The 144179-nt window shown below is 41.7% G+C and overlaps 3 protein-coding genes and 1 long non-coding RNA gene across 8 annotated transcripts in view; 2 read left to right on the forward strand and 2 right to left on the reverse strand.

The window, feature by feature from the left end:
- LOC119023114 overlaps positions 1–1289 on the forward strand; it is a 3006-nt gene extending 1717 nt beyond the window's left edge. The window contains exon 2 of the long non-coding RNA XR_005076164.1: positions 1–1289. This exon is cut by the window's left edge and continues 82 nt beyond it. This is a non-coding gene — a long non-coding RNA (uncharacterized LOC119023114).
- Positions 1290–9525: 8236 nt separating this feature from the next.
- Positions 9526–30509, forward strand: LOC119022737 (carbohydrate sulfotransferase 11-like). 2 transcript variants are annotated; one of them, XM_037103961.1, is made up of 5 exons: positions 9526–9814; positions 9933–10130; positions 24056–24132; positions 25164–25328; positions 26219–30509. In XM_037103961.1, the coding sequence occupies exons 2-5, from the start codon at positions 10037–10039 to the stop codon at positions 26900–26902; spliced, it is 1020 nt and encodes a 339-aa protein (XP_036959856.1). In that variant the 5' UTR covers positions 9526–9814; positions 9933–10036; the 3' UTR covers positions 26903–30509. The 2 variants fall into 2 exon arrangements, with proteins under 2 accessions (XP_036959856.1, XP_036959857.1); XM_037103962.1 differs by having other exon boundaries at positions 9526–10130; positions 25167–25328.
- A 2335-nt stretch (positions 30510–32844) lies between these two features.
- LOC119022736 (solute carrier family 41 member 1-like) lies at positions 32845–64896 on the reverse strand. Of its 3 annotated transcripts, none has more exons than XM_037103959.1 (11): positions 64701–64896; positions 62064–62419; positions 52521–52628; positions 51259–51330; positions 50424–50568; positions 48403–48549; positions 46001–46145; positions 45829–45908; positions 41175–41309; positions 40325–40473; positions 32845–38290 (listed from the first exon to the last, which is right to left on the reverse strand). In XM_037103959.1, exons 2-11 carry the CDS (start codon positions 62373–62375, stop codon positions 38117–38119), a joined length of 1467 nt encoding a protein of 488 aa, XP_036959854.1. In that variant the 5' UTR covers positions 62376–62419; positions 64701–64896; the 3' UTR covers positions 32845–38116. The 3 variants fall into 3 exon arrangements, with proteins under 3 accessions (XP_036959854.1, XP_036959855.1, XP_036959852.1); XM_037103960.1 differs by lacking the exon at positions 64701–64896 and adding an exon at positions 64262–64433; XM_037103957.1 differs by lacking the exon at positions 64701–64896 and adding an exon at positions 63460–63636.
- Positions 64897–132339: 67443 nt separating this feature from the next.
- On the reverse strand, positions 132340–143089 carry klf15 (Kruppel-like factor 15). Of its 2 annotated transcripts, XM_037105541.1 has the most exons (3): positions 142867–143089; positions 139517–141109; positions 132391–132559 (listed from the first exon to the last, which is right to left on the reverse strand). In XM_037105541.1, exons 2-3 carry the CDS (start codon positions 141001–141003, stop codon positions 132391–132393), a joined length of 1656 nt encoding a protein of 551 aa, XP_036961436.1. In that variant the 5' UTR covers positions 141004–141109; positions 142867–143089. The 2 variants fall into 2 exon arrangements, with proteins under 2 accessions (XP_036961437.1, XP_036961436.1); XM_037105542.1 differs by lacking the exon at positions 142867–143089 and having other exon boundaries at positions 132340–132559; positions 139517–141003.
- Between the last annotated feature and the right edge of the window lie 1090 nt (positions 143090–144179).

Raw genomic sequence — 144179 nt, forward strand, 5'->3', positions numbered from 1 at the left:
TTTCGGCAGGACGAAGAAGAGATCTGGTGGCCCAGGATGAGTGTGGAAGAGAACACAGCTGACAAGATCTTGATTAACTTCATCCATTTACTGTTGGGGAATATTCATCTTTCATCACTGTTGACTTTGTAATGCCAGATTCATTCCAGACCCGCTGTTGGCCAGACCACAAGAGGTGTTGCCATTAAATGTCAGCACTGCATTCCTAAGCCAAGTCACACAAGTCAGTCTACCAGGACACATCAGTCTCCTGGTAGAAAACGGTGACCTTAAATACCAGCTCCTACCACTTGCAGGTTGTGGTAAACCTAATCACCTTAACAGATGCTGAGAAGGGTTCAAATATACACCCACATTAGTATCAAATACAGCCTCTGAGGTACATAAGATACAGCACCTGCAGTGGACTATTCAGCACCTTAGAATTTATGTTCAAGACCAATATTCAAACCACTTTCAAGAGGCAGTGTGCCAGTTTTCTAACCGAAGGACTATATGCTCAATGTTAGATATGTATACAGATGCAGACGGAGTCCACTGTCGATGTTCTACATGTTCATTTTGACCATATTTGTGCATTTTTTCTGAAAGTTTAAGGATGCAGATGAAACTGAGCAGTCCCACTGGAGTCGTGAAGGGCAGTATAGCAAATAATCCATGCAAGATAACTACAGGACATGACAAAATAAGTTAGTTTGTTGTGTTTACTGGCCTTGTGGACCACTTCATCTACAACTCTGCCTATGCTTTAGTCTCTTTCTTCATAGCAACATTATTACATCCTCCTTCACTGTCATCATGTTGTCTGATGTTGGTCGTGGTGCTGTCTGAAACTCTTGGAAATACATGCAGGAAATACATCCAGTATCTGACTGTCATATCGGGAGATAGAGGGGATGCTGGTGAAGTTACAGAGAAAGCTGCCAAGCCAGTGACCACTGTTCAAGACTGGGGCTCAACCTTTGTAAGCATGACACAGGATATTTTTAAGGAATGCCTCAGGACAATTCCTAGCCGTGTTTGTATCAACCACAACAGGTATTTTGTACCAAACACATGATGTTTTCTTAACCTGAACCAAGCAGTTTTTATGTTGAAACCTAACCAGAGCATAAGCACAGGTCATAAAATAAAACTGAAAGGTTTCAACATATCGATGGTGTGCAGAAACACAAATTACCTACATTTTTTCTGGTGACTGGGTCACATATACAGTATCCTTAGACGGCTCACACCATCACTAATGTCAAAGGCATGGTGAGCATTTGGATAATTAAACTTTAACTGTCTTTAACCTGTCCTTTCCCCATTATTTCCATTATTTGACTGCAGTGCAGTTAATAAGTGAAGTCAGTGGGGGGATAATTGCTTCACTTTAGAGGCATGTGGCCTAGCGCTGTGTGGGTTACACAATTAGCACACCTCTCTAACCACACACCAAATATCCACATCAAATTGTCAACCTTTAATCTGGTTGACGTCTTCTCTGGATGGGCCCCTTGCCTGCATTACAGACAGGATGGACCTACTGAACTCATTTCCTCACATCAAAAACTGTCTGTGAAACTCAACACTGGCTTATTATACCTGCTGGTGCTACTGCATGCTGAGCACTGCTTTCACTGCGCTGGACTTCAGCTGACTGAACAGGGAAGAAAGCTGAACCGTACTGACTTTGAAAAACAGATTCTCCTATTATAAAAAATATTTAAAACAATAACACATGTGCAATACTGCTTGTCCCTACCCTATATGTGTACCCTAGACCTTGAAAAAACAATATGAGCAAATTCTGCATTAAAACATCTGAACACATTAAGACCTTGCTCTGTATTTTTTTGAGTTGTGCCATTACATTATCACAAATGTGTCTAATATTAACAATGTTCAAACCCAGAGAAAGCCACAAGTTTACGCAAGGTAATGGTGCATTCCAATAGGTTGCCATCGCTACTTCTGGGATTGGGAAGTCAGTGAACAAGACTGAAATTAAGGTAAAATTAAGGTGAATAAAACTTTAAAACATTACCTCATTCCACCATGCACACACACTGCTCATGCAGGTAGCGTGTTCAGTTGCCACAGTACGTACACGCCTGAAAACCTCCAGGTTCAGTTTCATAGTTTGTCTTGATAGAGAGCCCCCTGGTGGCAAAAGTTACATATAGTGCACTGAAACCACTCCAATCCTACCCGTTATAATAGTCTCACTGCTCTTATCAGCTCCATGTCCAGGCAACCTGGTTCATTATGATCAGAAATTATATTGTATTTTATTCCATCCAAGAGGAAAGCCTGGTAATTTAAGATAAAAGGAAACAAGTGGAAATTTTGAATAACAAAATCTAATATCCCATGCAGGCCTGATTTGTTCCCTTCTCCAAATGGGTCTAATAAACTTTCTTTTGTCAGTTTGCACATTTAATAAGGGACATTTGCCTCCAGAACATTCGCACATACCCTTACACATGTTAGCAATAAAGATGCAGTCTATACAGAATACACTATACCATGCACATTCCTGTCCGCAACAAATCATCCGTACATGCATGTTCACCTGTCCTGTAATTCAAGTCTTGATGGGAGTCGACGTTTGTCCTGAATCTGCAGCTGCCACAAATGGTCACCAAATGGTCTGTGGACCATGAAAATGAAAAATAAAAAAACAATTATAAAAAGAACAACAACAAAATAAACACACATGGCAGCACAGATCTGGACGCAGCTGAACACTTGAGCTGTGCCACGTGAGAGACGGCATTTTCCACCGTCATTAGCTGAACACTGGATGATGTCATGGTTTTATGGAGGGATGGTGTTGCACCTCTCCAACTGAGTTTCAGACACATATTGAAGGTGTTCTGGCATCCCTCGACAGTACAACACCCCATAAAGACATGTAATGCTGGTTGTATTTTTGTAGCTTGTGTTTTGGCATAAACACACAGGTTTATGAAGACAAAGTCCCTCAGCATTCTTAGACGCTTCATTTCTTCTGCTGCAGCGTTTAACATGAACCATTGCAACCATAACAGCTAGAAGGAAATGAGTGTGAACCCCGACCCCCCCCCCCCCCCAAACACACACACACACACACACACACACACACACACACATGCGCAGTGATTCATGCTTTCCATGGTGCAAGTAAGGGTTCAATAAAAGTGCTTTAACAGTCCAATAATCTCCTATAGGGTGACTAAACAGCCTCATCAGACGGAACAGAGAAGGGGGAAGGAGATCAAATGTCGCAACAGTGTGAGCTGGAGCAGCAGCAAAGGGTTGGCAAATGACTGTTAGGGGTCAAACGGTATCAAGTTTCCACACAGGGTTGCACATTGAAATTTAAATTGCAGCCTTTCCATGGCATAGAAAGAATACATTAGATAATTAGAATGCACAAATTGAAATGAAACAAAATAAAGTATACAGTGACATGTACACTTACATATTATACATGTATACTCAAGAAAAGATTTGCCTAAATCAATGACTTCAAGTATTTAAATTCACATGTAAATTTTCCATCAACATAAGGGATCACATCTACTGCAATTTTTTGTAATATCTATATCAATATAATGAGTCAGTGTTTACAAATTGAATAAGTAGTTAGTGATTCATTACTTGATTTCTTAGAAGAGAAGTTCCCCTTAACTTATATTAACTGATGTCTTTACTATTTTGTTTTGAACAAAGTTTAATGACGGAGTGTGACTCAGAAAACAAGGACTGATGCTGCATCTGCGTCATTTACAATACATTTCTAGCTACTGCAGCTATTGAAACCTGTGCACAGTGCGTAGGTGGAGCATTGTCTCAAGTGTATATGGCCTGATGGGGCCCGTATCACTGGCATCCTCATTTTCAGGTGAAGATGGTGGAGAAAAATCCTCCACCTCTTTACTTAAATTAGAGTGACTGCTTTCATCATCTATGCTAATATCTGTGTTATTGATGACAATCCAGTTGCCATGGTAAAGAATGTCCTACAACTCTTAGTGACACCGCTTTGTGGGCGAGAACGTTGACTTTTTAGACAGGAAGAAAAACTGACGGAAGGTGCCCTTTAAGATTGTTTTTTGTGTGAAACACTCTCGAGGAAAGTCCTTAGAGACTGAAACGTCAGGGCAATTAATAAATTATGACGCTGAGGAAGAGCTGTGTGGGGGATCTTCTCTTTTCAAGAGTGAAGTGACACTTTCCAACGCACCTGCATTTGAGTCAGTCGAATGTGTGAATACCCCGTTTCAGCTGTGAGATTAGCACGTCGGTAAAAGGCAAAAAGACAGATGAACAGGAATGAATGAATTGGTTATTAGACAAAAGAAAAGCAGCAGAACCATGTCGTCAAGCTGAATAGTGACTTTTCCCGCGGCTGCCCTGTGGACACACAACAGCAAGTGGATCTGACGGGACCGGATCACCGTTTATCACATCCGCTCAATGCTGTTTGCCTTCTCACAACACTAGTACGAGTAGGGAACTGTGTGTATTACAGGTAAAGGACTAGCTGAAAGCACTAGTGTCTCCCCTCAGGTCAGGAAACGGTAAAGATATAACTGAGACTGATGCTCTACCACAATGCAATCTCATGTCTGGATCAAGCTGGAAAAACAGGAGAGTCAACTGTCCACCAAAAAGTAGTGTCATATTCTCTGTAACCACCATGCTGTAGCCAATGAAGGACACAGATCCAAATATGACGATTTAAAGCTGTATAAAGTATTGACATCCTGTATACTGACATATTTTTAGTTTTTGGTTCGGTTCGAAACCTTATTAGACTCATCTCGACAAACGAGACTGGAAGAGAACAACATACATGACATGATGTTCAACGAGAGCTCAGGTTGGCTGTGAGCCAAGGTCATCATGCTCATATGTACAGCACATGTAACATGTTTACACATTACACCGAACTTTTGGTCTCATTGATGTTGCCAAGATTAGTGGGTCACATGCATTTAAAAGGAACATGCTTATTACACAGAGAACGCTACAAGTACAAGCTAGGTTGTTCATGACATGAGGTTTTTGTGGGCATTTTTTCTTGTTCTCACTTCGGGTCAAAGGGTCGGCGGGGGCTGTCTGAGGGAGGGCCATTTTTAGTTATCACCAGTGTTAAAGTACCCAAAAGTCCTACTCGGGTAAAAGTAAAAAAAAAACCTTTATTTTACATTTCTTTAAAGTGAAAGTCATACATCTGAATTGCACTTAAGTAAAAGGCTTGAATAAGTTACATTAAAGGCATACTATTTACTTTTAAAATTTAAAGGTATATTGTGGTTTGACCAATTGGCAGCCTGGCCATATCAAGCATTATTGTGGGAATCAGTGGGGTTCTTTGTTGTTGTTTTTTTAATCGGATTGCCGATTAAATGAACATACTTAATTCACTTCTTACCCCTAAATTCCTCTAGATCTGTCTAGATCTGTGTTCGGTCCATCTCCGACAAACCTACAAAATGTCCTCATGTCCTTTGTCACCAATGTGACAGAGTGCAATTTATTTGGCCTGGCTGTCTGTCTGATATTACACAGTTGGTGTATTACAGGCTGGCCTTACTGGCTTGTGATTAAATCTTTTCCAAGACTTAAAAACTGACTCAAGGTCATGTCCAGGGAAATGTCTCTCAGTGTTGTGCAGCATGTTTTAGGGCCCTATTATTGTCTTGCAGTTTTACAGGGGATGTCTCCACACTGAGGCCAGTCCTCCCAGCCCATCCCTGCACCGCAAACAGAAAACCATATGGGATCAAAGGACGGTAATGAAGCTAACCGCTAACTGCAGGTCTTACAGCACATGTTAGAAGGAAAACTGCAAACGTTTACTTCCCTGAAGTTCCATCAGTCACAAATTAAATACATTTTAAGACTGTGATGCCTTCCAGCTTGGATTCATTTACCTACAATCAGTGCCCCTGAATGACAAAATCACTAGCTACAGCAACACTTTGATTTTTATATTTGTAAATGGTGATTATGGTGATTTTGACCTTTCTTCCCTGCTTGTTGATCGGTTGTGTGTGCTCGAAATTGTTGTATGGTTTAGATCGGGATTTGTTAGTTGGGAGCTATTACAGTAGTTAGTCAGGGCGGAATATTCATTTTCATTACAAATCCCACAGGGACAGGATTAGAGAAATTAGGAGAAAAGAATGGGCTTTCTGTTAAACAATCCCCCGAAAAGAACGTATATTTATCACATCAACACTGCCTTTATTGGACACCCATTATTGTTCCATATACAGTATGTTCTCCAGCATTTATGTTTTGTGGGTTGCTACATTCAAATTAATACGCTGCAGTAGAGCTACAGATTATAGGCACCTTCTTGGAAACTAGTGGTACAGTATACAGCAGTGGTTCCCGATGCTTTCCTAACTTGCCTTCCTTTAGAAACCAAATCTAAATCTGGCTAACCTGAATCTTGATAGTCTGCCAGATTCAGAGCACTCTTTGGTCTTAAGCATTCCCAAAATGATTCACACTGCAGATCTTCTTCACAGCCGTCTTATCTGAGCTGGAGAAGCATCAGTGATAGGTGAAGGGATGGGGTACTGTTTGCACATCCAAACGATTTCTTCTCTGTTTTATCTCATCTGGTCAAACTGTGCTTGAACTGAAACATAAAAAATGGTGAGTTGTAGTTTTATAGAGGCAAGCTTGCTCCTCACCCCTGCTTCCAGTTTATATGCTAAACCAAGCGACACTAATCAACTCCTGGTTCTAGCTCCATAAAGTCACACAAAAGTATTGATTTTTTTTTTTTTAACTTAGTGAGAAGCAAATGTGCAAATTAAGCAGAATATCCTACTATTCCTTTAATATCTAACCCCTGTGATACCTTGGACAGATTATGGGTGCAATTTCGGGCACAATCTGTCCTTCAGAGGAGCTTTTTGAGAGAAAAGTTGATTTTTGAGTCCCGAAAACGAGCAGCTGAGCCTGCAACTGATCTGATCCTGTCACTGTGAGGGAAACGAGCATGTTTGGTGATTTGGTCATAGTGAACTCTCAAACTAGGAAGTACTACTCAATATTTATTTAATATTAGGTGTCACAAATGATATTTGTGCAATCCATAAAAGTGTAGCACTTTCTTATGGCAGTTATTCAGTTTGCAAATGACATCTTTATCCAACTAAAGTCTAGTGAGTGGGACTGCACAGTCAGAGCTCCGGTCAATTGAACAAATCGTAAAAATGAACTGATTCTAGTGAGACATTGCACTAAAAAGAACTGCTTTGTACATCGCTCACCTCCGTGAGCTGTGAGGAACTAGATCAAGACACAGTGGGTGGTCAGTAAACCGTGTGCTGGTGAGAGTTGTGTGGTAAAAGCTAACATTGGCGCGCGCAACCACATAATTTGCAGAGCCGTCCTCCCTCATTCTCAAGTCTGAGATCCCTGTTAAGTGTTTCCAAGAATCCCAGGAGGGCCGTGCTTGTTGTAGGTGTAGTGATGGGCATGTGGGTAATTACAGCATTCTTTGATATGGCAGCATGGATGGTTAGGTGGCTTATATGCTGACCTGGTATTTCCTCGGTGGCACAGATCTCCGCATAGTCTTTAGAGGATCACTTCTGCCTCAGGAGAATGTAGTTTGAAGGAAAATCAAGCGCTGACATTACAGTACTAGTGCACCGTCATGGCCTTGCTTGTATGCATTGGCACTTCATTTCTACAGGGACTACATTTTTATTATCTTTAGAAATTCCCCATTTCCACAATCAACATTTAAACCTGTGTGCAAGTGAGCAATCTACTCAAACAATATAATTAGCTTTGATTAACAATTAATCAGTTTGCTGTTGATATGATCGTAGACTGCATTTAAAACACGTGCAAAGAAAGTGTACCACTAGAAAATGCATACCTTCCTGACGTGTATGCGTGCAGTTCTCAGAGTTACTGTATATTCATCATGTTTCATGTAAAGCACTCTGTTTGAAATGTGCTATACAGTCAGTGAGACCGACTGACATGATGTAATGCTGCGGGCCTGGGGGGACTATCTGGAGAGCACAGAGTTGATCTTTGCAGATATGCAACCAGCACAATCTCCAATGTCCTACTCTCTGAGAGAGTTTAATCAACATAATGTAGTCTTTGAGGACATGGTTGTGTTTTCAGTCGTTCTCTAGCTATTTCTCTTCACTCTCTGTTGGCTGTGTGTTACAGTTTGTCAAAACTTTCTGCTCCGGTGATGACGTGACTCGAAGCGCTGCTCGAATTCAGTGCTGCATTAACTTCTAAGGAATGTGCTCTAGTTCAGAGAGGGATTTTGATTCAAGGGGGAGGAGAGGTGCAACGTATAGAACGCATCTGATGTCTAGAAAGTCAAGCACAGTGGAATTTGAACATGTCCAGCTGGTGAAGAGAAGACTTGCTCACATTCAGATAATAATGTCTATAAACTCCAAAAGTTGAACAGTTGTAAACGAGCTGTTATTTTACAGGATACAAAGCATTATTGGAATTGGAAAATTGAAATGGATGGGTTGTATGATGGAGAGTAGCCTAGGCATATCTCAGTGCACCATGGTAAACAACGAAAAAAAGTAAAGGATCAGCCATGCAGCCATTAACTTTCCAACATGACACAACATGGGCACACTGCATTTCCCTGCAGCTTGTACCTTCAATCAACGAGCTCAAATGGGACTTTGAAGAAATAAAACTAGATATCAGTGTTCCACTGCATGTTTTCATTCTCACTTTTTATTGTTATTTTTTTTACTATTGTTAATTATCATGCGTGGTCTGTCCTCTTCCAGGTCAGCCCAGCAGAGTGGAGGTCATGTGAGCCTGGCACCCCTTCGCGAATGCCTCGGCCTGCTCAGTCATGCTGGGTCCACACTCTTCACATAAATTTGATATAATTTCCTTGTATCATATATTCTGTCAGTGATCTATTGTGAACTGTGAGTTTGATGTTCTGTTCTGTAAATGCAACATCTACTGCATGTCTGTCTGTCCTGGGAAAGGGGTTCCTCCATTGTGTCTCATTCTCCTCATTGTTTTTTTTTTTTTGTTTTGTTTTGTTTTTTTTGGCCCTGCTAAAATCTGCTTGTATTAATTATTATATGATAATTATTATATTGTATTTATTTTATGAAACGTCTCACATACAGCGTCATTTAACAGTCAGTTGTCGCATGAAACCGCACATGCTGCAACTCAAGTGTCGGAATCCCTGGGAGCGACTTTAATGGAACCTTAAAATCCGAGCCCGAACTTCACAAGTCGATAGACATGTGGCTCAATGGGAATACACCACGCGCGTTATATTTTTGATTCGATCGGCTACATGTTGACTTTATTCATTTATTCATTTTACCAAAAAGTGATGACACACCTCGCATGTACTACACGCTCTCTTCATAATGGACAATTGAGCTTAGATCACGTTAAAAACCCGATGTTCTGAGTGGAGAGGCAAAATTTCCGGCGCTACGTGAAGGCAGCACGGGACGCTGTGAATAGGGGAGAGGGCGCGATAGAGGGGTGGGCGTGACGTCATGGCATGGTGCCCCGTCCATGTTTGGCGGAGAAGAAGAAGACGAAGGAGAAGAAGAAGAAGTTTGTGTTGCTTCGAGCAACTCCAGACACGATTAGTTTGAGTCACAACTCAAGTCTAGGAGGAGAGAGACAGTTTATTCATAACTTTTCTTTTTGCTTTAGGGCTTATCACATCAACGAAACGTTATTTGACGCAGAATTTAAAGTCACATTGCTTAATTTGTCATTAAATTTAAGTTAACGTAATCTAAATAACCGGCGTAGACCAGAGCGGGCGGTTCTGAATGTATGTCCCACTCACGTTGAAATCACCGGCTTGTTGCTCTGTCGTTCAGCAGCCCAGCTAACGTTATTCCTGGGTGGGCTGTGGGCTTTTATTTCATTTTTCTCTATTTTTGTTTAAGTTCTTGGCAATTAATGAATAGGCTCCTAATTCTCCGTTTCGCATGAACCGCGTCGAGGCAGCGACGAGGGGTCGGGGGCTCCGCCAAAAGAGCCGGGCTTCAGGATGAGGATGCCCAGAGGAGGACGCCTGTTTCTGGCGACGTGCCTCGGCTCGCTCTTCGTTCTCGTGCTGTACTTCCAGAGCATCACCAAGCCAGGTAAGACCCCATTCATGCTATGTGACACAAAGAAGTACAATAACCGTACTGTAATGTTATTTCATTTATTGTTATGTATTTGCCTTACACTTAACAGTGAAGGGGAGCATAAGGAAAGTAAAACTATAACGTTTATGATAAACGCAATGTCCGCACTTAGCAAGAAGACATTCACGCTCCAACGTGTTGTTTGGTGTTGTGTTTAATAGACAATTAATGTAAGGGGGAGGAGAGGCAGTTGTTACGCGTCTATACATACAGTGTAGAAGTAATAGCGGATAATGGAGTGTGGTGTTGCATGCCTTTCTAACGCAGCACTCATCCGTTAAACAGCGATGTGTGGTTTTTAGCCAGAGTCGTTTATCCTAAAGACAGTTTTTGAATCCAGAAACACTGGCACACCTGTGTGTTAATGTGCGTATGTGAAACAAAGGGCATGTGCTGAGAGACAGGACGAGGTGCGACTGAAGTGAAGTATGAATAAGCTGCCTGTGAACTCTGTAATGTTTTGAAACCCCCCCCCCACAGACCCCCTGCATTCCTGGGCTTTAGCCTCCTCTCCTCCTCTTACCTCTCCTCTTCCTTTGTTGCCTGGACATTGCAAGACAGATCTGCCCCCAGGGGAGTGCAGACTCCCAGGGAGAGGAGTCAGAGCTCAGTCAGGGAGAGGGGGGAAAAAAATGGTTTAGATGATTGATTTGATGTACATGCCGAAGCAAAATGGCACATGGGCAGAGCAGAGGCTCTGGAGGAGCATTTGATGAAAAAAAGATGTGTTTTCCATGTTGATGGTAAAGAACGGAGGAAGAGGTACAGAGAGGAGTGCCCTGGGTTTTGTGATCAACAGGAGCTGGATCAATATATGAGGGCTTTTGATGAAATGGAAAATGAGGGTGGTGAACTCTGCACACGTCAAGGCGCATACAGAGCGTCTGCACTTATACGTTCTCATAGTATATAAAAAGATGATTGATACAGTAAAACATTAAAAAGCATCGTTACACCCTTAACCTCTCCTGAATTGTCTGCAGCGCACGTCCGTGATGGAACAGTTCAAAACCTCTGCTATAAATCAACTTTTATAGACCGCCGCACATTGAATATGTGCGTAACTGTCAGTGGCAGACACACAAACCACATGTAGCCAAACCTACTTGCAGCACACTTCACCACTCCCACTGACCCCTCCTCTACCAGCTAGGTGTATGTACACTTACTGTCTGTCCTGTTTAAACTTGTCTGCTTTTACAGCCCCACCAGTAGACATGCAGACCACATGAAGAGCATGTTGGAGTCACATTAGAGATTCATAGTTCACGCGATGTCAATGAAGCACAGGGTGTCATTAATTACTGCATATCTAGTCAGAGACATTATGAAAAGCAACACCAAATGTGTTGTTTAGTTATCTCCTGGTCGTTTTCATTCCTTGTCATTTCTCTTTATTAAAGGAGAAGTAATACAGAGTTTTTTCTTATCTTTTTGAGAGAAATGCATTGAGAGTGCTGAGTGCTTAAGTAAAAAAAAAATGCGATTTGACAAGGAAAACATCCATAGGGATTTAAATTATAACCAAGATGGAACACAAAGATGAAGAGTGAAGACTGTGTTTATTTTGGAACAACATGCAACAAAAAAACCCTGAAAACTCTGTTGCAAATTGTGCATTTTTTTTTCAGAAATCAAACAAAATGGCTCAGAGCCTGATGGAAAAATTGAAGAAAGAAAGGAAAAGAGCTTTTCACTTGAGTGGTGCAGAATCCCAAATCCCCAAAATAAGTAGCACACATCCGGCTCCCTCATATCAAAACCAGTGGCCTTTTGAGGTCTGTAATAAGGTATATTGAAAGGAAAAATGCAATAATTTCTATTCCAGTTTGTACGTTACATACATTGATTACACATTAACAATCAAATATGTTAATATGTTAACAATCACTAATATGGGGAGGTCAGCATGAAGGTATTGAAAATAAAATTGGTTGTGCGTCATTCAAACAATACTTTATAGATGGCCCCTGAGTGAAACCCCTGTGATAAAGAGCAAGGGCTCAGAGGCAAGCTAACTGCCATCTTACCTCCAACACTGGGTGAAACTGAGATGCCACTGAATCTGGAATGAATAGTTTGCCAAGTATTTGGACTCAAAATGTAGGCTGATGTTATTGAGGTCTGATAGCTGAAAGCTGCTGTTAGCCTTTTAGATAACTTCCTGTCTGTTTTGCAGGTAGCATCCCCTCCCCCCTCTCTACGTCACCGCTCTTGCACAACTTGCTTCTTTTTTAGAGGCAACTCTCTTTGCCTCTCTTTTTTCTTAAAGCTTTTTCCATCACTTGGCCTGTTTGGTAGCGTGTGTCCTCACCTTGAGCGCCTGAATTGGTAGTTTTCCCTGTTCTGCCATTGCTGGTGTAGGTACCAGAGCAGGCGGATCCTGCTCTCTGTGTTTGCCCCAAGCTGACACGACCGCCTCTTTGATTACATTGATGAAATTATGCCACACATTATGAATGTGTCATTAATTGGCAGCTGTTTTGAAAAAAATCAGACATTTTTCAAGCAAAAATATTGTAGTACTGATGGTAATGAGCTTAACCCTGTGGTTGCCATTATATTACTGTGGTACTGCCCTAACTGTCCCAGTTTTATGGCTTATATTTTACACACTCTTACTTGTGAATCCTTTATGAATGTATGAATTATGTTTACAAGTTTTTGTACCATGTTTTGCCCACTATATCACTATATCTGCCTCTTCTCTGTTCCCTCATTCCTCTTGCCTATCCCAATCTGTTTGTCATCTTTTCATTGCTTTTATGAAACCATCATTGCGCACTAAGCTATGTCAAGCTCCCCCTCCCAGAAGGAGGATACTCTTTGCTATTGTTGCAAAGACAGATGAATGCTACAAAAACTATATAGTATGAAGAATGTCTGGTACTTATACAGTAAGTTGAACAAGGCATACTAGATGTCATTTTAAAATACCCTCATGTTTCCAGTCCACTTGTCTTACAGAACCACATCTCCCAATTAAGCCTGCTGTTGAATACCGGACAGGAAGCACAGTGCATATTATTGTTGTGCTTCCATTGTCTGCCTTCCTGCGCCAACACCCTGGGTTTGGCACTCAGAAAAGAAATATGAGTGCTCTCCAATGTACTATTATAAACTCATTACTTAAGTCACACTAGATTTGTTGTTCTATTCACTGTTAATTTATTTTAGTTTTACAGATATTTCACTGTCTTTCCATTTTACTTGCAGGTCCTTTGCAGGCAGCATAATTTAAATTTAATTTGGCTGTGAGATACAGCACTCTCAAGTTTTGTTTAAAGGTTCTCTTTGGTTTTCAAGACATGACACATGTATGACTAATAATAGGTTGTAGCACAACATTTTGGCTGACAGCAAATGTAATTCCTCTTTCAAAAACTACTTCCTCTAATAGGCCTCAACACTTACATTTAAAAGTGCTTGCCAGGTTGGCAGTAATGCAGCAGCTTTTGGTTGAACTGCAAATATGGTTGCCAGTTTTAGTCACCTTACATTTTAAGTAACTAACAACAGGTATGTTTGTAGGTTGTCTCGTCCCTTCTGTCTGTAGCATGTACTGCCATGAAATGGTGGACTTGATATGTAATTTATCTGTACTCTCTATTTATATATTATTTATTCATGTATGTTGATGAAAAATTGACAGATCATTTGTGTCTCCAGGTTCCGCTGTGTCTTGAAACTACCTAAAAAATTGCAACAACAGCAGCCATACTGGATTGTCGAGCTGAAAGGAAAATAAATCTGCAACTACAGTATTTTCATAAATGATTAGTCGTTTAAGTCACTTTTTAGACAAAGTTGCTGAAGATTTACAGGTTCTGAGTTCTCAAATGTGATGAATGAATGAATGAATGATTTAGGACTGTTAATACAAAATTAAACATTAAGATGTTACCCTGGACTTGTTTGAGGCCAATGTTTCCAAGTCCAAACCAGTGTTTCTTCTTTAATCCTGTCACTGAAAGCCCCCTGCCCTACATGTTTTAGTTGTTTCCCTGCTCGCCATGAAGCTCTGCTGAAGCCTGATAACAATTCGTTCATTTGAATCATGTGTGTTGGAGCAGGGAAACATCTTAAACATGCAGGAAGGGAATCCCCCAGGAACAGGACTGAAAAACTCTGGTCTAACAATTAAATTAAAGTAAGCAAAAAATAATTGATGAAGTAAATAACCAGTAGTTATTGCCCTGAGGTGCAAGAAGAGAATTGCTTAATGTTAGTTTTATAGAATTTGGGTTGTATTTTTGCCAGTAAAGGATTGGTCAGCATGTCAGCAGGATTTGCCTATGTATGCATTCAAAGTCATGATTGTGGATCATTTCTTTGCTTTGTGCTGACCTAGTTATAGCTAATTGGCAAGAGGAAATCAACCCTGTAATCACAACCCTCAAATCAAGTCTGGGCACAGAAATATTGGGTTTTGAGAGCTTATAAATTGGAAAAGTGATTCGTTTGATTTACCCTTTTCCCTTCAGCTTTTCCAAGTTTTTTTCTTTCTTTATCAATGATAAAATTAAAATGTGGTGCATTTCCATCAGCAGCACTTCCATTGGTACTTAATTGTTTGATTTTCCCAAGCCAGTGTGAAAACATTTTTAACAAACTGAGGAAATTTCCCTGACATGTGCTATTTCCAGTCCAGTCAGCAAGTCTTATTAGATGCATCATAATTTGACCAAAAATAAGGATGAACACCAAGTTTTCCTCCCTCTCAGACTCTCTTTTATGTGGTGACATTGACTCAGCACTACTGTGCTACAGTGGCATTGTGTGTGTGGTTTTGAGTGTATCTGTCATGCCAAGTATACTGGCTCAGTGTTGAGGGACAGTGCACTGTGTGTGCACTTGACATAAAAGGGAGTGAACTTGTCAGCATTCACAGAATAAGTGAGATCCACATTTGTGCATTTGACAAGTCGTCAGCGTGGCTGTTTGACACAGGAAGCCTTTTCTATCAACACCCAAAGCACCAAAACCAGACTTAAAGTGGAGTTACAGGTATTTTTAAACCTGGGCCCTGTATTTACATGTTTTGGTGTGTAAATGATTCATACCAACAAAAACCTTTGGAATCGTTTGAGTAGTTAGACTCAGTGGCTGCCGTGGCACGGGTGCAATGAGTGCAACGTAACCCTTAGGGGCAACTCTGACCAACAAATTAAAAATACTTGTTTTTCCCTCTGACAGTCTGAGATTATTATTCTTAGTGTCTGACAACATTATACAATGACAGCAATTCACGCTCAAAGAGAAGTCTCGCTCCAAAACCTTATGAGATGTGAGTTGTTGCAGGAAATACGACAGTGGAAATGTGAGTCAGGCTTAGAGAAAGGAGTTTGGAGTTTACCAAGAGGAACTGACAGCAAGAATTCAAGTCGTGGCTGAATATTAAACTGATCTTGACAATCTACATGACAATTGTAACAACTCACCTTGAGAGATTTCAGAGCGACTCATCTCCTTGAATCGTATACGTCCAGTCTTTTTATTTAACAAAAAGGTCTATCTACAAAGGAATGTTTCCATAATTCTGTCAGACACTTAAGAACACTTAACAACCTCAGCCTGTCAGTGGTAAAAACAAGAACCTTTGGTCAACGTAACTTTGACGGTCGGTTTTGCCTCAAAGGTTTACATTGCAGCCATTGCAGCTGTGCAGTGGCGAAGCGATGTGCTGGATTGATTCAAACACATTTGGTTAAGTATAAATCATTTGTACACCAACATATGTAAATATAGAGCTCATCGATTTTAAGAACTACAACATGCCATTATTTAATCAACCATAACATTAAACATATAGTTAGGTGGCTTAAATTAGGTGGCTGTGATATCACATGGCAACCAACTGAGCTGACATATGTTGTCCTTGAGCAGACCCAGAACTTGTATCTCTGGTCTGCTGCTGTTATTTCTGAGCCATGAACATATTCTGCGCTGATGGTGCTGTTTGCTCTACATTCACCCTCTCAAACTTTTCCACTCCATTTGCTAGGCAAATGTACACGGCTTCACATACTGGCGGGTGGGAATACCCTTCTCTCTGTTTCCCAGCTATGGGGAACAATAGCAAACTGTCCGATCGAGCTGAGCCCCACGGGCACCTGAATGGCATATTTTAAAGCAGAGGTTCCTCCTTAAACCCTGCAGCTGTACTGTCAAAACTGTTGTCACTATACTGAACACATCTGAGCTGGATTTGAAAAACAAACCCCTCCAGATAGGTGACAGGTTTTTGAAGCTCGCCACTCAAGTTCACAAAGCAGAATTCACTCGGCTCTCTGTCAGTGATGGATTCCACCTCACAACTGTAAACAGACAACATCAAGGCCTGCTCTGATGTGCCTTGCCCACACACAGAGTCAGCGCACAATTCACATTGTCATTTTTATACCTAATCCTACTGTACACGCACACACTGTAACACACACTGTAATCTTTGTCAGGGAACACGCATTTACTCACAGACACACTGTTCGTCCACATACACACCCATCCATATTCATACCATGCGATCCTGTAATTCAACCAAAGGCCGGCTGCGAAACAAACCAAGGATCTTATAATACCTGTGGGGTCCCCCACAAAGCTGACTGCACTTGAGAGAGTGCTCTGCACCTCATGCTACTGCCACTGGTCATTTATTCTGCCTCACTCTATGAAGTATATCAAAAGTCTATTTGTTAATATCACTAACATGCTTTATCTTGTAAATTGTTAGGCCCCCTGGCTTCTGAATGAAGAATAACATTAAGTACTGATTTAAAAAGATGAAGAACTAAGGGTTAAAGGAGATTGTTATGCAAAGAGGGTTAGGGTTAGGGTTAGGGTTAGAGCTGGAGGCCGGTGTCTGACGTAGTTGAAGATGTTGCTGTGGTTTCAGTGCTTCATGATCATGGTTGGACTGTGCCTCTGAGCTGACTTGTTCTATTGTAAAACAGTAGCGTTTTTTGTTCACGTTTACTGTTGCATACTACAAGGACCACATTTTAGAGTGCGAGTGCTCACACTCTTACCAGAAGTTAGACTCATTCCCTCTAAGAGAAACTAACTAACAGTACTATGCTGTCATCAATAGACACACCACATGTACTGTAGATATTTAAATGCTGACAGATATGTTGAAGGATAATGAAGGATTTTAAATTTTGACCATTACTGACCAAAGACAAACATTTTTGCCCAGGGGAACATGCCGCCAGGCCCACTAGTGCAAATTTAGAATTTGTTTATTTAAATTGATTTCCTGTTTGCAGCTCTTAAAGCAGCAGAATGTATCCTCTTGAAGAAAGATAGTTGATTGTTAATTGAGACTCATCCCCAGATTATCAAGTACAGATGCTTTGGGTTGTCATCCAACCTGAGCTGCCAACCCAAACTGTCACTATTTGATGATCTGGGGATGAGACTCAACAATCAACTACCTTTCTGCAAGAAGTTACATTTTGTTGCTTCTTTCATATGGAACTGTCTGCTGCAAATCCACTTGTCCATCAAGGACACATCAAGGTGAACTTGAACATGTAACTGTTGCAGTGCTTGTGCAAAAGGGGTTGTCCAAAAGGAGCTGATTTGTTGGTTTGTATTGTTGGTGATATAAATTAAACTAACCATTTAAAATCTGGGTGTTTACTTGGGGTCTTTTTGAGCCCGACCACAACAACCAATGAGAGAGAGGCATCCCGAAAGCAGCTGATGGTGCTGCCGAGCAAGCAATTAACATTGTAGCCCTTGAGGCTAGCTTAACTTAAAATCTCAAATCCAGTTTTCATTGTGTTGACCACATCTACCCACTCATCCAGACTTGTCTGACCTTCTGTCCTTTTTTTCACTACAAAGCTTTACTACACCAAGTTGTTGCACCACACTTATCTCCATTCAGTTTATCTTCCCCCGTGAGATCACATGAGAGGGGAAATATGTGAGCCTAGCCGTCTTTTTGTAGAACCATGAAGCTAGAGGGCTCAAGCCACCTCCCTGCTGAAAACACAGAGTGGCATTCAGGGCTGCACCAAATGATGATTTTTTTTTTTATTGATTAAACTACACACAGATGGATGAAATAATTTGTATGTGATAGCAGGACTTTCCCTGAACCGGAGAATCAGAAAGAATTTACTGATTGTAACAACACTCACAGACTGTAACAATAGTCTGCAATGTTAGTTTGAGCCATTTCATTTGTCAAACATAGCTACTAGAGTAAAGACCAAATGTAAAACAGCCAAATAACAATGTGCGATGATATGTGGTGTAATGTTATGTCTAGTGGTAGCAGTGATGCAGGAGGAACAAACATTTAACATTAGAAAATCAATTACTACCAACAGCAACACATTCCTCAAGTTTATATCCTTAATACATTTTACGTTTGGGTGGGAGCAGAAAGTAAACAGGACTTGCGGTGCTTTTTTTGCTCCAGCTACCGTCCTAAGAAATTGCGCTTGGATCCTTCTGCTTGAAGTGCTCAAGCATGGCTGTAGTACTGCTGTGATAAGACATTTCTAACTTGCAGAGCTTTCAGAGCACCATGTTGTTAAGATGCACGTTATGTAAATTGACGTTTACGTAATTGATTATATTTATGCGTTGCACCAGTCCCGACGGTGTTCACTGTTTATTCAAAATGTATTAATATTGAATATGTTACATTGCATCCTTTTTGGTGCTTCGCTATCTTTGGTCTTCAGCAACATACCTGCTAAGTGTGAGGTAGAGGAGATAAACCGCTCTCAAAATATGCAAATAACAGACAGACAGACAGACAGATTCCTTGCTTTATAGATAGATAAAGTGATATTGGATGATAAATAAAAGTATACAGCTCTCAGTAGTACAAGTACAGGGGTTGCTTTATCCCCTACCCCGCTACTCTCACTCTGGCCCTAACATGCACACTGTAATTACACAGTGCTGAATGATAACCCAAACTTGTTAGGGCCTCACTAATTGAGGGGAGCCTCTCTGCCCTCATGTCTAATATGAGTGAACTCATAGTCCATCAAACTTTAGTCTTTTGCTCAAACTGCTCAAGGGGGTCAAACTGAAAGCAAACATTTTTTTCAAGGTGCAACTTTCTGAAGTGAAAAATACACCGGTGATGTAGTAATTTAATTACATCTGTTACAGGATTGTTTCTGTAGAATTTCTGATTTGAAAGTATTGTGCAAGTGAGCATATGGACTTCCTGCTGCACTACAAAGGACAAAAGTGATCGTAAAGTCACCTCAGCTTGTTGGGCTAATTACCACCATCTGCAGCTCATAGCATGTGGATGGTGTGACACCTTTGAGTCAAGCTATGCTCAGACCAAACACAGAGCGTCTGGCAGCCTGTTCTCCTGACTGCCCCAATGTATACTCCTGCCTCCAGCTGTTCTCATCTGTGCTGTCCTGTTTTCTCTTTCAGTCACTTTCAGACTTTTATGTACCTTGATCAAATTACATTGTGGGTTTCCTTTCAGCCAATGGAAACTTCTGGTACGTGACCCTCATAAAGAAAGGCCTTTATATCAAGAGCAGTTAAGTGTAACTTTAACTCTTTAGGTAAACATTTACATTATTGATGCCACAGAATCCTTTCTACCATTTATCAAGATCACAGAGAGGAAGAGATTTTTCAAAAAAGGGAAGCTCATTTACCAGCATAGGAGGGAAGAGATTTTGTATTAACTTAAACAATCATTAAATTAAAAAAAAAAAAACTTTAATAAATCAGGCCCACACACACTGTGAAAGCATCTTAGTATACATTTTACATACTTTATCACTAACTTCCTGTCAACTGCTTGGTCATAGGGTAGTGCTCTATGTTTATAATGATTCAGACCAGTTTACAGACTAAATGGAACCTTGTTTGCTGGGAAATATAACATCAGCAAAGCTTCACACGCCTGACAAACCAGACAGAACCAGGTTCAACATGTGCCTGTTTGTGTGTAATAAGCGTCTTCTGCTGTTCTTCAACTGCCTGTATTGTGTCACTTCCTGGATCTGAGAGGAAGTGGTGGTTTTCTGGTGCATGTGATACAACACAGAAAAGATGCGGTTTATGATGATAAGAGTGGAGTAGACTCTGACGTTACTTTTCCAGTTAACAGAGAAAACATTGACCCTGTGGGTGCAGGTAGAAGCTTAGTTGCAGTTTAAAGGGTTAGAAAAGCCCTGAGTTTAACATTTTGAATCCTCTAGGTTGGGTTGCAGTGCCGGTATACACAGATAGCTTTATATATAGATTATTAAAGGTCTAGAGAAATGACCAATACTTTAGACTTTAGCTGGATGTAATTGTACAGTTTATTGAGTTGCAGATGTAGACAATCAGTCAATCAATCAATCCATCTCTAAAGCGATGTTTCTGAAAAATTGTCTGCATACCCATAACAGACTGATGCTGCAATGGCAGCCACCATTTGGAACGTTACATGACTTCCCTTTTCTTTAGAAAAGACACAGATTGGGTATCAGTTTGGTCATGGGATTAAATGCCTTTTTGAAATGCACTGGTTAAACCGAGGCATCCCTGGGGGAATTTGAAGGCTAATAAAATGCACATTTCATCACCTGATTTTTCCAGTTCTGTTCTGTTCCAGTTCTAGAGCACAAGGATGTATAAATGAGGTAAATCAAGTAGCAATGGTTGCAGTCTCCAATACTTTAAGCTATTGAACTTGTTGTTAAAGTACAGTAATGTGAAATTAGTTGTTATTTTTTGGTTTCACCATGCAGGAAGCAGATAATCATTGGTTATTGGTATCAGCTGAAAAAACACATACTGTGCATTGTTAATTCCATCAATTTTCCCTTTTTAAACAGAAAATTCAACTTTGCACCATCTGAATTCAAGTTTCACTCATAACTTACACTCACATAATTGCCATGGTAACTTACTTTAAAACACTTTATTCAAACTTAATATAAACAAAATAAAGAAGCCAAAATATAGTCTCAACCACCTCACCACAATCACCTCTGATTTGGTCAAAATATATCCTCCACGCACACTGTAAGATTTGGAAATATTCCAGATCTACACACTGTTTCTGCCTGCTGCTTACTCTCTCGCCCCTCTACCGTCTTCTTGTCCCTGGATTCATAGTCCTGAACCATGTAAATCACCTCCATGCGTGACCCCTGTCTTTAACCTGGCAGATGCCGGTTTTGATGGCTGACTTCTTCAGTAATCAGACGCTGCGGTCCAGGCAGAGTCCAGTCAACTCCAGTAGTAAGGTCAATAGCTGCACTAGGCTTTTTAGCTAGAACAGTAGTTCAAGAACAAAATGGCATTAATGGCATTTCGCAGTGAGTTTGAGAACTGCAACCAATGAATACTCCTCGTCTCAGCCTTCACTACCAAGCATGTAGAAGAAGCTCTGGAGGCTGCTAAAAAAAATGTAAAAAATTGCAAAGGGCCCTCTCCAGAGCCAGTGTTTGGTGTGTCTGTTCAGGGCAACTGTAGAAACATGGCAGACTCCATGGAGGAGCACCCACTCCCTCTGTAGATATAAAAGCTCATTCCAAGTAAAAGCACACATAGTGAATCTTAGTTACGGGTGTTTTATTAACCAAAGAAAAGATAATTTTGAATATTATTACCACACAGTCTTTTCTGAGCGCAAATTAATTATATTATTAAATTATTTTCAGGTCGTAGGACTCAAAACAGGACTGCTACCTTCGTTTTTTCCATCCACAGATTACTTCTGTATTTGACATCTACTTTCCTCTTTACTGTCTCAGCCTCAATATATCAGAATGGATGAAATTCTTACGCATTTCCTCTCCATCATGAAGTGTTTAAAGATGTTTATACAAAACAGATAATAAACCATTAATAAGTAGGGCCTCCACAAGTGTCTTTTGACCTACTTTCTAGCTTCCTGAGTTTGCAGAGGGCTTAGCTGCTTAAAATGTGAGCTGCAGTGCTGTTGACAGAGGGCTTAGGCACCTCATACATTATATTCAGCTTTACCTGGAAGAATGTCTGATGTGTGTGCATGATGAGCTTTTTAAGTTTTTTTTCAACCTCTGGGATGCAGTTTGCTGTTTTGTGGTCTCTTTAAACCATTCTGTCTCCTTTCTCTTCAGCATGTCATCCTAACAGGAATGCACAGTAACTACGATTCTCCGGAGTGCTGCGCAAAACACTTTTATTCATATATGTATCACCTACATTAAAATTGCATATAAAGTTAGATGTAATGCATGTTTGTCTTGTATCCGCACATGGCCTGAGATGTGACTTGTATCAATCTAGTAAAGCTTTCAACATGGTCCAGCAAGATTTAGATGCCTATCTCTGTGATCAGATGATGTGGCAGATTCAGCCAGAGGAAGTCGAGGATTTTGATGGTTCATGTGGGCTGAGGCAGAGGGGAGGGACAAGCAGAGGCTGCATCACGCAGTCTCAATATTACTTCCTCTTATATTACATATTTTTCTATATCTGCTTAGTCACCAGTACTGTAATTGTTCTCTTTTATGTTTTCTGATTCCTCAACATGGCAGGAAGCAGTTATGATTTAGAGCTTGATTTGATCTCATGAGCTTGTGATTAGCTGTTGTTTATGTGTTTTTTATGAAATTCGACTCTTGAGCTGACAGAGAGGTTTATTAAACTTGGTTGCCATTTCAGAACAGTTTTGTACTAAAAGTTGCTTAATGTGAACTTGGCAAAACGAAAAGGAACATACTCTTTGTCCTCCTGGATTCCATACAGAGTATAACCCCCATCTTCTTTTTTTTTTTTATTGCCAAGTGATATACTTTCCATATGTATCTGGAATTTTCTTGTCATACCAAAGGCCCTCTCTCAAGCTGATTCCCCCATGCTAATTTACATGAAGTACCCCCCCCCCCCTCCTCTTTCCACCTCCATCACATTCAACTAGTCTGCAAGATGTAAAGCAAACCTAGGCATTGTTTAGCCACATGTGCAAAAAAAAAGAACACTTTAGTTGCTCAGTTCCATTAGCTGCATACTCAAACACTGACTGCCATCAGGCTGGGGTGGAAGCTGGACAGGAGGGGGATGGGAGTGGGGCATTGAAGGGGAAGACAGATGTGTTTATAAAGACTGCAGGAGGGAGGAGAGACGATAACAAGGTCTCCATCCAGATACTTTCCTCAAACCTGCAGAGCTGTCAGCAGGTTCATCATTACCGGTTATGCAGCCCAGTATTGGTGTAACCCACTAACTAATCAGAGTTGCGTTCATCCTGGATTGATGTTATCATGTTAGGAAATTGGAACTGGGAGGTCTCCAAATCTAATCTGTTTTGCCATCCAGTTAATTTGCTGTGTATGAATAACAAACCTTGTTGCACCTAGAGCAACAAGAGACTACGAGAGGAGTGGCATAACTTATATAAGAGTTACAGAAAGAGTTTGGAAGAACACACTGTTCCCATGGAATCTATAAGTGAAAGCAGGGAGGATTTCAACACGTCATGACAAAGGCAGACGCAGAGGGGGCTGGAAAGTTGGCTCTGGCTGACCTTCCTCTTAATGCTGTATGGATATCCCTGTAAGGCAGTGTCAACCTCAGTGCAAATCACAACACATTATAAAGAGGTATTTCTGGTTTGAGAACCTAAATTTGTGACCTGCAGGGATAGGCTGCTGAAAAAAATAGATGTCATGTAGACAATAGTGACAGCATCAGCAAAGCACCCGCAGTGAACATCCATCACATGTGCTCTTATGTTGACATAACACATGTAACATGAAATGAGTTATAGATTTGCAGATGTGTTATCCATTTGACAGTTTTCCTGTGGAAAAGTAAGAAATGCATTGGAACAATGAAAAATCAAGAAAATCAGAACTCCTCTATCAAATTGTGTTTTGATGAGATTTTTCTAATTCTAGAAGCTGGTTTGAAGACGGACAGTACACCAGGGAAAAGCAGGAGAAGTCCACTGCAGACTCTCTACAATGGAGACCAGGTGAGGACATAAACACACACATATAAAACATATTTGGCAGATTGTGCCAACTTAATAATGATTGACTTGATCCTGACATCTACATTGTATAGGGATGAGTGAGAACAAGTTTCCGGTGTAGGTAATCATAGAGTAATCAGTACTACTGGTTAAGGAAAATCCTGACTGGGTAGCTGAATATAAGTCGTGTTGAAACTTGTTCTGTAAATGCTTCTCTGACTGAATTGAGCATCATGCTTTCAATGAGTCGACATGATTCTGAGGCTGTACAGTAGAAGTGTTCTGATGCATAGGAAACGTTCAGCAATAGCAATTCTGATCAATATTTATAAAGGATGTCACGGTTCTCCAAATTTGATTACATTTTCAGCACCAAAGGGTATGCTATTGTTAAACTTTTATGCCCTGACGAGTTTATTTCCATTTTTCATGAAGTGCACATGAACGCACCATGACTGGCCTGTCAGAAGGCTTGTTTTTGAACGATTTTCGAAATTGTGGCACCCATGATATAACAAATGACAATGCGTGTGAAAGTGGTGGCTCGTTGCAATGAGCTTACAGAGAATTATCATCTGAATCTGTTTCAGAATGTTGTTTAGCTTTCTGGCTGCAGATTTCCTGTTCTGGTTTACATTTTGGCTGCAATTGGCGGCTGTTCAACATTCACGTGTTCTCGACACCGAATGGCGAACAGACACAGCTAGAAAGTAGGTGGTGAACATAGTGACGCATTTAGAGAGACGGATAATTCCCTCAAGACTCAAAAACAGAACCAAAAGACAAAGCTTCAAATAAATTATGATGAGTAAAAAAAAAGAGAAATCAACTTGTCTTTAACTAATAAAACTAAATCTTGTGATAATCAAACGTGGTCGCTTGTATAATAACACTATTTACAGGAATTGCTCTGAACACACAGCTAGTCTCTAACAGTTTTTCTAAAGGCTTTTCTCTTTCTGCCTCTTCTCTTCCTCATCCGGGCCGTCCGTCACTGGCTCCCTGCAACGTCCTGATCACATCTCTACAAGCAGCTGGAGCTGTCGGCAGCTCAGAGGTCCCTCCAAGGCCGCAGGGAGCTGTTGGAGCAGACGTGTCTGAGCCACATGAGGAAGCGGCAGGTGCTTTCGCCGGAGGATCTCAAACATCTCATTGTGGATGATAAACACAGCCTTATTTACTGCTATGTGCCCAAGGTTGGTTACCATGAGATTAAGTAGAGTGGTTGAAATTGCAGACCGGAGGTTTTCAAACTGTGAGGTGCGCCTCCCCAGAGGAAGAGTAGAGAGGGGGGGCATGGAGGGAAAGACAGAAGAAGCTGATGTGGATCAAAAACTGTCTTTCCAAATTCAGATTATTCTGTGTGAATAAGCTATTTCTTGTGACCTGTAACCAATCAGATAGTGTTTTGATCGGGACGTTAAGTGTGACCAGAGTCAGTGTGGACAACAGACAGAGAAAAGTTCAAAAAGTGTTGCGTTTCTAAATGAATTTATTTATTTTATTGATTGATGCACATATTTTTAGGCACTTGCCTGAGAATCATCATGTTTTTAAGGTTCTTGTCAGTATTAAAGTAATCTGGTGGTTGTTGTCTGCACATCCATGGATACATCACAAACAGGAACTGCTGATAACTAATTTGGCATACCTTTAATGGGGCCAACTTGCCAAAATGCAAACAAATACAGTATCCAAAAAAAGAAATGAGGCTCAAGTTGTAGCCCATAGCACCAACTCACTGAATCCATGGCAACACTGCAGTTCCTGCTGACAAGGAGGTGGGTGGGGGTGATCATCACTGTTGTCTTGGGGTGCCCACAGAATTTGAAAACCCCTGTTCCAGACTACAAAATAATAGATAATATTATTAATATTTTGCATTCAAATAATAACAAGACAGGATAAGTACAATACACCATGAAAACAATCTAGTAATTTCAATACATTTGATAAAAGCAAACAGACAAACACAAAAAAAAATAAAAAATGATTTGCTGCAAGTAGTTATCTCATTAATAGTATTTATAGTTTAGATTGAACACTGTGCGAAGGTAAAGATCTTCCTCTCTGTCATCACTTTCAGGTGGCCTGCACCAACTGGAAGCGCGTCCTCATGGTCTTAACCAGTGACGGCCGCTACAGCGATCCCCTCGCCATCCCTGCAAACGAGGCCCACGTGGCAGGTAACCTCCACACACTGAACGAGTTCTCAGTCCCTGAGATCAACCATCGCCTCCGCAGCTACCTCAAGTTCATCTTCGTGCGGGAGCCCTTCGAGCGCCTAGTGTCCGCCTACCGGAACAAGTTCACCCGCAGCTACAACACGGCTTTCCACAAACGCTACGGAACCAAGATCATCCGCCGGCACCGGGCCAACCCGGAGGCCGAAGCGCTGGAGAAAGGGAATGACGTTTCTTTCCCTGAGTTCGTCCAGTACCTCGTGGACCCGCGGACCCAACGGGAGGAGCCTCTGAATGAGCACTGGGAGCGGGTGCACTCCCTCTGCCACCCTTGCCTCATCCACTATGATGTAGTGGGGAAGTACGAGACTCTGGAGCCAGACGCTCAGGCTGTGCTCAGGTTGGCTGGAGTGGAGAGAACGCTTCAGTTTCCAACATCTGGTAAGAGCACCAGGACTGATGGCAACATGGCAGCACGCTACTTTAAGCACATCAGTCCTTTCTACCAGAAGAAACTGTTCAACCTGTATCGAATGGACTTCCTGCTCTTCAACTACTCCACACCCGAGTACCTCACGACTCGATGAGGGGGGAGAACAGAGGACAGACATCAGCACCCTTGATGGATGATGCTTTTCTTTCACATTCCCTTCAGACTTTTTGTTAGTGATGGATCATTTAGCACTTTGCGGTTGCCATGGACTCTTGTATAACTATCATCCCTGTTGTGAGTGGTCCATCACAAACGCTGACCCCCCCCCCAAAAGAAAAAAAAACTTGATTTTCTGGTTTCAGTGAGTGGAACTTTGAAAATGGAAACACATTTCTTCTGAAAGAAGTCTGTACTGAAATCCAAGCATATGTCATATCTGTCAGTTTGCGTTCCAGTGTGAAAACGCCAAACTGTTTTGAGGCCTAGCAGAACAGTGCAGATGCAGGTTGCTTAAAACTGCAGGTGATACATGAGCTGTCTTTACTCACAGGTCCTTCCTTTCAGGGCTTGTTAGAATTCAGTTATTTATTTTTTTATTCACCTGAATACCATTTCTCATCTACAAACAGCTTTGTCAAAGTTTGCTAATCATTCTTTCAGTTTCATTGTCTGTCACATGTGGTTGTTAAGTCAATGTGATAAGCGTTATCAGCAACCCTGAGGTGCCCACTACAGTGAAGGTTCTATCATGGCTTGTTTTTGTTTTTTGTTTTTGTTTTTTTGCTTTTTTGAGAACTAATGAGCCATAAATGGAAGTCAGAGCTCGGGGGAGCAGGTTCTCCTCTTGAACAGGCATACAGGTGAATGTGCTGACTGTGAAACTGAACACAGCAGATTTAATCAAAGCACCTACAGCACAATAATAACTGGATGGCGTGTATTTATGTATGTCAGTGGATTAAGTATTTATTGTCGTGGAAACGTTAGAGGCAGCGAGGCTTTGGGCTCATGATTTTGTGAAAATGAGATTCATTTGAAAGAGGGGAGGGGTTATGTCTTTTATTTGTGTTTGCATGGAAAGTTACTTGCTGTCTTGGCTTTTGCACATGAACCCATGCCAAATATGAAATCTTCTGGACTGTTCAGATATCATGATATCCCTGTTCCCTGGGCCTGTCTTGTCTAATTCATCACAGCACTCCCCGACACTATCTTAAATGTATATCTGAGAGTAATTCCCAGGGAAACTCGCAGTCCCCGCTTACTTCCAGTAAAAGCTTGTTGCCACCCCTCCTCTATCACCGTCTGTATTTAGCTCCGGGCAGGTAGGCTGAACAAACAACCACATAGCTGTGGTCAGGACCGGGTCCAGCCCTGCACTGCCCCTCGTCAGAGCTCTCCTTGTTAGGGTGAATGCAGGCGGCCGAGGGGTCAATCCACCTACTGTCATCTCCACTGCAGGGCCTTGTTCAGCAAACACGACAGAAATTATGGTAAATAATACGGAGGTTAATGTAGGAAAAAGTTTATTAATGGCCTGTACTGTGAAAATACCTGGTTTAGTAAAAGTTTTAAATGCACGTTTTGAAGGGAATTCCATCGTTTCCGCACATCAAAGTCTGCTTACAGGTGCTGGGAGCTCAGCACATTTCCTCAAGTGGTGTCACTTGAGTCGGCATCTGTTGGGACAGAAGACTACAAGTTTGAAAATTAAGTGACCTTACCAAGCCCGGGGTCTTAAAAACGGATTTTTCTGGTTCAAATCGATCTTCATCTGAATGATCGGATAAATATTTATGCATGTCAGAGATCGATAATTGCTGTGTTTCCTGTGGATTTGTGTGTTACAGGGTCCAAGATAGACCCTTGAAAAGTCCCACATGCAGGAAATGTGGGCCGATGTTTTTATATTCAACCAAAATAATCACGTCATAAAGAACTATGCTGAGAGTCATTGCAGCATTTTTGATATTGACTCCAGGTGCATTCAGGTGTACTTTGTCAACTCAGAACTCTTTGTTTGATTGGTCACAAAGGTTATTTAAAGCAGGAAAGTTTTAAATGTTTTTCCTTTGTTGAAATTCTTAATACTCAATAATCTGTCAAGACTTACCCATAATGTCTCCAGACACAAGTGTTAAACCACAGTCCCACAGAACCATTTGAATTCTTAACATAAAAATTAATACTTTTGATAATGCATCATGGCCAGATGGTTACTTCATGTATTGAAGGAAAAAGGATGCCTGGATTCAAAATGATTTTTTTTTTTTTAATTGTCCATCACAGTCAACCCAAATATGTAAAGAGCGAAATGCTAAATCAGTGGTGTTCTCTTTTAGGCCCATTCGTGCTTGAAAGTAGCTTGTAAAATCATACAAAATCCTTAAAATTTCACTTGAAACAGTCAAATCTGCCGGTGCATTGGTGACACAGTATCTTACCAGTAACCACGGTAAACTGTGCTGCCTTGCTTCATTTAGTTTAGGGATGTTGTTAAGGGAAAAAGAACAATAAGAAATACATGTAAAGAAAACTCTGTACTGTAGCTTTTCGTCGACTTAAAAACATCGACGCTTAATGTTTCCATCTTCACTAATTCCTAAAAATGTCTCAGGAGGTTTAATGAAAAATTCAGTCGATTAGCAGTAATCAAGTAAAACAGTCAAATCACTTTTTCATTCCAACGACTGTCTTCTCAAAGTCCCGTCCCATCCTCTGGACCTTTCTTATAAGGGCACCAGTCCAGCCTGGATGAATTGGAGACATTGCATGCTGGGATTCATCTGGACCTGACATAGCTAGTTATCCCTGAGAACACAAAAATAACCTTCTAATAACAAAAAAAGTCATCATTTCCGCGAAAAAGTCGTGTGCCAGAGTCAGGATATTAGTTCCAGTTTTGCTCCGAAGGCTTGCACAGTTGTTTCGGTGCATGTCCAGACAAGCTGGCATGGAACGAGCGGTAATTTCATCTCGCCTCCTCCAGATTTCTTTTATAAAATGTTTCATCTTGCTGAAGAATACGGTCAGACAGGCCCAGTCAGGCCCCCGTCTGGAAACATTGCATTTGTACGCCTGTAGTCATGCTTTGAAAAAGTGCAATATCTGTGTGAGTATCTGTAATGTGTTAAAAGCTGTATCTTTATAAGTGATTTCCTCTTTTATTCAAGCCTTCAATCTGCGCCACCGCGCCTCTGCCACATTTTATTTTTCCGTTCGGCCGTGATTGTAGCCGTGGATTACAGGGTTTTTCAGTCTAATGCTCCCCTGTGTGGCAGTGTGTCATTTAAGCCATAATTGTCGAGAAGATGCGACTTGCCAAAAAAACTCCAATCACACCCTTTGTGGGTTTTTTTTTTATTTTTTATTTTTTTATCATCCTACTGGCAAGGCGACACGCTTGCACAAAATGTATGTTTTTATCTTTTAATTTTATTTTTTTTCTTCTTCTGGAAAATACACAATAACACATAGCTTGTTCTTTTCAAAGGGATACAACACGCGGACGCTGCTGTGTATGGACACAGCTAGTCACATCTCCAGACAGTTTTTCTTGTTCGGAAATGTTCCTTTAGTCTGACCTGTGAAATAGCGAACAGAGAGCACAATCTGAGGGAATCTGTCATGCACCAGTTTACTCGTGCCATAAAACTGTGAATGTGATGATTTGTAAGTGAAGTGCACTTGCTGATGTGATGATTGACTGGCTGGTTACCCTGAAGCTCCAACAAATACAATCCCTGAACAGCACCGCTGACTGTGTGTGTGTGTGTGTGTGTGTGTGTAGTGTTTTTTTTTTTTTTTTGTTTCTCATCGCAGACTCAGGGATATTCTCCCAAAGGCGGTTTTTTGCCCTGTGATGGTGCGGGAAGCTGTCCTCGGTCAGACTTGACAAAGGTGAACTTGTTCCAGTCCTCAGAGCACTGCTGATGGGTGGCTGTGGTGCAGGATACACGAGGAAGCCCTGGGAGAAAAATAGTCTTCGCCAAGTTTTGTTGCATGCAGCTGCAATACATCGAGAAATTATTTAAAGATACATTTAAAAAAAAAAACATTTTTCATTTTAAAAAAGGTGCAATATGTGTAAGGGGCCACATATTGAATTCATACTCCACCAACTACAGTTAACAGCAGTAACATGGGTGATACGATGCCCTCAGTTTTTTCGATTAGTTATTTAGCTCAACTGCAGTGCAGCTACTCAAGGAAGTGTCTGCTCAGAGGCTTTGGATTGCTGGGCGGCAAACTTGTTCAGGTGCAGGGGGACCACAGAATTCTATGGCATGAAGTCAACGCGGTGAATTCTTCACCTTTACATTCTGTTTCTGCACATTTCGATGTTTTAAATGATAATTGTTATGTATTGCGCCTTTAAAGCTACTACAATGGAATCCATGGTGACCTGAAATGGTGATGGTGGAATAAAGTACAATACACTTTGGTTTTGTGCTGCACAACCAGACTAACGTTACAAGCAGGGTAACACTTTTGAATAACCAACATAGAAGAACCAGCCAACAACAATAAGTTACAATTATTTCACTGTTAAAAGAATGAAGCATCGTTCATGTTATTGTAAAGTTGCAGCTGCTTTTCCTCTGTGAGGCCCGTCCATTCCTCCTCAGCACTTCACCATAAAAACTAGTTTTAATTTCAACCAATATAAATAAGACTCCTGGCCCGTTGACGGGGTTAAAAATCACTATATTCAGTATATGGAAATGCCATAGATTAAAGTTCTCCGTCGCTACGACAGATCTCCGTAATTCAAACTTCACAGAGGCGACTTATGAGATCGATGTAGAGGAGAACGCTGATTTTTATTGACAGATTGTCACACTCTACAGCCAATGGTATCGTTAACAGCGTGTGCGTGCCTGGCCAATGACAGTGTAGTGACCCACACAGGGCGGGATCTAAACACGGACGAGCGGCGCTAAAGTTTAGCTTCTTAGCTAGCAAGGACTCGTCGCGCTGCTACGTTATCAGTTTAAGCAGTATTGCGCAAGCGCCTCGGTCCTGACCGCATCACTGTCGTACTCAAATGACGTTAAAGCACACCCTCTCGGGTAATATTGCGACAATACAACTAATACCAACAAAAATAAAATGTATAATCGAAACATATCCATGTTGATGGACAATTTGCTCTGAAATGTTAAAGATTTTAGCGAGTGTGCGTCGCGTTTCCATGGAAACACATGGGGTTTGACTAATAACTGAAACGAAATCAGTCACGTCAGTAGACTCATATGTGTAATGGAACGTAGTTTACCACTGCAGCAAATAATCCAACCCTTAGTAACGACCTAGCAAGAGAAAAGATTTTCTAGACCCAGATGAGTGACATCTGAGTTGCTTGGTCGGAACTACTTGTATACAAATACAAACTTTATACGTTTTTGAGTTTAGTCAACACGTGAGAACTCGTCTGAGTCTCCTGTTGTGTGCTACATGTGTGAAATAACAACTATAGTCTGGACTGCAGTGTATCTGTGTAAACGGCTTCATTCAGCGTCTCTCCCGCCCCTCTGACACCATGAGTTACCATGGTTACAGGAACGCACTGAAGCTTTACGATGATGATCAATAAGAAGTTTTTGGTTAGTTTGACTGCACAAAATCAAGAATGTAGCCTGACTGTAGCTCAAAGCTGAAAACTTGTATTATAACATATAGAACAAATGTAAATCCTCAGAGCTTCTTTGATTATTAACAGTATGTCAGGTGATAACTCGCCATCAGACTGGCAAGGCAGCAAAAATGCTGTTTGTATGATGTATTTTTCAGTTAAACAATAAGAGGCTCACTTTAAACAATATTACTAATAACAATAGTAATTAATGATAATGATGATGAGAAGAAGAGGAAGTCGAAAAATAGTGTACTGAAAAGTTCTGTAGATGGTTGATTCTTTGAAAGAGTAAAACTTGAGAGAAGCTTGGCAAAAAAAACAAACAAAAAAAAGAGGTACAGTTTGATTTCATAGATTGAAAATTGCACTGAAAAAACATTTTAAGTGTCAAATATTTAAACCTGGTGTCTGCATTAGAGAACATGGTGTGGGGTGAGGCTGTAAATCTTTTTTTTTTCTTTTTTGAGTGCGTGTCAAGTAACATGCCCTGTTTCATAAATTACAAATTGGGAATATGACTTGGCTACAGCTTGAAAAAACATTTCAGTCAAAAGATTTATTTATTTTTTTGCTTTAATCCATGAAATCCCCAATCTTCTCACCGCTGACCTTGTTTGCTTCTGTAGGTCATGGAGAGTCATCAGTATTAAATTTAGATGGTTTCACAACACAAGTCCATTTTTAAACTTTTATGATTATTATTTATTATTATATACAGATTTTCCAGAAATGTGTCTGAGATTGATGCTAACTGTGTTAACCTGGCTGGCGTCATCACTGATGCCCACTGAAGACACTGAAGAACGTTCTGGGCTGGTTTACCAAAGCGACACGGGTTTCATAACACTGTTGATTTTATTAAAATATAACTGTTCGTAGCCACAAAAGTACATCAACACTCGCCGGACATTTGTCACATTTTTTTATGATTCCACGGTTCATCTTTGTGCACACGTTAAGATGTAACACAGTGTAGGTGTGGGAGCTCGGGTGACAGTGAACACAGCAAGATTAGAAAACAAAGGCTCTTTTTTTTTTTTTTTTTTTTTAAAGCCTCCACAGTCTTAATGTGGCAGTGTGGACACTGAAGGACTGGACAGAGTTTTGTCTACAGAGAGCAAAAGAGACAGGACCGCTGCAACATTCAAATGAAGCTGTTTTTCTGACACCGATGCGGTCGATGAGGAGGAGGAGGTGTTAGATAAGACACAGCTGACATTAACTTTGTTTTCAAGGCAACTGTAGACTACTGCTGAAACTAAAGTGCAAGTTAACAAATTTGTCCGTCAAACTCTTTTACATACTAGATAGGGCTGGATGATACATGAGTATTTTTTTGAGGGAGTAGCTCAACATTTTGGGATACATGCTAATTCAGAGTTAGCCGAGTAGAACGACACCACTCGTGTGTGTGTGAGATCAATATGAAGCTACAGCCAGGAGGCATTTAGCAGAGCTTTTCATAAGCCTGGCTAGCATTGAAAAAGTTTAAAAAATCTGCCTGCCAGCTGAATTCGACTGATTATATTGTTACATCTTGTCTGTTTAAACACACAGATGTGTTTTTTTATGGGGTGCTGTGTGCCGGAACTAATAGGCTGATAGAACACCAGATTAAACTCCTTGTAAAAACCACAATTTCTTGTTTTTACTCTCATTTTCTGTGTGACGCATTGTCTCGAGGCAGAAGTTTTATCTCAAAACGTCGATGGGATTTTGAACGAGGTTTTTTCTTACTTCTGGAACAAGAAGCTCTGGTTTCATTCAGACTTTTTATCAATCTTCTTGTTTAAGTTTTGGCGATAAAGTGAGCATACATAACTCCCAAAACATTGAACTGTTCCTCTACATAACTGTATCATGACTGACTGACATTAACTGTAGTCATAATCAAAATTTATAATAAAATATCCGACTTCGATAAATGTAAAGTGTGGCTATAGAAACCAAAGACATCCAAGGACCAAAAAAAACCCAAAAACAATAAAGACAACAGCTTTTTTTAAATAAGGTTAGTATTACATTCATTGTTATCTATGTAAATGTGACATTTTATTATGATAACGACTTTATGATATATTCTCCAGCCCTACTGTATAAGACACATGGATGTGCTGGTACAACACAACCTTAGCTGTGGTCTAATTGTCACAGTTATCACAGTTAACACACAGATCTCGTACAGTCAGCTCGACTGAAATAAACTGTGGTTCAGATATTGAGATATCGAGATTTCAATGTCCCTCTAGTGCAGAAAGTACCGTGTTACAGTGTCACAATAAAAGCTCTCAGAGAAACACTTTCAGCACTGAAATACATCACGTTAAAAAAAAAAAAAAGGATTACTGACAAGACAGGCTCTTTTTTAGAAATGTCTCAGATTTCAGTGTTCATGAGGTTTATCTCAAAAAATAGGTTTTTACTAGTAACAGCACAAAGCAAAAATGATCCATGTGACTTCATGAGCGCACTGACACACATTTTCCACAATTATTTTCAGGAATAATGTAAATCTTTGAGATGAAGCCTGTGTACACATAATCAAATGAGAAGGACAGAAAGAGCCAGTGTGCTTTACACTGTAAACTCTGTATCCTGAACACTGTGTGACTAAATGCAGTATTTTGTGTTTTCATTTTTAAAGGTGCAATATATTTTAGTTGGAAACATTCAAAAATTAACACTAGTGTGAAGTAATAACAGTTTTGAGGTGACGGCATCTATGTATTGTGTTGTGTTGAAGAGATATCTACTGAAGTTAGCATGCTAACCAGCTAGCCCCAGCCGAGACCGATCCAAAGCTCCTGTGCTAGTGGTATTAGCACAAATGCTCTAAGCTTTCAGCCTGGATTTCTAGCTGCACAGCTAACTGAACTAAATATCTAACGGTAGCTACAATCAACAGCAGTTAGCTGTTGCTCATCTTATACTCTTTTTTTGCGAATGAATTCGACAGGACTTCAATTCTTAATTATTGCACCCGTAAACTAAAACAATAACTGGAACATGAAGATGCTTAAATATGACTTGCAGTCGGACAAAATGTAATGAACATTTTAAACATGGTGCAACGCAATCAGTTGAAAAGTGTGAGTAAGCATGAATTTTCCTGGGGTGGTGTAAAACTGATGTGCCGGCACTGCGACGTCAGATGAAAATGCTGATGAGCGAGAACTCCAACTGCATCTCAAGACAAGAAAGATTTAAAGGTGAGTTCTGAATTCATTCAGAGGCTGAACTGAACAACAACAGTCCATCTGTTAAATTTGTGCAAATGACAGAAGCTGAAAATTTGCTTCACTTTCTGACTGAATGACCCCTCAAGATTAATATGCACATGTACATGCATTCACTGCTGTAATGATGAGGTTTTATGGTTCTGACAAAAAACAGTAAGGCTTCGTGAACCCTCCATTAAAGGGACTATTAGTATCAAGTAGTGAGGGAATACCCAAGATCCTCTGCAGCTACACAGTCAATGTAAACACATAAACCTGGGCTGACGGACGAGTCTTCTGCATCAGTTCACTGCTGTTTTTTGTGTTTTTTTCTCTCCATACAGTGGCAGCACAAATCCACAATGAAAAATCTTATTGAGCTTGCTATACAAATAGTGAGAGGTGTGGACACATTGGATGTGCTTCACAGTGCTTTAGAACAAAACCGTTTAGTGTTTGGGCCATTGAGCAATTTTTAGCAAAGTGTAGAATCTTACCATGTGCAACAAAAAGCAATACATCATCTGCATATTATTCATTCTGGAGTTTTTGTGATGGATCATGGCGATTTTAGTTAGAGTTGCCTGTTTGTTTGGTAACTTGCTGTGATATTTCTTGTCCGCAGAGGAAGGAGTGTGGAGATGAAACAAATCTGCATAAAGATCTGGTAAAACAGCGGTCTAAGATTGGCTTAGTTTCATAGTAGTGGGTAAATAACCCAATACTTGCACAATGATATGAATGGCCAGCATCAAAGGATCCTCTCATATTACTCTCAGAGAGAAAACAAATATTTTTCAAAATGTTCTAGCTGTCAGGACACATTTGTGTATGTCAGAAGGTGCCATGACAATATGGATCCTGGATACAAACATGGTTTATATCAGTCTAGAACTTGCTGATGGATGCCCTCCCTCCTACAGCTTAACAGTCTTGGTGGTCAGTTCTCTTTGTTTATTCACCTCATTTCACTAAAACATTTGTTGGAGGTGTAATTTTTAAAATATGGCCAGAATTTGCAGGTAGTTCCAGGGCCATCACCAGAGTAACCAGCAGCTGCTGCTTTCTGTTAGCTGTCCGTTAGCTAATTAACTTGGGTGGCTTTGGAGCCAATGGCCCTCAAGTTTTTGTAGACTGCCAGCTTAACTGGTTTTGGCAGCCTGATGTGAGAGTGAACACAGCTGGACACCAAATTGGGACTTGACTCTTCAAGAGGTACCTTCAAGACCTTCAAGAGAGTGGGGTCAGTTTTGAAGACGGGATACTGTATGGAGGTGATTTACAAGGTCTCTGAAATTTTCTTTACATTTCATGAGTTTATCTGTTAATTAATTGTGCTAAAAGCTGTCATAAATCGGCCAGCTGAAACCAGGGTAACTATCGGACTCAATTTGTTGCTGGTTCAAAGTGCTATTATTAGAGAGGATCGCTTGGGCTAGCTGGTTAGCATGCCAACTTCAGTAGAAATCTTTGCAATACAGTACATATATGTTTTAGACATACAGTAAACTTGACGGTTTCTTTGTTTGATACGTTGCTTTGTTTTTTGACTGTTTTAAACTACACTTCTGGCCATATCTTACAAATTGCTCCTTTAATAGTGCTCCAAATCTTTCAATACATTGTCTTCTTCCTAATCGTGCTGTTTCCACTGTGCAGCCATTTGGCCCTTAGCACAAAGATACACATTGCATAATTCTGTCTGTTTGCCTCATTACAGTACCTCATCAATTGATTAATCCTATTAGTTAGCAGCAAATGTAAGAAAAGAAAAAAAAGAAAGTACATGAAGTCCATCACATGGATAATAATGTAGATTGGACTTTTTTTTCATGTGATGATGAAACATTCCCCTGTGTGTTACAGATATGTAACCCTGATTTCTCATTAAAAGTAAACCTGTACAATTCATTAAAAATAAGTCACAATGATTCCGAACTCATATCTTCGACATATGTATCAATGAAAATTCCAGTTAAATTCCAGGCATAATACAGTCCATCCACATGGACTGCTTTAAGTCTGTTTGTTCTGTCCACAAGTTCAAACAAAATGTCCACCACTGCTCAGTCTGCTATGATGCTAAGTTGCTACATATTCCTCTGATGAAGCTAAAGAGATGATCTGAGAGACGAGGTGCGCACTGAGCCACCTAACTCACATTAAGGAAAACTAACAGACGGACAGATAAAGAGGAATGATAACAAAATAAAGTTCAATATGGTGTATTTAAGGACAGAGAACCTAAACTCTGAATACTTGAAAACCTTTTGTGGTAAAACAAAAATATTAGATTGGCTGTTTTAAAGAAGCAAACCCTTCACCCAGATGGATGGGTGTAGATGGGTGGGTGTTACCAGTGCTGTTTCTCCATCGTCGGTGTGAACTGGTGCAGTGATAACCATCAGAAAATGCTTTAATGTCCGTTCAAAAGCATCTCTTTGCAAATGTAACAAAATTGGGAGCAACAAGACAGTGGCTGGCTAAGAGTTCAGCGGCAGAGGGCTTAAGTTCAGAGACCCAGGCTCTGAACCAGTGAGACACAGCGAAAGCAGAGGGCCAGAAACCCGGTGCCCAGCAGGTCCCCCAGGGCCGTCAAGTAGGGGATGGAGAAGTTGTCCGGGTCCAGACTCCGTCTCCACATCACGCGGATGATGAGGTCGGCAACATAAAGGAGGATGGTCACCTAGAGGGAGAAATAAAACCGAGCTGAAAAAGGGTTGAGCATGATGAAACATCACAAACAAAGCTATGTATTTAAACATTTTTATCAGAATATTCATAATAATCACTCAAAATCAACAGGGGGTCACAAACAGCTTATTGTTTCCAGCAGTGTCTCTCTTGCTTTCTGATTGACTCTTTACTTTCCTGCCGTTTACCACCATACCCAAAGTTCTGTTTACAACCACTAAAAGCAATCGAAACATCAATCGATCAGCTCCATTCAGTTTCAGTACAGGACAGTGGCGCACCTACATACACACCTCGAGATGATCCATTAAACCACATGCCAGCATAGCTCATGTGACGTGAATATATCACACATTTCAGGAGCACCCAAGGGACCTCTTTTTTTTCTCTTTCTTTGTCTAATATCATTTTAAAAATACATCCAAAATAGTCAAACACATGATTTGAGAATAGTTTCAATAGCAAGGCAGGGTCTGTCAAATCAATCCCTGTCATACAGTGTTTTTTAATGATACATTTTATCAATTAGAGTGGCTGCTTTCAGTCATTTAAAAATGACGCAGTAATGTCACTGTAACAAATACTGTGGCACATTTAAGCAGCAAAACTGTAAGCTGTAGTTATAAAACTTGACAGGACAGTGGACACTCTCCAGAGGAAACAGAATTAAACTTTTACTAAAGCCTCTGAAATAAAATATTTTCAGACAGCTCTGATGGAGCGCCAGATTTACCAAGAGGCTTGGACTGTGTTTGACTTTTTGGGTGTGTAGAAGAACATTAATTAACACTGGATCCCTGGATCATTGACAAGTTAGGCACAGGGGACGCACTAATCGTTTCTGCTACTGGAGGACCGCTGCAGGTAATATAATGAATACTTTCCTCATTAAAAAGGTATTATTCCAAGCACTGTCATCCTATCAGTGTTACTTTCAATGAACAGGCTACCTGATCTGCGGATTATCCTGTGGATTTAATTGCAATCAACACAACATTATGAATAATTGACTAAAGAGCTACATTTTGGAAAGGCTTAACCTTCTTAAGCCTACATTACCCATTTTAAGCAATGGATTCAAAACACATGACTAGAGTCGTGATTCCCTAATAGTTAAGAATAACCAGTTTAGATAGACCTTTTAAAGTAATAGAGGAAAGGTTGAAATGTACAGTGTCAGTCACTCCAAACAATATCATCATCAGCTTGACCAATCAGTGTGAACGTTGAAAACATTTCAGTTCTATGACAAAGTGTTGCAATAATATCTTCTTCTGTATTACCAATAATTTAACCACCATTCAGAGGAACATATTTACACTGCAGTTCCAGTCTGATAGGGCTGTGGGGTACATCAAACACAAAAGGTAGATGACCTCTGGACCAGTGCATCTCCACTGCTCATAATGGACATGTATAAGCGTGTTTCTCTCTGCAAACGCTTCGTGTTTTGCCCGTTTTCCGCTGCCAGGCAAAGTGACCTCAATCACAGCTTTCCATGAATCCCCCAAGCTGTGAAATCATTCGAGGTCTAAGTCAGCTTTTCTGGACTCGGGTAGATAAATAATTCTGAGATTTATTTAAACCTCCAAGATATTTAAGACACTGGCAGATGGTTGTTGACTTTGTACCAAAGGACACGTGTTGTTTTGTAGTACTAACATCACTGTCAAAACATAATGAGTCGCAGGTTTTTACAAACAGGGAACAGCTGAGAGGACATCACGGCGAGGAGGTCAGACAGGTGACTGTGGCAGGAGTGCGGTGTACTTTTGGTTCTGTACTGGAACAAAACTTTCATCTCACTGAGCTGCTGAAACACCAACACCTGGCATAGGTCCTTTCACAGTTAGGTAACAGGTGGCAGCAGCCATTTTCATCAGAATGTACAAAGTCTTTGATGACTGGTTTGTATCAGAGTGAAACTGAAACTGCAGGGCCTTCTGAGGTCAATCAATATTAACTACAGAAATATAACACTGATTTATTTTCTTCTTATATGTTTGTATGGAATTGTATCAGTTACCTGTAACAGAGCAGCACACAGGTAGCAGACGCTGAAGGCTACAGAGATGGGCGCCTCGTCTCCCTGCAGCAGAGAGATGGCGTAGAGGAAGACCAGGTGTCCGGGGACAACCAGCATCAGAAGCACCCGTGCTGATTTGGAATTCACCCCTGGGAAACACAGAGAGGAGAACATTCCGTTTTCAGACCTATTTGAATAAAAAAAAAAGGATTATAATAACAAGAGCCAGTCCAGCTACGATTAAACAAAATCCTCAAGGATTTTCTACTCTACTAAAGTTCTCTTTAGCTATCAAAAATAATATCCACTACTCTCTGACTATTCTCTTTTACTATTTCCAAGGGATGACTAAAAATGTTGTATTCTGGCTACTTTGGGGCAGCAGGAAAAGCTCAAATGTGCTCTTTAGAAGCAAAATGCCCCATTAAGTCAGTTAAGTTCACCAGCTAGTCATTAACTTTGACTTCTGCTTGGGCAGATACTGTACAGTGGTTTGTCAAGCTTCTTAACTACTAACTGCTGCTTGCTGTGGATGAAAATGACCCAGACGAGAGCGGTGAGAGGGAAACAAAACAGTACATTTGCGGGCGGTGAGCTCTAAACAATGAGCGGACCTCCACCAGGCACAAAACGGAAAAGGAAGGCTGACTGGCGAGCCGCTGTCCATTTCCACTTTAAAATGAAAATATTGATTAGTCCTGCTGCAAAGGTACCCTGTTCTTGGAGTTTGTGATAGATTTCACATTTCTACAGTCTCTCGTATTGTAAGTCAACCCGTGTTAGTGCTTTAGGTATACACAGGTTTTATGTATACAGATACAGAGGTTTGCATTCAGCATGGCAGTGTTACCTTCAGAGAAGAAGGTGACGCAGGGATTGGGCCAATGCTGCCTCATCTTGTACGGCAGCACTCCTGGGATGGTCCAGAAGTGTAGGTAGGTCGAGATCCTACTGGCCTGGATGGCCACCAAGTTGCCACCAACACCTAAACAGGGGAAGCACACAGACAGACTGAGTGGGTCAGTGAAAGCATCTTATTTCAAACAAGTTTTCTGACAGACCAGATATTGTTTTCTATATTAATTAATTCAAAAAGCTTAATTATTATAGATATAATCAACGGAAACAGAACGTTCAGTCCTGCAACAGCTTTAGAATCAGTCTTTGCTGCATCTCTTCATCATCGCATGCTCACGGATGAAGCCAAGCAATGACACAAGTTTGGCTCAGCTATGATCCAGCAGGGGTTTACAGAGAGCACAGTCCATCTTAATAAGCCACAGAGGCCAAAGCTCAGCTAAAACCCAGCCGGTGGAGTCACAGCATTAGACTAAATCAAAGAGATGAACACAGACTCCACCCGATATCTCTCATACACGAGAGCAGCAACACGTGCGTATGGAAAGAAGATCATCCGCATGCAGCTGCACAGTTCCGACAGTGAAATACGACTCTGGTTATGCAAAAACCATTATGCGACTTTTGGGGAAATTCAGATAGATAACTTGTTTCTGACTGACTATGTGTCAAGATGTCAGATCTGTTTGATGGGTCATCTTCGGGTTTTTAACCAGGTCCCACATGTGTCGTGATTCAAAGCAACAAAAAAGGCTGAGATATAAGATACGATTTATCCTCTCATTCTGGCCTGAGCTGAGCCTTTTTTCATTCACTTCTTCAAAGCTGTGTCTCTGCCCAATGCAAAACAACAACCAGATCTCACCGGCCTTCAAATTACATTATCATTTTGCTGTTGACGAAAGTATCTGTGCCTAATTCAGTTACATCAAACACCTTTCCAAGTATTCACCCCAGAAATCGACACAGATGTTCTTTTGTGAGATGGAAAAGGCTTGAAGGAACGTTTAGTAAAACATAATACTGGTTTATGCAAGCTGGTGGAGGAAAAATGGGAAATTCAAACCAGATTGGCGAATTTACTACTTAACTGAGAGTGGTGCAAGGAGAGGGAGAGAGAGGCAGATTGTGAAACAGTGGGAAGATGGGCAGAGAAAATGAGAAACAGTGACACTGAGAGTCGATGGTTATTAAAGAGCCTGTCAGCTGTGCCAGGACACTGGGTGTGCACCATTAGTGGTTTATATCGAGTTTTCTCCTTTACTGCATGCGCCACTTCACAGCCAAACCACTTATTCTGAAGGCTGCTTCTTTTTTTGCCTCCACTTCTCCATGTCTCTGTTCATTTTTCATCATTCTTGAACAGCATTAAGTGGAAATCTGTTTTATATGTGCTTTAAGTACCTACAAACTTTCAGTTTCATTGTCCGATTTCTGCAGTTGAAGACTTTCTAATGGAGAAAAGACCTGCTGGCAAATCAGGGGGTTTAGTAATGAAGGGTACAGATTTTAGTAATTTTTGAACCAATGGGTCATTCATTTTAGACAGAGATGTACAAAAGCTGACTTCTTGTTTCCAACTGACAAACAGCAGCAGCTGTTACCTAGCAAATCAAGAGTCAAGCAGACACCAAGAACTCTATAGAGGGGATCTTAGATATGCAGTTGATGGCTTTAAGCATGAAAAAATGCTAAAAAGATGCTAATGCTAAATGTCCAATCCCAGCAGTCTGTTCATCCTGCTGCCATCTGGCAAATGATACAGACGTATCCACTGCCATACCACTAGCACACTTACTACAGAGCAGCTTCATTCTATATGCTGTGAGAATCCTCAACTCATCCTCAACTCACTTCACCAAAAAAAGCATTTATTGTATAGCCTTTAGGGACGAAGACTTATGATGATGGAAATATAAAATCAGGTTTGTATTTCATTCTACCATAACCCATTAGGTTGCTTAGCTTATAGACCATAACAAATAAGTTGGACATGCTTTTCGTTTGTTTTACTTTCACATTGCAAGATGAAAGGAATTAACATGAGGGCTATCCAATGTGTCCTGTGAACGCAACACTAGTTCAAATAATGAGAATAATAAAGAGCAGTCCAGGGTTGTTAAGGTTTGCCTAAATCAGGGGTGTCAAACTGATCCAGTAAAGGGCCATGTGGCTGCAGGTTTTCATTCCAACCAAGCAAGAACACACCTGATTTGGATCAGCCAACCAAGCAAGAACACACCTGATTTGGATCAGGTGTGTTCTTGCTTGGTTGGAATGAAAACCTGCAGCCACATGGCCCTTTACTGGATCAGTTTGACACCCCTGGCCTAAATGTTGATGCTACACAGTGAATGTGCAGTACCTATACCAAATAGAGCACGAGTGACAGGATGAAATGCTTATAGTTTGGGTTACTACTGTATGTGGTGAGCTAGTTAGCCGGACATGCTGACTTTTGCAGCCAAGTATAAGTTGTTTAGCAAATGGACAATGTGAAGCACACACAACTCTGTTTTTGTGGTATGTAGTTCGCTTGTTACCATATGCTCTGCCACCAGATGCATATGTTTAATTTGCCCCTACACTAGAATAGAATGGAAGTGAAAATGAGACGAAACTTTTGCAAAAGTTGGTTTCATGTATGTGTGACCGTAACCATAAAATGATCAGCCGAAATGCTCCTTTAAGTCAGTTGAGTTCACAATCTAGTCATTAACTTACTGCTTGGGCATGTAGTGCTCAGTGGTTTGTCAACCTTATTATTGGCAGAAAGTGACCCAGATGAGAGCGATGAGAGGGAAATAAAACAGTACATTTGTGGGCAGTAAACTCAAAACAATGAGCTGAAAGATGCTAATTAGCTCCACAGTGCTACTGTTGATTTCATGTATGTGTCACGTACCCTTTAACTGGTATAAACTGGCTCTGTTGATCAGCTGTAAAAAGGATATATGCATGCACTGGTAATGCAACATACATCATACATTTTGGAAAAACTGCACAATTGCTTTGAGCTTCTGTTGAGATGGCAAAAAATGGAACTTGAGGGTGATTCATCAAACCACTCTGATGCTCCTCATGGTGGCCTTGGTGCATCTGAAATAACCAGTCCTCCTAAAAATGTTCCAGTGGTTTTAAGGCTTCATTTACCAGACATCTGGGCAGCTCTAGATGTTTTAGCCCATTAACTCCAAGTCATGTATACTTTCAAGTTAGAGCCAAACATTTCACACAAGTATCACATATGATTTAAGACTGGTTTCCTTCCTTGCAGAATTACATTGGTTTCATTTCAAATCAAATATCGTACCATAATAGGTTTTCTTTTTAGAAATGACTGAAAGCAAATTTCAAAATGTATGTTATTTAGGAAAAGGATTTCTTAAAGCTACTTATGTTTGACCACATTTCTCTTCTGGTGTGCAATTAGAAATGTTTCTTAAAACAACATTGATGTACAACATGACTGAGGCACACTCCATGGCTTCGGAGTCACTTGCTATGAAGGACATCTTTTAAATATATTTTTGGCCTTTATTTTGACAGCACAGCTGAAGTTAGACAGGAACTGGGATGGGAGAGAGGGGGGATGATGTGTAGCAAAGGGCTACAGGGCGGACTTGAGCCCAGGGCTACTGCGGCAAGGACACAGCCTCTCTACATGGATCGCACGCTCTACCAACTGAGCAAACTTGGATGCCCCGGGACAGACATTTTCATACAGAGGAAATACAGATGAACAAATCTACATTAGCAATTAGTTACACTGTTGTTCTATTCCCTGGTTACACTGCTCTTAGCAGCAGCCTGAGCTTTTTTTTTAACCCACTGGACAGCTGTTAAAGAGGCAGACAGGAAATTACACTGCTTTTAAAAAGCAATGCTTTACAGTTTTCCAACATCACATGTCGGGCATCTTTAAACTCACCTGCGTTTTCAAAATTCTCACTCCATATAACTTCACAACCACACAATATAACTTGTGAGCAGGGAAAAGAGTTGAAGGTAAAAAAAAATGAAAACGATCGGCTGCCAGTGGCTTGGCCGGGAAGGAAGGCAATAAATCAAAAAAGTCATTTGATGAAGTGGAGCTGTGTTGTTGGGGATTAGTGATGCAGTCGACACCAAATCTCAGTGAAATCTGAGGGAGAAGCATTACTATTCTGTTGTGAGTGTTGGACTGCGCTGTCAAGTCAGTGTTTAGTATGCTGCTCAGACTCACACAGGAAGCAAACAAAGAGCACAACCTGCACCTCCAAACAATTTCTGAGGCAGGAACAGGTTAGAGTATAAAACCAAGTATATCTGGCTGAGATTACTGTCAACACATCAACTGACCATCAGGTGATCCATTCAGGAATAATTTATATTTTGTTTACTTAGACTTCAGATTTTTTCCCCCTACATGAGTCCTTCCTGCTGCTTCCATCAAATCAGTGATATGTGTTTGTTTGGATTCACCTGTGCTCTGCTGAGTCATCAGCATTCTGCTTGGAGTCATACAGGCAGCACACTCATAGAAGAATATGTACCATACAACACTACTGCAAAGACATCTGAGCAATAATGGTTTGAACGATGTATTTCCGAACTCTGGACAACATCATGTAACAAAACTCAAAAATTCGAATTAATTAGCTTACCGTTAATGACGGGCGTAAAGACAGCCATGCCCTCAAAGTTGGGATCAGACACTGTCCTGTCCAGTATAAGGCCTCCAAAACTGGAAATTACAAACACAGAGGGATTCAGAACCGCATGCTAATTATTGATGAATGATTCATTATGATTATTAAAAGGTGTTTAAGTTCATACCTGCTAATAGACATGGCTACAATAACAGGCTGCCACCCTGAGCGGAGAACTTCCCTGATCTGTGGGCTCTGTCGGGCCACCATCACCCACACTGGGATCAGAGCCAGGAAGACCAGACACACCAGGGGGGACAGGTACCATATATCTGTGGGGAAGGATCAGGCATGAGTATATTGTGTACAATTATTATACTGTGTACTACTTATTATGATGGTCACCAACTAATGTATATAAATGAAAATCAGCAATATATTCAGAGTAGCTAATAATCACTGTCACTAGCCGTTTTTATACTGGGCAGCAAGCCACCAATTTGGCCGTCTTTTCTGCAGCTTGGTCCCAGTTTTAGACAGAAGGCGGCAAATTTGAGGTCTGGTTTTGGCCGGCAATTTGCCACCACGGAGGGTACACATATTTTCTGCCAATGTCCCGGCCACTGCGTGAGATGGGTGGAGGTGTCGATGACCTGCGCTGTTGTGCGACCCACAGCTGGGGAGTTTTAAAACCAGGAAACAGCTGATCACAGCAGTCAGTCCATCACTTTATCTGCGGACATCAAGATGAGCAACTGGACAGCCGCTGAGATCTGGGAGATGCTAGCGTCTCCTCGGTCTCTGTAGCTGTCTTCGTTGTCCGCTTGTTGTTGTAGCGGCAAGCTACGAATGGTCACTACTTTCAAATTAAAAGCCCCCCGCTAAGAAGCGAGTTCTAAACTCCAATGGAGTGCAATGTAGAGCTCTTATTTTGAAGACAAATTCTTTGTCACTGTTCACTGCCCAACTTTGTGCTTCATGCACGTCACATGTTTACACCTACCCCAGTGGCGGCTTTTGGAAAAAGAGGAATATTACGCCTCCATTTTAGAAAGACGTACCTTGGAGCAAATGTGCTGCCTTTTCAATCTAAAAAGGGCTAGTGTCAGTATTTGATATTTAACCACGCAATCATGTACAAGAGTTGACGCCACCGTTGCCAAGTCCATTTATTATACAGTAATCGACTTAAGGCATTGTTTTTTCTGTAAAGTTGTTGCCATGGACTGTGTTATTTTGGGACTTGTTTGTCAAATATAGTTGCCATGTCTCCTGTACCTCCTAAATAGTTTGTCCTGGTGCAGGATCCTTCTACAGATCCATTTCCTCTGCCCATCTTCTTCCCTCAGGCACAAAACGCAGGATGGGGGACATTTCAAATCTAGCACGATAGCTTCTTAGCTAGCAATGCTGGTGACGAGTGGGTGAAAGATGTGAAAATAAATAAACCAGAGCTCGAGAGAGGGAGCGTACTGAAGGGCTGGATTCGACCTCAACTGGAGGATGATTCACAGGATCTCTGCAGATGTAAGTTAGATGTAAAGTATGTGCGCATATCTCCTTCAACATGCTAGTTTACATGGGTGGTGCAGTGCCTGATCTAGTTAGTGTAACTATATTACTGAAATTCAACAAATATTGGGTTATATTACTTTGTTACTGTTGAAAGTAATGTACTACTGTTACCTCCACCACTGTTCACTCATATTACCTAATGGTCAGTCATTATATGCAACTTCTTTTGTTTCTTTTTCATGCATTAATTTATTCATTCCTCATTTTTCGTCAGTCAGTTGGTTTTGTTCAAGTTCCTTGGAGTTAAGGAGAAAAAAATGTAAAATTACGAGGTCCATTATTTTTATGAATGCTTTCTTATGAAACTCAGCCACTGAGTGACATCACTGGAGGAATTTATTAGGGTGCATGCAGCTTCCTCTGGAGCCACAAAGGATTTATACTGCCTTTTTTCACATATGCAGTAACACACCCCAATAGCTGTAAACACACTTCATTGTGTGGAATTAACCTTCACTAAATCAAGTTAAAAAAAATTGTGATTAACTTTAAGTAAAAGTAAAGCTTTAACCCACACTCCACTACAAAATGCAGATGAAAGATAAACAAGTATAAATGCACCCACTCACACATGTGGGAACACAAACACTTAAAATTGAGCCAAGACGCTCACACACATTTACACACACTGGGCCTAGAACAGATGAGGGGTGGGCCACTAGCATTAAATAGCTTGAGAAATGTAAACAGAGATATAGTAAAAAAGCACACACACAAGCACATTACAGTGCTGTACATCAGTGCCTGCACGCGCCATGGGAAAATAAACATGACTTCTGCTGCCATCTTGTGTTCATGACGAACTAAAAAAGGACTTTATGTAATGGTCAAAATGTTCCTTATCATCTGACGGATTCTCCTGAATACAAAACAAAGACATTCAGAGTTTCCTCTGATTGGGATAAAATGTATAAATCCACATGTGAGCTGCTGTCATACTTAGTAGGTGTTTAAATCTGCCAGGAGTGACTGATTTCCTCCATGACTCCACCTTCACTCTTACTGTTTCCTCACCTATATGTTCATAGAGAGTGCTGCTGACCCCAGCCAGCAGGGACAGGGTGATCAAGTCACCCAGACTGGCAGCGATGGGGGTGGCCACGTTGTCAGGGTTGATCCCCACCTTCCTGGAGCCGATGATCACTCCGATCATCACCAGGCCTGCGGGAGAATCAGAAACGGGGGAGGAATGAGTTAATCTGAAAGGACAGAGACGGGAAATAGGATGGTGGAGGAAAATCTATCACTGGACATGATGAGTGAGAAGGGAAAATGTTTACAGAAAGGAATAATTCATTGTGTTCTAGGAGAGAGGTTTCATCAGGGTTACAAGACGACATAATGCAGACAAAGCTGAACGTGTTGGATTTTCTATGTCGGTAAAGACAATTTTCAGAACATCAACCAGCCTGACAGAGTGACAACATGCTGGAAAAGAGAAAATAAATTCTCAAAAACAAGCTGCAGCTAAAGCTGAACAAAATTTATAAAGTAATATTCAAAATGGCAGTAGGGAGGAGGAAAACTGGAAAGATGTTACTCCCCGCTGAGACATGACTCAAGACATTAGCAGAAAAACAGAACCAGGGGCGATTGAGTTGTCTCACTCATAATGCCTGTAGAACATTTATGATGCGGATAAATTATGGATTGTGCAGTTGTTACATGAAGGGAAAGGGTGATATGGGGATAGGTGCACCTGCTACCGCGTAAAAACCTGCTCAGTGCATCTGATTGATGGTGTCTGGTTTAACACCCAGTTATAAAAATATATAACACAAGGTTATGTATCTTTTACTTTCTACTGAAGGATTAGTGCAATGAGAAGATCAATATCATCTTCGGGTCTGTCCATTAAATAAGAAGCTGGACAGTTTGCTTAGTTTGGCAGAAAGATAGCATAGAAAAACTAGTTTGGCTCTGTCAAAAGGTTATTTAGCAAACATTTAAACACAATTAAAGCTAATTATTCCTCAAGTTTATCAGATTGTTGCAAGAGGTTGCTGTTTCCATCTTTCCATGCATGCTTCATATTAAACCGACAGATATGGAAGTGGTATCCATCTTTTTTTTTTTATCTTATTCTGCAATAATTTGATCAAGAGTAAAATGAAAAGTATTCCTTGAATCCATTCAAAGAAAGTTCAATGAATTGGATCATCTACAAAACACAAAGTAAAGAGATAAACATTGAGCAATAAACATGGCAGCTCTGAGAGAAGTTAGAGATCTCTTGTATGTCTTTGAATTTACATATAAAGCAGCTCAATAACCATTATATCTCACTTTAAATGTCAAATTTTTAGAGAAATTTCATTTTTGAGTCTAATTCCCTGCTTGTCAAAAACTGACACTTTGTGATTGCTGGTCAGGTCGGACACCATCCTAAAGCTTCAATATCTGACAAGTTGGGATTCAGACTCAAAAATCTACTTTCTTACAAATAGGACCTTTACAGGAGAAAAAAAGCTTTGTATGGAAATGGTGTCTTGCTATCTGAGCACCCTGCCAGTTTGTTTGGCAACAGTTTCTTACTAAATGATTGTGCTAGACTGCTGCCCCTGGATTCTGGCTGACTGGATTATCCCTGCATCTTTATTGCATTTACACAGCGATTTTACGCATATTTCACAGTGTAGGTCCTAATAAATCAAGAGTGTAATGTCAGATGACATTAATGCTCTGCTTTGATTAGAATTACCAACAGTTACCAAGAGCTGACAGCACTATTTGACAATGTAGTAAAGTTTATTTTCAGTCGCATTACTAATGATAGTCTTCAGTAATGAACATGTGAATTGTTGAGATATTCTAATTGATTTTCTGCGTCATGTGTCACGTAATTTGAGACCGGCTTTTGTTTTGTGTGCAATGTGAGATTTTGATGCCAAATTTAGCACGTTATCATCTGTGATCAGAGTTTTCAAACTGAAAGGTTTCGAGCCAGAATACAATGAGAAAACACTGTAATGACTGTTCAGTTTTATTCAACTCTTACTTCAAAACAATGGAAGCTTCCAGTGGTAACCACTTACCTAAGGACAGAGCGGCTACAAAGGCAGTGGTGATGCTGCTGGCACAGAGAACAGCCGCCTGGTCCAGTTCAATCCCCCCTCTAGAAATTGCTCCTAAACACACAGCGGCCACTGCTGCCAGGAAGCCCACCACAGTCGCCTGAACCTGCAGAAAATTAAGGGCCACTATATTAACAGTGCACACAAGTGGAACGATGCATGTGACAAACAGTATATTGACATTAAGTTAGAGCTGTAGCTGTAACTAATGATTATCTTAATTATTGATTAACCTGATGATTAAAGTCTCAGTGAAACAGCTAATCTAAAATATATCAGAACCCAACAGCCCAAACCCCAAAGATGTTAAGACAAAACAAAGAAAATCAGTAGGTTTGGCAGTTGTTGCTTTGAAATTAATGAAATTGTTAAACTGGTACTGATGTGTGCAATATGTTTCAAATGTTGCATTGGTTATGAAATTTGTATTAATTGAAAATTATTTTCAGTAAGCTATAACATTATTGCACTGCCCTGACAAATTAAGTTCCATCCCTCGGTTTTTTTGGAAAATCACACCACAAAGTAAAAAGCATGCCACCTTTTACTGTAATTAGCCTATTGCCAATTAGCACTGGGGATCCATGATTGACATTTTTTAGCTCAATGACGATAAAAACTGACACCATAGCTGAGCAACTATGTATGACACCTGTAACACTAATTACAAAATACATGAGACCATAGGACACAAGAAAATATCTAAACAAAATATTCTAATGTGTATTTTCTTCTTCTTGCCTACAAATGACCACAGCAAGCTATGTGAGTATTTAGTATACAGTAAGTATGTTACCTGTATAAGTGCCAGATTGCTGCAAACCATAGTCCATTGTTTGTCGGGATCATCCATTTGGCCCGTGTTGGCCTGAAAACATGGAGATATGAATCACTTAATTTACTCGGGATGAGGGCAAAAAGGCAATCTCAATCTCAAAGTTAGAAAGGTTTGACGCAATTAAAGCAACATTAATTTGGAAGCTGTTATTCTAATGTATTCTATCTTAAAAAAAACAGCTTCAAAATCACAATCACAATCAAAATCAAAATTACAATTACAATTACAATTACAAGTGTTACGATTAAATGCTGATGTGGAATTTTAAATAAACTCAATGAACAAAAGACAAGGTTTCAGGTTTCAGGCTTGGGTGACACTTTGCCCACAAATTATAGCGTGAATTGTTTGTACATACTGGCATCTTACTGATTATACTGGTAAAAGGGAACAAGAGCAGGAAATAATGCAGTAACATACTGGCATTTAAGAGGCACCTAGAAAGAAATTTTACTCTGAGTACTTTTTTAATGACCCAGCACACATTAAATAATCAAGGGATAGTGCGAGTGGACTTATCGGTAGGTTCTTTTCAGTTTTAACTGTCTAATGGACTTTACATTAGACCTCAAAACATCATTACTGTTCCTAAGTATTTTACTGGTTTCAAAACATACACACTTTAACAATTTTATAGCTGTATCTAAGTGATACTTGCTTCTGAGCATAATGTTTTGTTCCAAGGCACTATATGAGTATTACAATAACTGACCTGCCCCATTAGCCCCATTACACCTATTTTTTTTCCTGTAGGCAATACCTACAGTGTAATAGATGTCGTATTCCCTACACCAAGTTTGCTGGGTAAAGACGCTCAGTGAGCATATTCTTAAAAATCCAACATGCACACAAAAAATAACAGTAATATGTGGGCCTCAATCAAAAGTGTCCGAACATTGTTTGACTGCGTGTGCTTCTTTCACTGCTGGACTCGACAGTAGTTATTTCAGCGTGTCTCCAGATAGCAGCAGTGAAATTAAAATTTGATTAGAATGTGAGGAAGTATCTAAATAATTTAATATGTTGCATTATGCCCAATATAATTCCAAGATACATCGATTAGTTTTTATCGTGTGTGACAAATTGTATGTATGGTGGTACAACAATGTATTCCTAAATAATAACAAACGCAGAGTTTACTTGAAGAAAGCTGTCAAGTCTTTAAAAGAATGAGACACTGCATGAAGACCTACAAATATTTAACACCAAGCCCTTCTTACAGCAGTGGAGAGACGGGCGGCCAGTGTCATCTCCAGGTTTCCTTTGAGTCCGACCAGTGCAGGCACCAGGATGAACACCTCTGTTATCACCTTGAACACCTCCCAGTGCTGGAACACACACATTGGAAAATAATTATTTCATAAACAGTTGCAAAGCAATGTACAAAAACACTCTACATATTTAAGTTCAATATATTACAATAGATCTCTCATCTTAATACAGACATATTTCTAGTATTTAAAAAAACCCTATCAGTATTATCTCCACCACCACAGAAGAACCTGCTGAACCTAGCGCCTCAGTGACGCAGTTAAATAAGCACATCACATATTCTCGACTAACCCAGTAGCCTACTTTTCCTGTTTTCACATCTCTGAGCATCCTCTGACACCATGCCATACCACGCAGGTTCAGTGGGTTTAGACATACAGTTCACAGAGTCTGCCTCATATTTTCTGACTACAACAAGAGTTGGCAGGACCAAGACGGTTTAGATCTTTAAATAGATTCACATATAAAAGAACGCACGCAGCTGCCAAGAGCCGAGTGATTCTGAGCAGGGGGAAGGCAGGGAGGGAATTGAAGATGAGAGGAGGGACTGACAGGCTGGGAATGGAGGAAGGAAGAAGGGGAAAAGTGTCAGATAAGAAGTTTTGATATGAAAACATTTCATGTCGCGGAAGCACAAATGTCGTCAGTGATTCAGTTAAATCGGTGAGATGAAATAATGCTGGTGGAGCAGTGACAGAAATTGACCATATATATAGTTCAGCCATCGAGCCTGAGCACATCCGAAGCTCATATAGTGTTTTTGTTTATCCAACAAAGTTATCTTTGCATGAACTTGACAATATTGATTTCTGCAGAAAGGACAGCTTCCTTTAGAGAAAGGGCATATATATCTCTTTGCTAGCCTGTCCAGCTGAGATTTATGAATGTTCAATCAGAAATTAGGTGACAACGTTTTGATATCCAAAGGCAAAAATAAAAAGTGAAAAGTGTTGCCAACGTATTTAAATATAACAAAGAGATATGACATCCAGTTAATTGTTATGCTGTGGAGCATTTTGTCAAAACTGACAGTCAGCCAATGTTATACAGCATAACAAGCAATCTGGAGCGATTTTATGGTGGTTTTATTCTGATACGATATCAAACAGGATGTTACTCAATCACAGAAACCATGAAACCTTTGTGCTCTCTGGTACACTTTGTCGTAAAATCCTAAGGTATTTGGGATATATGACATATGCTTATTTTATCCGGGGACTTCCTCCCACAGTGCCAAGACATGCAGGTTAGGGTAATTGGTCACTCTAATGGCTGGTGAATGGCTGCTCGTTTATACACACTGCTCTCTGGTTCTGGACTGGCAAGTCTAGCTGAATGCTGTCAGCTTGGGAGGCTATCTTGGGACATGGCCCACTTGCTGTAATACTGCTGCTGCTGCTGCTGCTGTGGCTTCAGTGTGATGGGCTAAAAGCCAAGAGACCTAAACAATGTGCTACTCAAGATCTCTCAGGAGAATAATATTTTTGCTTTTATTGTCAATATAACTATGGGTATATATACTTATGCGCAATAGAGACATCATTAGCTAAATGATCAGCTATAGTTTAGGCTAACATTATGTAAGAAACATTGGAAATATTGCATATAATGCAGACAGTTTTCTTTGATTCTTGTTCTCTGTTATGCAGAATGTTTTTCTTTTCTTCTCTGTAATGCCAGGATATCAATGTTTCTTTTACCCCCCCCCCCCCCCCCCCGTGGCCTCCTTTCTTTCATCCTTCAACCACTTATTAAATTAAGCGTTTGCTTTTATCCCAAAGCTCTCCTCTCCCTCCCACATCTAAATCTGCTTTGAAAAGCTCAGAAAGGTGGATGTTGCACAAGGCTCCTTCTGCTGATTAGAAAACAGCTCAGTCAGTGGGGAGGCAAGACTGTTCAAACTATGGTGCATTCAATTACTGAATTATTGAATTATTCCAAAATTCTGCCCATGTCCTGCAATTTTACAATTAAGTACCAAAGTTACATCACGAACAGATACTCAGTTTTTGAAGCCGATGCCAATGTCAGTAACTGGGAGTGAATAACTCCGATATCTCCGAATATATGGGCCATATAAACTCACATATTTTGCAATGATCCCTTCAATGAGGTTATCAAACAGGATATTTTACAGTTTACCAATACACTTTTTAGAGTTTAAACCCATTATTGAAAATGAAACAAGTGCAATGAGCCAGTGAACTTCACTGGGTATTAAGGCTCCTATTTGTAAGAATGAATGATTTTTTGAGTCTCATTCCCAACTTATAATGCTTTTGGTTTCCCAACTTGTCAAATACTGGCACTGTGAGATTGTAGGTCGGGTCAAACACCATTCAAAGGGTATTTGATGGGTTGGAAAATAAACATGTTTTATTTTCTCTGAAAATGAAACATGTTTCAAAGACTCATGCAATGTGGTAAAGAGCTGAGTCATCAACAAGGTGAAAGTAACAGACTGAAAAAAATTGTTAAATGAAATGATAAGAGCTGTGGCCATTCTTACCCAAGCAGCATGTAACTTCAATCATTGCCTCTTGCTTTACCATTATCTGAACTCCAAACATCAATCATCCATTCACCTGTGGATGGCGTTCTGCATGCAACATGCTATGCACATCATGTAAGATCGCGCTATAACATTTAGTACATACCACCATGGTAAACTAAATCAAGTTAGTCCATTCACCCATCTGTCCACCAGGCTGGGAATGTCCATAATGAACCTCAGAACGTCTATGATACTGACCAAAATGTGTTCATAGGACCAAATATTGACAAATGTTAAGGACTGAAGGTTTGCTCAGATTCATCCTCACTCAGTCTTAAATTAAACTCATTCAAAAAAAAAAAAAAAGGTTTTCGCAGAAATTCTCGTAGATATACTTGTGTCGATATTAGATGATTTTGCTCTGACTTACAGATATGCAATGCAACTTTCAGTGCCAGTACAGAGATTAATGTTGGTCAGGGTCATGGTTATGTGGGCAGCAGGTCTGCATTTCAGGATATTAGAATGACGTCCCGTCACAGATGTGGTATTAGGCGTAATGTTATCTAGGTGTTAAATAACACAGATCTTCAAAGCCAATTTACCTAGTTAGTGGCCGAATCATGTAATTACAATGTCCTGTGATGTCCACTGGCCCATAAAGACCTTTTCCTATAAGCTTATATGATGAAGAAAGTGGCTGTAAAATGGTGGATAAATTCTTTTGAGTGTAACAGCCCTTGGTAAATGACTAATTACGCGATTAGAATTTGATATATTCTGTTAGATATCAATTAGAAAGTCAATAAAGCTGCAACATTGTGTAATAAGCCGCTCAGTTAGTGGAAGTCTTAAGTGTGCCTCACAGTATAAAAACTGCAAAGAAGGTCCAGGGTCATTTTACACCCAGGAAGTCAAACTTTTTTGGTTTCATTTGCCACTGAGCAGCTTTTATAGGAAGGAACGCAGCCTCCAAAGCTTTTTAAGAATAACCAAATCATAATAAAAAGACAATTGCCAGCATTTCAGCATTTCCTGTGTTGTGACAGCGTTTTACATTTAAGAACTTTCTCTTTAACAATTTTTGTAGAAAACACATTTGTCTTTTTAACTCTAATATAATATATTATATATTTCTAGTATATGTTCTGGTGTCAGGAGCACTAGTATCATAACATTTTTGATGACATCTAACCCTATTCATTCATCTGTTAATCAATTTCCACAAATGTTTTTTCTTAGATTTCCATACTTGTATGAGGTCCATAACAATACCAGCGGAGACCATTCCAAGCCCCGACACCAGGTAGGGGACTATGACCTGGGCAGCAATAAGCCAGGAGCTCTCTGGTAGGAACCCGTGTTCTGATCGAGTCAACTTCCATGTCACGCCACGTAACTTCTTGCCCTGGTAGCGTAGCTCCAGCTCCAGACGAGTCACCACCATGTTGAACGAGAGGTCACTTAAGCACTTTCTTCAACGTATAGTTATCCCACGGTAAGTACAATCCAGTAGTAAAGGAAAAATCAGCCTCTGATATGTCCAAATAAACTTGGTTTGAGTTTCACCTATTCTAAGAAGTAAGAACCAATACAGTCAATGTTGTTGTCCTTGGTTTAGAGCAAGGTCAAATGTTTTTTTAGCCTTCACTGAGGGCTTTCTTGGAGAACTGAGAGACACGTTTTGTGAGTGCATGGTTGGCCTGCTCTCTATTCCAAAGAAATTTCAGGCCTTTCTTCAATCCTTCTTGTCAATGAATTCTTGACAATGAATGTAATTCAAATAATTAGCCTTTAAGGCTTTTTACCTTTGAAGAAAGAATCAAGTAATTAACTACTTCCATGTCTTCAGATTTTCAGAGAGAGAGAGGGGAAACAATGACCCGTCACTTAATTTTTCATTTATTTCAAATTAATTATCATGGAACTATCTAAACTGAAGGCTTTAACTCTAACTCGAGGGCAATGGAGCATGGTATCTTTGGCCCAGTCGTGAGTCAGCAGTGATGAGGTATCCATTTGTCAGCACAATCATTAACACTACTTCTTACTCATAGGTCACAATCTCTATTACAAGCTCTGATGATCCATGTCAGTTGTCAAAATGTGGGTTTGTTTCAACCAACCTGCCATTAAGTCAAGGTAAGATGGCTTTTGACATCCACACAAGAGAAGGAACTTGACAATGGAGAGTTCAAATCCATTTGATGTAGTTCACAGTCTTTGAAATGGACTTTAGCGTTAATTGAGTCTAGTGCTCAATCCATTTGATCCAGTCTGAAATCCACGTGACCTCCAGTGTAAAGGCACGGCTGTATTCTTCAAATGATAGTAAAGATGGTCGTGACAACTGAATGATTGACAGCAGCAAGAAGATGAGGAACAGTCCAAAAGGTCTTCAGAGTTAGCAGAATTCCTTTGTGTCTTCGTGGATCCAACTCCTCTCTTTTGGCAGGCTCACAATGAGGTGTAAGAGAAAAACAAAAAGAGCTCCGTGATGTCAATAGGTGATTTAAAAGATCCTCCACTGACGAGATGCAGCAGCCGGCTTCTGGCAGGCTGGAGTGTTCCTTTCCTCCTGTCAGCATCAGGGTAGTCCTGCTCCCTCCGCTCTGCTCTGCTGTGACGTAGCATAGAAAGAGGAAGGGCTGTCTGCGCTGCCCGACATGCAAACTCATGAGGGAAACGACCGGCTTACCGACTCGCGCTCCCCCTCCTGCTATTTCTTGCTGCGTGTCTGCCTCTCATCCCACCTCCCTCCTTCCATGTGACATCCTGCTTTCTACGTCGGCCGGTCTCGCTGCATCTCTCCCTCTCACGTCCCCCTTTTTCTAATCTCTCTCTCTCTCTCTCTCTCTCTCTGTCACTCTCTCTCTCTCTCTCTCTCTACATCATGACTCATACTTTCTCTCCATCCAGTCCATCCATTTCTACCTCCGGTCCTCCTGCTATATCTGCACTGTGGTCCTGTCATAGGCCCTGGCACTGTGTCTCCTTGTTGTCTAACACCAAACTGACACGTACTGTACTATGTGACTAAAACATTGCAGGGCTTTTTAAGAAGCTTCTCTGACCTAAAATATTAATTTCAGAGCTTTTTAGGTCACAAGAATCATAAAATTAATAAATAAAATTAATGACTTTAATAGTTATTATTATCCATATTATTACAAAGTCATTAATTTAATTCCAGCTACACTAATGAAGGTCTTTTGCATCTTTATTGCCTTTAAAATTGTGTGTTATCATTTCCATTATGAGTCTCTCAGTGTTACTAGTTTCAAATGTGGATGTTATTCTCTCAATAACAAATGATACTTAAAGGGGAAGTTCATGATGTTTGGAACTAACAGAAGACAGATACAAAGCAGCAGAGAACAAAACATACTAACCCTAGTATGGGTGAAAACATTGGATCTTACATTTCCCATAATGCAATTTAACAATTTAATAATCTATCAAGATATCTTTTTAGAACATCCTGAAGAACCTGTGAGATCTTGTAGACAATGTTATCGTAATGTAATCTAAATAAAGGTTCTAATCTAAAAGCACAATGAAACACAATGAAATTTAGTTCAGTTTTAATAGACTGCTCTGTGCCATTATCAGCAAGATATAATCCACAAGCCTGTGATATATTAAATTAATTTCACTTTAATTAAATTAATTTAATTTTTAGGTTTAAGGGATCCGCTAATCCATATACGCCTAAATGCTCAAATAAATGCTGCATGACATCCTATAGAGCGAGCAGCACTTGTCATGTGAGTAGTTGGAGCAAGCTGAGTGCAAAGCAGCCGAGTGCAAATTATGCAAAGCAAATGTTTTGGCGGCTAGCAGTGCCGTTGGAAATGTCAACAGCATGAACATGATAAAAGTCCAAGTCCTTAAAATGACTAAATAATTTTCTTTTTTTACTGAGAAGAAGTTACAGTAAATGAAAGTCATTTGTAACTGAATTAGAGGAGCCACTTTGCTAGTAGTTCTGTGTATCAAGTAGCCAAAAATAAAAGAAGCAGCACTACTGCTTAACTGATTCATGATGTTTTCAATCCATTCTTCCTTTAAAGAAGCAGAACATTTGTTCTACAGTTCGAGCATGTTTTTAAAATTGGACTGATATCTGTATTAGCAGATACTCAATGTTGTCTTATTGGTGTCGGTATCAGACATGAAAAAGTGGTATTGACCCATCCCTATTTTGTTTGCATCCCAAGTAGCATGTAAAGAAAGCCACTGCTGCCCTCAGATCTCGTGCTAGTTGGGCTGGGTAAGAAATTAAACTTTTCAGATTTTCATGTGTTTCAAAAATGTCCTTAAATTATGCATTTTGTCTGACAACAAGTCAAGAAATCATATATTACAAATGTATAGATTGTCTGATTATAAGCCAACAGGTAATACCTGGTTTAACTGGTACATAGAACTTTCACATCCAGCAAACATGTCTGCCTTTATTGTCTTGTCATGTGGCATTGCTAAAGAGTGAATCACATTAAGTCAGTACATTCCTGTTTATGTGTCCAATTTAAATTCTGCTCAATCAAACATTCACAACAAATATCACTATATCATCAGCGTAACCAAGTGCAACATCAGACCTTTACTCATAGTATACTGATCTTAACATAATTTACAGTAACAATCGTTAACTCTTCCCCCACAGTGGGACAACGCATGATGTTGCTATGATTTACAACAACATAGTAACAATAAGTAGAGGTAACAACCAAGTGTGATAGCCTAGAACAAGTGACACTTAAGCTAAACTTAATCTACAGCCAGTGCGCCAGTGTTCATTTGAGACTGATATTAAGCAGTAAACATGCGTTTGATAAATGTTTATTCTAAACAAGAGACTGTATCTGACTGTACAAGAAGAGCTCTTTGGAGTTTTCAAGGATGCCCCATTCGACTGCACAAACTGTATTTAATTATTTCTTTTGCTCTCTCACCCACACAGTTTGCTCATATATGTAAATAAATATAATGATCATAGTCTCTGGCCAGCCCACACTCTTGGTGTGTGTTGTAACAGTTTGGCATTAAATTTGTTTGCCTCAAACATTCACAGCATGTAGTGTCTCAGGCTTGTGGGAGGCTGACCAACTATGGACACCTTGAGGTTTAAATTTACCTCTACAGAACTGCTATTTACAGAAGACATCATGGGTGTATAATTTTGGTGTGATGATGACCAGTTTAGTTTAGGAACACATGTTTCAAGGCTCCATTTGAGTCCACTGAGTAATGTTATGGAGGCATCAGAAACATATTAGCATAATTAAGTACGAAGGCAAAGCTTGGTAAGGCTGAGTGAGCGATTATTTGGAAAGCAATGGCAAAACAGGGTCAAAAGGGTCAAAAATTTTAAAAAGCCTGTTGGCAGACAGGCTGTATGACATAACATGTGGGATATACGCTGTAGGTATGACAACAGGATGTACCTCTTCAGACAAGGTCAACAGCCACCACAGGCTGCAGTAGCAATCCTAATTGCTGAAAATGTACTGTTCTTGTCTTTATCTCCTCTCCATTCAGATAAGCTACTCTCCATGTCCTTCTACTGTCCCCTGTGCTAGAGACACAGCCCTCGGCCAAAGTCATGACTAATCATCCTCTATTAGACATAAGAGGGTAACAGATACTGTAGAGGAGAGAGGTGGAGGAAATACTGATGAGCAACAGATGGAGAGAGGGGGAATCAGCCATGTGAGGAGAGACGTGTGTTAATCAGTGGACGACAGAGAGGAGGAAACAGGTACCAGCTAATTACAAAGCAGACAGCAGCACATCTAATTCACCGCAACCCAGCTAAACAAACGCCTGGCAGAGCATAAAGACAGTGGGGCCACACATACAGTAGGCACTCCACATCAATTAAAAGACAAGGACGACCTTAATATGTTTCCCAGCAAAAAGGAAGGGATAATCTACAGTATTTTTTAGACTTTTTTTTAGCCTGCGTTAGTAAGTCCAGCAAGAGCAAGCTAAGTTTTCAAAGTATCCAACCATAAAAATCCCACCCCCTCCTTTGAGGCTTCCTTCCAGAACCACTCTTCTGAAACACATGAAAAACATATTGCCCATTGACTACACCAACAGAATAGCTCACACTGACCAGCAGGGAAATGTGTTAGTGGCTAGTTCCTTACACTCACGAGCTTTCTTAGCTTTTTAACCAAAAAATCATACATTTTTGACTCTGTTATATAACAGTCTTATAAAACACAGCAAAATACCCATCACAACTGTCCCTCATTTGGAAAAAAAAAGGATACCAAGTGTGACAGATGTATGCTTTATGTTTGTTAGCCACTGGAGGGGGCTGTTGCTGTGGCTCTGTTTCTCTCTGGGGCTATCTGCTTCTTGCTACTCGGTTAGCTGCTAAACAAAAGTCTGTCACTGCCACTCATTTGTTCTTTGGCTCAATGGATTGTGTGCTTTATGGTACTAAATTAGCAAGCTGCTGAATGACAGCTCAGAGGCTCTGTAGTCTGAGAGCAGCACATTGTCGTCGCTTTCCACATCCAATTACCTCATGTCTCAGTCACATGTATGAACACACCTAACAATGGCATGATGAATGTAAACAACAAACATGGCTATTGGTAGTACTCACTGCTGTCAAGATAGCATATTCGGACTGGGAAACTTTGGCTGCAACTTCTCTTCCATTCTTGTGCCACTAGCTCACTAATATCTTTAGCAATACACCGCCTAGCTTAGTGTAAGACTACATTCATGCACAATGAGCACACGGTAAGGGTTATGAAGGCACCAGCCACAGATACAGATTTTTTTTTTCTTTAATTTTGACAAATAAGCAAGTCATTTACCGTATGCACAACACTGCTTGACAAATGTTACAAGTTTTGCTGTAAATTTAAAAACACTACCAAGCTGACATCATTGTGGTATAATGTGCAAACTGTCATTTCATAAAATTTGTGATACTACTGTCTCAAAACCAGCTTTATGATGGTGCACTCACCTGTACATTGTCCAGCACCATGCCGGCCATCACCATGCCCATCCCAGCCAGCAGGTAGGGAAAAAGCACCTGGAGACAGATAGCAATAAACGACTCCTCTTCCAATTTGGCAACGGGCACTTTTGGCCTCTCCTCCACCAGCTTTTTAGGAGGAGGTTGGGGAACTGGTTGTAGGAGGAGGTCATCTTGGCTATCTATGGTACCTCCCAGACGGCCAGTGGGACTCCCACCAGGGCTCTTCCCCTTGGAGCGGGACTTTTTGTTCTTTTTCCGCTGGCGGGTATGTTGCTGTGGTTTATCCTCACCGGGCATGATGGCAGTGGTGGCTATGGCGAGTGTGGCAGCGTTGGCTCAATCTGGCAATACAGGATAAAATGGGAGATTTAGTGGATTGTTTTTCAATCTGCTTGTAGGAAAAGGTTATCGGACAAATAAAAGTAGACATTCGTCAATAAAGAAATACAACACTTTACAGACATCCTTCAAACTCCATTGAGTTGATAAATCTTTTATTTTTTTAATATTCTTATATCATAATATGGACATGGAACTTTTAGTTTCGTTGATTGTGGTGACCGCTGTGGACAAATCATGTTTGATATCAAAGTGAGTGAAAGAGAGATGCAACATGGACCCGCAGCCACCCTGTATCAACTGTCATTCATATAAAATCTGTTCTTTTTTCTGTATTTCACTTAAAAAATGTTGTGATGCAACTGGTTTTCAACACATGCCTCTCTATTAAAAACAATTGGGCAGAACATTTGCATTATAAGCCCTTAAATTTTCACCTTGAAAACTTCCAACTGGCAGACCTTGTAAGTCACATTACTGTATCATTTAATTACACAGTTTTACAAAATATTTTACAAATGGGCAAAACTGTTGCAAGTTTTCCTTCAAGTACATGTACACAATCCCCACATACATAGTACAAAAAGCTATTTTTTCATGTAACTGCCACATTCAGGGGTGAAATTGTACCAGTGTTACCCCCAGACTTGGATATAAACATTTCAGTGGGAATAACTGTTATCAGCAACTTCAACCATTTTCTTGGACAACAGGTCTTCCAGTGTCTCTGTGTCTCGTATGTAGCGGTTAGCGAGCCCAGCACAGAGTCAAAAGTTAATATCGGGCTGTGTGGAACAGCCTCCACATGATAAATCCTAATTGAACCCCTGGCCATGTCAGTTTAGCAGTGTTCAAGAGCAAATGTTAACATTGCGTCCTCAGTTTAGCTGAGCATTCACACCGACACGACGAAGAGTTTTATACACGGGTCTATTATTAGCAGCAAAGCCTGACAGCAGCACGTTCATTCAGTGTCAAACCCAAACTAAGATGACTGACGTTAGAACGGCTTTAAGCAAGTTAAAGTTAAAGATATAAATACCGTTCACAAAACATCGACGACGGAGTCCCGGAAATGTCTCGAAATGTCCTCGTTTATCCTCAGCTCCATAACATGCCCGTGAGAACAAGAAAAGGTACAAATATCTGCTGTTAACATCATGCAGAACAACATCTCCACTGGAAGCTGCCATGTGTACAGACCATAATACTACCGCTCCGGTAACTAAGGTTACAGTACTAGGCGCTCTCTGATTGGATATTCGCTAGAGTGGCAAAGTGTAGCCCCGCCCCCGTGAAGACAGTGAGCAGCTGCATGAATTTGATGGAAAGTAGAGGTGCTGCTGGTGGTGTTTTATTACAATTAAGTGGCAATGGATAGACATGCAATGACATTGAAAACAAACAAACAAAAAAAAAAAACACTCTGCCATGTCAGGAATGATTCGATCTTTAATCATATAAACAAATAGGCTGAACATTATTTATGTTGAGGACCCAAAAACAGGAAAAAAAAATTATCATATTAACAGATTGTGTGACAATTACAATGAGAAGGACAGGTTAAGAACAACCATGAGGACTTATTTTAGAGGAGACTTCCTTGGTTTTCCCCAGACCCATACATACAGCCTGCTGAGACTTAACTTGAGTGGGTTAGGGTTAGTCTACGGCTGGAGCTGCTAAAACTTCATAGAAAATGAAGACATTCGCTCAACAAAACCCTTAACTTATATTTGAAAAGCACATTACCGCTGCTTAGGCCATGGACAGTAAGCTTACAATATGCACAGTGGAGATACGTTTTCTGTTTTAGAGGCTAAGATTTGATTTATTGTCCTTACCTTTGTGTCCCGAGCGTGTGAAGGCGATGTGAGCTCAAGCTCCCAAGAATAACTGTGTGTATGCTTGCTATGCTGTGTGCATGTGAGTGTAAATGCCTGACTATATTAGGATTATGTGTATGTTCCGCTTTCCGTTTGCTTGGGCATTTTTACCCATATGTCTGTGCGTTAATCTCAGAGTGTGTGTGTGTGTGTGTGTGTGTGTGTGTGTGTGTGTGTGTGTGTGTGCGCGCGCGCGCGTGCATGCAAAGTGTGAGCTAGTGCGCATGCATCATGGAGAACCGTCTTGAATTTCATGGCATTGGCAGATAATGATATCCCTCCTCCTGTCTCCTTCCATCTCTGGTAGACTTGGTGACAGCAGCAGGCAGATACAACACCGTCACTTTTTCATTCATCGAGAGAAAGAGCACATTTTACAGCAGAGCAGCTAACTCACCGCCATGTCCTGGTTCATCAAGTAAAAGTTGGACTTGGCAACTGGTGTTACGCTAGAACCAGATAATTCACGTTAAATGTTAGAGTCAGTCTTCAGCAAAATGAGTTTTAAAAGACTTCAATAACATATTGTGTTTTGATCTTATAGGGAATATCAATTAAACTGGTGCTGGTGTGTTAATTTTAAAGGGTGGCTCAACTAAATGTCTACAGGTCCCAGGGACTACTGCTGCATAAATGAAAAAGATAATCAAAAGAAGCATAAAGTATTTTCCAGACGAAGCTGCATGTAATCTGATAAATTGCTTCCTGTGATGTCACTCGATGTCTATGTTGCATTGTGGGTAATGAAGGCAACATGTTTTGAGAAGCAGCCACTGGTCTATCAATGCACTCTTCGACTTATTACAGACAGCTGATCAAAAGATATCATATTTTTTCATCCTTTTTAAAATTCCTTTTCAAAACCTTGAACCTACATTACCCACAATGCAACTTAACCACTGAGCGCAATTACTGGTGGCAATTTATCCGATTGCATTCAGCTTCCTCTGTAGCCACACTCACCTCTCCACTACTTATTTCTCCACTACTTATTGCACACCCCCAAGAGCTGTAAACACACTTGATTGTGGCAAACTGGTGGGGTTACCCTTTAAGGATGTCCAACTTGCAAGTGACTGAAGTACGTAATCAATATCTTTCATCAAGAATGTCTTCTGGACTCATGGCACGCCTGTCATGTCACTCGGGTCTGACTTGTTGCCCTCCACTCGCTTGCATGTGTAACATGAAGCAGCGTGATGATCCTTTCACCGTTGATCACTGCCATGTTTAATGGTTATGTCACAGTGATGGTGTTAATGCTTTAGAGGTCTATTTCTAAATACAGATTCCGTTTGAGTGTTTTATTCATCTAGTTGACAGAGTGAGAATGTCTTCTTGTACTTTTACACTGAAGACATGTCTGATGTCTAGCTGCTGTAACTGCTGGCTGTAGCTCATACCTGTACCAGCAATAAGCTTTGTACTGTGGTGGTAGAGCTATATTATACCTCATTATTGTAAAGACATTCAGTGCTCAATGACATTTACCCTCTTCTTTTGCAATAAGCAAGGTGTCCTGTCTTATTTTTTTTGATACCTTAGTGCAGTGATTACCAAAGTGTGTCTACACTTTGAGCTGCGAGATGTCTTTTACAATAAATAGGTAAAACCTTTTTTTCACTGAAATTGACATAGAATATTTCTAATTTAGTATTGAAATTAGTAAACAGTAATCAGAACTACGGAAGCCCTGAGGAGTAAATGGGAATTGTTTTTTTAAATTTTTTTTTTTTTAGTTCAACTTTTTCTTTTCATATATGGAACTGAGAGAGAAAAAAAATCACGAGAATCACTTTTCCCCATGCATACAAACACAAAGGTGGTAAATTAAATCCCAAATGTAGAATTTAAACATGAGCCGCATTTATTAACACATAACGATGCAATTAACATTTAATCTAACTTCATATCAAAACGTCAGAGGTAGCTGTGTCTCACATTCACATTCCATCCCCTGGAGCACAGCGGAACAGACCAGACTGTTTGGTAACTAACTGATCGAATTATCGTAATTGATGGTAGAAATGCAAAATTACATAAAAACAGCATCAAAGGATGAATACTGCGCATATATCACCAAGTACGATTTTAGTTTGAATATAGTTGTTGTGTGTGAAAAATGCTGCAATGGACGCGACTGTACTGTCAGGAGGTGCCTCTGCACTCAGCTCACCTGGTACACCCACACCACCTGCACATATGGATTGTTTAATTTATCAAAGCCTGGATGTAAAGTCAGGGACAGCTCTCATAGAATCATTAAACTCAACATCCTTATTGTGTGTCCTAATCATGATGCAGGCCCGAGTTCACAATTTCAACTAAACTTCAGTAAACAAACAGTGTTTCACGTATTAAACGTCCATTTTCGAATCATAGCCCAGGCTGATGGATACCACTGACTGTCCTGGTTAATTTGGGCATGTGAAGCAGTCAGTTGGATCGCATGCAAACAGGTTCCATGTCTTTAGACTGTTATATGTTCCTAAAGATTTTACAGATACAACTGTACCTTCCTGGAGTGTCACAGTAAAATGGCAACCTGTTGTTTTTCCATATTTCCTCTTTTTTACTATAACCTAATGTTCATAGCAAATTCACAGTTACGTCATGCATGAATTGATATCTAACCAAATTAGCTGGATTCTAGTCACATGAAGCTTAATTTCAGACCTGTGTGTCTGCTCAGCCTGAAAGCAGAACATGACCAGTGCTCATAGAGATACAAAGCAACTGTTTCAGAATCAAACCAGTTGCCAGATGTTGACATCCCCGTAATAAACATAAATACATGAAAACAGTCACGTGAATAAGGTAACAGAAGGTAAGTTCACAGACAACTGAGAAATTCAGTCATTATGCTACGCACCACATAATTCGCAGTCCTTCTCCTTGGTTAGAGTTATGCATGACAAAACACGTGATACAACACAAAAAATAGCAATAATTCTGTCCACAAAACACTTCAAAATAGTGTTGCAGCCTTCTCCTACACAACTGAAGTAGATGGGGACTTGTTTTAGAATGTAAAGGAAACTCCTAAAAATAACATTAAAAACATAGCTTCATATAGATTGTCTGGCATAACCAAAAAGATGTCCTGAAGCTCCGACATCCTGAACTGATTCTAAAAAATGTTATTTACACCTTTTTATCAGCGATCTTCACCCTAGCCACTGAGCTAAAAGTGTCAGCACGCCACCTTCTGAAGTGGGTCTGCTGCAACGTTGTTTCTCTGAGAAGCTCCAGAAATGTTTAGTCGACTGCAAAACTTCACCCGACTCTCCACCCACACGGGGCTGAGCACATAGTGACAAGGGTTTTCATCTTTTGTGTGAACTGTTCCTTTAAGAGTAAAACGTTGCCGTGTGCTGGCTCAGCTCAGTGAGTCCATACGTTTCCAGCATCAGATGCTGTGGAGCTGTGTGATAATGGCAGTGGGTGGATTTGCCTTGTTCGGGGGCGGGCGACCACATGGGTAGATCAACCCAATAAAATGCACTTAACCGATCAAAAAATACCTCACTAAGAGCGAACACGACGCGGGGCTGGCTGCAGATGAATCAACACCCGGGCGGCTCGGCGGGAATCCACGTGCTAATCATTTGTACCATACTGCTCAAGTGTTCTCCCAACTATACATCCCCAGGTTTTGTGTCGAGGCAGCAGGACCTCCTGGCGTTTAACGAGTGAATTCAGCTCCCCTGTGTCTGCTGCTGAAGTGCCCCAGAGCAAGGCTGACACTCTTTAGCTAACGGTGTTAACCTCACTCAGTTAACAGTACGCGGCAAAAAGTTCTGGGCCTGCCAAAGATTTAAAATCTTATGAGACATATGTAAATATTATGTTTTAAAAAGTATTTCCTTTTTCTTAATTGATCATGAAGTAAGTCCTTTATGCCTCAATTAGTCAGAAAACCTAGAAAAAACATGAATTGCTTTATTAATTAATTATTCATTATAGGTTTTTCTTTCATTGTCTTGGTGGATTGAAATTAAAGGAGCATTATGTAGTTTTGGGAGAGAAATGTAAATTAGAAGAGAAAGATCTTCATTGATTGTTTCTTTCTTTCTTTCTTTCTTTTTTTTTTAATGCCTAAACTAACAAAATAATAAAACTCCCTTCATTGTCAGGACTGAATAAACAAACTGACCCTAAAGGACAACAACATTTCATACCATTTTACTTTGTTTATATGTGGTGGACCCTGCCACCTTTCTACCTTCAAACAGTGTGCTGGGACCGTATTTTCTTCTGAGGACAGCTTGTTCATTCAGTTATGGATAAAATGAATAATTCTGAGTTTGTATTATTACATTAATAATATTGTATATATATTACAATTCTGAATTTGAATTTCACACAGTGCGCCTGAATTTAATGAAGAGTTATTTGCTAATGTTTACTATAATTATTACGATTCTGAATCCTGAAGTAAGTTCACTCATCTATTTCTCGACTTATTTCAAGATGTCTTGTTGAGTAAAATTATCTCCCTGCCTTGACTGATAATCTCACTGGTATTATGACATTTTCTACTCAGAACCTGAGTGTATTTCTTTTATTACTGCTTTCCTTTTTTGCAGTGGACTGCTGTCATTTCACTACTCAATGATAGATCACAATTTGTCCACTAGATGGCAGCAAAGACTAAAGAGAGAGGAGCCCCAAAAGAATTCAAGTTCATGTCTTTGCTACTTTTAAGAGTCGTTAAAAAAAAAAAAAAAGAAAGAAAGAAAAAGCCAGTCACCTGGCAGAATTCTCACCTACTTGCAACTTTATACTGGGGCTAAAAACAGACCCCAGAGGTGAGACTTTGTTTTTGTAAGAACACTCGAACAGTTTAGACTTGCCCCTAACTGCTGCAATCAAAACACAGAAGATTGTAAAAAAGAATGTTCAAGATATTAGAGTTGACATGTATGAAGAGCAATTTTCCAAGATCTGTGAGTCGGAAAAAACCTCTCAGGTGCAGTGAGTCGACAGCATGGTGGTCCGTCAGGGTGATCTGTCTGTAACAGTCTCCTGGTCCTGGTCTTATTTAAGTTTATAGTAACATGATCCCTGTTATAGTTATGGATTCCTTTATCCCTCTATTCAGAGGTGGAAAGCCCCGGGAGGTTATGGAAATCTGGTTTACAGGCCCTCACTGTTTATTTTCAACTCATATTAACTATAATCAAAACCAGGAAACACTAAGCCTGCCTTTCCTTATGTCTTCCTATACATTTCTGTTCTTTTTGTGTGTCTTTCCATGTGTGCATTATATGTTTTATGGTGTTCTTTGCTTTCAGATCACCATGACTGTGTGAGCCCTGGTATTTTCGACACTTCATTAACGCCTTCATGCAGAAAAAGTGCACACGCAATCCCCTATATATATATATGTATATAGTTTATATAGTTTATATATAGCTATATACTGTATGAGCCAACACATGCACACAACAAAAGGCATTCTGTGCATTGCAGAGCTGTTCCATTCTGTGGAGCGGTGAGTTAAAGCAGAGACCTGCCAGAACTCCGTGTACGACTTACATCATTTAAAAAGGCACTCACTTCAAACATCACTGACAGTTAACACCAGCTCATGTGTTGGTGTTTTTATAGCTAATATGTAGACATGTGACTCAAGTCATCGCTCAAGCAAGTCATTTTTTCCTGGCAAGTCATGTCACAGGTCGTGTCAAGTCAGATGCAGGTGAGTCCTAAGTCAAGATAGAGTCCCTTTCCCAAGATACTATGTCTTACCTGCAGTACCTGGTGAAAAGACAAGGTATTAACGCCTGTCTAATAATGATATGATTGCAAGTCATCAAAACCGTGAATGGAAACAAAACCACTTAATTTTTCACCACTTAAAATGTTGATCCTTGGGTCAAAAGGGTGTTCTGCATTTCCCCCATGGGTGATGGGAAGCTCTTGTTGGTTTGGGCAAGAAGTGAGATTTTAGCCTCTTTCAAGATCCCACAAAGTCAGATCACAGTTTAAACACACACAGACACATGCTTTATTTTTTTGAATCATCAGAGTGGCATTATTCTATACACTTGTTTGTGTTGTATTGTCAACAACAACAAGATCAAATGAAACACTAAATTCATCTTATCATTGTATATGTCCTTTGTATTTAAAACCAGATGTGTGTTATTTCAGTGCCAAAAACACCAACATCAATGAGTCACACTATCCCACCATCACCCCTTAAATACATGGTTTACCCCTTGCTAGAAACGCAGGACGTCACCAACTTTTTGTCTTAAATTCTAGTGGAAATCACCAAGTTTATGTGATAATATACACGGATCACCCAAAACATTAAAAACATTCCCACAGTGGATTGAACTGACCTATCAAGGCAAAGACGCAGGACTTCTCAGACTGTCCTGTGGTGTCTGGCATCAGGGCGTTGGTGGAGGAACCTTTCTATAATGTAGGTTCATGAGGTGGGTCCTCCGTGGATCTAAATTGTCCTCAAGATGCTCGATCGGATCATGATCTGGGGAATTCAGAGGCGAGGTCGGCACCTTGAACAGTTTTTGCAGTGTGGCAGGATGCATTGTCCTGCTGTGGGCCATTTGCCATTGAGGAGTGTTGTTGCAGTGTTGTGGTATACTGGGGTCTAGTCCCAGTACACCCCTTGCCCTGCCACTTGAACCTACCCCTCCATTTTGTGAGTTCATGTCTACGAGCAGGGCAAAGTGTTAGGGTTACGTGGCCCTCCAAAAAGAAGTTCTGTAACACACACTAAAAAAAAACTAGTGTTATGAAAACATCTTTTTTGAGGTCTAGAGGTCCTTTTCTTTATGACAAACATAAAATAACTTGTATTAGTCTTCAGATGTCTCTGTAGCTATCTAGCTGAAGTCCAGCAATGAAGTTGCTGCTATCGATACCACTTTAAGTTCAATCACCACAGCTGAAGATGGGATATTGGAAATGTCTAGTCATGCCTGTTGAAGTGAATACCATCAACATGCCCTAACCCCTAACCCTAACCCAACAATGACATTTCAGGGTCTTTAATTGTTCCATTTCATAGAAGGGGTATTTCAACCATTAACCCTTGTAAGTCTGTTCTGACGGTCAAGGGGGCGCTTGAAAGTGAGGGGTAGGGGTAAGTACTGGAAAATGAGCCTTGATCTACAACAGTGTTGTAGTGTTGTGTTGATATTCACGTTGGTTTTTAATGATTAACGGCTGATCGTGTATATGTGTATATACCAATGAAGTACCGATTAAGAATTAAGTGTCAGAAAGTGTGAAACAAGATTATTGAAGCTATTTTTAAGGGAAATGGAAGGAATCTTGATGTTTACTTTTCACAAGAACACTACTCAAAGTATGAAAACAGAAAAAAAAGTCTTGTGTTGATGATGATGTCATCAGGGTTATCCCGGCTTTGGCTTGAAGGTTCCAGATCCTTTAGAGAAAGCTAGCTTTAGAAACTGTGGTGAGCGTGGTGTGTGAAAGATGTGGGCATTCAACAGGCAGAAGGGGTGATTTGGTATCTCAGACTTAATCGCTGACAGTGGTTCGATTCTATGCCCTTCAGTGTGTCCAGCAGCCTGAGTGATACAAGGCAATTCCAAGGGATATACTGCATCAAACAATCAGGAGGACAAAAGTTCTTGTGGTATATGGAAAGTTCTTGTTCTCAGTCATTTCACTGTAAATGTTAGAAATGGCACATTCTCCCTAAAGCTTGTTGACTTTGTATCCAGAATGAACAATAAAGATGTATCTCTGCAATATTTACACATACCCCAAGCCCCTCTGCTGATTCCATACTAGGAGAAAGGAAACAATGAGGTTTGATTGGGGACAGTGAGAGTCTTGGTCCATGTAGTGTTTCATAAGCTGCTGCCGACAGAGTAGCTTTGGTGCTTGTGTGTTGATAAGCGCAGTGGTTGATAGATAGCTATGTGTTTGCAGGATCTCTGGCCGGCATGGTGGAAACTATCATGGAAACTTGTAATGTTGCTATAAATAAATGTCCCCTGTCCCCTGTTGCCAGCCACGCTATCAGGGCAGTCCTTTAGTCAGTCAGCGGGTCTTTCTGTCCAACTGCCGACTCGCCTGGTTGCAGTGAGAAACATCTGCCCTGTCCTTCTGTTCACTCCATTTTACCGTTTGCCTACTTGCCGGCCTGTGAAGCACACTATCCTTTAATCAGCTCTACAGACTGCAGATTTGCAGCAGCAACAGTGTTGGGAAAGTTTGCACTATATCAGGGGTGGGTTGACATAGTGTAGGTGAAGGCATTTTGTATTTGTATAAATGTCTCTCTCTCTCTCTCTGACGACACTCTGTCTGTCTGGTGTCCCTCTGGTTTACCTTGGAGCACCTGTTGCTGGTCACACCAGCAGCTGTTGGCCTTGTGATACTCCCACACACACACACACGCGCGCACACACACACACACACACACACACACACACACACACACACACACACACACACACACACACACACACACACACACACACCAGCTACTGTATTTCAGCCACTCTCGCAACACCTCGCAGTGTCATCATACTCTGAGGACTGCCCCCCCTCCACTGGCAACATTTTGAGCCTTTAACTGAACCTACTCCCCAATTATGTTAATTTCACTGTTTGTAAAACTGTGTCAAGTCTACTGCATCACGCTTCTGTAAGATGTTTACATGAATTCATGCTCAGAAACCACACAATTTCTCTCATACTGGCCACATGCTGTACCTTTATTCACCCTCCATCTGAACCGTCCTCTTTAGTGCCTAGTGATAATGGATCTTTTGCGTCCTGTAGGTTGGGGCCTCCATGGAACAAGCATGTTCCTGCAAATCTCACATATGCTACTCAGATTGGGTTAGCGCCTTGGGTCATTCTTGACCATTTTTTGAGGTATGGTGGGGCACATTGTCCTACTGGGGGGGCAGTGCCATCGAGGAGCGCTGTTGCCAGGAGGTTGTTTATATGATCTATATGGCTGCTTGAGTATAATGAGATGATAAATGTTACTGGTTTTACGACTCTCTGTAGTTTTGTTAAGATAACGATCAAACAATCCAACAGTGATCACTGTTATTTGGCCAGTAACCAATGTCCCTCTTCAAGCTTTGTCCAATAAAGACAGAGAACTCTAGAAAGAAGCAGTCCAAAGCAGGATACTCCTATTTGCTGCTATGCCTGGTGATTGTGGTGATGTAAACCGGATGTAGAGGATTGCTAAAGGCAAAACGGACAGGAAGTTAGCTGAAACAACAACAATGCTTATAGCAAATTTAAACAAGATGGCACAGTGCAGATTTTCTGCACACTGAACGTTGCTGGCGAGAATTTATTCACCCCATGTTGAAAGTGTTGTGTAGTCAGCCCTTTGTCACAACAGTAGTGGCGCATGTCAATCAAAACCCATATGTATGTGGAAACGAGCCGTGAAGCCGTTAGAATGCAATACGCTACAGTGGTGGCCTGCTGTTTGCAGTTCTTGGGTCTCAGGGTGTTTTCACATTATGTAAAGTTGTCTTGTACCGTGCAGGAGTGTGACTGCTCCCCTTGCATCAGGTCAGCTTTGACATTAGTAAGGTTGTCCCATACCCATTTACATTTGGGCATGTACACTGTCCAATACAGTAAGTGGCGTCCATCTTTGTACTATGCCTGCTTATATCATTTTGTAGATGCCATTAATGACCCCCTTGAAGCCTTTGTGCTTCTTCAACTACCGTGCAGCTCTGAGGATGAGATAGACACGCTGCATGGATACAAAGGAGACAGGCATAAAGAAATGCCATTGCTAATCTACTCGCTAACTACTTGCATTCTTACATAAAGTAGGAAACAGGCCAGTTGGTCCCCAGAATATGCTCTTTTTCTATTTTTCCTATTTTCTATTTTATTTTCTATTTTTTACCCTATTCCATATTTTGATACAATTGATACCTGAGTAGTATTACACATAAAGCTTACTTGAGACCACCCTTTCAAGCAGATCTGCAGGGGCGGCTCAAGGCATAAGTGAACTAAGCAGCTGCATGATTTGAATTTTATTATTTTTTTTTTTTTTTACATATGAAATGAATTAATGAATTGGTGGGGGGGCCCAAATCAAATTCTGCTTAGGGCCCCCAAAAGGCTTGGGCCGGCACTGCAGATTGGGTATGGTTCGCTTGTGTTCACACCAACCAAATGAACTGGGCATTGGGGTCAAGCGTACTGGGTCTGGGTCCCTGATGTAAATGTACCATCTGAGGGGAGGCAACAGAGTGCAAGACAAGGTGCTGTTTGTGCAGAAAGACATGATGCCAGTACTGCAATTGTAACTATTCTTCATCCCGAAAGTGTGTTTCCATGATTAACATGGACACTTTTGACCCTCAGACACACGAAAATACACTTTTGCTGCATTTTCTCCAAAAAAAAAAAAGGGAACTGGTAGAAACGATTCAGATGTCGTGGATACATTTGAATCTTTTGTGTATCTTTGCTACAATAATCAGCAAAGGTCTATTTACAGTGGGTAAAAGAACAATGGCCATTTTCAAACCACTTTTAATTTTCCTCCATTGCGTAAGTTACCATTCTCATGGCCAGTACCATTTATAAACTGCCGTGCTTTCAAGGAACAGCTGTCACGTGGTTATCAGCGGCAGGATACAGTAGGTATAACTGGTTCCAGTGCAGACCCCTGTGGGGAAATTCTGCATGTATGTGCATGTGTAGTGAGCATGTGTGTCAGCTTTCACTGAATGAGTTCAGATGGGACATCTGTTGATCTGCTGCTGTCGAGCGCGTGTGCCGTTAAAGGGACACGTTACATAATCCTGCACAACAGTATGATGGATGACTGGAGCTCCTCACGGAGTCGTTGTGTGTGCCGACGCCTTTGCTCAAGGATAATCATCCATCACTCACACAGACTGGAAAAATAATGTAATGACAAATAAACAGATGTTTTTGTTTGATTCAAGTGCATATCTTGATTCTATCATTGCAATCTGCTGTCTGTTTCTTCCATCATCATCAAGATATTATTGGAAACTTTATGATCTTACAAAACTTGACTTACCTGATTTAATTATGCTTGTCAATTCAGTGATGTTTCTGTCCTTAAAAGTTTGAAGTTTGAGTTTCTGTAGGTGGTGCTCTTGTCTGTTCAGCTATGGTGGAAATCACTGCGCTGAATAAACCTGTTGGTCCTGCGTTTTTTGCCAATAAACTGGATGCACTTCCTGTGCAACACAGGATTTCCTCTTTTTGATATTTGTAGAGGTAAACTCACTTCCTCCAATCATCCAAGACAGACCCCAATTTACAAAATGCATCCATGCAAACATCATTTCAAAAAATGTCGTGGTAAGCTGGGTATCGTTTGCTATGATACACTGGAATGGGTTAATGGTAACGTTATACCTTAATCTCATTTAGTAATCTACCTCCAAGTGCAAGCGGGCTCAACTGACGTGACTGCAGTTCAAACGTCGGGGTCAAAGGGTCTTGCACTCTGCATTTCGGGAACTTGTGCGAGTGGACAGAGGTGTTCGGGTGAGCGGTGCAGCAGCATGTGTGGAGCTGCTCAAAAGTGCTGGGGTCAGCCAGGTTGTGTGGGAAGGGTCAACTGATGTGTCCTGCCTGCGGGGGAAGCAGTGCATGGTAGTTAATCAGAAATAGATTGCTCACGCATAAAGAAACACATTTCTACCGGCTGACATACTATTCTTCTCTGCTTCCCCTTCCCACAGATGACTTTCTCCTCTTCTAAAGATGGACATAAGCGAAGCATGTGTTGTTTTCACGCTAAACTAGATGTGTGACTTGTGTCTGTGGATCAAAGTAAATCAAAAAAGCGCTTTTGTAAAGTTGTGACTGTGGTTTTTTCCTGTGAAACAACAAGGCCCAAACATAAAACACCTGCTTTTAGGCTGAAGTTTGGTTTACCAGGCTGTCTACTCGACAAACCACAAGGAGCAGAGGGTGTTCTCGTGTTAATAATACACATAAATTGAGCTGACCTACCTTCTAATAATGAACCTTGCAAACAGCATAAAGTAATGTAGGACTTGGGGTTACGCCCGCTTTGTTTTTGCCTCCTCTCATAGTCACGCAATTTAGCAAAAACAGCTGTCAAAACAGAGACAACGGTACACATTCTTGGCCCATTCTTGGTTGGAATAGGTGTGCTTTGGCACGGTACTGCTGCGCATGCATGAGCCCAAACACGGGTACAATAGCAACCAGCAACCGGGCCGGAGCACGGTGAATACAGGCCAGCAGGGGGACTGGGGAGGACCGACAGTCATGCTTCGGCATGGTACAGAGCAACTAGGCCAAGTGTGAGTGTGTCCTTAGTGACAGAAAAGATGATAGATGACCTAAAAATGGCCTGGATATTCAAGGAGTTAGATGTGTGTGTCAGGTTTGTCCACTGGTACTGAAAGGTCACAAATCATCCACTACTTCCACTATACTTATTTCTTCTGTGTCACAACATGATATCATTGCCAAAGTGTTTTTGATCCTGGTACCTAAAAAGATATTCGATTTTCCTTTTTCATGCTGTTAATTTAGCAGAGTTGCTAGAATTTGTGTTGACCGCCATTCAAATTAGAGGGCTTGTTGTCACCCAAAAGGGGGAGGGGACGTGACACAAGGGCAAAGTATCCTGATTGGTCGATCTCGTCTATGGACATCTGTCAGACTTATCTGTCATATCATCTTTGTGCATCGGACTGTGATGTCCGGATCATGTTTGTGTGTTAGTGTGCGCGACTTATTTTCTACACACTGTAAAGCTCATTGGCTCAAGCTGTTGCTAACTCTGCCACGAGCACACAGGTGCAGGGTCACCGGCTCATGTTGCTCCCATGTTGCCATGAGGTTCCTCTCCTTTCACTCTCAAGTGACATTATTACTGCTGCTATTACCAGTGCCACCACCACAACTATTTATGGTAAATCTTACAATCGCTGTTGTGTGGTCTGGCACCTGATTTTGATTAGTCAGTTTGCTTGAAAATGAAGGAGTGTGTTTATTACTTTGTCGAGGCATTAACAGTCAGTCAATGAAGATCTTTCTCTTCTGATTAAAATAACTCGTGCCCCTTTAAGTTGAAGTTCTGTTTCCATTATTGTTAGATTTGTTCAGTTTTGGTCAACGAAAACTTAAGACATTTCAATCATAACTAATTTCTTCAGCTTATGCTGCTAAAAATAACATTACTATCACTACTACTACTCCTGATGAGAGGTTAGTCAGTATGCTGACAGCCCTGGATGACAGTTGACATCTTGTGGACGTTTAAAGCTCGAAAGACAGTCAGAAATGTTAGTAACGAGCAGCAGTGCTCTTATATAATGAAGTGAGCAGAGGCTTTGATTCTCCCACAGACCCAGCCGCCTGCTGTGAGCAAAGGGAAGCAGGCCAGAGTGCAGGAAAGGCTGTAAAACAGAGCAGAGGGAAAAAAAAAAAAAAACATCTACAACCAACCCTCCCTCACTCTGCTGTCACTGAGGCCTAACAAAACAACCGAGTGCAACGGCAGTGCACAAACTAGTATTTGTAGTTTTTTTTTTTTTTATGCTGCTGGAATGTCAGCGTTACCATATTTAACCACCTGCACCCTGATACCGTTGGATGCATTTAATAACAGTTACATTCTTGGTGCAAAGTAAACTTTGTTGTGTCTAAAACGGATCCAGCGCATGAAGCATGGCCTTCCCGTGCCTTCATCCGAAATCAAGCGAACAAATCGAGAGTGAATAAATACATTTCGTCTCAAATTGTACACGGCAAAAACACAAAACCAACTGAGAGCATAGCACCGCCTGTCTCGGTCCCTGCACTGGTCTGACTGAGCTCAGTTGGGGTGTGATGCTTCGCTCCACTCCTTCCTTTACAAACAAATTATAGACAAACACACACACTCATACATACACCACTATAAGGTGGAAGTGCAAGGGTGCTTAACTTCTGCACTTCTTGGCTATCAAAGTAAAACAGTGAGAGAAGAGACGAAAAGCTACCAAATGAGAAGAATAAGTTTGTGTTTATCAAGGCATATCTTTTGTGTGTTTGTGTGTGTGTGTGTGGCTTTGCTGCCAGTGTGAAAGTGCAACCTTGAATGACGCTCGCTGACCGCATCCACTGTTTGTTTGGAAATCCGCTTGTTTGAGTTCAACCCCCTAGCACACACACACACACAAAAAATGACGCTGAAGAATGTCACTGAACCGCCTTTTCGTTCTCTGTCTGCACTGACTCACGTTTTGGAGCACCATCAAAGTGAACGCATCCGATGAGAAGAAAGAGAGAGTCGAGCATATGGGAGAGAAACCTCTTCTTCTCATGGCCAAGTGGCGTTCAGAGTGCCAGCAGGACCTTGGGCAGTAGCGTGATATAATCAGCGGCAAAGGAAGAGCTGCATGCACACTTTCTTACTCACAGATGGTAAAACCAGAACTGCTCACTGGATTATAAACTTCACTGAGAGGGCGCCAACACATGTATTTTCTCTTTGTCATACTGCATTAGCGCACTAGACCACAGGGACACCAAAGTGGATTTTCAATGGGTCAGTGTGATATTGGTCTTGTATTAAATATATGAGCTTCATCCGTCATTATATAGGCCATGATACATTTAAAAAAAAAATGAGTACCACAATGTTCTAGATCACCAGTACACCCAAAAACAGATTTCCTCATGTTCAAGAGCATTTAGTTATGCCAAGCTAGTGGTTTAGTCATGAGCCCTACAACATGGAAATAGGTATTTTTTTTAACTCACAGTTCCCTTGACTTGAAGTCAGTGGGTATTAGAATGGGTTTCTCGGTTAAATACCTGAAACAATACCTGGAGTTACCACAGAGTTAAGATATTTGTTTTGTTCTACGACATAAAATACATCATCAAATGTCTCACAATTGAATTATAAGGCTCTTGTGTGTCATATGATGGTTGCTAGTGAGTGGCTAAATGAGACTACAGGCCGACTTTAACTACAAACTATTCCAACTCTCGCTTTACAACCTTAAGATTGATCAGTTTATGGAAAATACTGTAACTGTGTAGTAAGAGGCTTCATGGTGGTAATGTTTAAGTCACGTGATCGCGTTTAGAGCCTAATGTTAGGTAGCGATTTAATTTGTGCCTCGAAAAATCACAGAAGTGGTGATCATCTGTGAAGACTGTCTTGCTGAAAAAACGTGTTAATATCACAAGCTTGTGTTTTCCACAGAGTTTATTTTCTTGCAAAAATCCAAAATTCAATTCAAAACTCCTGTGGGCTTTTCGTCGAGAGAACCAGGGCGGTGCTAACTTTCGGGTTAGCCTCCAAAAAACCCTCATCCCTACACCACTCTAAGAAATGAACAACAGTCATCCGTGTGTTGTGTGGGTTATCCAGCGTAACCAGGACATTGTGTGACAATGCATACCAGTACAACAAAGTCAGCCTGGGAAGATTAAAGTGCACCATCTTTGTCTACATATCAGCCCTGGTATAGAAAATACTCCAACAGCAATGGCAGGGCCAAAGTTGCCATGTAGTCCGTATGTACCCCCAAAACTGACTCTTTCAACTTGAAAATATAACCACAAATTCAATCTCAAACTTGCCAAAGTGAATAAATGATTTGGGCTTTAACTTTAACTGGCAATAAACAATGTTTTTTTATTCTACTTGTCATTCTGAAGTCAATTCTGAGTTCATAATGGCTGTAGCGAAATGACACCATCCAAGTACAGATCGGTTCCCTATAAACCTCACTCTGCTTTTCAGTCAGCCACCGGACCACCATAGCGCAAACAAAACAGGAAGAGGCATTGTTTTCCCAGGTCACTGTCCCCAGGTAGCGGAACAACCGGAATACCTGTGGAAACACTGCAAAAGCAAAAGATCCCCGCTGACGGAGGAGGCAAGGAAAGTGAGGAGTAAACAAAGAGGCATTCGCTCAATGGAGAACGCCGGTGTTGTGTCAAAATCTGTTCCTTAGCTGATATTTGTTCCCCCTTACTACCACTGTGACTCGAGATGGTTCAAAACCGACTCGGCCTTTTCACAGCACCAAGATCAGTATTACTGGGTCAAATTGATCTTCTTATGGTTGACTTTTGCTTTCGACGGTTGCCAGGCTGCGCGCAGGGTTGGCTGCAACTCCGACAGCGGCTCCGACAGCCATACCGCAGGGAAATGTTACGTTTTGTGAAAACTAAACCAGACAATAAACACAGCATTGTCACAATATGAAACTTGAAAAAAAAAACTGAGACCAAAACAAGCATCGCATTGCAACATAAGGAAATGCAAAGTTTCAACATATCCATGGTTTTGCAGAAACGTTACCGGCATTTATTCTGGGGGTTGGTTTTGCTGTGCAAGTCGAATTTTTTTTTTTTTTTCGGGCCAGGGCTGAAAGCAACCGTGTCATTAAGATGTTCCAAAATGGTCCTTTAATTTTACAGCTTGCGTACCATGTTTTTCACAAGGTTCATTTGAGTTTGCAGTTCACACAAACAGGATTCAAGTGCTTCTATTTACCAGCCTGCGTCACGTGCCCGGCACATCAAATGAATTCTTCAGCTGTTTTTAATGCGGTCGCCTTTGAGTGTCAAACACAACACTTGAGGGCGCCTTCCCCATCACACACACACACAAACACACAAACAAGACTCCCAACATATAGGCGCTTAATCGTTTCTACTCTATTTACATAAAGAGCTCAGTACTGAATCTGCCGGATAAAATCTGGGATGTGCTGGATGTGATTTTCTCGTCTCATTGTGGTTCTGGAGCGTGATGTGGGATCGTTTTACTGAATGAATGGTTTCTCTTGGAAATGTCCAGGGCTTCTCTGACATTCATGTAAAAGTGGGGAAAATCAAGCGGAGAACACACTCACACAGGCTCCTGCACATGCAAATACACACACGCACACACACATAGGGCAGAGAATAGTCCAACCACAGAAGAAACTGTAACGCTAACCAGGAAATGTTGGACGATGATGACAGTCTCTGGAAAACACATTTTCTGACTGGCCATGCATCTTCTTACATAATTCTCCCACAGAACTATTGTGCATTGTGAGAGGCATCATTTTTTTTTGAGCGCATGAGTGTGTGAGCGAATGCTTTAAACAACACTTGAGCTGTTTGGCTGTGTTTCTTATTGACTTTAAGCAGGCGAGCAGAGCCTCATGGTTTTTCCGCCAAGTACAGCCTAATCAGTCTTATAATTGGTCTGGGCCGTCAACAGTGGATAATAAAACTACAGTCAACTCTGCGTCCACTCGTTTTTTTTTTTTTTTTTTCTTCTCTCCCAACAAGTGAGCATAAATACACAAACACACACACACACAGCCATATGCAACCATGTGTGTACACAGTGTGTGTGTGTGTGTGTCTCTCTCTCGCTGCTGGATTCGTAGCATGTGGTAGTGTTTAAATCTCTGTCTTCAAGACAGAGCTCAGGCACACTTTACACTCACACACAGCTCTCTCCCCCCCTGTGTGTGTGTGTGTGTGTGTGTGTGTGTGTGTGTGTGTGTTTCTACCTCTCTCCTCTCTCTTGGATGCCTCGCTCTGAAGTCTTCACAAGGTCTCAATTTTCTGTACATTCCTGTGTAACAGAGAAAGCAGATATCCCAAGAGAGGTACTGTTTTATAACAAACATTATCCCAGGCCTCAATATTGAAAAGCGCTGCTCCCAGTAAAAAAAAAAAAAAAAAGTCACATAAACCCAGAGGCAGGAACCGTCTGCATGGCAGATAAATACTTACACAAACTAACAGAAACAGAGGTAGAAAGTGTTTCGACTCGAAGTCTTAAAACCTTCATCTCCTGCTCCTGTGTATCAGATCTGTTCCCGACAACACTGGAGTTAAGAAACATTTGGAACTCGGGGTTTGAACACAGTGTGTTCCGACATGCATTTAGCCCCGGGCACCATTTTTTCAATTACGCTAGTTTACAATCCAGTTTGAAGTATGTTGGACCGTTTCCAAGCCCTCAGCCTGCTACCACACTCATCTTACATCACAACGTTTAGTGGGCATATAGAATTTGAACCCTCAAGTGAATACAATCGTCTGCAATTTTCCATCTGACTATCAAAGCCAATTTGAAGCAAACGTTTGAACTGTTGCAAAAAGATGCGAGAAGAAAATGCAAATCAAGGCCGACGGGGATCGCACTGGGGAGGCTGTGACTCAGGAGGTAGAGCAGAGGCTTCCAGTAATCAGATGGTTGCTGGTTCTATTCATCGGCTCCCCATGGTTGCAAAGAACCCTCGAGCAAGATACTGAACCCCAAACCCTGAATGCAAGAATGTGTGCGTGCATGGGTACTGAGGTTTCAAGACGCGTAGCAACATTAAAACCACTGGCAGGTGATGTGAATAACATTTATCCTCTCGTTATAATTCCATGTTCTGCTGGGAACATTTTGACAGGCACCGCCCGCCCAAGCAGCCCTATAGACCACGTAAACAACCTCCTGGAAACAGCGCTCTACAATGGCATTACCCCCCAGTAGGACAATGTGCCCCGCCATACCACGAAAAATGGTCAAGAATGACCCAAGGCGCTGATCCGATCCCCAAAAGTCCCCAGATCCCAATCCGAGTAGCATATGTGGGATGTGGAGGATCAAGCTCGATCCTTGGAGGCCCCAACCCACAGGACCCAAAGGATCCACTGCTTGTGTCCTAATGCCAGACACCACAGGACAGCCCCGGAGGTCGGGTGTCTATATATCGGTAAGCGTTACAGAGTTGGAAACTGTGAAAGTATGTAGATGCAGTCACTCAATTACACTTCAACAGTGTGGATGTTTGCTAACACTGCTGCTTAAGTCGAGGTTCTCCTGCTGTCTTTTCAACCATCTTGTCGTTGATGCCCAGAATGCAAGACAGGCTTCCTCTGGTGAGGGCCAGACGACAGAAGGGGTACTTTTATTCATCATCCAGGCTGTGATATGTTTTTGGAGTCTTTACTCTTTTTAAAAGCCCGTCTGTTTGGAGAAGCTAATGGACCCACATACGTTGGAGACAAAACTCTCAAAGTTCTGCTTGAAGGCAGGCAGGCAGGGGAGGAGAGGCAGTATGGCCGCTCCTTGCCCCCTTTAATCAGACTGATTTCCCCCAAAAGCCAAACCCTTAAAGGAAAGAACCGGTCACTTCACCCACAACCAAAAACCCTAAAGCCCCAGAAATTTCATCTTGACTAACTCTTTGAACTCTGTGTTTATGTGTTTTAACAAGACTGTGCAAAGTCAGCTTACTGATGGATATATTTTGTAGAATTACATTAAAAAAGTCACTTCGGACATCAAGGACGCAGTTTGTTGCCATAGTTAGAATGAAGTCATTTACGTTATTCATCTGGCATGTACGTTCTGAGTGGGCTGAGGATCGGATCTCTCTGGACGGAGTCGGTCTGGGAGTAGGAGGCACGATGAGATTGCCTATCTGTTACAGTGAACGCACCGAAAGCCCCTCCAATTCAAACAAACACTTGGCAGTACACGTTGCTGCAGCAATTACACACACACACACACACACACACACAAAAAAGATTCAATTTGATCTGGTGAATGGGCCGAGTGTGTGAGTGTGTGGCCGGTTCTGAAGGGCTCGGCTGACATGACAGATAGATGGGAAGATAATCGCGGGAAACGAGGGATCGAGTGAGGAGTGGATGCCCGAGTGTCTGTTTATATGTGTCGAGAGAACAGATGCAGTCATCCACCTTTGTTTTTTTTTTTTTTGTGGCCCTCAAAGATGATCCGTCCAGAGGCACTAGGAGCCCTGCGCTGATATCTGAAGTGGGATTTGTAGCAGGCTTACAGCCGACACAAAGTACCACTGTGTGCCTGCCAGCTTTCTGACTGTGTGTGTAATGTCAGAGTTGCAGTATCTGATTTGGACAACGTGCAGGAAATTAAGCCCAATTACAGGCCTAAGATCGGCACCCTGAAATCAAAAGCAATCCATTCAAATTCACATGCTCACGGGTCATGCTGTATGCAAATCAAACGCATGTGATTATGAGCGTTTGCATGTTTGTGTATGGCTGTACGGAGATATAATGCACAGGGAAAGTATGGCACCCGATAGAGCCCATTCACACTGGCCTGACAAAGACCTTTTTACTACAGGAAAATAAATCACCCACGACAGAACATGTGAGTCAAAACAGAATAGAACAGCTCCAGTAAAAAGCTCCACCAGTGGCTTATTAATGCTGCTATATACGTAAAACAGCTTCAGGTTCAGATATTTGGTTTCCAGGTCCTGCGTGGTACAGAGCCACTGCCAGCAGCACGATAATAAATCCACTTCAGTTTGTTAGTCAACTGGGCACCGAGCTGAGAAGGCTGGCAGCGCCGGCTGGAAATGTGACTGCGGGGGTCAAGGGTTCAAAACTCAGGTTAATGAGGAACTTGTATGATGGAGAACACACACGCACACACACAGTTCTTCATGCCAGCAGAAGGATTTTCTTTTGCCAGGGACTTTTTTTTTTTTGAATGTTTGTTTTTGTGGGCCTTCCAGCAGCTCAGATATAAGTTCAACCAGGAGACACTTCATGTTATATATGATATTTTTGCATTAATTTTTTTATTTTTTTATTTTTTTTTTTACATATTTTGTGCAGTTGTTCATGTACATTGGTCCAAATTGTCAGCCTCTTAAAATGATGGCCTAAATCAAACTGTCAAGTTTTTCAAAAAACAGAAAAAACTGAACCAAATATAGAGTATATAATATTTATTAATAATTCAACTGAGCTTATGACAATAGATGACTATTTGCATAGTCCACTGGGGTAAAGATGTGTCTTGGAAAAAGCTTATAAAATTGCCTAAGTCAAAAATAAAACAGCCTTTGACATAGACCATATGAAGAGCTGACTTAGGCAAAACAAACAAACAAACAAACAAAACCCCAAAACACTAAAGCCATTATTTTAAGATGGTGACCAAATGTTTCCAAAGATTCACTTGGCGGCCATTTTCCTTCGCCATCGTGCTCAGGTTGGGGAGCTTGAATGCTGGTATAATGTTATGCTGCTGGGATACAAGTTGGGTTACAAGTTGTTCTCATTCCTTATCGTACCGGTTTAGCCTTAACTTAAAAAAAGTTATTGGACAATTAAAATCTGGAGGGAAATATTTTGAAGCAAAACTACAAATTTGATAACCTATTAGCTAACGCTAGCATTCAACCACTTCCTAGCTAACATTTCAGTCTCATTGCATCCTGCGTGTTTCATTTCCACGCTTAAAGAAATGTGTCCAAAATATGAGTTGATATTTGAAGACTCATTTAGGCTTTTCTTATTGTAACAGTGGTTTAATACTAATGTTAATAGTTGTCTAACAAGCTAATGGGTTTTCAAATATGTTTTATCTTAAAAAATGGCCCAATGTCTCTGTGGATTTTCACTATCCATTGTCTTTTCGCTTGCTGATCATTCAGGGAGCTTTGACATGATAGGAATGTGTCAGATTCTCTGCGTTTGTACAGCTTGCAATCTGGAACACAGCAGTTCCACAGTTGAGCCTCCCACCCTGAGCATGATGCCAGGGGAAAATGGCCGCTGCGTGAAAAATCTGCAATTATATTTCAGGTGGACGCGCCATTGGATGATACGTCTGTGCGTGAGGAAGAAAGTCTGCTAATGTGGCGAAATAAACCTTCATAAATGACCACATCTGTGAAATGTCTGCTTTATCCATGTCAGCGGTGGTCAATTCCCATGATCCCACTGTTCTTCAAATCATCAATCATCAAACAACATCTGTGCGTTGAAGAGATTAAGAGACTAAATTAATTATTTATTGACGTGAGCGCATATGAAATATGAGAGGCGTCCTAAGCAATCAGTCACCATGGTGACATCATCATTTTTAACAGGGACCACAATGCGCTGGAAAAATGAGTCCCCTCATGAATCCTCTTTACTGTGCACCACTGGAGACAGTAATATTACATTTTAAGTCCCCAAAGTTATTTTGAAGTATAAGTAAAGGGCTGTAGAATATTGATAGAATCACTACAAAAACTGTTTTGCTCCATTTTATCGCTCAGTGTGTCCACACGTGATTTGATACATGAAAAATCTGACTTAGGGGATACAAAAGGGCTCAACATCGTAGGAAAATGACTGCCTTTACTCTGCTTTGTCACAGGTGAACAAATATGTCTTACACGCCATCGACAAAGAATTGACAAAAACAACAAACATTACATGTTTTTATGCGTCCGCTCTTTGTTTTTCATCCATTATGTCTCTAAGCCATGATGAAACAAGCATGAGTCGCCCTCCACTTCAGACAAAGCAACAGGGCCGGTTGAAAAGACCTGTGTGAGCTGTTATGTTTACATCCTGCAAAGACTAAAATGTAAAGAAGGCGGTGAGGGCAGATAACTGGGCATGGAACACCCTGAGACACTGAAACACTGAGAGATTTGTGGCTTTCACTCATGTAGTAGTCAGGAGTTTATTTTAGTGCTCAGTCATTCATGATTGTTGAATTTTGAGAGGGTCTGTCAGGTAAAGTGTATTTTTCTCTATATTATTGACTGAGTTGTTAACATACCACCGCTTCATGTGAGCCACCTTGCAGACTTCAGAACCTTCTCCAAACCGAAGATGCTGAAAAAGCCTCCCCTCTTGACTAAATGTGAATTTTTTACCTTTTCTCAGCATTCGGACTTTTTGCGTTTCCCTAGAGAAGCTGTGTTGTAGTGGGGAAATAACTCCTGGTGAGGTCCCCATAGGCAAATTGTTCTCATGGGAGGGGCCAGTCTAAGAGAGATTTGAAGTCAACATGAATCATAGTAGAAAGCGAAGGAGTACCTCGCCCGCCTGTGGGGAAACTGGGGCCTCCCCTGAGCCAGACTTAGGAGGAGAGCCTGCCGGTGAGCATATGGTGGCCGGATCTCAGACGAAGGGGCTCAGCCAGGCTCAGCCCAAAACAAACTACATGGATCCGCCGCCTTTAGGGCCCACCACCTGCAGGGAAGAAAAATGGTAGAGTGCAACGGGCGCCGGGCAAGCAAAAACCTGGGCGTCCTCAGTGTCATGGTTTGCAGACAAATTAAGCGGAGGTGGGTGCAGCAAGCAGAAGAGAAAAGAGGAGGGAAAGGTAAAGAGGTGTGCCTCCAATTAAAAACACTGATGAAAACCTTTTCAAAATGTCTAGTAAGATGCCATACAAGCCAATCTGGAGGCTACTGTTAGTGTTCCCAACGCCGCAACCTGAAGCTAGCTGTAGCAGCAGCCCGTGATGGTGGTGGATTTATCTTGTGAGGGGGGATAAATGACGAAGATGGAGAACAGGACAGAGAGGGGAAAGACACAGCAACAGGTTTGTGTGTGTGTATTGCTTTATTTCCCATTCAGTATCCGATACTTATAGTAACAGTTACACTTAATTTTCCAATAATGCACAGTGCTCTTTTTAATGCCCTGTATGCTGAAGGAAAGAAGGCCCTGACCCCTAACCCTAACCCATGATAAGTTATGGCCCCATCAAACACTTGTGGTCAGGGGATGGTAATCTGATGGTTCCAGCCTGCCCCAACAGACTCTGAGGAGGAAAACCTACACCCTCATCCCTGTCACCTTATCTCAGAGCACCGCATTTACCATTTATGATGTTGACCATCCTCGCCCCTTAATCCGAAATGCGATGCCTTATAACAGCATGACACTTGTGTGTGAATGTAGACACACTGAACCAGACATGTTGGAAAAAGGAATCCTAACAAGATACTCTCTGGAGGACAGACCAGATCAGGCTTTTCATAATCCGTTTCATTATAACTAAAACAAAGGATTGCTTACAAAGTCACTGTCTACGTACATGACGCTGTATCTGACAAATCCCGTTCAATGAGATAAAACAAAGTGATAATTTGGAAACTAAGTTTTAGAACCACGTCTTCACCTGGAGGTTGTCAAAGCCTCTCTCTGTAGTTTCATGTACTTTACTCGTCTTCTTTTGTATCATCCCAGGCTGCAGAAAATGTTCCACTGTGACTGGACTACGGACAAATAAGCAAAAGAGGTAAGATGTTGAAACTGACTGCAAGTGAAATAGCAATCAATGTTTGCTGAATTGGCTGACATTTATTTTTCCTGTGTATGTGTGTGTGTGTGTGTGTGTGTGGGGGGGGGGGGGGGGGGGGAAGAGGAGGTAAAGGTCATTTGGCAGCCTTGTGCCTCATGGTAAGAACTCAGCACTTAGGTCAACACTGGCTGTTTTTTAAAGGTCCTTATAAATAAATTGCTTCCGAGCGCCAGACCCTCTGCAAAAACTGACCCCGAGTTTTGTGATGTTCCATTTGTATAAAATAATCTTGCAGTGTCTTAACTAGTCATAGATATTTGCATTTATGGTTCTCAAAGTAAAAGTTTGTGTTAGCTGAGATGGACGCTCCACTGCTGGCACTGTGCTGCTGCAGCTTCACTGGATGCCAGGAATGCATTGCAGTCCTACTGACCAGAACCTCAGCCTGCCTCAGTGAGCAGGACATGACCGTTGCTGTGGCCTGTCGGAAGTCATAGATACTTCGAGAGGCCTTGAGCAGTCACAGCTTATTATATATATATATATTTTTTTTTCTGAAGTTGTTCTTCTTACTGTTAAATTATGGTGAAGTGAAGTGCTTTATTGAAAGCAAGGCACCGACAATTCAAAATGACAGGAACCTTGCTACGCTCTGACAAGTCAAGTGGGTTGAATCTGCTTGGCTCACTTAAACCTACTGTATTACAAAATACTGAACATTACGCCAAACCATTGGCAAACTCCAAAGAAATGAAAGCTTTGCCAATTATTGTCACAGCTTGAAATGTTGCATACACAGTGTTGCAGCGGACACGGATTTCAAACTGGGTGAGCATTCGCATTTTGGGGCCAAACGCTGAGGTCAGGGTGTCAGCGTTACACGCACGAGTAGACGCGATCGAAAATGAATGATCCTGCGATCAAACGAGTCACGCAACGCAAATATTTTCTTGGCGTTTGGTCTGAAACTGTAAGAAGATTTTAAAGCGAGGTAAAAGGTCTTTGACAATGCAGCAGATCTATTACCGGCAGTATTTGGGTATGACATGTTTGTCTTTCTGGTTTCAAGTTTCTTTTGTCCGTGCACAAATTTATACATAGCCACAGCTTCTGGAATCCCATCGAAATCTACTGTCTATCCACTATCGCTGATCTATGTTCTTTCATAATTAATGAGAAATATCGACGCGACTCTTTAACTTTTTCTCTGTCCCAGTAAAGTTACTGCAGGATTTCTATTTTGATGAAAGGAGAAGCTTTGAGTGCCTTTATTTATTTATTTATTTTTTTTCCAACTCACTTTGGCAGACAATTTGCAAGACATCCATCAAACCCCGAGCTCGAGGCCAAACACACAAGTCGCTGAGACCAATCAGCGTCCCGTGAGGAGCTACTGGCAGCCACGGGTGTGGTCTCAGGGTGACAATCAGCGAGAGAACAGCTGCTTGAAAACAACAATAGTGGCTCCTCAAGAGATTAGCGTAGCCGCTGCTCTAGCATCGGTTCTATCTGCGCTGGAGAGGAAAGAACATCGGATGGAAAAGATGTTTTTGCTCTTGTCTTGAGAGTAAAAGTACATGCCGTGTGATAGTTTTGAGCGTTTCATTCCACGTTCACGTAAGAATCCATTCCATCTGATCAGTGTAATCAAAGTTACAAATTATGGGAGACGAGAGTGTCAGTTTGACTTGACTTCGGCCAAAACAGCGAGCCTATTCATCTGCGCATGGAGATGAGGGGAGGGAGGGAAAGTGCGAAAGTGACATTGTGATGATGTGAAACACATCCACATTTGCTTAAAAAAATAAGAATAAGCTGGAGTGGAGGGCCTAATACACCGGATATTTCCAACACATTCTCTAAACTTTGAAGGACATATTGGCTCCATTTGCCCCCCCGCCCCCCAACCCCAACTTTTTTTTTTTTTCTTGGACCAGAATCAGAGGATAGCTCTGATGATTATTCTAAGACTTGTTGGTTTACGGCTTCCCAGTTTTGGCACCCTGTGGCGGTGGATTGTAAAAAAAAAACCTAGCTATTTGGATGTGTGTGTGCTCATTCCTCGAATGCGTGGAGAAGGTTGTCCAAAGTCATCAGAATCACCCCCAAGTGTCAGAGCTGTGCTTCATATCTCAATCTGAAGCCTGCCAGCAATATTCTACTGCACTTTCTCTGCGCCGATTCAACACCGGGTTCACAAAGTCCTTTTCATTCAGAGATAATCTGTATCTATTAGTTTTACAGCAAAACAGCTCTTATCTGAGCTTCAAGAAGCTTTTGGGAACTCATGGGCCCCAAGTCGGTAACTTTCCAAGCCTGGCTCAGTGCTTGTACTGCAGTGCAAGGAATGCAGTGGTTGTTTTAACATTACAATGGCTTGGCAGGACTCTGCTGCGGTCAACCACTTGGTCCCAGACAGCGTCAGATATGCCCTCCAGGGTGTCTCCAACAGCAAGCCTCAGAGACCGGAGGCAATCAGAATCAGTATAATAAGATGTTTGAAATCGTCCTGAGAGCAGGTTCTGTGGAGAGTCGATCCAAAGCAGCGCAGCGGGTTCCCAACAGAATGTGCTACTTTGAGACCTCAGTCACACAATAGAGCAAATTACGTCTTCTTCCTGTGTGCTGTATCAAGTGACAGATAGGCGCAGACGCTGCAGGGGATTCGCTGTTCTTGATGTTCTATGCCCTATTTATAGACAGCGCGTGTCAGAATCTGTTTACTTCTCACAAGGGAAATGAATTTCCGTCACACATTACATGGACAGGATGCATTTCATTTCCATGCATTGGAATATGTATTTTTACATTTAAAGTGAAACTCTCGCCAAAAATGCAACCCAGTCTTTTTGTGAATGTACCGGTGTCAAACGTTTGTTTAAAAGCGTAATTGCGACGAAAAGTGGTAAAAGCGCCACTTCTAAGCGCCGCTTTTACCGTATTTTCATTTTCGATGGAGTTCTAGGGCCTTAACTGTCCTCCATGTTACGTCGCATTCTGAGATCGACACTTATCGACTGGCAGGACGGCGGCTGGCGGAAAAAACAACTGGTAACATGAGCTGTACAAAAACTTTCTTTTCAGTAAACTCTGTGTACACAAACAATGTTCTCAATGCTTGTGTTCATGTGTAGAGACCCTGGTGATACTACGAGCAAAGTTTCATGTTGTGCCGAGTCTTCTTGGCATTTAAAAATAGTGATTTTGATGCTAGCATAGAAATGCCCCTAGCACTCCCATTGAAAATGATTTTGACCTGAAAACAAAAACGCGGTCAATCCTAAAAGTGGCGCTTTCGTCGCAATTATGCTTTCAAACGAACATATGACTCGTACATTCACAAAAAGACCCCTTTGTATTGACTGTATTGTATGTATTGACTTGATCACTGTTAATCTATGTGACATCATAATAGCAATGTACCATACAAATCTGAGGCTGTTACTGTTAAGGTGAAAACTGAAACCAATAACTGGTACTGAAAAGCACTGAAAAATAAAACATTCACTAATTTTCCTTCTGGATTGTTTGGGGAGGGTTTTCGACGTGTCCTTCAGTGACAATGTTCAGATTTTTCCTTCACGCCTGTCTTTTTCCTGTGACAGGAATTTTATGATTGTATCAAGAAGAACCTGCCTATTTGGTGAAAAAAGATCAACGTCAATGATGAATGAACTTACAGCAAGCCTTAATGGTAAGAACGCTAAAGTGTAAAAGATTAGGCTGGAGATATAGGCTGTGTTTTTGTTATTGTCAGGGAATTCTATGAAAAGACTAGGCCCCAAGTGCCTTCACTCCGGCTGAGGAACATAGATCTTTATATATACGGGTCACAAATATATATACTTAAATCTTTAAAATGGGGAAACGTAGTTAAAAATAAAATGTCACTCAAACTAAAGTTACTGGGTACATTTGTTGGGGACTACTTTCAGCCACAGATGAATCCACATTTGTAACTCAGCGAGTGTGTCTGGCAGCAGGATGTTGTAAGTGGGACTGACTCAAAATAAACTACAGTGTGTGTGTGTGTGTGTGTGTGTGTGTGTGTGTGTGTGTGTTCATGGTAATGAAGTAAGAGAGTAAGCCAGTGCAATGGTGTGGCTCAATGATGTGCTTTTAATAGTTTTTGTACAACACTGGAGACATTACTTGTTAGTAGAATCAACTGTCGGTTTCGGTCGCTTCGATGGAATTTGGTCGACAGTGAGAACGTAACGGACTATCGCCAGATGCGTCCTTTAATCACGACACGCTCTTAGCTGCGATTTTTTTAAAGGCATTCATTTGCGTAACTCTGTCCATTGCTTCATGTTGGCTGTGATGACATCGTACGACTAAACATGGAGACATCACTAAAAATATGCCTTATTTTCTGCAAACTTGAGCTTTTCTGTGCAAGGAACGATCGTTAGTGACATTATAATTTTTCTGATGGTTGATGGTGATGATTTTGATGATTTTTACCCCATGAACCATGAGTTGCAGGAAATGCGTCTGGTTCCGTCACCTTGAAGTTCATGCGTTTTTTTGTTTTGTTTTGTTTTTCCTTTTTTAATGTTTTTTTCAGTTAAATAACTAAATATAAGGTCTGTGGTTAATACACATGAGTTTCACATTATGTTCTACTACATAAAATATGTCAGTACACGCCCCACGTTTGAACAATAAAGTGTGCATGTCTCAAAAAATATGGATACAAACAGGTGGCTCAAGAAGACTGCAGAAGTTGTTGAGGTTATTAAAGGTCCCATATTATGAAAAACACGTTTTCTCTGGTCTCTACGTATATAAACTGGTCCTCCCTGAGCCTGCCAACTGCCAGAATGAGGAAAACAAGTGATTCCTGCTTGGTCTCTGCAGCCCACCCACTGGTAAAGGGAGTTTAATTTGAAGAATATCACGATGGAGCTTGGTTGTCACAGTAAAAAGTCTGGAAACGTGCAGACTGGAGACAGAGACGATGTGAACAGTGTCCAAGAGTTTGGAGACTGAGTTGGAGACAAACACAGCTTTCGCTAGCTGTTAGCCGTTAGCTACATGGTAGTAACTGTAAAAACACATACAAACAAGTTTTATTCAGACACACTGACCATTCTGAAACGTCCTGCTGCTGACTCTGCCGTCCCGGCTGAAAGACCTGTCCTCGTTTAATCTATCCATCGACCCCAACCTGTAACCCGCCAAGGACTCGGTTTTCCACAGACCATAATGTGACCATGTGATTGATGTGTCAGCGGCGTACAAAATAGGGGTGCACGCAATCAAAAAAGCTGAGTTATTTGTACACTGATGGAGGCAACTGTATAGGAGAAGCTGGACAAAGATAGCGATGACTTGAAAGTGGCGGAAACCTGATGTAGCAATTGTGAGCACACCTGTAGGAATCTATCTACAGTTTCATTAGTTGTCATTCCTGTGATTTATTGACCCGCCTTTGTCCTGAGCTACACGGACATTCCTGATGCTCGCTGCCTGCAGGACATTCTGCAGAGGCCATACCTACAGCCGCTGCAGGGCCCTCCAACCAAAACCGCTTTTAAAAAAGTACGCTGAGAGAGAGAGAGCGAGAGAGACAGTCAAACAGGAAGTACATAAAAGAACAGTAGCCAGTCTTATGAAAGTGTCTCCTCAGCAGTTTTATGTAAGCTCCTGAGCACTCACTCTGAGGTTTTTTTTTTTCTTTCTTCTTCTTCTTCTTCTTCTTCTTTCTTCTGTGTTGTTTCTTTTGTTTGTTTAGCCTCCTTCGGGTCTCCTCCCTCCCCCTCCAGCCATTCCTCCCCAGCCACAATACGAGCCTGTTTAACCTTCAGAGGAGTCGAAGATGTTCTCAAGTGTAATTTTCAGATTCCAGCACAAATAGTATGGTGCCTGTGAAGATTTTTTTTTTAAATTTTTTTTTATTGAAAGAAATGATTCCCTGCCTCTCTTTCCTCTCTCCTCTCTGATTCTCTCCCCGACATGATGTTGCACTTATGGTGGCTGTTACAAAATACAGAGCTGATGAATGATTGATGAGGCCCTGACCAGCGAGACAGAAAATCTCATTCTCGCTGGCACAGCGAGAACTAACACGCAGGCAAACTGAGGGAAAGAAACCAACGGAGCGCATTTCGAAATGTCTCTCGGATCAATTAATACCAGAGAGCATCCTGGGCAAGCTTGCGTCTAGACAAACATTCTGGACGTGACACACACCGGCAGCAGATTGGAGGCTTCATTTATATAAGCAGGAGGCAGGAATCATCTCAGTTGCTGAGGCCAGCAGAGGCAGGTTTTCACAGCACTCATTAGATAATTATTCCCCATTAGTAAGACAAAGAGAGACTGTTTAAGATGAGAGAAGTCAGAGGTTTGGATATTCTCTTATGGTTGACCGTAGACGAGACGCAAATCCTCGCCTCTGGTGCGTCAGTTGACTGTCTCAAAAAAGATGGTGAATACCTTTTCTTGGAAGTTTTATAGAATCTAATTCAAATCTGTTCAACAGACCCTTTAAATGTGTGCGTGGAACCGAATGTGAGCGTCACTGACTTTATCTTCTGGCAGTAATGGGTGCAGCGCGACTACTGTTTTTATGTATTATATCACGTAATCTGCTTTTATCCTGTGTTGAAATTCAAAGCAACAGTCTGTAATTGTTTCACCTTCAAATAACAACTTTAAAAGCAGTTTAATGGTACAGTGACCTGTAATACAGCGTCTCTGTCATGGCCTCTCCAGACCCCTATCAGCAATGTAACTTCAGTGAGACGGTCGGATCCCAGCGCTAGAGCACTTTCCAGCAGTATATCACACAAACTGGACCATATTTTATGAAAAATATGTTTTCTGGTTTCCCCTCTGTCTCAACACTCTGTGATTTATGGCGTTTTCTGAAAACAACCTGTAACTAATGCAGCTAGAAGTTAGTTCTGCTAACTCACCTCGCTATCACAGCACATTTGGACACTTCGGAGGAGGAGGAGGTTTCAGGGCTGGAGTGGGCAACAGAACCGGAGCCAGATGAATTGGCAGCATCTGATAGAGGTAAAGAGACAGTGGAGGACGTTGACAGATGCTAAGAGGAGAGAAAGTGTCGCTGGTGACAGTTCCGCCAAATAAAAAGCTGCACGACACATGCCCAGCCGGACACGTTGTTGCTAATTGTAAGAGATAATAGCCAGCTTGCGTTTGCTTGAGTTATACGTCTTGTGTTGCATGTGCATGATGTTTGGCTGTGTTAGCAAAGCGGTCAACTGTTTGACAGAGGTGTAGCTGGTGGCATGTTACAGTCAGGTGTTATTGTCTTACGTTAGCTTTATGTTTGACTGCTCTTATAGAGAAACTGCATGAATTTCCAATATTATTCCACACGTTAACAAAGGTTGTAACATGGTGTGGTATCGCGTGTTGTCATTTGTGAAGCAGGTATCTCCATTGTCCCAGTCAAGTTTTAACGTTAATCTTCAAGCCCCACACATTACAGTCACAATCATCGAAGCTAGCGAACTGACATTACTGTGGCTAACATAGTAATCTAGCCACTGTTAGCCTGGAAGCTAGGCTTAGTCATCATTTTGTAACCAAGGAAAACTGGCCTCCAGCCAGGCTGAGCAAACATGGCTTCCTAGGAAATTTCTAACAAGGTGACCCGCCCAACGTAACGTTAGCAGATGTATATGCTTAGTTTACATTAGGACATACATTTTGCTGAGGCACAGTGGAATTAATAGACGGCTCCAAGTGTTTTGTGCGTCCACTGATCTATTGTTTTTTTTTACTAAACCCTTTTTGTGTTGAAGCCATAATGATCTCACTAACTGGCCATCAGGTGGAGACGGCATCGCCTGAGAATCTGCGCACACCAATCAGTGACAGGGATGTATTGTTCATGTTGACGGACAGACTAGAAGAACAAATGGGGGGGAATATCTTGAATTCTTTGAATATCCAATAGCACACCAGGAACTTGAGTCCCGACCCGTCACGTCGATGAAAAAATAACAAAATAAGCACATTTCCTCAATGTTTTTAGATTCAAAGATGTACTATTTGTTTTTGTTTTTTCATCTTGTTTTGTCATGTATAAAAAAAAATCATCATCGTCAAAGTTTTCATTTATGAAATTAACTCTGATCCTTCACGTGTGTGTTCATGCAGGCTCCAGTGAATTAGCCTTTTCTATGTGTGTGTGTGTATAATAACCAGACTGCACGTCTGTTAAACTGTAACAGATACTGGTGAACGCTGAAAACAGCCAGATTGCCCTCATAATCAGAGGCTTGCCAGAGGGATCATCTGTTGGACTGTGATCTCCTTTCCCTGCTTCCTCTGGAGCACAGTTGCGGGTAAAATAGCCGTATTTAAAGTGGCACAGTTACGTAAAGCCCAAGATTATTAATGTGCGCTTAAATCGGTCTTTAATTCCTTCCCTGTTCTTGATTTATGCCTCGCTTTCTTATTTGTTTGCTTGCTTTCATGTGCCAGTATCAAGGCCTTGAAATCCAGCACCGTTGTGCATTTGAGTGTGTGTTTATAAGGCAGGAGCAGCATGCTTCAGCAGATGAAGACAGACGAGCTGAGAAATCTAATATAGAGAGTATCTTTTGTTCTCTTTTCTAGTTTTCCCTTTGCTTTTATTTCTCCTCTGTGTTGGATGCCAACAGAGAATAGAGGCATTACTGTGTTGTCATTCTTGTCTTGGTTTCACACACACACACACACACACACGAATACACACACACACACACACACACACACACACACACTTCATCCTGCTCTAAAGGACTGAACAGAAACCATTGAAATTCAAAAAAACAAAGGCGGAAAAAGCTTGGCTGACAAGAACCACAATCACCATCCTCTCCGCACAACACAAATGGAAACCAGATGCTGAATGTATATGGTATAATAATGACAGGATCTCTGTATGAAAAACAGAAAGAAAAAAAAAAAACTGTGTTGCCGTTATGGCAGCCATTCAGGATGTAATTTACTGCTTTATTTTTAATGACTGGAATAGCTCGGCTTCGTGCGCTGTTGCAACTGAGCCCAATTTCTGTTTAGAACAAGGAGGTGATGACTTTCTAATCAGCCCCAGTCAGCACTTTCATTAGAGCTGGATGTTTGTGGATTGATTTTAATTCAGTATTCTGCAACGCTCCGGAGATCCGACAATACAAGGCTCTTGGTGCAAGAGGGAAGTTTGTTCTGTGGGTGGCTCTAGAGGAACAGTTGTGCGGTTGGTTAAAGGAACAGGGTTTATCCCTGTGGCAGCACATACGTAGGTATGTGCGCAGCGAATGTCTTTATAATTAAAATGAACTCATTGCCGTGAGGATGGCACAAGAGCGGAGCTGAGAGTGTCAAAGGGGCCCAGTGAGTGTCGTGGCAGTCCGCCCATTAGAGTTTGACGCTTCTTGTACGCGAGTGGAGCACTGGGGGAAATGTCAAGCGTGATCAGATGCGTCCAAAGTCAACAGAAAACAACAAGTCCTGTCATTATTTTTGCCTTGCCTTGAACGCAAGTGTTTTTCAGTGGAAAGTTCTGACCTGACAAAGACAATCATCCCCTGGACCGCCATGACCGCTCATACCCAATTACACACTTTTCATGATACTGCTCTGGACTGCGCTGTAAGTAAGCGCGTAAGTACTGTACCTGGGTACAATTTAGTCATCCTAGTAATTTTTATGCTTCTTCTCAGTGCTTAATTTGTAAATTTGAAATGCCCTGGAACACAGACAGGGTGCCGCTCCAGCAGGTCGGGGGAATGAAAAAAGTCATGGAACACATAAAAATCCACAGTGCCTTCAGCACACCGTACAACACAGGGGGCCTTGCAGTGAACAAAACCAAACACGCCATTACAAACTGAGCATTATTTATTAATCAGCATTCACAATAGGCATTCTCTCTCATATCTTGACTTTCCGTTCACCTCCCTGCAGTGGGGTAAAAATGGAATTAGGGTGGATGAGCTGTAGAACAACTACAGAGAGCCTTAAACATACTCATTTCATCATTTCACAGCACATACGCCCTCTTGGGTTTACAGTGATCCCTCCCTCAACTCCAGTTGATCAAAAGGCATTAAATATGGCATAAAATGTACTTGAATGTGATCAAGGAGGTGCCAGATCCAATCAAAAAGGTGCCAGTCCCAATCTGCGAGGTCCACAAATTATACATACACATAAATTATATAACATATCACATAAATTAAGCTCTGCTCCTTTTACACCAGCACATCCCCAAGGGGAGCAATGAGCTTTGTACTCTACAACACGTTTGATCACCTTGCAGATTAAGGTTCTGCTGTCAGAACACACTATGATCAATTTATAAAGTTTAGCGGACATCCAATCAGGATGACGGTATTAATCCATCCATCCATTATCTGTAACCGCTTATCCTTTGGAGGGTCGCAGGGGGCAGGAGCTGATGTCAGCCGACAATGTGCGAACAGCAGGGTACATCCTGGACAGGTCAGCTGTCAATCACAGGTAGGTTAGCCACCTTCCAAGCAGTGAATAGAAGGACACCGCCCACACCAACATTGTCTTAATAAAGTACTAAGATTCATTCTAGTTTGAAGTGCTTCATTAACAGTGTTTTCAGAAAAGTTTATAATTTTTAATCCATACATTTACAGTAATGTAACAAGAAATTAGCAGATGCTTTCCAGTGACTATTAAACTCACAACTTCAACTTAACTGATTAAATTAACATGAAACTATTAAGTTAGTATTAAACAGATGCTTTGACACATTCCGAAAAATATATTTGAAAAAAAGAAAAAAAAGTGGTGTAGGAGAACAGAAGGACTTTCAGAGAGAAGGGATAATCATAGAAAATAATTTCAGAGTGGTGATGCTCCTTGTACAAGATTTTCCATGTCAATATTTTCATATCCCTCCATGTTTCCTTTTTCACCACAAATGGAAGAAACCTAAAACAAATTACGAGTCTGCATAAAACAATTCATGAAACATCAAAAGTGTAAAACATTCCTCCTTCTCTCATCTCTCTTCCACATAAATCATCTGTTTATCACAAAGGTTTTTATTTTCATGTCTGTGTGGAGCGGTAGACCATGGCTAAACAGTCAACAGTCTTCTCTCCTCCCTCTTGCAGCACTGAAACTCTCAAAACACTGCAGTAAAACTGGACTGCTCAAAGACAGTTGAGAGCGATCAGGAGCTCACTCCTCATGAGAGCCACCTGTGCCTGCTGTCACTCCATTTGTTGGCCATTCTGGAAGAGATCCTTCCCACATATCCGATGATGGCCAGCATGTTGGGCAGGTTACTTGAAAGCAGCCACATCTTTGGACTTCCATTCATCCTCTGCCTCCTCTCTGAGCTCCTTCAGGATGGTATTTGCAGTGGTGCATTCATCACATAGTTCACCCATGCTAACTGTATCAATGAGATTGAGCTTATCAGTGGTCTTCTCTTCTTAATATAACTAAAGGGAGGCACATAGATAGAGGTCACAGAGAGAAACAGACAGTTGTTGTCTGAAAAGTCAAAATTGTTGTGTTGAGAAATGTAATGAAATCTGCCCTTGCCTTGTTTGCATCATGCAGGAGGAGACGCTGCAGCAAGTAGCCATAGAACTATATCTACTGATAAACCAAACTTACCAAGGGGATTGTTGTATGCATATAATCCCAGCATCTGACTCATCTGTATGAAATCTGGCATTTTGTTGGTGATCCCACTTTCTGGCCTGTACATCAAGGAGAAACATCTTCCTATTCCCCTTATTTGATGCATCAGTTTGTATGGGGAATGGGAGGGGTTTACCTGATGTTAAGACGTTATTTTATTACATTTTTGCAGCACTACATGTAATAAAACACAGAGGTGTACTAGAGCGCAGTGTGTAACCTACAGGCTTTAGTGTGAGTGCTTAGTGAGCGCTGGGCTGGACTGCAGAGCCTGGGACTGGTGGCGAGGACCACAACAGGATCCGGGGGAGGCAGGAAACTATGATAAGACTTCTGGGACTTCTGCTGCAGCTGCAGGGCTCCTTCAAGAAATCATGCTAATCTTCTTATACACACTCAAGACCATCCAATCAAATATGAAACACAATTTTGATTAAGAAAACCATTCTATATGTTGCTCATTTAAACAAGAAAAAAGAAAAGTTAATAAAATTAGTCATCGTAGTTCATATGTGGATCAGCCAAGAGTGACACCTCCACCCATTGTTTAAGTAATCTTTTTCATTTTTAATTTTTGTGTAAATTAAGATCTGTTTAGTCGATGTCTACTGCTGAATGGGGTAGCAAAATGATGACTGAGCCTATGGCCCACTGATGAGAGCCCTCGCATTTGCTGTAATACCAAAGATATACACTGGGTGTCGTGGCGACATTCACGGAAAATATCACAATCGGCGCACAGTTAGTGACACACTACATGGTTCACACTTTAATGACAGGACTAAGTTAGCCTAATGTTAGACAATGAATAAGTATGCAGAAGGATTAAGCCAACTAACAATGCCATCGTTTATTGCCAATGGCTGACAGCCATTGACTACTAATCTCTGACCATCGCAACATAGTGATTCAAAAGGTTCCCCATCAGAAAGCCCAATGAAGTGGTCTGTCCCCTCAGAGTTGCCATAGGGCAAGAGATGAAATGAAAAAAAGTATGTTGCTGCTCAGTGCACCACCATTACGTCTCCATGTCCCTTTAATTGTTTTCTTATTAAACCAGCTCAGTTATGGGATGCACTTCATGCTGCAGCTGAAGAGGAACCCTGATCTTTCCTGTTCGCCTCAGGGTCCTGGAGGGTTAGCAGGGTTGCAGTTCTTCACCATCATCCTCACCTTTTTCCCACCACCATATGATACGCTGCTGCCACTGCTAAGGACAAAAACAGACTGCAGTGTATCTGCATGAGCTCTGCTGATAAGGTGATTGGCTGCCATCTGCCAACCCTCCAGGACCCTGAGGTGAACTGGAAAGATTAGAGTAGACTCCTCTGACCCTGGACACGGACTTTTTGAAACAATCCCCTCCAGCATGAGGTTGTGGTCCATCAGGACCAAAACCTCATACCACAAAAACAGTTTGTCTAGACTTCAGTTGACACGCACTCTTACCCCAAAACACGAAGTCAATTTCCTTTGTGAAAATATACTTGGCAATAAACAATTCTGATTCTGATTGAGGTGATAATAACGACTGCATTCAAATTACAACCCTAGTCCCCAGATCATAAAAAAAAAAATGTTTATGTTTATAATTTGTAACATCCATGGATGGAATAATATAATGTAGGTAGTCAGAAAACATGAGCTACATTTGAAGGGGCACCATCCAACTTCAACAAACACGCCAACAACCCAGGCCTTCATATCTTTCTTCACGCCATGATGTGTATCACGGCAGTTTGGCTAAACACTGAATAAAAATCAACCTGGGAGGCCCTCTGCTGTAAACCAAAAAAGTCAACAATTAACCTGAGGCACATAGTGGAGTCCAAATCCTGACTGGGGATTTATGGGCACGGCGGGACGTTGGCGACACACTCTGTGAGAGCATGGGGCCAAATGATACGGCCATAACCCTGCGCACACACACACACACACACACACACACACACACACACACACACACACACACACACACACACACACACGCATACACACACACGAACATAATGTCATGGGCTTCCACTTGTTTTGCCACATACCTATCTCACGTATTGTAAGGATTTAGGTGCAGCAACATTGCAGGAGATAATGGTATGCACATCCAGACGGGAGCCAAGTCACTGCACCGCAGTGGAGGAGATTGCGGGCCAGATAACTAAATTGTCAGGCATGTTAATGCATAATGTTACATTGAGCAATTCTATAACTGTAAATCAGCATAATCCATGTCAACCGTGGAGTACACGCTGTATATATAATACATTTTTATTGCACTGAATGATTCTCATAGTATACTTTTGCCTGTCTGTGCTGTAAGCTACTCACAAAGTAGAGACTTGACACTAATCATAAATGAGTTTACTGTGGAGTTTTACAGTAGACCCCGGAGTCTCCTCCAGCTGCAATAAAACTTATGATAATGGACCCAAAGCCGCAGAGCCCCTGTGTAAAATGCTCCTCAGTCCTGCTGCCGTTTTACTGTCTCATTCATCTTAATCTGAATGAGCAACATTCCCATATTCAGCGTTTGCATGCTTTTAATGAGAAGTTGACTTTTTTTTTTTTTACACATGCACGTTGCACCATTGCTTCAGTTAAATAGAACTGTAAATACAGTGAGACCCTTATTCAAAGACTGTGCACAGCACATGAGGGTGGGACACATATTAAAATAATTATAAACACACACATATCCGAAACTGCACGCTCGAAATATTTCCAAATCCATTACAATATGCGACTTTAGTTTGGTGTTTTGATTAAATTGTGTTCACAGATATTAACTTTACATGGAGCAGCTCACTCTGTTGATCACCCTCCTTTAGTTCTCTGGCAGTATGCCATAAATCAAAGCTAATTTACACTAAAATATTAGTTCAAGATCCATCTCTCAAATGATATAGATCTGAGGAGGAAGTACTCAGATCATTTAAGTAAAAATGACTAATTCCACACTGTAAAATATTCTTTTATAAGTACAGGTCCTGCATTGAAAATGTAATTTGGTAAACACATGTGAGTATAATCAGAAAAAGGTACTTAAAAAGCGACTGTCAAAAGTAAAAGTACTCAATTTAGAAACATGTGCTGTTTGACTGCTATACTAGTATATATTATATCAATACCTATTTATCATCAGGAGTGGAAGTACTTATTACAGCTACTCAAATTTCTGTTATCAAAACTTTTTTTTATTATTTATGTATTTTTGCATGTATGCAGTACATGAAAAAATGTGCAACATGTAACCTACATAGTTTACTACTTCTAAAATCAAAATTGTGTACTGATTACAATTTAAATTACTATCTAAACCTTTCAGCTTCTCTTATGAAAACCCTGACATAATATACGGACATATCTTCACAATTACAAAGCAGGTACTGCAATCATTGTTTTTCATAGTTGCCGATTAACTTCCTGTCAAACTGATACTGATAAACTGACTCACCATTTTAGCTGCTCTTGTACATTTCCACACACTTTTTATGCAAAACTCTATATACGAAAAGTAACAAAAACTGTGACACAAAATTTTACCAAAACAAAAAAACACTGCATAAAAAGCGCAATATGTCCCTCGGAAACATAATGGAGTCAAAGAAGAAAGTGCCATGTGATTAAAATACTAGCTACAAGGAGCCTACCTCAAATTTATACTGTAAAAGCACAGTACTTAGTAAATGTACCAAGGTAAACCAATGTACCTTTAATCCAAATTAGTGGTAAACACAATGTATGATGAATAATCCAGTCAAGGAAATATTCAGAAAAAAATGGAGAAACAGAAGAACACCGCTATTGATCGAAAGCTGCTTCTCACAACCCAAATATGTGTTTCTTGATGGGGAGCGACCTCTAGTGGCCGTGGTTGTTATTACAGCAGCAAAGGAGGAAGTCAGCTGAAGTAGTATAAAGACCGAGGCAGGCCACGTGAGGAGGCCCGGGGTGGGTGATTGGCTCAAACAAGCACAGAACTCTCACCCAGGAGGCAGCTGTTCCTGACACGTGTGAAACGAAAATAAGTCATTGTGAGTCATTCTAACGTTCTAACATAGTTAAGATATGCCACATAAATTACTGCTTTTGCGTGTGTAACAGTGCTACGCCTGTAACAATAGTTAGATATGTAGCATGGTTATTTTAAGCCAAGCCACAATGTTTTCTTAAACTTTACCAAGTACTTCAGTTTTGTGGAACGATGAGGTGAGAGGAAATGTTTGAGATTAATAACATCAGATATACATTAAGACACGGTGACATTTATTGAAACACTCTTGGATGTGGTCTGAACAGCGATGAAAGCATACACACACTCCCGACATGTAATTTCCTGTACCGCATTTAAATGTGATTAATATGTTCTCTGTGTGTGTTGGCAGGCTTCGATATATCGAAATGTGAAGGAGTTTTCTTTGTTTCATCAGTAACTGGCTCTATCTCCTTGTGGCCTGGCCCAAGTCGTGCTCTGTTTCTGGCTGTGTGACAATGTCACTGACCTGGTGGAAAGACTTCTAGACTTGCCAGCTGGCTCACACACACACACACACACACACACACACACACACACACACACACACACACACACAGTGTAGCTATAATAGAGGGTAGTTACAAATGCAGCGGCACACTCTCTCACACGCATATGCATACACACAGATCACATTTTATCAGATGACTGTCAGCATCTTGGCCAGCACTCTGTCAGGTCATCATCACCTAGCTGACACTGACACACACTCCAATGCTCCCGCGTGCGCACACACACTCACTCACACACACACACACACACACACACACACATTTTATGTTAATAGAACAACACCAGGAATATACCCCTTGTGCTTGATGTGAGCCAGTTATATAATGATATCAAATGAAAATAGAGATGTCAACATTTTATGATCTGGCAAATTATTTTTACTTAAAGGATTATAAGTATGATACAAATACATATGTTTTCTGAGAATATGCAAATATCATTTAAAGGATCATATTACTTGCTTTTTACTTGTTATACTGCTTTACTTAAAGGTAGAAAAAAGGAGTTGAAAAGTTACAGTGCACGTGAGAGATTTAACAAAAAACATTTTAAACATTTTCAAATGATGGAGGACAAGGAGGCCAGAGCTGTCCAGTGAACAGTGGAGTCCATTAATTCCAGATTAGGGATGCCTCCAAAGGCATTATCTTGCTTATAACATGGTTACTTACCAAAGGAAAAAAAAATATGTCTACTAATTTACAAATAGCTGGAGCAGTTATAAGAATGGAATGCCATTTTAGTTAATATTAAATAAACAAATAAACACATAAATAAATCAATGTGCTTCAATATGCCTGTGAAATCAATTCTGAAATAAATAAACGGGACAGTAAATATGTTTTCATTTTGAAAAAGGAACATTTTTCAAAGGTCAATTTTTAATTTATTTTATTGGACTTTTATTTCATCAGGACACATTTATTTATTTCCAGAAGCTTTTATTTCAGCTACTTCTGAGCATATTTATTTATGTAAAAAAAAAAAAAAAATACTAAAATGCCGTCCCAGAAATTGCAGTCCATAAAGTTCTTATGCAATGGAGTGGTAGTGATGGTGTGCCATATTTCCCGGTAAAACATCGTATTTTATGACCCATTAGCTCATGTTAGCATTCAGCCACTCTTAGCTAACGTACTGTTTGACGACATCTAGTGCTTTTCACTCCCAGATCATGCTATGATTCGTTTTTATGTGTGCCTTTGTCATGAGAAACCAAGGCAATGGAAATGTTCCTGGTACCGAGGCCAGTAAATTTCAGTCGTGACATTTATACAACATAGAAAAATAAACGCTTAAATGGAAATGTATAAAATTTGATCTTATTCCAGGCACACTTAACTCTGAATAGGTAAACCATCCAGGTCTGCTTCTCATGGCCAAGAGGAAAAGGATGTCTGGAAAACACATGAATAGATGGTGAGATTCACAATGTCCTGAATGGAAACAGTCTGATCTACCAAAAGTAATTTTGCTGAAAGGAATCTATTCTGAGTAGTGTCACTCATAGGGGATTGGAGTGAAGGCTGTGGGTGTAGGAAATAACCCTAGCCTCCTCAATGGACTGATTTCCTCGCGGAGTCACTTTAAATCTCACTGCCGCCCAGTAAACATGGCAGCATTTACTTACCTGCCACAGCTACTGTGTGCTTTTTGTGAGTGTGCCTGGACTTTCGCATTCGTCTAGGCCTGGTCAGTATATTTAGATCACTACTGTATGTGTTCGGCCAGCGTGTGGAATTCTGATGGAGTCATGAGAACTGACTACATTTGAAATCCAAATAATGACCTTCATTATGGCAATTTTAAGTAATTCACATCCATTTGAGGCCAAATGACTACCAATAAACACCTCAATTATGGCCTGTCCACCCATGGGGCACAGCCAACCGCAAGAGTCTCCTTACAAATCCGTCTTAGGTCGTACAGGTGTGGTCGAGTGCTTAGTGAGGCGGACTGCTAAAGACACAGTCCAATTTCTGACTCGTGTTCCTGTCATTTGGTTAAGTGGTCAACAAAGAGGTTCAGGCTGTGTCATATAAAAAGTCTAGTGTTTGGATTGGAAGGTTGATGCCACTGATTACGTTCGTTGTCACTGTACAGAAAAACATTGCAAAACACATTTGTAACTTTTATATAGGATGAAAACACAAGGAGTGTTGCAAGAGGGGAGTGAAATACTAGGAGCACTGTACTTAAAAAAAAGATACTGTTTCTTTATTTCGTGAGGTATCAGGGCAATGATCAGTATTTTATATATTAACAAATGATCACATTGCTTGTTGCTCGATATGTCTCACCTGCCCCGCACTTCACATTAGCTACGGAGCTTTATAGTGTCATTCAGCTCATTGTTTTGGTTTCCTGTGGATGGCTTCTTCATGTTATTTTAGGCTGTAGCTTTTTTTGTGACCAGCTGGTGAACAGAAGTGGAGCATTTAGCAGTAAGAGTAATACAGACATAAAAAGAAGTTGAGTATTAGACTTTAATAAGTACTAATATCACTCCATTTGACCTCAGTCTCAGCATCTCCATGTTGTGCTTTAAGGCAGCTACAAGAAACGTGTTGATTCTGGTGGCACCTGTGGTTAAAAGCAGTGTGAGCATCACTGCCTCGTGTTATAAACATCGAGTCCTGGTTTGTGCGTGCACTTGTTTAGAGACCAAGTGAAAGAAAGATGCAACACATTTGAAATACTATATTATGTAATATAATCATATAATATAATGATTATTTTTAAAGACTGGCCAGAATTCGAAGCTATGAAACTATAGCGGGCAGCAAAACGGCGGCTCAGAATACTATTTGCTGTAGCTATCTTTGGCTTGCTGTTTTTGGAAAGAAGCTCAGGTAGCCGTGGGGCAACACAGTCAAAGGGGCTTCATCAATGTCAGATTTGTTCATTTATTTTAAGATATCAGTCTCAGGTAGTGAACTTGATGCTTTTACATCCCCTAGCTTCTGTCTACATCTCTGCGACACGGTACATTTTTCAATGTTTTAATCCTAACTTCTGCCCTCTGAAGCTGTCTGCAGGATGCATAGTGAACACATAATGTATCTATTTGTGGTTATGGAAAACTGTACTTTTAACTGTATTACAATGACGGTGAAATAAGGTAAACTTTGCTTTAGTAATGTTACAGTCGGTTACATGTCGTCCTACGGCTAACGGACTCCGTTCTTTAATAATACTGATATTGTGTAGCTAAAGCTAAAATTGTTACTTTACAGTAATCAGTCAACATTAAGGTATGGCTCTGTAGTAAGAACAATGTAGAATATTATGGTATAAGCCAGTTGTTGTGCGGCTGTCTGGCAATACAGAAGCATCCGCTGCCGTACCGCCAGACGACAGAGCAGCTCCACACCTCAAGCTGTGAGACTCACTCCATTCATTCTTAGTACTCTACCAGAAAATAAAATATTTCTTTCTTTTTTTTTTTATGGACCAGGCCGGCATGTTCCTACGGTGGTTTGTGAACGCGTTCATGACAAAATCAACAGGTGACTATACCGACCAAAGAAAAACAGGTGATCGCTGTGACGCGCCGAGCCACAGACAAACAGGTCAAAGACAATTTAGTAACACAGCGTGTTCATGAAATGCCAGATCCAGAGGGGAGCAGCAAAGACAGATCGCTAGAAGATAAGCGGAGGAGCTGTGGCACCTATGAAAGCGGCTCTTTCAGGATCCCATGTCTTTGATGTTGCTTTGATGAGAATGACATTTAGTGTGTTTGGTCAGACGCAGCCTGCCACCACTCATCAGCATGACTCACTCATCACCGGCGCTCTGGCCCCCCGGGCGGTTTCACACGTTTGTTTCCAAAAAAGTTGGCAAAGTTTTGATAATTTGCATTATCTGTCAGCGTGCGTGTAACATTGAACTTTTTAAAGCTTTTCTTCTTTGGCAGCACATGTGTCACTTCTGTCATGCTTCTTAATCAGCGACTGTGAAACGTCAGCACTTGTTATGTTTTTTTTCTTTTTTTTTTTCTCAGTTTGCACAGAGGCACGGCAGCCTCCCTTTTAAGTTAAGATGTGAAAATCACCAAAAATGTTCCTCTCACAGAGAAATTAAGAGAGAGTGTCGGTGATGTACGGCAGTCTGCATTGAACTGCTCAATTAGCCCCATGCTGAGGCCCACAGGCGTCATTTGGAGCCGGGACATCACTTTCATGGCAGCGAAGCACTTAGCAGCATTTTTTTTTTAACGCTCAGTCATTTGCAGAATTCTTCATCCTGCATCAGAGGGATTTGCTCCAAGCAGCAGCCCAGATCTGTCCTATAGAGTCATGCAGTGGAGAGCAATATCATCTTTTGCTTGTATATCTTCTACAGTCACTGGCTGTTACGGTTGCCTAGTGGTCTGAAGTGATAGCTTTTCAAGTGACTAAGGCCTTGTTCACATCAAGATATAGATATTTTCCCCCCCTCCTGTTTAAAAAAAAAATCTGTCCACACATCCTTCATTTTAATATCCCTGTTAACAGAAACTGAAATAAAGATTGCGAAGGCCAGGTCAGCAGGCAGCGATAAAGTCTACATCTCTGATATGTCTAAGACCAGAGAAGAACATTCCGAGCTTGAGCACTGAACTTTTTCCCCTTTGGCGGCCAACCAGGGTGCTGCTCAGCCTTGCTTCCATTCTGGCTTGACGGCCACTCGCGATATTGCAGCAAAATTTGGCCCAGAAAGCGTTTTCCCCATAGACTGTAAGTATGAAATACCTTTAAAACTGTTGACAGGACATGAAGAACTGCACACAAGGTTGATTATGGCTCTTTTGTGAATTCTCGAACCATGGTGATTTTAAACAGTATATATATATATATGTCTGGAAAGTCTCGGGGGAAACTACTATGCATACTGTATTCAGTGGGCCGAATCATCCGGAAGTAAACGTGGAAGCCAGAAATCTTTCCTGGTGTATGTGCTAGGTGGGCAATTCTCATTGGTTTGAATAGGCTCCATCGTTGCATCTGGTACCTATTTCTTTAGTTCTAAATAAATCATGCAGTATTGACTCAGGAAGCCTAAACAGTAGTTGCTAATTATTCATTCCCTTACAGTTCAGTCAGGAACGCTCACAACTCAACACTCATAGTTTTAATAATTTATTACAACAGAAAGAACTCCAGTCGTGCTAGGCGCTGACGGCCTCCGCTCTTGAGATGCTCCCCTGTGCAGTAGTGGTTGGGGGGGTGGGAGCCATATTTAAATGGGCCGCCTTGTGTTGAGAGGATTGGTTTGAGACTGATCGGTATCGGCGATTCGATCGGCAGCTGGGGCGCATCGGACATGTACTTCCTTGCCTTTAATTCAACACCTTTCTGGCACAGTGCCGAGGTGTTATGGAAACGCTGATGGCAAAAGGGTGATTCATTCGTGCGGAGGAGAAAAAAAAAAATCTCAGTTTTCAGTGACCTCGAATGCCGTTTGCACGTAGATGAGAGGCCACAACGCACAGGAGAATGTTTGTTTTGTAAAAATATCCCTACTGGTGTGGACGGGGCATAAATAAAGACATGAGGGAAGACTGTTTTCCTGTTATTCCTGACATTTTAATTTTTTTTCTTGCTCAGGAAGCCAGCGCTAAATATCTATGAGACTCCGCTGAGTTACAGTAAATGATAGGGAGGTAATCCGAGTAGCGTGACAAAGTTGACCAGATGAGATCTATTATGTAAAATGCTCCCTTCCTTCTACTTCTGACCCCCTCGTGTGTGTGTGTGTGTGTGTGTGTGTGTATAAATACACTGCATGCTGCCGCCTGAGAATTTCACCCAGCGCCACACATGTATGAAGACACAGCTCTCTCTCTCTCTCTCACACACACACACACACACGTACACACACACACAGGAAAAGTAAACTTCCCAAGGTGTTCTATGAAAGAGGCTTGTGTTGTGTGACTTTATTTTCCACCACACTCAGTGGACTCAGTGAACACAAGCCAGCACTCATGGAAACAAGTACGCCAGGAACTTGAAGGAAAGAACTACCCCCAAACCTGATTTTGCAATGCTTTACTGATCCCTGCAGGGTAATTATCCTCTCTCTCGTCCCCCTCCAAGAGCACATCAGCGGTCAGCTGTGTACCTGGAGCTGGCCGAGATAAAGCAACAACGCCAGCCTCTTACGCCACACCGGCTTGCGTCGAGCCACATCAAAGCGCCGCGCAACGGCCTAAACTACGTTGGCGACATGTTTCGGTGCTGCACCTCTGCCCCGCGTATGGGAAGTTGACGCGGGGGAGATTTATTTCGAGGTCTCGAATCAAGCCGGGCTTAATGCCGTTCCAGCGCGAACAGGTCAGAGCCAGAGGTGTGTGAAACTCATCCACTGTCTCTGCGTCTGCGAGATCAATTTTTAATCCCACTGTCTGGAGAGAAGCTCCGTGGGCGAGACCGATGTATCGTGTGGCAAGTCTTCCGTCAGTACAGCGGCTGAAATGAAGTAAAACAGGTTGGGGACGCCGTGTTCACTTCAGGCCCCGCAAACCCAAGTGCTAGCCGTCCCTGCTCTGCCGAGTGCCTCCTCCTGACACTTTCTTGTGTCTTTGCCACTTCTCTCCCTCTCTCTCTCTCTCTGCTTCACTTGAATCCACGGCTCCACTGACTGCACTGTGCAGCCTTGCAACAATTACCGACGAAGCCCAGTCTCACGCCAAAGCACGTGACAGACCCGCCGACCCACCAGAGGACAGCGTGTGAAGGCACACCAGAGTTTTTTTTTTTTTTTTTTTTTGGTCCCAAACTGCTGCACATTTAAAAATAAATTTGAGCTGCGTGGCTGCGTTTTTCACATTCTGTCCCGATGTGGTGTGTGTGTGTGTGTGTGTGTGTGTGTGTATGTGTGGCCCGACCAGGACTTTCAGTCCGCTGTTCACGGAAACTGGCAATCTTGTTAACGGCTGATTCCAGTGAAGCTCACAGTGTTCTCCATCAAACTGCGACGCTGACATCCTGAAACACACCTGAAGTGATCGGGGTGATTTCACAGCTCCTTTGATCAGCAGGTGAAACCTTCCTCGCGCTTGTCTCGTTTTCAAATCGTCTTCACTTCCTGTCGGCTCTGACTTGGTGTGCAAAGGTGTCACAGTTTGCCTCCCTTGGGCATGCAATGTATATGTGCGTATGATGTTGCAATACCACTGGGGGCAAGGGAAGAACTTGGTGTAAAAAGCGAAACAGTCCGTGTCAGAGGGAGGTCTTGGTCGGTCAGGTTTTGGTCGGGAGGTTCATTTATACAGCTGTCACCAAGGAGACCAACTCCATATCTTCTCCTTACCCTAACTAAGTACTTTTGGTGAGATTTTGACCAACAATCCGACGTTTCATGGTTGTTATTGCCAGCGAGTGACGCATGCACACAATGGACACAACATACAGACAGAAGTATACCTTGTAATGTGCACGTCCGAGGAGCAACTTTGGTGAATCTGGTGCTTTTCTGGAGAGTTAATATGCATCAACACGTCACTAGTGTAAGTGCTGTTACGTGGAAGAAAGAAAAAAACATCTTAGTAATTAATCCGCAGATTACTTTCAAGATAAATGAATGAATTGTTCTGTCTTTAAAATGCCAAATTATTGTGAAAAATGATCTTCAAAAAGGCCAAAGACGATCAGGAATGACAAAAAAAAAAAGCAGCAAATCCTCACAAATAAGAAGCTGGGACCATCTGAAAATGACTGATAACACAATCATTTATCAAAAGGGTGGGGGTTCATTTCCCCTAGATTGATTATTCAATAGATCACTGCAGCTGTATGAAAAAAAAAGGGCATGGGTGTTTTGATGCACAGTCATATGCCTTAGGAAGCAAATAGTTCTGCATAGTGTCAATTCTGGAAAGGTTTGCTTTGCAACACACCGCGTTCAGTGGCCACAAAGCTGAATTTAACTCACTTACTGGAGCTCAGTTAATCATCAACATTCAAGAAACTCACAAGGGGACTCTTATCATTTAACAGTGTCGAGGCTGTGTGTGGACGCCCTCGCCACCTCCAGTTAAAAAAAAAAAAAAAAAAAAAAACTCTGATTGACACATTTTTATTGAAAATGCCACATTGTCCCTGAAGGCGACAATTTTTCAGATATGTGGTTGCAACCGTGCTATGACATGGAATCAACGCTGGGAAAACACGTCTTGTTAGAGGGGATCATGTAATTGCTCCAAGATAAAGTACTTTCACAGATAACAGTTAGATTCAGGATTTGTCTTAAAAAATAGAGCTTTGTTATAAATGCGATCCTTCATAAGACAGATTTTGTCCTGAGGAAAAAACTGTACTAGCTGCGTTCAATTCATAACTGATGCTTGGCCTGACAGACGTTAGTTTGTGTTAGAACACGCTAGACGAAACCAGATGATGATGAGAGCTATTATGGGTTTGCTTAAAAGGCCTCCTGTTGCGTGTAGGTGTGTGCGCTACTGCGTGTTTGCGTGCACTTCTAGATGTTTGTCGGTGTTTCCGTGCGCTCGCAAATCAAGAAGCGCGTATATGCATGCACATGAGTTTGGTTAAAAAGCCTCCTGCTGTATGCACATGCGTTTGGTGTGTGTGTGTGTGATTGAATGTGTGTCACACGACGCTCCATCTGCAGCGCAGCAGACACAGCGCTAGCAAACAGCATTCCCCCCCCCCCCCACCCCTCACTGAGAATTCCTTACATTCACAAGACCTGAGGGCAACTCGCTACGAGAGCGCCCGGCACAAGTGTGTTATGTTTCCCCCTGCTCTCCGTTTTTACAGCGCTGTGTCTTTTCAAAGTGCGTGTGTGTGTGCCTCTAATTCATGGCTTCTTTACCTAAAGTGCTGTTAGAGTGAGTGTAAATAAGTAGGATGTAGCCGCAGAGCTCCTACGCAGCCGTAAATAACGTGTGGTAAAAGGTGGCAAGGGTGGGATGGCGGTGAATGCATCGCTTTTTTTTATATGGCTCCCATGTGCACGAGTATGGACATGTATATGTAAGCCAAGCCACACACACCAATATATGCTTCGCACACACCCTGTACACATACACATGATTACATAAGAGAGAGAGGGTGTGTGTATGTGCTGAAGCGCTTACTCTCACTGTTGCGACTTGAGACACCGCAGATACACGCCGACAAATTTAACCCTCACTGCACCTCGCTCACAGCTCAAATTTCCCAGCTTTTCCTGAACACAACTTCTTTTGTCCCTTTTCTCGCAAACAAGTCCTCGTAACCAAATGACTGAATACCTCCACTGCAAGTGACAAAACAACCGGTCTGTTGCAGCGTACCAGCAACAGGCGGACCGGATCGTTTTCAGACAGGAACATTGGGTTTTGGAAAAAAAAAAACGTTTGCGGTTTGGGTTGGAATAACTACGTAATTTATGTGAATTACAAACATAACTGATGTTGTGTACGCAACAACGTTAGTCGGCTCGTAACTTTAAGTTTAAATAACTCACTGCAGACTCGTGGTCGCGCGTTAGACACGGACAGCGCAGGTATGAAAATGTTGACCTTTCTGCTGCGGTTTGCGCTATGTGACTGAATCAGGATTAGAGGCGCTGGGGGTCACAAACAGGTTCCGCTCATAACAGACCTGCCAAGTCATACTCCGGGTCCAGTATGCTTTAAATAGATAAGTTCATCCAAACAAGTCTAAAGACAGAAGTGTTTATAGCTGTTCCGAATGGCTAACCAAAAAATTGCTAGAAATCCTGTTGTCACAGAGACCCGTAATAGATCCTCACCCTGTCTCTCGTGTCAAGGCACTCATAGAGTGAGTAAATGAGAGCTCGGAAGGGAGGTTCAAATCCTGTCTGCCTCTGCACACCTGATCAACCGCTGCCAGAAGTGGACTCCCAGCCTCTGCGACTGAAACCATTACAGCGAATCCAGAACGCTGCAGTGCTCCTCGTTTGCAATCTACCTAAATTCTCCCAGGTGACCCCCCCCCCAGGACAGCTACATAACCTGATGGCTGCAGCCTGCAGTCCCAGCATCAGACTGACTGGAGGTGCTGGGCAAACTGGTACCTTTACAATAGTGCCGCTCCAAAATATGTTAATCCATTTATTCAGAATCGAAGAAATCAAGGACATCACTGTGTGCGGCTGGAGAATTTCTACATGCGGCGATTGTGACCACGACTTCTGAGAAGTGATTTGCTCCTGTTTACTCCTTAGAAGTCACTGAACATGATGCCTCAGATTCATGCGTCATTGGTTTAATTAGGCTTGCCAATCAATGGGCCCCAGGCCAAACTCAGTTCGCCAAAACATTCTTGTATGTTTCCATGAAGCGTTCATCAGGGTGAGAATAGTAATACTTTTGGTCTGTTTATGACATTTAAACGATAAAAATCAAATATGTTAAGATACTTGATTAAAGGCATTTTATAGGGCTGAACAGGGTGTAACCTTTCCATACAACTACAACTACAACTACAACAAACCTTCCTGATTTCAGTTGTTAATGTTGTTTTTCCCCTTTATTTTAGTGTGTTTTGGAAATGATAGTAATTTTGAGAAGACCATAAAGAAAATAGATCAGGATGATGGATTCGTCTTCTGTTGTTCCTTCAACGGTCGTACTTGGTTTAGGTCAAGGAAGGATTGGTTACACTGAATGCCAGTTTATCTTCAACATTGAATGCCAAAAATAATAGAAAACAATACAATATTTGGGCCTGGCAACTATGGCGTGATTAAGGTTAGACAACTTATGGTAATTAGAAGCCGATGACAAAAGTGAAGGTTGGACAAGCTTTGCGCAATCCACCACCATTCCTTGGGCACAAACTGAATTTAAATTAAAGGCTGCGGAATCATCCTTTGTCTGTTTAATTGTTACTCTGCTCTGCAGTGAGGTCTACAGCATGGGTTCTGTCAGCAAAGTTTTCTTTATCGTCCTCTATCGCTATTTGGCCTGCATCCACAAAGTCTCCATGTTAAGGCGCTTGGAACTGCCAGACAAAAAAAACTCCAGGCAAGATTCAATCATACTGTGTGTGTGTACAAGGAAGCAGTGTATGGATAAGTAGGAAAAGCGACCAAGAAAAAAAAAATTCCAAATCACACACTGGATCAGGAACACATTAAAAAGGTGTCAGTGTTAAGGTGCCAAATGACGCTTAATTACCGCAAACACATACACTGTTTTAAAAGGGTGCTCGCACCGGAGGGGAGGGTTTCTGCTCCACAAGTGACAGTGTTACGAGAAATGATAATGCCACACACACACATGCATATGGACCAGCATACACACACCTTCACACACTTATGCTCAAATTGCTCTCAGGCGGAGTTGTGCGTCTTTGCGGTTTCATCTGAGGATAGATCGTAGTCATCACGGGCCTTCCCTCAGGGGACACGACTCACCAGATAAATAAATGGCGAAGCCCAGCGTTCACATTAACACTTAACATCACAACCCTGATAAGTGTTGGACAGAACATCAGATACTGGGCACAGGAGACAGATAATATTGAGACTATTGTAATCATTTTGAAAGTCCTTCTACAGTTTGGAAATACACTCCTCTTGTGCTCTGTACGCTCAGTGTGTACCGCTAGATGCACGGCTAACTGAGCTAACTGGCTAACGGCAGCTGTAGTTAGCAGTTACTCTTGTGATACGCTGTGCCCCCTGTTCGTGTTGGGTATGAATTCTACAGGTGACCAATTCTTAGATAATGCACCTTTAAGGAAGTTGAGGAAGGAATTTGACGTGTATCATGTGAGCAGATTGTGATGTCATATGAAAAAACTGACCTCCATTGCCCTTGGTTGCCTGGACAAATGATTTGTTTAAGTCGTTGCTGGCCTGTGGATTCCTTTGTGAGGGATGTGATTTTCTGCTCGTTCTCGAGTGCCTTGCCACAGCGCCAACAGTAGCTTCTGTTGGTTTGGGAACCCTTTAATCATTCCAAAATATGGCTGGCCTATAATCTCATTAATCTCATTAAGAGTAGACAAGAACATGTCTTTGACATTTTTCCAGCATAATGTTTTGGTTTTTTTTTTTAATCCTGATAAACAGAAAGGCTATTAGTCATTTCTGACTGCTCACATTCATCCAGACAACAGCAGGCTCGGTGAGAATCTCCATGTTGTCAGCTGTGAATGACTGACTGACAGTCAGGAATGATCATGTCCAATAAAACCTGTTTACACGCTTCTTCCTTAATCTGACTATTCACTCGCACAACATCTTGCTATTGCAACTTCATGCCCGTTCTAACATGTTACTCAACAACAATACGGCAATGATTAAATCCCATACTTTGCCATTCATTACAATGATGGAAAACACACCTCACAGGGTATTAGACTTAAGACCGCAAGTAAAATAGTTACTTGTTTGGATTTTTCACTGAAACCCTGTTTGAAATATTAAATATTCAGCCCCTGTTGGCTTGAAAGACAGCTCTTTAAAGCATGTAGCTCGCACCTTCATGGAGGGCAGCAGCTGTTGCTAGCTTAATTTACAGACGCAGCAATGGATTTCAAGTGTGGGCAAGTTTATCGGAATGAGTTTAAGTTAAACTCACATGAGATTTCTCAGCCCACTCCTGCAGCACAATAGGCTCCCCTCACAGCAGTCATTTTGACATGTCACAGTACAGTTGCACAGCACAGTTGCAAACAGTGAAATGATGGCTGAATTCCATTCAGCTGCTTCAGTTGCAGGACTATCACTCCATCATGGCTCACTGGGACAAAGAATATAATGGATCCATTGTTAGTGTAGTTCATGTTTTTTTCCTACTATGACAGTTCTCCATTTAATCATTTAGCGTCGTGTATACTCGCTTTACAAATTACTCTTCCTTTTGATTCTGGTGGCAACTCCACAGTAAATGCCTATTCATCTCAGTGCTTTTCTGTAATTTAGTTAAAATACTTGACTTTTCACAAGTATTGATAATGTATTGTGTATTAAGTTTTTCTGATCAAATTAATTACATGCAGATGTTTATTTTACTTGTGAGGTTAGCCTGTCAGCTAGCCCAGCTGGGTGTTAAAATGAAGACAGCTTGAAATAAAATTTCAATCCCTTTATCCAGCAATGAGGTCCGAGGTTAACTGTTGGCTCTCAGAGGACGTTATTTGTCTGTCGCTTGCATTTTTGGTTAAAGGAGCCATAGTGTCTAAATGTTTGTGTATGGATTGGCAACGTATTTATCTATCTGAAGGATCAAAAATGACCTATAAACTACTACAGATGGAAAAAGCACTGTGATAACTATACTGTAGAGTAGGCACCGGAAGCAAAACGACGTGCAGTTTGTGGATATTCATCACACTACACAGTGCAAGTACAGTGGAATATACACAATCTCTGCTGGGAATAAACAGGAGTGTATCTATATTTCCTGGGTCCTGTCCTGCATGTTGCTCCAGGACCATCACAAAAAAACTCACCGATCGCATTTTTGTTATGTCATGGCTTTGCGACTCTGGGGAAAAAGACAAGAAAAATATCCACATGGGAGATGTTTTGATTTCTAAGTTGTGCGAACTTACATTCCCCATATCGCTAGCACCATGACAATACCCTAATGCTGCTATGCACTATGTGTGCTGAACATGTAAACAGACAACTTGCTAACAAGTTCCTCATATCAGCTGAACTGCTGAGCAGATGTGGTGTTCATAGCCAGAACATCTGGCTATTTAAGGTTTGCAATATAACATTTTACATTTTTTTTTCACTCTCACAGGTGCCAAAGCAGGTATCTTGCTAGCTTTGAGCTAGCTTTCACTAGTTTGAAGAAAAAAAAATGCAATTTATGCTCCATAGTGATGTAAGTAAGGATGTCACAGCAGTTAAAAATGCTTTTGAAAGTCTTCAGCCTGCGTCTGGTGGTCACGCTCCAATCCCAACCTCATGAGTGCCTGGTCCCTCGACGGCTAGAGGTGAGTTTAATGACGCAGAACCAACTGGCAGAGAGAGAGAGGGAGAAAGAGAAATGTGAAAAGTGATTGATTTCTTCTCACTGTTTTTGCTTTAAGTTACTGGCAGATGCTTAAAATGTATAACACGTGTTGATCTGGACAGATAGGAAAAGGAAATAAATAATCCTAAGAATCAAGGTAGAGACAGAATGGTTGGAAGTTGTCACTGACATTTGTTGGATAATGCGCGAACGCTGTGATCCAAAGGTCCACATTCATAATCAAATCAAATATGACCAGACTAACTGCTATCTGCTGCTTGGTGTGGCTGCCGTTTGCTAATTAGCATAGTTAGCAGTGCAGCTAGCAGTCTGGATTGTAAACTTGGAGCCATAAGGGAACGATGATGATTTCCCATGATATCAAGGGATCTTTGGACCAGGTCGGGCTGATGCTAGCCGGCTAGCGTGCTAACTTCAGTAGATACCTCTGCAACAGAATACAAAGACATCATAATGTCAAAATTGTTATTTCCCGACATTTCTGTTGTTGATAAACACATTTTGGAATGGTTTCAACTGAAATTCTGACATATTGAACACATATGAGTTATATATGAAACCAGTGGAGGCCAGAAGGGTGAAGGAGGAGGGCTTGTCCTCAGGGTGAATTTGAGGTCTTGCTGTGTTGCCTGAGGAGATGAATGCCTAAACCGACAGACCACTCCTTCGGATACCACACTGTTTTTCTTGTCCTTTGACCTTGAGAACTACAGGTTTCATTCACTACTCTCCCAGTAGGTCTGTGCCAAGCGTCTGAGAGACACCTTTCTCAGGTTCTTTCCTTTTGCGCAGCTTGTTGTCGTCCATTGCCGAATCCCTCAAAGAATGCTGTCATGGAAAAAGACTGAGCAGGGCTGAGAGGAAGAAAAACGTGGAAAAGATGCTCCCTCCTCACTTTCCCTCCTTGCTCCGCTGTAATGTAATGATCCAGATTCTTGTTCTGCCTCTGATCAGCTGCAGTGTGCCTTTCCAAACGGTGTCCTGGGATGAATTCACAGGCCTCGCTGGTAATATTTGTTATGTGGCTCCTGATAATGGCACTTTTCCATGTCGCAAATGGATGGAATGAACTGCCATGATACAGAGTCATGTTCTTGACTGATCACTGTGTACATAAACATTCTCATGGGGCAGTTTTATGATAAGCTGTGGCCAGATTTATGCTAAATAAGTCACTTTGGGGTAAAGCCCTCGATAGTGGCAGACCTGCGTTTTACAAACTGAGCCAAACTTGTGTGCAGTCTTGTGTGTAGATGATCAACAGAGGTGCTGGTTGCACATAATTAAAACTTTCTCAGACATGTAGGAGACATTTGCCGGGATAGTCATTGCCGCCCCCGAATGCCTAGTCTTCTCTAATTGGTCAGCTAACACATGCCTGAGCCAGCACCGATCATCATGTCTCTGGAGGGCTCTGTCCGTCTTTTTAGCTTCCAGTTAGCTTCACTTCTGCAGTGAGTTTAGCTGCACATTGTGCAAATGTGTGACACTGTGATGTGGTGAAGTCAAAGAATTAAAGGCAGGGCTCACAACAAGGAGTGAGACACTTCAGGAGCGGCGTTCTCTGGGGGGAGGGAGGAGCTACCATTGCCGCGGACTTTGGGCTTTCTAACTTTCAAGCCCCTTTACAAGCACAAGAACCTATATAACACAGTGAAGGAAAGGAAAAACACGGAACAAGCAGAAAAAGGGCCGCTTTAAGGCAGTCATGAAAATGCCACAGCAAGACTCCTGTCAGCTTCAGTGGTTCCATCCCCAGGAAGGTACTGTGTGTCCACTCATTGTGTGCTGTCCTGGTGGAATTATGTAAGACATGTGGGCTCTGTGAAACACACAAATAGGAGAGTTGGAGAGTTGACTCCATCCCCTCCCGCTATCATAAATTTGGCTCCGTTAGCTGGTTGGCTTCCCATTGTTGACATAAAGGAAAATTACCCATTCCTGCAGTGAGTGTTTTGTATGTGCGCTCACGCGTACATACAGAATGTATACACTCGCTCACCTGCCCATTTCGTACAGCCGGTGTAGACAGTGTGCAGTTTGTTTTGCTCCAGAGTGTGTCCCTCCGTGTGTGTGTGTGTGTGTGTGAGGTTTTTTTTTTTCTCCTGCTTGCACCCCTGTGTATAAATAAAGTACCATTTACAGATCGCATTGTTGCAGTCTCATGAAATGAACTGTGCTGGCATTTCGCTGGACCCAGGAGACCCATTCCTGCAGACTGTATGGTAATGTGTGTGTGTGTGTGTGTGTATCAGCTCAGTTTGGACCATTAATAAGCTGCCTCGCCAAGCGGAGCGGAACATTGTGTGCCTGAATCTGGCCACCATATGTAAAAGATATTTTTTTTAATAACACCACAGATCAAATATGCTCTTATGTGAAACGTGCCAATGTACTATAAAAGCATAGAAAAACAAATGTTTCATTTATTTTTTTTCCTGTATGTGATTTTACTCTGATGCCTGGTTTATTTCTTCATGTTACACAACATATGTATTTATAACACATACACACAAACAGGTACAGTATGCACCTTTACATAATTCTGTATTCCATTTTTTTTTAAATTTGCATCTGAGTGAATGTTTAGATATTTGTTGTTATCAATATTATAATCTTTATTCAAACTGGAAGATCATCGAGGGCAGGTTCTTATTTACAATGATGCTGAGTGAAAATATAGAAAATATTAAGGCATATGAAAAATAGAAACATATACTAAAAACATAAATACCCTCATAAATGGAGTTCACAGAACATACAAGAACAAATCGATTAAAACAGGTGGAAACAGAAGCTGAATGTTTTATTATCATGGATTCATATTCATCAAATGGTATCAAAGGGTTAACTTTTAGGGTGCGCTGTAAAAAGTTGGTGATAAAAATATAGTTTGATATCAGGTAAACGTTGTCTGTCCACTTTGACGGCATTTAAGCACCAAGCATCAATGATGAAAAACACGTCCTCATCAGGGTTACTTAGTCCTGCACCGCCTCGGCTCGCATCACGGTCCACCAGGTCGAGTCGGCATGTTGTGATAGAGGCGGGTCTCTGTGGAGATGTGGGAACAACAGCGATTTCCATTTTGTCCCTTTCGCTTTCCTGTGAGGAGCAGACTTAAGTCCAAGCTGGATTGGCTTCTCTTCCGCACCTCCCTGGGGATGTCTGGTTGATCAGGTTGGATGGTTGAAAGATGCCGTGAACAATGTCTGTCCACTGCTCTTAATGCGAAACCAGTGCTACCCCTCCCTTTAAGTGCTAAAGAAAGTATTTCTGTCATAGGTAATATGTGTTGAAGTGTTAAATCTGAAATATAACAGGAGATTGTATTGACTAAAGTCATTTGATAAGGCTAACAGTGTACAGCCATGTTTGCTGCCCCGTCCCTTAATGTGGGGACATGCTTTTATTATTTGTTTCATGTACACTTTATTTGTATCATTCATTGATGTCGTTGTTGTCATTTCTGTATTTGTTGTTGGCATTGACTGCTGTTTTCTTTTGTTATCTTTCTGTAAAGTGCCGTTGGGTGACCTGAAAGGCGCTTATAATTAAATTGTATCATTACGGGCCAACTGAAATGAAATGTACTGTAAGGTGTAATTTGAATGACGAATAAAGAAAGTCTCTCATTCTTGTCTGACAGCATTCAAGTTGCCTGATCTGTGAAACACAACACTCAAACACTCAACTTATCTGTCAGCAACTTTACAAACCCCCGAAAAGCCTAATTCAAGGAAACTGTGCACAGCTGCTCCCCGTGAAGGCAGACGTGCCAGCTAACTGAATGCTATCTGTTGTCAAAATGTCAGGGCAGGATGGCACTTCAGCTCACATATCTATATACTAATCCTGCAGGTCTTTCATCATGAACCTGTTGGAGCAGTCAACATTTTCAACGGTATGATTTTTAACCTGACATCACCAGGCGGAATTTATCCTGAAAGTGCAAAAAATGGCGCAATCCGTCAAATAGTTTTTAGGTTATTTCAATCTGGAAGCCATCCTTACATCCAATCTGCTAGCATGGGTTAAAAAAAAAAAAAAAAAAACACTGAAAAGGATCATTCACACATACATACACAAACTTTTCTTTCTCATGCTGGCAAAGTCCGACAGTCCACTTTCAACGATGTTGCAACGTTGCACGTGTGTTCTTTTGTTCTCTCATTACCATTTCACCCCCCCCCCCCGCCCGTCTCTCTCTGTCTCTAACACACACATACACAAGCACTCATTCACACACGCGCACACACTGGGCCTAAAGTTGGCCGAGAGTTGCGAGCGGTTACATAACAGTTATCATCTGATCCCACACGTCAAATCAGCACATGGGCCATGCTGTAGTTTGCCGCGGGGTAACTTGATTCTGACCTTCAGATCTGTGTACAGTATCTGTTGCTCCTGCTCCCTCAGACATATTGACACACAGTGTGAAGGGTACACACAGCCGGTGGTCACTCAGCAACTTTTGAGGAAATGGAAAATACCCATCTGCTTTCTTTTATTTTCTCTATCCCCACTAGAAAGAATTCAAAGTGAATGCGCCTATTCCAAGTCATTGAAACTGTAGCTACCGCTCGATACCAAGCAAGCCTTTAATGTACAAAAACAAGCTGACGGATGCAATGTCGTACAGCTGTGGTGGTTAATATGTCGGCAGACACAGAGCGACATAATTCGCCCAGTACAGTCGCGTCTCCAGATGAATGTGAGCTTGATGACATTCCACCAGACACTGGAAGGATTGCCACAGCATCTGTGAATCAGTTAAGAAGTCTAACGTCCTCATTACACGCTTATTGCTTCAGATCTTGCCTAATCAAATATGGAGTTTTCCTTCAAGGTTCTTGCTGTCTTGTACACCCATGGCTACAGCACAAACAGGAACTCCTAGGAGATAGTGCAACATGTAATTTATAAGCCCATAATTCGGGGGGGTCACCAAGCAAAAGCAGCCCAGGGTTAACAGGTGTAATCAGAGCTTGTTTGCTGTAGAGTCTTACAGGGCTCGATCAAAGCGTCTCAAAAACAAAGCTGTTGCTGCTCACCTCTAGAGCTGTAAACAAACCCAGTGGGGGAAAAAAAAAAAAACTACAACTACTACTACTACTACGCCTGTTTAATGTATATCTCTCGTAGCTGTCCCACCTGCTTGCGGGCGGCTGTGGCTCAGGGGTAGGGCCAGCGTCTTGTTACCTGAAGGTCGCCAGACAGTCTGCATGTTGAAGAGTCCTTGGGCAAGATACGGAACCCCCAACTTGCTCCTGACGTGCTGGTCGGTGACTTGCATCAGTGTATGAATACATGTCTGATTTGGACAGAAAGCGTCGTCTTAATGCTGTAAATGTATCGCTCCGGAATTAATCTGTGTTGAATGAACATGCCAGTTATTCTATCATATATGTTGATTCTGACTAGCCAATCCTCTACCTGTACAACGCAGTGTGATGTGTGTCTGTTTCACACATTGCACCTCAGACCTCAGTGATCACGGCGCGTTATCATCCTTAAGTTAGGGTTAATCGGATACTCTAAATTGTCCGCAGGTGTGAATGTGAGCGTGAATGGTTGTTTTTCCCAATGCGTCAGCCCTATGATGAACTTGCGACGTATTCCAGGGCGTACCCCGCCGTCGCCCAATGTCAGCTGGGATCGGCTCGTAACCCTGAAAAGGATGAGCGGTTTCAGATAATGCATGGATGGAAGTTTCTTTCCTCTCCTCCTGTCACGGTTTGTCGATAATTTTCCGTTTATAGTGTCTCCAGTGTTGTACGCTGTTTTGCAAAAGTGAGCAGTAAAAGCGCTGACCTCATTGTTCATCAGCTTGATTAGGGGTGCACCGATCCAATATTAAGATTGGATATCGGCCCCAATATTGACAAAATAGCTGGATCGGGGGTCGGAAAAATGAACAAATCCACGGACCGATTGTTTTTCCTCTGTCGCAGCACATCCTATGTCATTCGTCAGCAGCACACGTGTCGTATGCTGAAAGAGTTGAGTTAACTGTTAAGCAACATGGAGATACACGCTTGCCACACCAACTAGTTCGATGGCTGTTTGCAATGTCTCCACAGTAAATGTTTCGAGGGGTGGTGGTAGTACTGCAAAATGCCCAGGCATCAGTATCAGAACTGAAACAGTCAGATCGGTGCATCCCAAAGCTTGACGGTGCATCTCTTAGTTTTATTAGTCAGGTAGGTTAGCTGACTTGTGAAGTGATCATAAAAAAGACAACAAACACTAAATACTTTACCTAACTAGCTAGCACTAGGTAGAGTACAATTCAACTTTTTGCAATACTGCGACCTGGATGTCTGAGGATCTTCACCAACATTAGTTAGCTAAACGTTGGGGCAGTCCAGAATGCTTTTTCAGTCCTGTTCCACAAACTGGCAACAACCAAGTCTCGTGATGCAGACCAAAACACAGATAGCACGTGATACCTTTGGCTCCCAAACCTTGTTAAAGTGACTACAAGGAACTTTCAGTTTTTGTTGATTCTAGCGGTACAATCTGTTGTAAAGATCTTTGCTAGCTCGGCTGGCAGAACGTGCAATTGTTCTGGAGAGCGAGTGATAGACAGTCCACGGGAGGGATCGCGACGAGGTCATGTATTTATATGATTATATATGTTCTATACGTGATCGGACCCGAGCGCTGCCATTACTAATAGCTTTATAAAAATTGCAGTCTATTCGCTGATGGTCTCGTTTGCTGTTTGAGGTAACTTGTAATCATCAGAGGAATCATGAGACTGTTTCATAAACACTAGGAGGTCCACCGTTACCCTCCTACCTGTTAGGTCGCACTCGGGGATCGACACTTTTTGTCTGCCAGGACGGCGGCGCGCCGGAGATTCTACCGCTAGCGTGGGCCATCCAAAAACTCTCTTTTTAGTAAACTCTGTGTGCACAATGTTCTCAATGCTCATGTTCATGTATAGAGCAAAGTTCCATGTTGTGTCGAGCCTTCTTAGTGTTTTAATAATAGCGTAAGAGTGCCCCTGCACCCCATTGAAAATTTGCTTGCCCAAAAACTAAACTACGGTAAATCTTAAAACTTTCATCATACTTATGCATTTACACGAAGGTTTGACTCACATACATTGTACATTTCTACAAGCTCTGAATTATTTTTTTTTTAAATTGTTTGTGTACATTAAAATACCTTTTAACTGTTATGTAGTTTGAAGGGAAGTATACCGTGTCGAAACGTTACCAGTATGGTATAAGAGTGTAATTTGATTCTGCTGCTGTATGTTCATACATGCTCAGTATGGCACCGCTGAGCAATTTGTGTTTAGGTGCGCCTTGGTATTTGGGGTCGAGTAATATAAGTAACCTTAGCTTTCATGACATGGCAGGCCCGTGGACATCAACAGAAAGCCAAACCTGAGATGAGCTGCCTGTAGAGTGTAGTTCAGGTCCAGATGTGTTGAATTAAATCCCCCTGCTGCATCCCAGAATGCCTCTGAGACTGTACCGGCTCATAAATCAACATGATCTGTATCCAGAACAGACAGCTTGTTTTTTCGCTGTTTGTTGCTACCTCTTTCTTAGCCGCTAACATTCTGCTTTCTCCACAATGACTCAGCAAACACGTTCAGAACCAGAGGACATCCAGAGCCGTTCCTTAAAATGTTGCGAGGATTTGGGGGGGGGGGGTTAAGTGGTGGGGGGAAGAAAAAGAGCCTGGATGGAGGAAGAGCAGAGAATGGGGGTATAATTTCCATGCAAATTTGCCATGTGGTACAAATCTTACTCTGACGTTTCTCATGTTTCCCAGCTGTATGTCCCTTATGCAACTTTACGGGAAACGTGTTTTTTTTTTTTTTTTCTGTCTTTCTCCCCCGGCTGCACGTGGATGAAAACCACAGGAACAATATATACTGAGTGAGTCATTTCACCTCGCTCGCTTTTCTATACGTTGTTTTCAAAAAAATTCACCGTACCCGGATAAACACTGTGAAAAATAACATCTTTACCCTCACGACACCGGTAGCATTCTAAATGTCATTTAATGACTTGAGAGGGTGAAAGACGTTAACATGTTACAAGGCAAGAGCAAGTTATATATAAAAAAATAAATAAAAATAACACCCTCGAATCAAATGGCATGAGTTAAATAGAGTGTAAGTAAGTTTTCACTAAATGGGGGTGATTCAGAGGCCTCACTGTCATCTCGTGAAGCTGATGTGGCCAAAATCTTACTTGAAACCTACGACAAAGAGTTTTAATTGGTAAAGAAACAGTGTCAGATTAATCCTGATGCTTCTGTGTGACCTTACAAGAGATCATCAGTGAGAAGACTGGTTATTTCCCGCAGACATTTTTAACATAGGATATATGTTTATGTCTTTGTGTTGCTGAATTCGACCCCAGGCTTCGCAGTTCCAGGCTGAAAAGATGCCCCACTGCGGTTTAATGAATATGGCCTAACTGTAGGTCTGTGACGTCTGTAAAAACTGTTATAAGCGTATTTTTATCAGTGCTGTAAAAATGTGCTCATAACAATAAATTGCAAGAGAGAAAAAGAGTCGGGATGTTGTACTTAGTATCATATATACATTTTTTTTTCACAATGGAGCTGTGTTTGACTTATGTAAGCAATCGGTTGATTCGTTAATTTTTAACGGGCGGGATGGCACAACGGGAGCACCCCTTGCCCCAACACCGCCAACCAAAACACCCACACACACACACGTAAACCTCCCAAAGGCCATTGCTGCAATTGTTGACATTGTATTTGCTGGTATAAACGCTGCCGAGGATTACGCAACAGAAGCAGCGAGAGCGTGCAGGTTAATTTCTCCCGTCACGTTTTACCCGCTCGGCTTCCAGGTTACACCAAACATCTGCAGCCCTATCCGTGGCCACGTCCCCTCTGAAATATCATAGGAATTTTCTAGGAATACCATGGGCAGCAGTGTGTCTCTGCGATCCTCTTTCCTTTTCAGCCACTACTTGTTTCATGACGTTGACGCTCCTCTACAGAGCGTGTAGGCGACTATTTAGTGTAGAATTCTGTACTTTAAGCAAAACTTACGTGTTGAATTGCCCACTGCCCATTGGATGCCATTGATTTGTATTATTGTGCTTTCCAATGAGATGTTAACAGTATTAATACAGACACCGATTTCACCGGGTGCCTCATTATTATAGGTGAACGATGTTCCAGGCGTGCCACATTCATTCTCTTACTAAATGAAAAGCCCAACAGAAAACACACTCACACTTTGGGTTTGTGCCACTACAGCTGGTATGGCCACTAGCTTGTGGAGGCTAATGTTCATGTTAACTTTTGGAACATGCTACTGAGTCAGTTTCCTGACTACGTAACTCCTGTTTACTTGTGCTGTTGTTACGCCACATTTTAGCACCCACCATTATCCTCAAATTATGACTGGCAACGGTGACCGCTGTTCGGCAGTCTCACTTTAAGCAGCAGATTCTGGTGGTTTTGGGTGCTTGATGTGGTTTGTAGTGGAAAGGAACAGCAATTGCTGTACGGGCAGAGGCACTTTACAATGTTATTGTGCAGAGTTATGCATTAGTGAGAGCACTGAAGGTCTGCAATCAAGTATGAGTGCAGTTACACTACTGAAATACTTCCTCAACAAACACAAAGTAAAGCTACTGGTATTAAAATAATACTTGAGCAAAAGCCTTACTGACTACATAAATGCAGGTAAAAGATTTAGATATTGATTCAGGCTGTACCCCCTTACTTAATTCTTACTTAAAATTAAACGTGCCTGAATATATTACAGGGTGCTTTACATACTTTCTCATGGGTATGAGTGAAATTACATACTTGGAAAAAAAAAAAGTACTTTTAAAAAGTACAAGTACTGAACAAAATGACTTAATTACAGTAAGTCTAGTAGCTGTAAATAGTTATGAACACCTCCTGGTTAGCAGTTACACTACTTTATACACAATAGTAACCACAAAATTACAACCAGATACTATGAAACTAAAGAGGGTGATATTGTTTTGGTGCTACAGCCTTGGATTAACTATTCTCTACTGACTTTAAAACTTTGTACTATCATTCAAAATGTGCTATTGATGATCACTTCTTCTGTTCTGTGCCCAGCTGCTGTTACCAAACAACCGAAAAGGACGGCTTTCGCTGCAAACGCTGCACTCTATCTGACCGGGCCCTCACGCAAGTCTGTGAATTGACTTTGCGCCATGGTACATTAAAAACTGCTCGGCCTGCATGCAAACGCAACTATTGGCTCAAGCCCCGGGTGACTGATTTGCTGATAGCCATTAACAGATAGTCCTACCAGGGCAGCAAAGATACACGAAAGAGCACTTGCAATACTGGAGTGAAGTCAAAAATCAGGTCAGCAGCGAGAAAAAGAGACTCCAGATACCTGAACGCTAAAAGTTGAGAAATGATCGTTGGCTGGCCGAAAAAACGACAGAGAGCCCCTCTTTGTTTTCAGGATTTTTATTGTAAATGTGTTTTACGTAAGAACAAAAGCAAAAATATAAGATTTCAAGCAACTGTTCTTTGTAACGTATTTACAGAGCACATGACAGACTCATCACGTTTCATAATACATCATGCTGTATTGCAATTTGCACCTGACAGAGTGGGTGTGCAGTCAGAAATGCCTGGGGGTACAATGTATTATAAATTCTGATCCACGGCTGTATTATGAAACTGTTCATGAGCTTCTTACAATGTGTTGTGTAAAAACCTGACAAAAAAGTAAGTTACCACATTTTTTTCACTATATATTTGAATTATCATGTTATGTACATTTTCTTTACATATTTTTTTAAAAAATCTTTCACAATCACAGAAAATCACTGGGAGAATATTTCACTTCTCCTTTCAGATACATGTACAGTATTTACATACATTCGTGGGCTCACATATGACACCCATTCAGAAAAGCGTTTTCTTCTGATTGTATGGAAGGAATGCCGACATATAAAACACACACTTCCTCCATACAGGTGCTGCGGACTGAACACTCAAAGGGTTTGTCAATCACTGTACGTTCCAGCAAATCAAACATTTAAAAAAAAAAAAAAAACAGCTCAATTCCAATTCAGACTTAAACATTCTCAAACATTCTTCAACCCAGCCCAGAATTGAAAGTCGTCAACTGATCGTCGACTTAATGGCACAGGAAGCCGTCTTTGGACTCTGTGCAATTGACTTTTTGTGTCCCTCCCTTGACTCATTTGGTTTAATTCAACTGAGATGCAGAATGGCACACGCGAGAGCGATCTATACAGGTAACCGCGATATGATAATAAAAGAAAAAAAAAAAAAAACAGTTACTGTTCCCTTACAGTACATGAGAAAGGCATCAAATTTTATAGCAAAAAGATTTGATATGTTCAATACCAGGGGCAGATTAAAGTGTTTTTTTTTAAATGCTCTTTTCAATTTTACCGTTGATGAAGATGCTGTAACAGGTCACATTAGGGTGAGGCCAAAGCACATGAAATGGATTCATTAAGATTCCCCTTGAATTTCTTATTGGACACTGTGGCACATAAATCCAGTCTCAATGAATACAGACGAATTCCCGTTCAAACCCTCACCCAGATCATATGATGTCACTTTTCTTTTAAAGCAATTCATTGTTGGGAGGAAGAGAAAAACAATCTTGATTCGGCCAGAGAAGAGGCTTCAATGGGAGCTAACAGAGCCATATTCCACTAGGTGACTCTGGAGGAAAGTACAACTATTAATTACATCGAAGTGAATAACTAACTTTTGAAAGAGAACATAGCACATTCTGTCTTTTACAAATTCAAGTTTAATTAAGAAGCAATACATTTCTCAGTTTAATTCAAGCAGGTATTTGGTTTCAACATCCTTTCTTGGTCTGACACGCTGCGGTTTCAGTGTCTCATGGTGGCTAACGTTAGCTAACTTCCTGCTCACGTTTCTTGTCTCTTCTCTACTTGTGCTACTGTTGCATTTTACCATTTACTACTGTCTTGTCCTGTGTTTAGCAAAAGTTACATAGGCTCACTTCAAAGGTGCAATATGTAAGAATTTTAGATGAAAACATTCAAAAATTCACTACCATTCTTGAAGTCAGCATGCTAATCAGTTATCCTTGGCCCGTCCTGGTCCAAAGTTCCCGTGGTACCAGGCTAAACACCACGACTCCCCAGGAGCTCCGCGCTCCCATTCGAGACTGCCAGCTTTAAGGCTAACTGAGCTAACTAGCTAATTGTAGCCACAGTTAGAAGCAGTTAGCTGCCACTCTAGTGATATGGTGCCCCCTTATTGATTCTGAGCATGAATTGTAGAGGTGGCCCGTTCTTACATACTGCACCTTTAACATATTCATTCTGGTAGTCTGGGATGAGTTCTTGAAATGATATTGCAACGACGCACAATACCAGTCTTAACAAATGGGCAACAAATACAAAAAGCCAACGCTAAAATTTCTCACTTCATTTGAAAGTTATTATTTTTTTTTTACTAATTATGAAATTACTCTGTTGAAGAGGCAAAAAAAAAACCCCAAACAAAAACAAACGTGATTTGGCAAGAGAGGAGATTTGATTTTCGTTCATGACCAGTGTGACATGTGTATTCCCTTTCCTTCGTTTTAGCGACGTGAATTTAGCATCTTGAATAACTTTTATGTAATTTTTCACAGCAGAGACATGAAGTACGTAAAGTGACAGAAAGTAATAAATGATATGGCATCACATAAAAAAAAAAAATTACAAAGCCAGAGAACAAATGTTGTGATGTATCATTATGTTTCTGGAAATACTTGTGTTCAACCTTGGCTTGAAATATTTTGAGGGTAACCGTTGGATATCGCTGTACCATCGCGTCAGTTTGATCCAAAAAGGCCATTAAAATGACAAAATATTTTGATGAACAGCTTTTAAACCAGACGAGACAATAGATTGTCACGAAGTTGAGTGAGAACAAAATAAAAATACTTTGTATGGGCAGACAACCGGAAATTTCATGTGTGCCAGTGCAAATTACACAGACCTGATCTTTGTTGGTGAGCAATAATTCAACATGAACTTAAGCTTTGTTCTTGTGTTTGAGGTTTCTACAGTGTTTTTTTTTCTTTTTTTTTTTTTTTTCCTGTAACAAGACTCAAAGGCAACAAAGACACTAATTCAAAGCTAAAGGAATGTCGATGCATCCGTTATTCTGCCGTCTATCGAGAAAGAATCAAACCGAGGCCCCGATAGTTCCCAGCGTCGACTGAGCTCAAATTAAATTCAAGCCATTAAGCAACGCGGTTTCTGTTGGTATTACTTTTTAAACATTTGGCTCTAGGAAGGTTAAAAAAAAATGTTTTTTTTGTTAAATAGTAGCAGACCCCTTAGTGATGAAACTGTTTTTGATAAGGCGTTTTTTTTTTCTTTACTCCAACAATAACAACTTACCTCAAAGTGTAAAAAATACTCTGAATAGCAAATTTCTTCAAATTAGATCAGCTTAAAGATTCGACTGAGACACAAAAAAAAGAAAAAAAAAAAAAAAAAAGTCGTAATATACAAGAAGCTTATTCCACCTGTGAGGGTGTTGTGTCAAGTAACAGTTTTCTGCTTTAGTTCAGTTTTTTTACAGTCTTTTCCTCACCACCCAATAAATTATCACAGTACCATGAATGTACGTCACGCGTACATATTTGAACATAAACACACACGCAAAGCTCAAGAGTCCTGCACGGACTCCTTTAAAAGGTGTTTGGACTTTAACCCCCCCGGACACCCACCCCCCCTCCCTTCCTCTGTCCTTCGTCACACACAAATGCAGGAACACGGGCCCCCTCCTGCCCCCCCTTTCCCGCTCAACGTCAGTCTGTCAAAGTGGGGTCAGAGGAGTCAGTTTGCAGAGCGTCCTGTCCTGCTGCTTCGTGGAAAGCGGTGGACTTTGAGGTGTTTCGACAGGTGATCGCTGCGGGCGAACTTCTTCTCGCAGACGATGCACTGGTACGGCTTCACTCCGGAGTGGGAGCGCCGGTGTCGGGACAGCTCGTCGGACCGGGAGAACCTGGAGAGAAAGGGGGAGAGCCAGGGATGTGATTACTGTACTTCCCCCCGCTCAGTATAATAATCTAATCCCGGCTGTCAGTCAACAGTCGGTAATGAGAAACACTGAGGCTTTACAATGATAAATCTGGAAATGCTCCAGCCTCTCCACTTCTGTGCGTGAACCGACAATCTGTACGTGTGCAGCACCTCCCTTGTAAAGATAATGAATGCCGTCATGCTTCAAGCTGCTAAATAGCATTAAAGCCATGTCAAGCTGTTTAATATGAGGGGTAATCTGAGATGTGTGACACTACACATGTGTATTGCCCTGGGTCTACTCTATGAAATTAAAGAGCCATCCCATATTTAGCTCAGCACACGAGCGCTGCAGATCCAAGCTCCGTCTATTCCTGGCCTGCTCCGCTCTTGTCTCTATGAGCTCCGGCCAGAATGGGTATCGTATCAGTGAAGGGTTAAGTGGACGATACAGTTCCTGTTGTAAATGCGTGCGCGCCTGTGTAGATCCTTGTGTGTATCTGTATATATTAGCAAAGCTGTTAAGATCAGATTAATTTATAACACAGACTGATTTCCCGGCGCACTTCCAGTAGCGGCGGCGGCAGGCTGCAGGCATGAAGGCGATAATTCACAGAGATGTATAAACATCACTCACAGTTATTTCAAAGCATTTCCACTCCAGACGTGGATTACACAAGCGGCCTATTCATCATTTTAATGGCCCCGTTATAAAAAGAAGATAACTGGCAAGAGCTTAACATAGCATCTGAAAAGCTACGATCCTCGCGAACGAACACGTGAGGGCTGTTTGGTGCGGACGTCTTCTTAACCTGCATCTCTTCCGATGAATCACAACTTGGCCTACTGTCAGACAGCCACGGACTATCTGGCGCATGGACGATGACGGTTCCACTCTCACACTTATAGGCGATGATCTCATCACGCGAGCTCAGAACACTCAAACTACTGCAGATAATCAGTCGTTTATACCCCCTTCAGACAGAAAAAAAAACACCCACCAACATCTGGCTTAGGTCTCACATGTGAATGGGTACAGTCGGCATTGAAACCCCCACCCCCATCAAATGACTTGGCAGCAGTCACAGGTGTTGAGCGGCCTCAGCTCGGAGCGGCAGTGAAACACAACACCTGGGTGGGCACCTTATTTTTGTCCCCGTTTCGGGCACGGTGCTGTGATGGGGCACGGAGTTAAGGACGCAGGCTTGTTTATACGTTTCTACCAGTCTCTGCTCATGCAGCGCTCCAACGTCATTCAGTCAGCGCTGAGTTCGACAGAGAGACTGAGGTAAAAGATATCAAAACTGTAGCCACCGTTGCACTAGTCGAGCCTCGCGTGCCCGATAAACACCGTGCATGCGCACCTCTCTGCAGAGACGAGAAAGAAGCAAGATGCCTCACTCCTTAGCAAACTGCATCAGCGCTTACGAACAAAATCAGCAATGTGCACTCTGATGAGATTTGTCCTGCTGCTTTCAACTGTTTACTGTTTTACAGTTCATGATGACGAGCTGGACACACGAGAAAAAACTGAGATAAAAAAATAATAATGCGAGCAAACCAAAACTGCCTTGATAAGAAATGAAAAAAAGAAATGACCTCACACGTCTCTTTACGCTCTGTTCTTGTCCGCTCCGTACCACTATGTGACTGTACATTTGATCGTTATGGTAATCTGTAAGTGAGACACGTTTCACCCTAAAGCTGTGCTCTCGTCTTCAAGCTGGGGCACGACACAAACCACGTTCATGCTATTCTACTGACTGAAACTGGGCCTGAGCCCAAATATAACACGGTGCACTGGGGAAGATCTTTCAACGGAACATGCATTAAGGACTTATGCAAATAGACAACCTGATTGTCTTGGGGGGGGGGGAAGAGACTGATCATGTGCCAGTTCGCCTTTTCTTTCTCAAACTCATGCCCTCTCTTGCTGTACTAAAGCCCTTCCTCTATTTCTTCACTCCTCCCTCTCCCAATCTGGCATGTGTCAGGTTTCTCAGCTCCATACGTTCCGGGGACGAGGGGGTCGAGGTCACCGAGTTTACAGGGGTGGAGGGCACTTGTGTCGAAAACTCGAGGACTTTTTTTTTTTGCACCTTGAGTCTTTCGGGTTGGCTTGGCGTGGTTGCAGCGCCAACACATAGCGTACATATTAGCGTGGGCGCTTGTGGGAAAGACGTATGCAGGCTTTGTTCTAGCTTGTCGCTACACTCTGGGCTGCAGCCAACAGAGCGCTGTAAAAACAGCTGAGGAAGGTGGAGCGGTTAGGCTGGTTACACACCTGGAAAATTACTGTAACACAGATACTGGTGAGCACATGTACTGTACAGAGCGTTACTGTTCATCTGTGATCTTTATTTTCATTGTGTCTTTTCATCTAGCTTATCCTGACAGCTCAAAAGCCCTTTGTGTCTCCCGTCAGCGTGTTTATGAGCGGCTCAATTTCAACTCTGCGCAAGCAGAAGGGGAAAATATATTAATGCATGACAGCACTAATCAGTGACAGAAGTTTGCCTCCTACATGAAAAGCTATATACATAAAGCATAAAACCTCTTTTGACAGGTTTCATAAAATGGATTTTTTTTTTTCAAACACACAAATCTGGATTTGATCCCTGAAGTTGTTCTCTAGCAGCGCACTAAACCTCGCTAGCTCCACCAACGCTGTTCTGTAGATGACCCCAACCACCGTGAACCCCCCGCAGAGGAAGGAAGCTGGTATGTAACATATCACAACTGACAGATAGTAAAGTTTGTCCTAGGGGATGGGTACTGTTCACATTTGAACACATGGAACTCGGTGCCGGTCCCCAACGGTACCTTTTGTTGGTACTTTACTCTCTCTGTGATAACATTTTTCGTTATAGGCCATGCGTTATTATTATTTTTTATGTTAAAGGGAGTAAGAATATTTTTGTCACCAGGTCCACACCAAATGTTAAGGGGTGTGTTCTTGGCCAAGACCCATCCTCCATCTACGTTTCATCAAAATTCATTAATTAGTTTTTGTGTAATCCTGCTGACAATGTCATCCTCAGTCTTATCCAAAGAAGAAGGAAGAACGGCCATTTTTGTCCTGCTGTTGTTGTTAAAATGATCTCATATAAGCATGGAAATCATATACTATAGGTTTCATTCCAAGATTCAGGGCATACAAATAAACATACTGCTCTAGTAATGGCACTAAATAGCATGCTGATAAGGACTTTCAGACTTGCTGATTTTTGGCTAACGTGAGTAAAAATGCTAAGCTAACATCAACTAAGACAGTAAAAGAAGTCCAGTCACATCCACCAATGACTTCTTCAACTTGTATCTAATTACACATAGATCTGGATAAAGTTGGCTATGCCTCGCCAGTCATGTAGGAGGCTCTAACTCTCTGTGAATGAGCGCAACGTCGGCTGCAGCTTATACGGGGCCTGGATTTGAGGTTTTCAAATGCAGTACACTCATCAGCTTTAAGACAGAGCAGGTTTTTACTCAGGTTAGAATGGTCAGTTTTGTATTTTTTGCATTACAAATACATTCAGTAATGATAAAGTGCCCTCTAGGGTGCCCTTACAGTGAACAAAACATGGCGAAGTGCCCTCTCTTCACTATAAATACACCAGGACTTTGTGAGCGTTGGTTCCCCACCGCACACAGCTGGTGCAGTGGCCTCTTTATTGTTTTCCCGTGCCGGCCCCTCAAACATCTTGAGTCCGACACCGCTGAGTACCCGACCCTCACTGGTTCCCTCTCGTTGCCTGTCAATTAAGTTCCAGCACTAAATCACGGCGCGACGGCCGGTCACCACCCTACAGCATTGTTTTGTCGTGACCATGAACGCATCAGCTGACAAGGACAACACGCCAATGCCCCGATGACAGATGTCGAGTACACACACGTCACAGTGTTATTACAGCAAACTGTTTGGGTTTGAGCCATCGAACACCGAGTCTCCATGCAGGTGCGAGCTTAAAATACTGCGTAACCGTGTGTGTTTATGTGTGTTGCCCGCATGTGTACCTTTAAGTGTTTACATGTGACTTTGACCATGCATTCAGATCTGTACATGAGCATAAAGTAGATGCCAGGGAGACAGAGGGGGGGGGGGGGGGTGAGCCCGGTCCAAAAAAGCTTTGAACAAGAAAACAGTTTGGCAGAGACAGATATATAACCTTGAGACCAGCCAATGAAATAGCACTCCTCTGTACTTCAGAGGAGGCCGGCACATGGATCTACTCTGAAGTTACCGAGGGTTTGAGGTACCTGACTCCCCAGCTCACCTCCATTTCCTGTCCAAAAGGGAGAGGAGCAGGAAAATGGGCAACTGTATAATACAGTATACTGCTGCTGTCATGCACAGACAGCTCAAGTGTAGTTTTAGGAGGACTGGGGGTATCGTGCATGGTCCCCAGTTGGGACGGCGAATGTTTGAAGTTACCTGAGTTAGGTAGACTTTTTAAAACGCTAAAAGCCAAATTAAAGGAGTAGTCCTACATTTTGGACAGGGCTGCAACTAATTAGTATTTTCATTATCTTTGATTGTTAAAAAGTACTTATCACAAATTCCCTGAGCCCGAAATGACATCTTAAAAAACACCCCAAATTCTTCATTTATCATCATAAATAACAAAGAAAAGCAGCAAAACCTTTTTAAGTTTTATTGTGTTTCCCAGGTAGCAAAAATGTGCCAGACACCCTCATCCGAGCTGTGTCGGCTCCGCACTTTGGCCGGTTCTGGTTTATTGTGGCCATTGTGTATTACCTGCCTGTTGCTCAGATCTGGCAAACAGGAGTGGGCCTTCCAAGCGCGGTCATTCCACACGGCATTTAGGCCACATGAACGTGTCTGATGAGGGCCAGATCTGGGCTGCAACACTTTTTTTTTGCGATAGGACAAAAAAGCTTAGAGAGCTTGTTGAACGTGGCGAACTGACGGCTCACACACATCTCCCAACTGGCCAGCTCGAGCGAGACGGGGCAGTCGCAGCCTGCTCTTTCTGGTTTCTGCGATCTAACCAGCCCCAGCTTTAACACATTAATCCTTCATCTGACATGTGAAGAAAAGCACACTGGCCTCAAGCCAGCCAGGCTGTAATGACACAACTTTTTGTTCCTCCGGTATAATTTGATATTACATAATATGCTTCTAAATACTTGGATGTATGCCCAGACATAAAGCATACTGTGGAAAAAAAAACAAAACAAAACAAAAAAAAGACGTTGGATATGGAGGATTTGAAATAGCTGCAGGTGCAGTGCAGCCTCCTCGCAGCGTGTGATGTTAGAGGGAGACTGATACAGCGTGGGCCGGAACTGTCTGCTGAGCTGAGCCAAACTTATCTGATCAGCTCTTTCTCATACACACATTTGCATTACTTTCCTGACCTAAACCTAATAGAGGTTCTCACCTCCTCCCTATACTTAAATCCATGCCATGATTCAACTATAAGCATGATGCTTGCCCTGGTTTAACCCAGCATCCGCCCATATGTGGAAAGAAGAACTGTACACACACACACACACACACATGCAAGACTCTCTATGCAGTGTTGAGCAATAGCTGTATGTATAGAGGTGGTATCCACTGAACAACAGGTCGAAAGTTGGCATCTGCACTTTGGACAGAAAAGTTTAAATGAGGATTTTTTTTTTTTTTTTTTGGTTGTTTTTATTTAAATAAAAGCAATAATTAAAGAAATCCAATTACTTATTCTGAAACGGTGTCAAAATTAGAGAATTGAGAGCCATGTCTGAAGTGAAGACTTTGAACTTGATTCTGCAATAATCCAGTGTATCTCTACTGCATTAATGCGTGCGTGTGCGTGAAGTGCTTGCAGACAGTGAGCAAACAAGTGGAATAACTGGCAGGGGGCAAAGTCTGCGCACAGACAACTTCAAAAGGCACTCTATCTAATCTACAACTTACCATGGTACAAAAATACAGATAGTGGGGACACACAGCCAGCATGTGGAAGAGGACAAATTATAACCCTCTTAAAAAGACTTCTTGAATGTAGTTTGCCTGAGGATGAGCCGTTTCCCCTTCCCCTCCCATCCATAAACACTAAACTGAGCCTCCTGTATCATCTCGTCGTATATTTATCACATATTTATGCCCTCATAAAACCTTTCTCTGTCCTGTAAAACAATACCACGGTCCTTTTAAACACAGCTGTGACATCAAAGCCAACCTCTGGAATAACTGTAGACTCGTTTGACACCATGTTTCTGCCCTTTAAAAGGAGTGTAACATACAAACAATAGCACCTGATGAAATACAATTTGCGCTTTACTAAAAAAGCGTCACAATCTGTTCTTGTCAGTACTAACCCTGCACCAAAGCACCTTCATTGCTGTTCTTACAGTAACATGACAAAGTAATGAGCATCTCGTCCAAGTCTACACACATTTGGAAAAGTCAATCATCAATGGCTATCTTCAAGTGTCTGCATATGAGACCGCAGCGGAAGTTGATAACACTTGTTCCTCTAATCTCTGTGGTGTAGACAGACCACAGATAGGAGATACAAGACTTGGCACTCCAAGAACACAACATATAGATTTGGCCGCACCATCAATCTATTCACTCATTTCCATTTGCTGATGCAACCTGTTCTAGGTTGGTGAACAAGTCTGGAGGCAACAAGAAGATACACAACGATCAGCCGTGTTCTGCTGGGTAACTTTGTGTCCCAGCATTCATGCGGATGCCACTTGTCACGCACCACCAACCCAAAACGCCGTTGCTGACCAAGTAGACCCCTCATTGCAACGGCCCTCAGCATGTGACGAGGCGTGCAAGGCATCCACCTGGCCTCCAAATTTCCCAGATCCCAATCAGATCGAGCATCAGTGGGACGTGCCTTTCAAAGTTGTGGCTGATCGTGTGGCTGATCTTATTCTAATATTTTGCTTGATGTATATGACAACACTTGGTTCTGCTCACCTCCATCCACAGCCGGGCCATGTGCAGGCGAAGGGCTTCTCCCCCGTGTGCCTCCTCAGGTGGGCTTTAAGGTGGCTGCTCTTGGTGTACATCTTATTACAGCCGGGAAAAGAGCACTTGTGCATTTTAATAAGGTCTGCTACTGCACTCTTCTGGTACCTCTGACCTCCAGCGAGGACCCCTGCTGCTGAACCTGCACCTAACACACCTTCCCCGAGCCCAATTGGTTTTGCAGCGATGGGAACCGGCGCGATCCGGACAAATTTGGACGAAGCAACGCTTCCATTCTTGCATGAGCCGGCAACGTTTGCCGGGGAAAGCAGTTGAGGCACCAAGGCAAAGGTCTGCCCCTGGATGTTGACCAGGAGTTGGGCGATTTTGATATCCGATGGAGCCTGGGTTGGCTGGGATTCGGTTGTCTGGGTTTGGGTTTTCTGGGCGACAGCATCTGATATGGCACTAGGGTTGGGTTCTTGTTTGATCTGAATGGGCTGGATCTGTAGGATGACAGGCACACTGGGTGTAGCGCTGGTAGCTTCTGATGAGGCTGGCAGTGAACCACAGTCCTCTTGTTTGATTGCATCAACTCCACTACTCGTAGGGCTCGAACTAGTTATGCAACTCATATCCACTGATGGCAAGCTGTCCATGTCAGAAGCACATGGTGTGTGTTTGGTCTCTGTGTAGGAGGAGAGTGGAGAATTAGCCACAGGCACAGTCTGATCTGAGTTCGGCGACACCGAGACGTGATCTCCAGCTATTGTCCTTGAACTTTCCGCTTCAGCATCCTCTGACGTTGTTGACATCCCCTCGTCGCTCCCCTCATCTTCTTTCCGCATCGCCACCACCATGTTCTCCTCCAGGAACTCCTCTATCTCCTCCAGGGTGGGCTGAAAGAGAAACGCTGCAGGATCCTGCATCTCGTCCAGGAAGACAGGGAACTCGTAACAGTCCTCTCTGGCCTGCTGGTGTAGGAGACTCAGCCGCTGCTCTCGCTTGGACTCCCAGGCCAGGCCCATGGGTAAGAGTGGGGCAGGTGAGGAGGAGGAAGGGGATGGGGAGGATAGGGATAGAGAGGAAGATAAGGGAGAAGAATGACAGCTGCTGCTGGCATTGGTGAGGGAGGCCTGTGAGAGGAGGAGGTCCAGCAGGCTGTCCTGACTCTCTCCTGAGGAGCTGCAGCTCCCACTGCTCCTGCTGCTCCTGCTTTCATAGCTTGAGTCGAGAACGTGCCGTAACGTCGGCGAGGAGGACTCAGGGCTGGAGCAGAGGGAGGAACGTGGGCTTGAGGAGTCGCTGAGGTCGTCCTCAGAGAGGCGAGGGGAGGACGAGAGCGTCACCCCTTGGTAGGGGTGGTGGTGGCAATGGTAGATGCATGCGTCAGTTACCATGATGCCTGGCGACACACCACCATTGGCGTAGTCAGACCCCGGAGAGCCGGTATAATACAGGAAGGTCTCCTCACCAAGCGGCAAGTGATCCACCATTCCTGTGCGGAAGACTGAATGAAGCCGGATTCTGCTGTGCTCTGGAGATCAAGCTGTTCCGCTGGAGATCGGCCGATTGTTAATGAAAAACCTCTTATTTTTCTTCCTGCAAAAGACAGAACAAGTGCATTCATCAGTTAGGACAATGGAAGAAAACTGCACTTGAATTGGACTGCACAACAGCCAGTGTTTTTGTATAAGAAGATAGTGACCATCCTATGTCACCTGCTTTGACTGTACTTGGTTGAGTTAAATTTTGATTGAATCCAACTGTATAGTTAACAAATATGTGTTAAACAAAACCAGCTGGACAACACAGTAACACATTGCATCGCTGTGGCTCGAGGTTAATGTTTTAAAAGAGAATGCCTCGAGTTTACACTGTATCAAAAATAAGTAAACCAGCAGACCGACTGAAAATGATTATTATGATCTCTCTGCACTACCTGCTGCTTGTTCAAGGGGTCTGCAGCTGATGGCACTTCAAAAGGAAAGTCAACCAGTGGAAAGGAAGTGGAATTTGAAGACTGTGAGCATGTGCGCGCGCGTGTGTGTGTGTGTGTGTGTGGACGCTGCAGCTGCTGGTTCACACTTCACGCTGACCATGTGGAATCAGGGGTTCCCATTTCTCACCACGTCTAACATTAAAGCCACATGGGCCCGCAGTCATTCCATGATGCGTTTTCTCTTCCATTTCTCTGACCTGACATCAATTTTAAAGACATGCTTGAAGGCATTACAATGAAAAAAAAAAAAAAAATACAAAGTTCATCTAAAAGCTGACGTCAGTGTCAGTGGTATTTCATTTCAGTCCTTCAGTCCAAGAACAGCAGATTTCAATGGGGTGATGAGTGAAGGATTTAGAGTCTATTTTTATCCACCAAACAGCCCACAAACAATGCGCCACAGCTACATTTACACGGATTATAAAAAAAAAAAAAAAAAAAAAAAAAGCCAGATATTATCAAACGGCCTTTATGCAATGAGTGGCTCATGACGATTAAGCTTGACACTAAAGTCAACTTTAAAACCCTTAAAAAGGCTGCATGCGCGCTGCAGGAGAGGCTGAAAACAAAACAAAAAAAAGATTGTGCGCCCTCTCCTGTAAATCCTTAACAGCAGCCGTTTTTCCAGAGTGAAGTCTACTGAATGCATCGCTGCCTCACTTGACAATCACAGGCCTTTAAAGGTGATTGTTCCTCTGCTGTTGAGTCCTGCCTAAAGTTGGTTGTGTAATTATTGACCTCACCCCCCATAATTCGACTCAGATATGGTGGCTAATATGATAAGATCATATGACATGAGGCAGGGGGTCTGCCGCTGCGCACAGGCGACACCTCATGGAAAAAAAAGAAGTTTGGGACGAGAGTTTGGAACACTTTGGCATGGCCGAGTCTTAAGTCATTTGCCCGATGGTAACCCTGCGAGACATCAGAGAGGCTTTGACAGCGTGATGTCTCCTGGTGCTCACCACGCTGCAAGAATAATCAGTTATGGGGGTTAACTGCGGATTCATGGCATGTTTAACTGTGGCAGCATATCACAGAAAACACACAGAGCTTTACGCGATATAAAGGATTTAAAGAAGAATTTCAAAATGTTTTTTTTTCTTCTTTTTTTTATTGTAGTGGCTGCAGCTCAATGCATGAAACAAACAGTCCTGAGTCTAAACTCGCATGTGTGGCGCGGCACAGACACCAAACGCGTCTCCATTCACTCGGCGGAGCCACGCGTCCTGCCCCTCTGCGCTCCACTACGACGGACAGAAAACACGCGCGCTCAAATAAACAAACACATAAACACTTTTTTTTTTTTCAGCCCACTGTTAAATCACAGCAGCGTGTCCGCCTCCCGCGCACTCACCTGCAAACGCGAGGAATCCACAAATTCCGCTCCTCCGCGCCGAGCGCTCTTTCCTTCAAAGTTGCTGTCAGTGCGTAATAGTGCGTAATGGCAATATAACTCCACGACACGGTCTTTGCATAGCTGGACGCATCCACACGCCGTCTCCCTCTCTCTCACTCTCTCTCTCTCTCTCTCCTCTCTCTCTCTTTCTCACACACACGCGCGCGCACACATGCACACACTATCGCTCTCTCTCCCTGTGGTTGTTCGCTTAGCTGTCACATGATCGGAGCTGGGTATGTTATACCCGTCAAATTAGGGGGTCGGCTCATGAAGGCTCGCCTGCTCGGCGCGCCGCAATTGGCTCCCGGTAGAGAGAGGCCGGCCTCGGGGTTTGGCTTGGCGTCAATGGAGAGTGTGTGTGTGTGTGTGAGTGTGTGTGTGTGAGTGAGTGAGTGAGTGAAAGCAGATCATAAAATCACCATCATATCCCTACAGTAACTACAGAGGACTGAGATAGGTCATACAGGTCTTGCCTGTTGTTTTGTCCCAACCCAGATGTTTGTCCTTCTATAATCCCCCCATTAGTGTTTCCAGTGAGTGTGTTGTGTGTGTTTTGTGTGAATCACTCTAATGCCCTGCAGAAATGCAACATTTCTTTTATTTTCTGATCAGGTTTTCCTGCAGTTTTTTTTCGGATGAACTATCATTCAAACATGTAGTATTGGTCAGTCGGAATGATAGTTTCTCATGTAAAAGCGTTTTAAGGGAACAAGTGCTCATTTTCATGCCTGAAAAGCACAACATCAGTTATGTCTTGGCTATTTCCGTTTTTCTGCGTTAGCTTCTTTTCTTCTCAGGACCCCGCCTCCATCATACCCAGTCTCCCCTGATTGGGCAGTCCACACATGCCTGAGCCTTCACTGCCAACAACAGAGCAGCCTAAATCTTACAAGTCACAGCGCACACACTATGCAAATGTGTGACATTGTGATGTAGACTGATGTCACAAAGTCACAGAATTGAAGGCGAGACTGCCGACGAGGCGTTTCAGGGGCAGCGTTTTTTGTGGGAGAGAGGAGATTTGATTAATGTGGTCTTTGACCTTCTTAACTTTCAAGTTCTTTCACCTGCACAAGAACGTACATTAAACACAGAGGGAAAGCAAAAGAAAAACACATAATAGATGTCCTTTAATATTCATTTCTACATACATTATGGTATTCAAGCTGCTAAGACACAAGCAACAGGATAATATTCTTGGAAAATTAGGGCACACATATCAGCATTTTTGCGGCTCAGACTGCACACTGAGCTTTCTGCCTGTTGCC

The sequence above is a fragment of the Acanthopagrus latus genome, chromosome 7 (genome assembly GCF_904848185.1).
Source record: "Acanthopagrus latus isolate v.2019 chromosome 7, fAcaLat1.1, whole genome shotgun sequence".
Classification (NCBI taxonomy): Eukaryota; Metazoa; Chordata; class Actinopteri; order Spariformes; family Sparidae; genus Acanthopagrus; species Acanthopagrus latus.

What these genes read in the sequence shown, in the direction of transcription:
- LOC119022737 (XM_037103961.1), top strand. Translation starts at nt 10,037, where the DNA reads ATGAGGATGCCCAGAGGAGGACGCCTGTTTCTGGCGACGTGCCTCGGC. An exon ending in CTCTCTACAATGGAGACCAG is followed by an intron (nt 24,133 to 25,163) that starts GTGAGGACATAA and finishes CATCTCTACAAG; the next exon opens with CAGCTGGAGCTGTCGGCAGC. An exon ending in TTTACTGCTATGTGCCCAAG is followed by an intron (nt 25,329 to 26,218) that starts GTTGGTTACCAT and finishes CATCACTTTCAG; the next exon opens with GTGGCCTGCACCAACTGGAA.
- klf15 (XM_037105542.1), bottom strand. Translation starts at nt 141,003, where the DNA reads ATGGTGGATCACTTGCCGCTTGGTGAGGAGACCTTCCTGTATTATACC. An exon ending in TGGCCCGGCTGTGGATGGAG is followed by an intron (nt 132,560 to 139,516) that starts GTGAGCAGAACC and finishes CTTTCTCTCCAG; the next exon opens with GTTCTCCCGGTCCGACGAGC.
- LOC119022736 (XM_037103959.1), bottom strand. Translation starts at nt 62,375, where the DNA reads ATGCCCGGTGAGGATAAACCACAGCAACATACCCGCCAGCGGAAAAAG. An exon ending in CGTCACCTTCTTCTCTGAAG is followed by an intron (nt 40,474 to 41,174) that starts GTAACACTGCCA and finishes TGTGTTTCCCAG; the next exon opens with GGGTGAATTCCAAATCAGCA. An exon ending in TGTGTGCTGCTCTGTTACAG is followed by an intron (nt 38,291 to 40,324) that starts GTAACTGATACA and finishes TTCTCCCTCTAG; the next exon opens with GTGACCATCCTCCTTTATGT.